The sequence below is a fragment of the Brachypodium distachyon genome, chromosome 2 (genome assembly GCF_000005505.3).
Source record: "Brachypodium distachyon strain Bd21 chromosome 2, Brachypodium_distachyon_v3.0, whole genome shotgun sequence".
Taxonomy (NCBI): Eukaryota; Viridiplantae; Streptophyta; class Magnoliopsida; order Poales; family Poaceae; genus Brachypodium; species Brachypodium distachyon.
The window spans coordinates 9,403,377-9,518,329 of NC_016132.3; the positions used below are offsets into that span (position 1 = coordinate 9,403,377).

At 45.3% G+C, this 114,953-nt stretch overlaps 9 protein-coding genes and 3 long non-coding RNA genes across 21 annotated transcripts; 6 read left to right on the forward strand and 6 right to left on the reverse strand.

The window, feature by feature from the left end:
• Positions 1-8,535: 8,535 nt before the first annotated feature.
• Positions 8,536-13,675, forward strand: LOC100846801 (probable WRKY transcription factor 47). The gene is made up of 6 exons (XM_010234765.3): positions 8,536-8,836; positions 8,940-9,050; positions 9,185-9,382; positions 10,424-10,723; positions 10,825-10,938; positions 12,723-13,675. The coding sequence occupies exons 1-6, from the start codon at positions 8,585-8,587 to the stop codon at positions 13,464-13,466; spliced, it is 1,719 nt and encodes a 572-aa protein (XP_010233067.1). The 5' UTR covers positions 8,536-8,584; the 3' UTR covers positions 13,467-13,675.
• A 6,667-nt stretch (positions 13,676-20,342) lies between these two features.
• Positions 20,343-24,198, reverse strand: LOC100842338 (aspartic proteinase). 3 transcript variants are annotated; one of them, XM_003567490.4, is made up of 12 exons: positions 24,046-24,198; positions 23,176-23,543; positions 23,006-23,066; positions 22,801-22,895; positions 22,611-22,723; positions 22,250-22,523; positions 21,935-22,048; positions 21,753-21,817; positions 21,528-21,669; positions 21,316-21,435; positions 20,874-20,962; positions 20,343-20,797 (listed from the first exon to the last, which is right to left on the reverse strand). In XM_003567490.4, exons 2-12 carry the CDS (start codon positions 23,527-23,529, stop codon positions 20,713-20,715), a joined length of 1,512 nt encoding a protein of 503 aa, XP_003567538.1. In that variant the 5' UTR covers positions 23,530-23,543; positions 24,046-24,198; the 3' UTR covers positions 20,343-20,712. The 3 variants fall into 3 exon arrangements, with proteins under 3 accessions (XP_003567538.1, XP_010230799.1, XP_024315162.1); XM_010232497.3 differs by having other exon boundaries at positions 23,176-23,539; positions 24,046-24,173; XM_024459394.1 differs by lacking the exon at positions 24,046-24,198 and adding an exon at positions 23,621-24,020.
• Positions 24,199-26,366: 2,168 nt separating this feature from the next.
• LOC112270879 lies at positions 26,367-30,727 on the forward strand. Its single transcript, XR_002963447.1, has 2 exons — positions 26,367-29,368; positions 29,882-30,727. It is a non-coding gene; the product is annotated as an uncharacterized LOC112270879 (long non-coding RNA).
• A 960-nt stretch (positions 30,728-31,687) lies between these two features.
• Positions 31,688-35,607, reverse strand: LOC100844459 (putative L-cysteine desulfhydrase 1). The gene is made up of 2 exons (XM_003567497.4): positions 34,100-35,607; positions 31,688-32,098 (listed from the first exon to the last, which is right to left on the reverse strand). Exons 1-2 carry the CDS (start codon positions 35,486-35,488, stop codon positions 32,081-32,083), a joined length of 1,407 nt encoding a protein of 468 aa, XP_003567545.1. The 5' UTR covers positions 35,489-35,607; the 3' UTR covers positions 31,688-32,080.
• A 1,561-nt stretch (positions 35,608-37,168) lies between these two features.
• Positions 37,169-52,900, forward strand: LOC112270785. Its single transcript, XR_002963137.1, has 2 exons — positions 37,169-37,449; positions 52,451-52,900. It is a non-coding gene; the product is annotated as an uncharacterized LOC112270785 (long non-coding RNA).
• On the reverse strand, positions 37,780-44,670 carry LOC100846911 (ABC transporter B family member 21). Of its 2 annotated transcripts, none has more exons than XM_003567504.4 (12): positions 44,442-44,670; positions 43,597-44,160; positions 43,284-43,459; positions 42,954-43,175; positions 42,621-42,859; positions 41,007-41,532; positions 40,635-40,908; positions 39,703-40,541; positions 39,352-39,618; positions 38,883-39,146; positions 38,498-38,791; positions 37,780-38,385 (listed from the first exon to the last, which is right to left on the reverse strand). In XM_003567504.4, exons 2-12 carry the CDS (start codon positions 43,961-43,963, stop codon positions 38,032-38,034), a joined length of 3,822 nt encoding a protein of 1,273 aa, XP_003567552.1. In that variant the 5' UTR covers positions 43,964-44,160; positions 44,442-44,670; the 3' UTR covers positions 37,780-38,031. The 2 variants fall into 2 exon arrangements, with proteins under 2 accessions (XP_003567552.1, XP_010230800.1); XM_010232498.3 differs by lacking the exon at positions 44,442-44,670 and adding an exon at positions 44,244-44,400.
• Positions 52,901-64,305: 11,405 nt separating the features above from the next.
• LOC112270609 lies at positions 64,306-65,778 on the forward strand. The gene is made up of 2 exons (XR_002962894.1): positions 64,306-64,532; positions 65,375-65,778. It is a non-coding gene; the product is annotated as an uncharacterized LOC112270609 (long non-coding RNA).
• Positions 65,779-77,581: 11,803 nt separating this feature from the next.
• LOC100823874 (CBL-interacting protein kinase 1) lies at positions 77,582-82,249 on the forward strand. Of its 2 annotated transcripts, none has more exons than XM_003567514.4 (13): positions 77,582-78,121; positions 78,250-78,312; positions 79,784-79,855; positions 79,948-80,055; positions 80,220-80,300; positions 80,394-80,447; positions 80,532-80,657; positions 80,759-80,965; positions 81,055-81,156; positions 81,429-81,545; positions 81,641-81,712; positions 81,801-81,875; positions 81,959-82,249. In XM_003567514.4, exons 1-13 carry the CDS (start codon positions 77,939-77,941, stop codon positions 82,076-82,078), a joined length of 1,380 nt encoding a protein of 459 aa, XP_003567562.1. In that variant the 5' UTR covers positions 77,582-77,938; the 3' UTR covers positions 82,079-82,249. The 2 variants fall into 2 exon arrangements, with proteins under 2 accessions (XP_003567562.1, XP_010230801.1); XM_010232499.3 differs by having other exon boundaries at positions 77,584-78,121; positions 79,784-79,835.
• Positions 82,250-83,181: 932 nt separating this feature from the next.
• LOC112270695 (flocculation protein FLO11-like) lies at positions 83,182-85,614 on the reverse strand. Its single transcript, XM_024458726.1, has one exon. The coding sequence runs from the start codon at positions 85,474-85,476 to the stop codon at positions 83,182-83,184; it is 2,295 nt and encodes a 764-aa protein (XP_024314494.1). The 5' UTR covers positions 85,477-85,614.
• A 2,004-nt stretch (positions 85,615-87,618) lies between these two features.
• Positions 87,619-92,692, reverse strand: LOC100824185 (pto-interacting protein 1). Of its 5 annotated transcripts, XR_002962895.1 has the most exons (8): positions 92,447-92,692; positions 90,071-90,173; positions 89,583-89,957; positions 89,183-89,456; positions 88,974-89,106; positions 88,308-88,467; positions 88,133-88,219; positions 87,960-87,974 (listed from the first exon to the last, which is right to left on the reverse strand). XR_002962895.1 is itself a non-coding variant. In XM_003567515.4 (7 exons), exons 2-7 carry the CDS (start codon positions 90,153-90,155, stop codon positions 87,846-87,848), a joined length of 1,083 nt encoding a protein of 360 aa, XP_003567563.1. In that variant the 5' UTR covers positions 90,156-90,173; positions 92,447-92,688; the 3' UTR covers positions 87,619-87,845. The 5 variants fall into 5 exon arrangements, 4 of the variants coding, with proteins under 4 accessions (XP_003567563.1, XP_010230802.1, XP_024314188.1 ...); XM_003567515.4 differs by lacking the exon at positions 88,308-88,467 and having other exon boundaries at positions 87,619-87,974; positions 92,447-92,688; XM_010232500.3 differs by lacking the exons at positions 88,308-88,467; positions 92,447-92,692 and adding an exon at positions 90,538-90,676 and having other exon boundaries at positions 87,619-87,974.
• A 2,638-nt stretch (positions 92,693-95,330) lies between these two features.
• On the forward strand, positions 95,331-100,936 carry LOC100824494 (squamosa promoter-binding-like protein 1). 2 transcript variants are annotated; one of them, XM_003567516.4, is made up of 12 exons: positions 95,331-95,574; positions 95,677-96,378; positions 97,329-97,510; positions 97,640-97,852; positions 97,959-98,023; positions 98,119-98,193; positions 98,279-98,386; positions 98,555-98,672; positions 98,779-98,920; positions 98,993-99,134; positions 99,213-99,827; positions 100,130-100,936. In XM_003567516.4, exons 2-12 carry the CDS (start codon positions 95,846-95,848, stop codon positions 100,598-100,600), a joined length of 2,664 nt encoding a protein of 887 aa, XP_003567564.1. In that variant the 5' UTR covers positions 95,331-95,574; positions 95,677-95,845; the 3' UTR covers positions 100,601-100,936. The 2 variants fall into 2 exon arrangements, with proteins under 2 accessions (XP_003567564.1, XP_010230803.1); XM_010232501.3 differs by having other exon boundaries at positions 97,968-98,023.
• A 483-nt stretch (positions 100,937-101,419) lies between these two features.
• LOC100824801 (S-adenosylmethionine synthase 4) lies at positions 101,420-104,171 on the reverse strand. Its single transcript, XM_003567519.4, has 2 exons — positions 104,013-104,171; positions 101,420-102,890 (listed from the first exon to the last, which is right to left on the reverse strand). The coding sequence occupies exon 2, from the start codon at positions 102,878-102,880 to the stop codon at positions 101,690-101,692; it is 1,191 nt and encodes a 396-aa protein (XP_003567567.1). The 5' UTR covers positions 102,881-102,890; positions 104,013-104,171; the 3' UTR covers positions 101,420-101,689.
• Positions 104,172-114,953: the final 10,782 nt, after the last annotated feature.

Consider the following 114,953-nt stretch of genomic DNA (forward strand, 5'->3'; position numbering starts at 1 on the left):
ATGCGTGGTGCGACTCGGCCGGGACGTCGACGCGGGCGACCTTCCTTCTTCCGGCTCCGGCCCTGCGAGTCGCGGGGGCGGGCCCCGGCGGTGTTACGTACGCTGTCGCTACTGTTGTATCTATTGTGCATGCCCCGCCGTGCCCGTGCCGTAGCTAGCAAGGTAGGTCCGAGGAGGTCGTCGTTGATCGATCGCTCGTCAGGTTCGCCATCTAGCACGTCGTGTTCTTAATTGGGAGGCTTTTTGGGCCAGAAGAATGGACGGAAGAAGCTGCGCTGCTGGTACTGCCATACTTGGACGGAGACCGGACTTCAATTCCGGGCCGGGGGACGGGGGGACCCAAACGCCGCGTGAGTGTGAGTCGCCACTGCTTCCAACACTTGTTTTTTCAGAAAAGGATCGAGGGAACTAATTTCAGACACCCGTAGAAGAAAAATGCACGGGCGAGCTAGCTACGATGGCGAGCTTCTGGTTATTAGTTGTTCTGTCCCTGGCAAGCTTCCTTCAGGCGGGCGCTCCAATATGCATGGCATGGCACTACGAAGGAGCTCCAACGTAACGTTCGTGTACCTAGCTACATACCTATCGCCATATCGTTGCATATCGCGTCAGGCTCTCTTACGAGCACATTAATATGAGGGTGTCACTGTATCCAAATCGTCTCATTCTAAAGCAAAAGGTTTAAATCTCAGTTGACGCATCAAATTAAAGCCGTTGAATTAATATATATCTGTGTACCATCTTCATATTCTCTTCTCTCACTTGTTGTTGGATTAAGATCTGATGGCCCAGCACGTCTACTGATCTGTAACTGAAAATCAGACAACTTCCCAATAACAAAACCATAATAATAATTAATTGCACGTGTTAATTAATACATGATCTGATCCTTCTTATTTGACCATTATTTTGCGTGTGATCTCGATCCTATCAGTATTTTGAGATGGGCCGAAGCCATGCATGACTTGGGAGTCTGGGGTTTATATAAGACAAGCAACCCTACGCAGTCCTCCTTGGACTAGTAAGGCACAGAAGCAGCTTGGTCTTGGAGCGATCAAGTCCACAAACCTTTTTTTCTCCCCGCAGCTATCCTGTACCTAATCATGTTAGACCATATCGATCCTGTGCACTTTGTCCAGCTAGACGAGAAATATATGGAGAGCCCTTCACTAACCTTCTTCAGATCGAGAGCTAGCGAGATCAAGCACAATAGGTGAGCACACTGGAATGTAGTAAAACTTTAATGCATAATATGCTTGATCGACATGAAAGACCGACTTGTAATACTAGTCGCGCCTAGTATGTCTTGACTTTCCCACAAAAAAAAAGCATGTCTTGACTAATAATTTGAATATTATATGCATTATTATTAATTGAATCAGATAGAGATCTCAATCAGATATATTTAGATCCACTTCTAATCGATCATTGCATCACCAGATAGAGAATTAAAGAGTGATTCTACTCTATATGTATGCAACAAAGTAAGGGAGGAAAGGTCGTACAACATGACCTATATCAATATGCCTTGACAAATCTGTAACACTTGGAAAAAGAACGCCATAAGGAAACATCAACGAGGACGAAAGTTGAGGAAAGAAACGATGTAAAATAGTCAAATTCTTCTTCTTTGTAGCTAGCTAGATAACAAGTTGTGTTTTTGTTGTCGTTCACACATGAAAATCACGATGTCTTCTTTGTTCTAAGCAGAAGCAAAGCTACACGTGGTCTATGTGCAAAATGACATATTTTTTTCAAACCGGGGAAGCCCCCTTTTCATTACTAGCAATGGTCTATGCGTGTGTATACTGAAGTCTGATACAAGAGATCACTAGCTAAAATGGGGTTCATTAGCCCTTGATTTTTTTTTGTTTGCAAATTGTTCATGTCTCGATAAGATGTTGACTGCTCTCTCTCTCTATATATATAGTCTCTCCACCCTGGCCTGATTTTCCTCGGCTTTCCACGCCGTCTCGCGGCAGGATAATCTAGACTAGGCGACACGTGCGGCAGATGATTGTAGAGGCTTGTTTCATATACTCCTACGTACGCTACATGCGGCACATGAAGTCCTTCCCATGTTTGTCGTACTTTGCGACGTGCGCCGTCGGGTGTTGGGAAACGTCAAACTGCCTTGAATATGTTAAGTTGTCAGGACTGTCGCTGAACCTGAACGGCTGCTTGCGCTAGCTGCTGTGATATGTGCGCCTTAGATTTCGGCACGACCGATCATATTTACCACAACTCGAAAGAAAAAAAAAAGATCATATTTACCAATATGTTTCACCTAATTTAGCACAATCTTGGTGTGCTCTGTCCAAACCTAACTACATCTTCTAAATGTGTAGCTTGAATAGTAAGGTCTCCACGTGAGATCGATGTCTCCATACTCGATATAATATGACACAAGCATGCATGCACGCTCATTGCTAATACTCTGTAAAGTACTCCCAATCTGTTGGTGAAGACTAAACTTGCATGCTGTCCGGAAGAAACTATCGAGCCATATATTCAACACATCGAGAAAGGATTGGAGAGAGAGAGAGAGCGCAACAAGAACCTTGTGGGCCATCTTAAGTGAATGTTGCATTGGTGTTGAATAATGGTCGAAGAATCATTTGAACGTCCTTGTGCCGTGTGTGAATTGCGCGAGAAAAACGTACGATCCATAACAACACATTGGCGTACGTGTTACACTCCTTGTAGTATTTGGGTGATTTGACAGTATGATCAAAGCTGTGGAATAGCAGCTGCATGCTCGGGAAGGGTATGACATGGATTTTCATCTTTGAGTCTTTTAAGGCAACTTTAATTATTATTATTATTATTAAGTAAATTTCACAAAACCACGCTTCTTGCGGCTAGAGTTTCACAAAACCACGATTGTTGCTAATAGTCTCAAGGAACCACAACTATTCGGGTAATCTTTCTCACAAAACCCAAATTGGAGGATTAAGACGTTTGATGGTATTTTGACACTTGGCTTACCTGACTCATTTTCATCGCCACGTCACCTTCCAACCCGACCCATTAAGGGTTAGCTTAGCCTCGATTCGCCTCTCCCCCCAAATCCCAACCTGACACAGCCTACCTGGCATATGATAGGCGGGTCCAATCTGTGAAAAATACATAAACGTCTTAATCCCTGAGATTTGGGTTTTGTGAGAAAAACTACCCCAATAGTTCTGGTTCCTTCAGACTATTAACAACAACCTTAGTTTTGTGAAACTCTAGCCACAAGAAGTGTGATTTTCTGAAATTTACTTTTTCTTTGTGCCACAACTTTTGTTAATTTGTCCGCAAAACCACTCGTTCTATGCCTAATTGTCTCACGTAGCCCAAAATAACGGTTGAGTGATTTTGACAGTTTTTCTTACAATTATGTCCCGCCTGTCAGTCGACACGTCAGCGCAGACCCGACCTCTTACCTCGTTAGGCCAACTGCTTATTCCCCCCCCCCCCCCCACCCCCACCAACCCCAAAACAAAAGTTGTGGCATGCGGCAGGGATGGTGTCCACACGGGTGTCATAGTCCGGCTTCCCCAGCAGCATCTTCGACGTCAGCATACGGCTTCGGCTCAGTCTTCAAGGACATGGCCAGCCCGAGGTCGCAGATCTTGGCGACCTTGTTGTCTTCCCTGAGGAGGACGTTCTCCGGCTTGGAACTTGACGACAATGGACTGGAAGCCAGTTTCTGGCCGGGTTGGAAGCTGAATCTTTGCTTCCCCGCCGTCAAGTTTCCCGCCGGCTTGCCATGCCCTGACCGCCGCCCCGCAGCCCCGCTCACTGCCGCCGCTCGCCTGCACCGCCCGCACGCTGCCGCCGCCGCGTGCCGCACAGGAGGGAGGAGGGGAAGGGAGATTCCGTCGCCGCGTGCCGCTTCCGCTTCTACTGCTCGCGTCTCGGCCATCGCTGCCGTGAGAGAGAAGAGAGGGGGTCACCGCTGCTGCTCGCTTCCCACCACACCGCCGCAGCTGTTGCTCGGAGGGAGAAGGGAGAGAGAAAAGGATACCGGAGTAGAGAGAGGAGACAGAGGTGGAGGCGCGCGGGGGGAGGAGGAGGCCTGCACGGAGGCCGGCATAGGAAGAGGAGAGAGAGAGTGTGAGAGAGAGAGAGAGAGAGAGAGAGAAGGAGAGGGAGCGTTATCGGGTTGGGTGGGTTAAGTCTGACGTGCCCTCAGAAATGGGGTCGACATGTAAGAAAAACAGTAAAAATAGCATAAGCCGTCATTTGGGTGATGTGAGACAATTAGATTCAGAACATGTGGTTTTGCGGATAAATTAGCAAAAGTTGTGGCTCGATGAGAAGAAAGCCTCGATAACTGAGTTATGTGAAATTTACTCTTATTTTCTGAAGTCTAAGCCGTGTATTTCAGTAACAATTTTGCTAACACTTATACATGCATGAATGAAATAATAATGATATTTATGAAATAGCAATGATATTAGAGTATCAGTGATATACGACCGAAATACTTAATACTCGTACAAAAGTTTCATTGATATCTCAATGAAATACTACCTACATCCAGCATTATGCAATTATTCTTTGAAGAATGCAAGTAATAAAATCATCTATTTTCGAAGATCCGACCCATATTACTTGTATCAAATATGCCCAAATATGTATGTATCTATGTTTAAAAAACGTCCAGATACATTTAATATTTCGACAAGTAATATGGGTCAGAGGGAGTACTACAAATAGTAGGTCGGAACATCTAGGCATGAAGACGACAAATATAAGAAAGCTTTTACCCAGATAGCATATTTTTCTAGGTAAATGATTACCTGTTATAGCACACATTTTCATCGCCAAGCTAGTCCAACGGATCAAACTGAATGATCCTAACATGAGCAAGTATGATTGGTTTAAATTTGTACGATATATTGATACTTATGGTGGTATTTTAAGTTTACAAAGTACCTTTGGGTGAGTACCTCCTAAAATTTCAGGAGATCTGATAATTTTGCGTCAAATTTCCTTAACACTGAACATGATAAGTATACAAGGATCCTATAGAAGAGAGGTTTGCATGTTAAATCTGTATAATCAGGTTTGGTAACCCAGTAATTAAACAATGTTTCCTTTTTAAAGACTTTAAGACACTGATATTACCTCTCAAAACTAAAGTGTTTTTGTCGTCGGTGGTCAAAAATAGCATTGTGACAAAGGATGATTTGCTTCAGATAGAGGATGGAAATGTCATATATGTGTGTTTTGTGGTTTAGATGAATCTGTTGATCATTTGTTTCATGCATTATATTGCTCCTAAGTTTCTATGGAGAGTGGTGGGTTGTGCTTTTAACCTCACCAATGTCCCTTCATGTATGCAACAGAAGTGTGACTACGTGACTGGATATTAGTTTTTTGTATAGTGATAGAAACTTAATTTATGTGGGGATTGCAGTTTTGTTTTGGATAATACAGAACACGAGAAATATTGCTTCTTTTCCCTGTAAATACTCTAATGATCCATATAATTTGGTTTTTCCTATGTGCTACTGGGTGGATTTCTTATCAACAAAAGGTTAAAGTGAAATTCATCATATGCTTCAGTTGAGAGTGGCAAATGGAAGTGGGTGGTTATGTCACAGCATTTGGTCTCACTCACCGAAGCATTTTGGTTTATGGCAAATGTGAAGAGATGATGCCATATATGATCAAGTGAATCCTCATTCCAAATATCTTTCGAGAAAAATGAGGTGGTACCATCATGGACGATGCATCTAGCAATCGTCTTGAATGTGTAAAGGAGTTCAAGAGAGTCTCTACACCAAAATGAGCTTGTCACAGTGGTACCAGATGGAATGCTTCATTTTTTGACCCTCATTTTTTGGTCTGCACACTACCTCCCAAGCGGTAAGTGGTGGCCGGGTTTTCTTTGTAAGATCATGCCCTCTCAAAAGGCAATGTGTTCTATATTTATAAATTATTACAATATCCCCAGCAGGTAACACAAATGTGCTCATATATAGAATGTGGGAAGTGCGGATATGAGTGAATTTACCATTTGTAATCTGCCACCATATGATTACATGGAAGAGAAACAATTCAATCTTTGGATTAGAGGCATGAATTCCTCTATTTTAGGTTTACTTGTACTAAGTAATAGGCCTAAATAGTTGAATGCAGCCAAGAATAACATCTAACTGTTGAGCTTTATCAGACAGAACATTAATAGTAATGAGGTTTGACTTGTGGAAATTAACTTTTAGGCCACTAGAGATACTGAACTAGTGAAGAATACCCTGGATATTATGTAATTGAGCCTCACCACTTTCCATGATAATAAGTGTTATATCATCTGCATACTGGACAATGGGATATTCTGGGCAAGCAACAGATTGAATCGGCCTGATAAGCTGACTATGATGCATGGCCTAATTAAGAGTGGTCTAGAAGATCAGCCTCAATGAAAAATAGAATGAGAGATAGTGGATCACCTTGTCTAACTCCCCTTTTCCCAATGAATCTCTTTGTCCGGCACACCATTGAGGAGAACTTGTGATGTGGCTAAATGGAGGATGGAATTGATCCAATTACACCATTTTCCCTCAAATCCCATAGCATTGAGCATACTAGAATCTTCAACTTTATCAAATGTCTTTTCAAAATCTAATTTCAGTAGGACCACCTTATTTTTAGATTTATGACATGCATGAATATACTTAAATGCCCAACCTAAACAATCGTGAATAGTTATGCTTTTGATGAACCCATATTGATGGTGCTGTATTAAATGCATAATGACAGCTTGGAGCCTATTGGTAAGGATCTTAGTGAGCAGCTTCATAGTACAATTCAGTAGAGAGTAGGCCTGAAGTCATTAACCCCATCCGCAATATTGTCAGTCTTAGGAATAAGAGTGATAAAGCATGAGTTGATACCGGCAATAGATAGTTCTCATCTATGGAATTTGTTGCAAAGCTCATAGAATTCGTGCTTAATGATCTGCCAGCATTTCTTAATGAAATCAGTATTAAATCCATCTTGTCCAAGAGATTTGTTGCATGGGATATGCTTAACAACTTCATAAATTTCATGAATTGTGAAGGAAGCTTTGAATCCAGATAGGTCAATGGAATGATGAAAAAGATCAGATAGGAGAAATACCATCTCTTGCCCGTCATATTTACCCAGTCTATCTCTAAATGCATTCCAGAACATAGTTGCTTATCATCATGCTCAAATTCTAATTAGCCATCCTCTCATTTCAGACATGTGCTTTTCTGTTGGTAGAAGGTAGGGAGTGATTTTAATTTTTTTGAATTCTCATAACCAAGTTGCACCCATTTGATCTTACCCCTCTGCTTCCAATAGGTTTTCTGGGTGTTAAGGGCTGAAGGTGATCCTACATTTCTTCCTGAGGTCAAATTTCTTGGCAGTGAGCATTTTGTTATCCTCAGCATGATCCATGAGAAGATGGAATTAAGGTCCTTAGTGAAGGATGCAAGGTTAGACTTCAATTTGACCCATTTCTTCATCATAGTCCTAAGCTCCGTAAGCTTGGATGCGACTCTTTTTGTAGCATCCTGAATGTTAATCAACTTCTTCTCGGAACAGGCGTTGTTACTAGAATTCTAGATTTCCCAACAAATGGCAGCCACACTGGAAATCTCGACAATCGTAGCCATCCAATGATGATTTTCTTATCTATCGGACCTACATTAATTTTACAGGGATCTCAATGATTGAATCAAAATTTTGTTATCATCGACCGAGAAATAGGTATTTCTCAGTCGCCTAAGAAATAGCAAAACCGTATGTTAATTTTGCTCATAGGCTGTAAGGTGGTTTTGTTCATGTTAGCCTGGCATTGTTTTTTCTGCATTCCTTCGTAATTTCTTCTTGCATTCAGACTTCTAAAAGATTCTTGCCTCATGGATCACTGATTTCATTGATGAAATCAGGAGTTGACATCGGGAGTTGCTCCTTCCAAACAGAAAATTATATTCTCTCCGTCTCATATTAAGTGCCGAAATATTACATGTATCTAGACGTATCTAGTACGTAGATACGTTCACTTTTAGACAAATTTGAGTCTCTTAATATGTGACAGAGGAAGTATTATTTATGTGAGTAAAAAAAAGGAACTATGTAGCTGGACTCTTTCTAATGGCATAACGGCATATCTTGGTTTCAGACTGCATAGCCGTGGCTGTGAGTTAGATTTCTGACCGGTTGTAAAAGACGCCAAAATCACCGGCGCGGCTGAGCTATTAGTCATTGCCGTGTCGTCCTCCGACCCCTCTCTTGATCCCAACCAAAATTGACTTCCTTGACCTAATGGCCCATTCTTCCACGTACGTGCACATGCCCAATTACCGTTGTACCCTCCCCCACACGTCATGCAACTGCTGCACGCAAATCACACGCCCGAACAGGATCCATCTCACGCTGACGGAGCGCCTTCTCCTGGCCCACCGCGTCCGTCCCGCCCTCCCATTGGTCCAGAGCAGCCCAAAGTCCAAGTCCTCGCCTTGGCTGCTTAGCTTTTCCCAACCTTGACCCCTAGATTGATTGATAAAAGCCCCATCCTAGCAAGCTCAGCTTTGCTTTTGGAGCGGTGCAACTTTTTTACATGGAGCTGAGGCCTAAGCAGCAGGAGCACCGTCGTCGCCACGAGGAAGATGAGGAGGACGCCGACATGGAGCGCAGCCATCTTTCGCTGCGCACCGGCGGGCGGCGGCACGATGAAGAGTTGGGCTGGCGCCGCCGTGGTGAGATCAAGGAGGTGGACTTCTTCTTGGCCAGCGGCCATGCCGATGCTGCCCGATCGCGGAAGGACGGCGCGGGCCACGGGGCTTTGCATAGCGGCCGCGATGACGTCCATGTAAGTACGGCGCCGTCGGCACACATAGCAGGATCTGTGCTTGATTTGCTTGTTTGGTGTCCAAATTAATTGAGGCGTGGTGCTTCTTGTGTGTGCTGCGCAGACCGGGCTGGACTTGCTGACCTCCACAACAGGTGCCGCGGCTGGTGCGGCAACGGCTGCTGGCGGCGAGGATCCGTCGGCTCTTGTGGCCAGGACGGCGAAGAATCATGAAGTTTGTTGATTTTTCCTCTTGTAGTACATGTTTCTTCATTCTTAGCTTAGACCTTAAAAGCAAGATAATTAAGTAGATATGCAGATGTGATTGTGCTCTTTTGGCTGACACGTACATGTTTATGCGGTGCACAGATGGAGGCGGCGGCGACGGTGCAAGCGGAGCTCCGGCGGGTGGTGGAGGAGAACCTGCGGCTGCGAGGCATGCTGGAGGAGCTCACCCGGAGCTACGGCGCGCTGTACCACCAGCTGCTCCAGGTCACTCAGCAGCAGCAGCACCCTCATCGCCATACTGATCTGGCCATGATCAACGACCGATCGCCACTAACTCAAGTGAGCACTCGATCGCATAAACATATATCTAGGCATATGCATCTTTCCTTGATTTTGTCTCGTTCTTTAATTTGCTGAAACAATTAAATTTCTCATTCAGTTTTTAGCAGGCTAGCTCGATCTCTCGGCTTCTGCTTCCATTTTTCTCTTATTGATGCTCTTATTTGGTTTTTCCGGAATCTCCCCTACTGCAAATTTTCCAATTTGGTTATTTTACCCCTTATATGTATGCTCAAGAATTAGTATATTGCCAATCTGCGCTTAGCTTACCACCTACTGGGGGACGATACATACTGCACGATCAAGATCGGTGCAATATTGTACGGGTCATTGGCAAACGTGCATGCACGCGCATTCATGTAAGATCCAGCAGATCGACAAGTCTTTCCGCACCTGACCATGTCAATGCCTCGGTCTTGTCACGGATCAATTCGATTGATTAAGCTCTTAAAATATGTGGATAACATAATCAAACTGAAGTAAGGCTAGTAGCATGGGAGCATGGGTAGGGAGGATGGCTTAACTCATTACTAATTTTCTCGGATACCTTCTTTTCCGAGGAACCTCTCGATCGAGAGGGGTAGGGCTTACCGCAATGCTACTAACAAAATACAATGGTACTGAGTAATCAGAAAAAACCGGACAAAAACAAAGACAACAAAATCTCTTCGTCCCTATGCATGATTAGTGAGATGGCTGCCGGGCATTGAAAATGTACACACCCCTCCATCTCAATGAAATTTCTTCTCTATCACTTGATTTCTGTTGTACTGTATTTCGCTTATCATTGTGAGGTGTCTCAATCCAAGTTAGATATTTTTCAGCTTTACATTGCAGCTGGGTGTAGCTAGCTAGGTGCATGCATATATGTAGCATGACATTGCTGTAGGGGTAAACAGTACTAGTACTAGCAGTAGTTAGGATGTTCTAATCCCATGCACGCAGTTTTAATTGCTTGCTCGCTTTCCTCTTTGACTAACTAAACACCGCGTCTCGTGCTTCTTCTTCTCGGTCGCACCAAACCTGGATCGATGTATGCAGACGCACCTAACCGCACCCAACACGTCGGCGACGCAGCAGTTCCTGGAGCCACGCCCGCGCGCGCCTATTTCAACGGCCATGGGCACGGCACAGCAGGACGACGCCGCCGTGGAGTACGACAGCGGCACCGCCTCCTCCCCATCCCTGAGCGGCGCGCCGGGAACCGGCGGCAATAGGAGGACGGTTCAAGATGACGCGGCGCCGCCGGGAGCGAGGGAAAGCAGCGAGCAGGCGTCGTCGGAGCAGCCGCCGTGCCGGAAACCGAGGGTGTCCGTGCGCGCGCGATCAGAAGCACCAATGGTGCGTGCACTCCTTTTTCTTTAAGGGAAAAATTCGAGGTTACAAATTGTAACCGTGATGTTTTGATACTGGATATCTTTGACATTGCTGATGAAATCCAGATTAGCGATGGATGCCAATGGAGGAAGTATGGGCAGAAGATGGCAAAGGGCAACCCATGCCCGAGAGCTTACTACCGCTGCACAATGGCTACTGGATGCCCTGTGAGGAAGCAGGTACACCTACATAACTCATAAGTCGTACGTACTTTTTTTTTTCTTTTTTTGGAGAACTAGCGTGTACGTACTCTAGAAACCAATAAAGGGACTGTTGACCTCGTGTGGGTTGGGAGGAGATAATCTTTTAAAGCCTTTTAGCCAACCCAATCATGAGCAAGAGCTTACTATCCATTAGAATTATGACTTAAGTGCATTTTAGACTTTGAACATGAGTGAATGGGATGCTTTACTGCGAAAGTCATTTTGTACAGCTTCGTGATCTATCGGTGGCCTGCAGCCAGCCATGTACTGCCACGTACGTGGCGCCCATCTGGGCACAAAACTAGGGTTGTTCACACCTAGTTTAGACAGATTAACCAAACTAGTAGAACAAAATTCTAGTAATATCTAGGCTCTCATTGATCAAGTACTATTGTGCTCTCAACCACGAGAGGTGGTTTGAAAAGGGTCAAAGACACAATGAGTACTACACCCTGAAGTAAAGCACGTGCACATGAGCTATATACGAAGTTGGATGCATGTCAGCATAGCTCCACACCATTTTCTTAAAAGTTTGCATCTTCCCTGTGAAAACAGAAAACTCACTATTCCTCTCCTTCAGCATGAATTAGGTGGCCACAATGCTGTCCTAGGCCGTCATGAGTATTCGGTTTGTCGCTACAAATTTCATGTTCTCCCAATTCGCCTGAATTAGCTAGTCAGCATATTGTTTCCATTGGCTCAAGAATCTCAGGCCTATAAGGCTCAGTTTGGGGTTGGTGAATTGTATGCTAAACTTATTTTGCAATGTACTGAGAATTAAACACAAAAGAAGACAAAGAAAAGTTACTTAGCCACACAAAAAAAAGGGCAAAAGCTGGTTGAAAAAACTGGATTATCATAATCCATTTCAATGTCGAACTCATCCTAAGTTCTATAGAGTAGTTAGCAAGCTAACTATACATGAGCGTCGCACATTCAAACGGTGAAGAAAAATTTAGGATGCTCATTGAATAGGCAAGTTAAACTTGACTCGTTCATTGGTTGACTGTGAACATTATATATCTCTCATTTTTATAATATAAGGTGTATACTAACTCTGCTGCTAAATATATATATAATGTTCTATTACAACCATTATCTTTTGTAACCATAGTTACCAATGAAGGAACGTAGAGAAATTTTGGCTCCATTAAAACAAAAGTTTAACCAAGAATTACTCTATAATATGGCTTATATGATACAAAGTCGCAGTTTGAACCATAATATTAAAAAAATCAATTGGTTTGAAGCCTACTACGAAGTCTGCTGTTCTGCAGAAAACGCATGCAAATAAAAAGTACTAGCTTGTGCATAAAAGACCGAGTAATTAAAGGAAAAGGAAAACTCGATCCGTTGGTTACCACGGAAGAGAAAAACACAGACCGGCCATAACTAAAGGAAAATCTATTCCATGTTCCCGTGATTCCTTTTTTTTTTCCGTCCAAGCGCTGGCACAGAAAGCACACGCGTGTTGCTAGATTAGTCATGGCTTCGGATATATTCAAGTTCCCCATGCAAAGGATCATAGATTGATGGAGTAGTAGTACATGAAATGCACTAATGTGGACTGTTGCGCACCCGGCCGGTTGATACGCTGCAACTCCAAGCATTCCACGTGTGTAGGCAAGAGCAACACGTAGTATACGAATTTCTTTTTTTTGCTCTATTAGTTTTTTTTTGTAGACACTACGAGTGCGTGCTGCGGCGTCGGTCTATATACTGTGTGTCTGACATGACTGTACATATGTGTGTCCGTGCAGGTGCAGCGGTGCGCCGAGGACAAGACGGTCCTGATCACCACCTACGAGGGCAGCCACAACCACCAGCTGCCGCCCGCGGCGTTCACCATGGCCAACACCACGTCCGCCGCGGCAGCCATGCTCCTGTCCGGCCCGGCCACCAGCCGCGACGGGCCCATCCCGCTCCTGGGCCAGCCCACGGCTTCCTTCTTCCACCCCCACCACCAACACTACTCCTTCCCCTACGCCTCCAGCATGGCCACGCTCTCCGCCTCCGCGCCCTTCCCCACAATCACCCTCGACCTCACGCAGCCGCCCGCAGGCCGCCCACTGCCGCCTGCGGCATCCCCGGCCCCGGCGGCCATGATGCCATTGCCGCCGCAGCTCGCGATGTACCTCCAGCAGCAAAGGGCGTCGTCCACGACGATGCTCCCGCCGGCCGGGCTGACGGTGCAGGGCGCGCGGCAGACGCAGTCCGTCATGGACACGGTGACCGCGGCGATCGCGGCCGACCCCAACTTCAGCACGGCGTTGGCGGCCGCCATCTCGTCCGTCATGGCAAGAGACGAAGCACCTCATCAGGATCACCCTAGTGCTGCTACTACTGCTACTCCCCGTGGCGGTGTCTCTGCCGCGGGAGACGGCGGCACCGGTGACGCCGCATCGACACCGGCGCCGGATGGAGCACGTGCGGCGGCGTCCTCCGGCGGCGGCGGCGGCTCGCCTCGGCTTGCGACGCGATCTTGCACCACGTCTACTACTTGAGGTAGGTAAGACGCACGCGCCGCTAGCTTTGCATCTTGTAAAGCACAGCATTATGAGTGATTGAGTGTATATTTATATATGCGCCCGCACATATGATACGTCCACATTTTGCATTATGTACAGTTAAACGGACAGTAGATCGATGACCTTTGTACGTACATACGGGGTTGTTCCCTTGAGATATAGTGGAATCATCGCTGTTACAGGAAGGCTTATCAGTAACGGTCGAAAAACAACATCAGTAACGGTCGGGGCCGCCGTTACTAACTTCGTGTTACTGATGATGGGTATCATCAGCAACGGTCACTTCAACCATTACTGATGTATCATCATCAGTGGCGGGCGGCCCGACCCGACCGTTACTGATGAATACCATCATCAGTGACGGTCACGTTTCCGCGCCCATCACTGATGATATGTACATCAGTAACGGTCGCTTTGCCACATCAGTGTCGGGCGAGTGACCGACACTGATACATTTTCGGTAATTAAAATAATAATTAAAATCACAGAAAATACACAGAAAAATATATGCGGCACAGCACACCACAGCACAGAAAAATACACATCCACATCATTTAAAGCTTACAAATGTATATAAAGCCGCATCATTTAAAACATATAAAGATTACAAATGTATCTCACTTCACGACATTGATTACAAAGTGTCAAAATTTCATATAAGCATATAAAGAATACAAATGTATCTCATTTCAAGTTTGAAGCTATTGTTGTGGGTGAACCCCTAGTCACCACTTGTTCCACGCGTTCATAGAAGTCCCCACTAGGCTTGATGACCTCATTGTTGATGAGATGGGCGAACTCCCTTTGAATGTTATACACAACCCATTTAGGTCGGTGTGCCATTGTCATTCGGGGCCGCCGGTACTCTTCCACAGCCGCGACTGACCCCTTCCACTCAGGTTTGAACATGCTGGCATTCTCCATAAGGATGTGACAGCAGTACTAGCCACAGTAAACACTGCCAGCCAGCTGTTGCTGGCAAGGGAACCTGTGGTTGTGATGAGGCTCGTTTTTATAACCTTTACCAACTAGTTTTCCCTTGGTCGTCACTTTTCAGGCAGTGTTAATGAGTGATTTGATGGGTTTCCAGTACCGACCTCGAACACCCTTTTTCGGAAGTAGTGAATCGAAGTAGTACACCACAGACCAAGGCAAACAAATGAGTAGTGTCACCCGATGGTCTCTGTTTTCAAAAGAAACAAACTTTAATTAGTATCTAAGGGTGTATAAGAAAGACTGTATTAGAAAAAACAAACGGTTCCATATATAAAATTCAACTTACTCCAAATTAAGGAAGAAGAGGATAAAGTCGTGGTCCGCGTATTTTTTCAGACATGCCACCAAGTATTTAGATACCAGAGTTCTTGAGTGATCCTTTTCTGACTCAAGACCCATGTCACCGTAGTTGAACACCGCGGGGTCTAGAATGGCTACTTTTTTTTACCTCCATTCGCCGCATTTTCCTTATTTGGTAGGCAAACCACAGCCTTAAGAGGTTGATATCAAGCTTTTGGCGGTTGAAGAGGTGGAACAGTTTGTTCAACTCCACACCAAAGGTGATAGGACGTTTCTGAATGTTCCCAGTTTCTTGCTCAAAGAAGCCATAGTCTCGTGGGATTTGAATATTGATTTGTTGACATGCTGTTGAGAACCACCTGATACTTGCATGTAGAACTGATGAAGCTCTTGCATCTCTCTGGACACGGCACAAGCAGGGAATCTTCGGTGACCATCGGTCTTCCAGGATAGTAAATAAGCACTCAGTCAAACTCCCTAGCCACGAAATAGGATCCGTCTTCAAATCTCTGGCCTTGACGGGTTCTCCATGAGAATGCCAGGCCTATTGTCTTCACAGACTCCACTTACGTCAGGCACATAGTGCATCTCATCTTGATTGACATTGGAGGACTCCTTGATGGTCTTGCCGCCGCGCCCCCTCTTTTTATGCCTCCTCTTATTGTCCCATGCATTTTGCTCATCTGCCTTGTACTTGTCATCGATCTTGCGGCCACCCATGGACTCAGCGGCACCCAAGACAGAGAAGGTAGGAGGGACGTTTCCAGCCTGTGCCGACCCTTTGGTCTGGCTATCTTTGAGCTGTGGAGGCATCGACATTACCCGCTCTTAATCTCCGCCGGCATCGACAGGAGGAAGTATCTGAAGGGAAAGGCCGAGCGGCGATTGAGAAGTACCTTTGTGGGCGGACGGAGATGGAGTCATAAAGGGCCGGCGCTGGTTGTAGAGAGATACCAAGCTCCTAGGCCACATAATGCGGTAGTTTGGACAACCGCGTAGGATATCCACGCCTCTCGATGGTCGTCGACGACGGAGTCCACCATCACACTCGTGTGTCGTTCATAAGAATGCCGTGCACCGGTGGCGATGATTGTCTGGGCATCAGGCGGCCAATGGCGCCTACAGGCTTCCCAGGCTTGTCTACGTGGATACGACACTTCACCGGTGCCTGCGCGTAACAAGAAGAAGGCATATGTGTGTAAGATCTTTATTCATGAAGGTAAGGATTGAAAAAAGAGTTTGAAAAGTATGCTTACAAGGATGTTGTCGCTCGGACCCGTATCGTTATCCCGGATGCCCTCGCTTGGGTCCGGTTGGCTAGCGGGGGGGGGGGGGGGGGGGGAGGTTGTCCATGCTAGGAGCCGGGCTGTAACTTGGGTGTAGGTGTCTTCATCGTCCATACGTGTGTCAGAGGCGGCGCTGCTCTTCAGCGGGGTGCTCTTTCGTGGGGGAAGAGGAGGAAGGAGGTTCCTCAAACCTTCCACTCCTTCCCCGAGTATGGCGTCAAGTGCGGGGTGATCTTTGGCCAATGTCGACACCAAATGATGGACAGCTTGCGCTGCATATTCTCTTGACACCTTTTGACACACCATAGATGCCTGCTCTCGTGCCTCTGCCTTAGCTTGTTCTATTATTTCAGCAGAAGCGGGGAGCTTTTTTTGGACCTTGCTTTGCTTCGGAGCAGGCAAGAAATAATCATCCCAGCAGGCCCCTCCGCCTTCCCCCAACACGACCCGTGTGCTCCGCCTTTTGCAAGCCGGCGGTCACAGCCGACTCCCACCTCTTGCTCTGCACGAAGTTGTCAGATGTTTCTGACCTCTTGCTCTCCTCCCATTTGTGGGCATTTTCCTCTTATCATATAAGATAGGACGTGAGTCTATATGGATCATGAGTGTCATAATTAATGCCGAAAACAAATTAATGCACGTGAACCCTTACCGTAAAAATTTTAACAGGCGGCTGCATTGGTTCATCAAAAGTCCTTTTCGTTCTAAATCACCTTTCGCGACTCCAAAAAAAAACGTCCATTCGGTTATCCATCGAGCATTGATTCTTTCCTTGGCGTACATCCAAGAACGGTCCTTCGAGATACAACACAATACACAAGAAAACACAAAGCCAAATAGTTAGCCGGCCTAATCATTAACAAGGGGATTAAGGTGTTAATTAACCGGGGCTAACTAAAAATTTGAAATTAGAGACATTCGGAGAGAAATTGGAGGCTGGCGAGAAAGATCGGGAGGGAGAGGGAAGCTCCGGGCGATGACGAAGAGGCCGCATTTTGGCCGGCGACCGGAGCTCAAAAATTTAAAATTGGTGAACTTTGGAGAGAAATTGGAGGCCGGCGAGACAGATCGGGAGGGAGAGAGAGCTCGCAAGGGAGAGGGAAGCTTCGGGCTCGAAGATCGGAGCTCGCCGGCCATGGGGATGAGGGCCTGCCGTCGACGCGTGCGGGGGGGAGAGGAGGAAGGGAGAGGGAGGAGGGGTACCTGCAGGGCTCGCTGCCGGGCGAAATCCGCATGGCTTTGTCGTCGCTGGGGAAGATGGGCCACAGCTGGTCCGTTATGACGCGCAGTGCGACCAGCTGCGGCTATGCCCAGCGTATTTAAACCGCGACAATCATCAGTGACGGTCAGGACACGGGCGACCGTTACTGATAATAGGGGATACATCAGTAACGGTCGCTTTAACACGGCCCGTTACTGATGCACCACCATCAGTAATGGTTAACACGGCCCGTTATCAGTAACGGTCGCATCAATAATGGGCCGTGTTAACCGTTACTGATGGGTGGTGCATCAGTAACGGGCCATGTTAAAGCGACCGCCACTGATGTCTCTCGCGAGGTATGATGGTTCATCAGTGGCGGTCGACTCGCGCGACCGCCGCTAATGTATGGCTGGGCGGGGACGGGCAGACCTCGCTCTGTTCATCAGTAATGGTCGCGCCGGACCCGTTACTGATGTGCCGTTACATATAGACCGTTTTGTAGTAGTGCATTTAGCTGAGCATGAGAGCATCTGCTTGTCTTGTCTGATCGAGGTTAATTTTGTTGGCAAATTTCGCTGCAATTTGATGTTTATTAATGAACTGCTGAACAGCTGAAGTGGTGATTAGCTCGCTAGTGAGGGTGCAGATGGATTGGGCCGTCTCGACCCAACTAGCCCGCGTTTTCGCCCATGAAGAACGATGACAACTGTAGGCCTTACACGGGCCGAGTCAACTTTCTCTTCTTCTAGAATACAACTAGATAGGTGTATCATATATTGAAGAAGAATAGTACCGCGATGCGGTTTACAAGCCTGTAGGCCAAGTTTATAGCGACTACTCGCTTACAATCCAGGGTGAGCCCCACGATCCAAAGCTACTAAACAATATCCCCTTGAGTAAATCTGTTCTACTCCAAATTCTACCTTAATTCCCCCTCGATGAATGGAGAATGGTGCCGACGCTAGGAGTAGCACCATCAAAAACCACGGAGTTGCGATGCCGCCAAATAGACCAACAAATAAGAGTGACTGCAGTGTTCAGATCGTGCCGGTCCTTCTTGCTTGGAGCCTCCAACCTCGGCCACCAGTCCACAATCTCCTCCTGCGGTGCCGGTGCCCACTCCAGTCGCTGCCAAGCTCACAGGACACCATCCCAAACTTGCCTTGAGACAACACAACCAAGAAGCAGGTGAGAGATGCTCTCCTGATCTTGATCACACAACGGGCAATGTGGGGGATGCGGCAAACCACGCCTACTCAGCCGGTTCGCGGTCCAACAGCGATTCCTCGTCGCCAACCACATGAAGAATTGATACTTGCTCGGAGCCCGCGAATCCCAAATCTCAGTCGCCCCTGCCATCAACTCCCACATCATCAAGTACTCCAATGCACGCTAGCTTTTTTTTGTAAGCACAATGCCAGCCAGCCGGGATAGAGCATTGATGTAGTAGAACGGTAGAAGATGGCATCCGCCGTGCAAATACCACCATGCGAGTTTGGCAACGACCTGAAGGTATGCAGCTAGTGACGATGGTGGAACGTCTTCTCCGCCGGTAGCAGCCAGCGGGTAATATTGACGTCGACGCCCGACGACTGGATGGTCTTCTTGACTAGCTTTGGAAGAACGGTTCACTTTTGGCAAGATCAATGGCAAGATGACAAACCATATAACACATGGCCCCAACTTCATTCATATGACATTGACCAGAATGTCTCAGTTTGGTATATGAAGAATTGCATTGAGATCACAAACAACTTTCACATTCCTCTCTCTGCAGATGCATACATGCAGCTTCAGGATCTTACACAGCTGATCAATGGCGTGCCACAAACTGAGCAGAATGATATGTGGACTTACCCATGGAAGACTCCTGGTTACTCCACAGCCAACACATACAAGCTCCTCATCACTCGTATTGACATTCATCAGATCTTCAAATGGATCTGGGCCTCTTGCAATCAGCTTAAGCATAAAGTTTTCATGTGGCCTCTGATGGTGGACAGATTAAATACCCGTGCTATGCTGCTAAAGAAGAATTTCTACATTCAATCACACAATTGTGTCCTCTGTAACCATCAGACAATGGAGACCAGGGTGATCCTCTTCTTTAACTGCCAATTTGCTACTGCATGCTGGAGATACATCTACCCTAGGTATTCCCCAGGTGACAACATCTTCATCACCATCGAAACAATTAAGCAAGAACTTCATGTGCCTTTCTACATGGAGCATCTGGAAGACGAGAAATGACTGCATCTTCAATGGGATCACTCCATCACTGTACCGTTGTAGAAGAACTTTCAAGGACGAACTCAATCTTGTTTTTCATAGAGCTTGAAGAAAGACATATAACGGCCTAAAGGCCTGGATAGACAACTTCATGTAATTCCTATGTAAATATTCTTTTTGATAATATATGCAATAGGCCTTATGGCCTAAAGCTTTCCGTCAAAAAAAAACTAGCTCTGGAGACAACGAGTCTGCAGTCCGCACTATGGCGGCGCACAATGACAACTGTGCGGACTAGCGACTCTTGCTATCGTATTGTACTTTTTTATGCCGACGATCCTTTTTACCTCCAGAATCCTTATTTGAGAACTTTGTTACCAAAAACCACAATTTTTTTAAAAAGAAGAAGGGCATGTCCCTGGTCTCAGCATCGATCTGTTTTATTTTAGCATGACTCTGGTTATTGCATCGAAAGAGGATATGAGGATTCTGTTTTACTCCATCCGTCCTGAAATAAGTGACGTGGATTTATATATAATGCACACCACCTGTTTTACAAATCCATGTCAGTTAATTCGGTACGGTTAATTCGGGACGGAAGGAGGATATTGATTTGGATAAGCATGCTATGTAACATCCGATTGGCATGTCCGCATGTACCTGTCTTCTGGCTTTTGGTGGATCGATCACTGTGCGAGGAAAAATAGCTCGTTTTACCATAAAAAGTTCGTCAGACCGTCACGAGTGAACTTGCCAAAAAACAAAAGAGGGGACACTCCGTAAGAGGCAAGACTATCGGGCAAAGGCGCACAATGTAGAGTGGACGACATCTTTACAAATTTTCAGAACGAATATGCAAAAAAATACTACAGTAACTGAGTAGTGAACAAATATTCAAGGCTCCAGGAAGCTAAACCATATAGTACTCCATTATTTGTGATGAGATGAGATAAAAAAGCCCTAACTCTCATCATGCTCCCTTGCTCGTTATATCAACCTCGTACAGTTTACTTACTGTCTACAGATCCATTTCTGTCCATACATAGCAGATATCCACACAATTACTGTACATTCGTTTATTCCTTTCTACTAGGTTCCTAAACGCGCATGCTTGACATTGCAATTTATAAGTGCTTGCAATATGTACAATACCAGACCTGATACACTAGAGCTGATGTGATCATGAAGACCAAAGCAAAGCTGCTCCTCATGCGGATTTGGCAAAACCAATCTTGCTGTCGCCAAAGTCAAAAACCGTGTGATACGCGCCCATGAAGACATCTCCAAGTATCCTGCGATTTTATTAAGTGTAATCAGACAGATTACCAGGAGAAAACAAGCAAAGGAAGAAGCAATTTGGAGGCATACCAGAGTGGACCACGAGGGGGTGGAATGTCGAACGCCATGAACCCACTAATGCAAATGGTCTGGCCTGATTGCTCCAGCTTTACAATGTACTGCAGCAAAGGAAACTCGATTAGATTGCGTTTCTTTGGAATTAGGTATACGAAAATGAGCCAAGGAAACAGCTGATTTGAAGTCAACATCATTCAGGTTGGCTATTGACCATCTTAACTGGAGGTATGTGTATCAAACTTACAAATTATGAGAAACAATAAATAGTAAGAACGAGTAGTCAATTGATACATTACCCCCAGAAAACCTAAATACAGCTTAAAAATGGATTGCGTTTTCAAGAGCAATAACTGAAGAAAACCAAAATTTACAGCCTAAGGAAATTGATTGCTATTCAGAACAATAACTGCAGCGTAAGTTTAAAGAATGGGCCAAGGATAACTAGGGGGGGCACCTGCTCTGGTGTCAAGGTGAAAGTCTTGTTTGCTATGGTGAACGCAAGATTAGGCATCTTTGAGATCTGATGGCAGTCGACGGTTGATTCGCCATTGGGGCTCGGGAGACGCTCGCAGAGCTGCGACGCACATCGGAATCAAACATCACTGTTCACCACCCAACAATCAGAAAATACCAGTGTAATTACATACCATAGCCAGTGGTACTAACCTGATTAGCATACTGCAAGATGAGCTCTTTTGTTTGGTTTTGTCGGAGTTGATTCTGTATCCAGACAACAGCCATCTCACAAGCAGTGCAGAGAAGATCAGAACCCCGGTTTTCTTTCTCAACAACAGATTCAATTTGGTTACTGTTTGTGGAAAAAAAACTGTCATGGGAAAAAAACATCGCTAGAAGATGGTAACTACAACTTCATGGGTGTATTGAACGAACCTGACAGACTTAGTACCATCAAATACACAGAGACCGATCTGACTGCATACTTTCTGTGGCCTTGTCTGCTCAGTCCATGTTCTTTAGGTTAGAGAATTCAATACCAATGTAAAATATATATGGACCACAAAAACATTCCTCGCATTATGAGAATAACAAGGGGAAAGCCGCAAGCGACAAACCTGTGCTACCAGCAACTCAAGGATCATCTCTCCATATTCTCTCACCACTTCCTTGCACTCCATACTGATGATGCCCTCGGCCCCAATTGCATGATTGACTTGAGCCACTATGGTCTGGAAGTAATATAAATTGCAAATACTTCAGCTATATACCGTAATTTGAAAACATGTCAACATACCACTTAGGCCCTGTTTGGATTCAAGGTGTTTATTGTGGGAGCTTCAGTATTTAGTTCGAATTTGAACTAAACACCGAAACATTGCTATGAAGTACCCCTCTTCCAAACAGGGCCTTGGGGATCCAAGAGAATATACTGTTGGGCCGGCGAGCAGTGAAGTCCCTGAGTCAACAATTGCTGCACAACCACCAGCGCAGAAGCCAGTTGACTGGCCACCAATAAGAAGATCACCCATGTCAAATTGCCAGTAGCCTTTGCGAGTAACAGGAACATATGTATGTTTCCCCTTGTAGTGCTTTTGGTCTACACCACCAAACACGAGCTCGCCACCCGTGGGGGCATCAGGATCACGGTTAAGCCAAAATGAGAAGATGTCCTTGGCAATCAGTTTCTGCTCTTGCATGCTCTGCCTGTTCGTTCATGCAGTATGCAAGCAAGTTGGCAAACAAAGATCAAAGATGGAATCAAAAGAGTGAAGAAAATTCTTGAATATGTACCAAACTGGAGGTGCGCTCCCCACGGATATTTCAGGAAATCCAAGGCCAAGTATACCATCAAACTTTCCGATGATAAAACTAGGACTTGCTTCACGGGTTGTCTCAATGAACTTCTGAAAGAACAATAGAACTACAACGTTGGTAGTCATTCGTATAGATGTCTTACTGAGCTACTTGTTCAATAATTCACCTGATTTTTTACAACAAGGTCGCCGACTAACACACTGTCCTCACTGAAGAAGCCAGCAATTGATCCAGAGCCATACGAGATTGTGCAAGTTTCTCCTGAAGAATTTGAGTGGCCATAAGTATTGAATCTTTAAGAGACGCCTTGCTGACTTGAAAAGACAAGGACCAAATTTGAACAGAAGAAAAGTATTGCGTATCAGTCATACCGTTCTTTTTGTAAGTGCTCGATTTGGTTGACTTATATTTATGGTGTAAGTAGCATGCTATCTGGAAAACATAGACACCAAAACAACGGATTTATGCATCTTCCATAACTCAAAAGATGCACCGTAGTGTCAGATGCTTGTTAGTGTCAGGCAATAAGCTTGCGGCATACCGAAAAATAGCACTTTGACGACGGAACCCACAGGTTGGAGCTCCCAGTGTCAAATATCACCGTGAAGTTTTGTGGTGGCGTACCAACGCCGATCTCTCCATAGTACTGGGTGTCCAGGTAGTTGTCCAAAGGAACTATGTCATCATCTGAAACACCCAGATAACGGTAAGAACCGTCCCCTGACCTCAGCACGTTCCTCTGCTGTCTTGCCAATTTTGCAGCCGTCAGAGCTTCCTTGTCCAGCCTCTTCTTGCTCAGGTTGATTCTCAGCACTCCATCAGAGGAAGCGCCAAGCAGCAAGGCACATGAGAGGGTCCACAAGCAAGTGACCCACAAGAGATGCCTCGGCCCCATGGCCCCAGAACTACCTGAGGAAAATAATCCCCAATTACGAATCCGATGGCATAGCTAACTCGACGAATCTCACAAAAATAAGAAAAGTTACCTCGATGAAAGATTCACGAAATCTTAGAACAAGAAACGTGCAGCGGTATCTCATGACAAGAAATCGCACACGTTAACACAGAATTCGATCGAAATCGGGTAAAACCCTAACTATATGGTTCGGATGTATTCTAATTCTCCTATCCACCTATGTGGTAACAGCGGAGTCCCAAAATCAAACAGCTAGAGTATAGTATATCAAAGGAAAACACACGGGAGATATAGAATCATGAACTACTAGCACGGTATGGTTGCTGTGAGCGCTGCAGCGCCAGAAAAAGAGGAACACCCCCGTCCCCAAATCAAAAACGAAAAGAAAAGGAAGAACTCTAAAATAGATAACTAATAGCTCAAGCATCTGAGCTCTTGAGTAGCGGCAAGCGATTAAGCTGCTACCTAGGCTCATGGACTAGTCAACAGCCATACCTTCCTTGCGAGGAGAGCGAGCTTTCCCAGAGAGAAGTGGAGAAGAAACTCGAGGGGAAAGAGTGATGATAAACAGGACACACCAGTCAGATGAAGGTGTTGGTCCCAGGAAGAAAAAAAAAAGCGGTTACTTGGCACACAGCTAGGTAGTCTACCTTAAGGTTTGCTCACTGCTGTTCCACTGACAATCTGACATGTGTGCTCAAATGAACCCTGGCCCAGATGTCAATGGCAGAATAGCTCGGTGCAAAACTGCAAAGCAGACGTAGGGTGAAAAGATAGAAGCAATAACAATTTAAGACTTGTTTTTGCAGAGTAGGGAAAGGATGGGAGAGGGAGGAACGGCGTTATTAAGAAAATCAAAGGAGAAAGTAGGAAGGTTGGTAATTTAATGCAGAGATATTCTATGGAGCTGCCTCAGTTGGTGAAAAAATAAATGGATATAACCGGCCATATGATACCAGTGGTTCTGCTGTGTCATTGAAACCTTTCTTTTTCTTTGATGTTCAGATTAAGAGCTTTCTTGCTGCTCTTAGTTTGATCCGGAGGAATTTGATAGAAATTTAGAGAATTCTATTCTTAAGGAAATTTTCCTTTATAACTCATTTGATTTGCAGGATTTGAACTATAGGAATATTTCCTATGGCCAATTTGTATGCAATTCTAAAGAAAAAAATTCATGTGATCCAACCTCATGGAATTAGAAGGAAATAAATCTCAAGTGCATGGGACATTTGTAATTTTCACGGCCAGCAACAGGAGGCAATTCATTTCCAAATCATGGAACTATGCAAGACAGTTCTTCTTTGATTTTCATCCATTATCTTACCAGTTTAAGATTGCAGTTCATGGTCATCAATTCACCTCCTATGTGAGTCTCCTCAGTAGTACCAAATGACAATATGGGGCCATATACTGTAGAGAAAGCCATCTCGTATATCTTTCTCATTCCTCCTGTCGTTGTCAAAATTGATCAAATTGTAGTTTTGGCAGTAATTTTCAATGAAGTTCTTCACGGGGATTAATGCAATGATTCCTTTCCAAATCTCAAGCTAAACTCACAGAGAAATAGGTTTGTGCTGAAAAGTAACAAACAACTATTAGGTCTACTGTTTTGGGGATTTTTAGTTGACCGTAGCAAATCTGGCAACAGAATTCTGAAATAACTGAAAGAAACAGACACTAAACTGAAGAACTGAACTTCTGAAATTCAAACACTAAACAGAGTAGATCTAGCAGTGATTGAGATAGGGATTAGACAAGTAAGGGATTTTGGAAAAGAAGAATGAATAGGAGAAGATTTAGAGAAGATTAACAGCAAGATTTGAGACTAGGATAGAGTTTCAGAGCATGCCACCACAGGATCAACACAACAACAACTAAACGAAGAAATTAGAACACAAATTTACTAACAGAACTTCCTGCCATGAACAGACAGAACAAAATCAACAAGTATTCTTACGAACTAACACAAGCAACAAAGTTACTTCATACGACAGAGACAAGGTTTAGCATACAAATTCGACAGCAGCTTACAGCAAGATTAGCAAGAACAACTAGAACAAGAGTGGACTAAAGAAAGAGAAGAGTAATGACAGAGTTTACAGAATTTCTTGCATCAAAAGGGATTATGAGACAAGGAAGGAGATGATCTAACTTAGTAACTCTAAGATTACGGTGTAGATGCATCCAAATCAACTAAGAACAGCTCCAGATCTCGCCAACCTCGTCCCTTCTTTTCCTTTCTTTCCCATGTTCCGGATCTCAACCACTCCCTTCTCTCCCACCGTCTCTCTCCTGAAGGAAATGAGGTGCACCCCCTTTTATACTTTTCTCCTTGCTCTCTCTCAGAGACTGTCACCATCATCTTTTGAATTATGTACCTAGCCCCTCACTTTAGCTAGCTTGACACCGAAAAAGGTCCCTGCTTATGCCTCCTTTTTGCTTGATCACTCCTCCTCCTTTTCCATTTCTTTGCCTTTTGCTTTTCTTATCCCTGCTTCTTTGCACCTTTTGCTTCATGATGTAGGAAGTAGATTTTGGTGTCTTTTCGCACCCTTTTCTGCAAAAAGACATGTAGTGCTGTAAAAAGACAAATTTGGTCTTTTTTGGCGGAATTCATTCAAATTTGAATTCAAATAATTCAAATTCAAGCATGATCAGCACTAAATATGTTTGAAATTCATTTGAAAATATGTACTGATCAAGCATCCTCCCCAATCAACCTCCTCCGCCTCCGCATCCTCCCCAATCAACCCTGTGCATATAATCCCTGCGACTGACATCGACTCGCACCGTCTGCCCTCCCGGCCTCCCAGCCGACTATGCGCGTCCGTTACCACTTACCAGCACGTTGCCCGTGCCTTGCCCCCCCTCCCAAGCGAGCGACTGCGGGCAGTCCTGACTTCTCCTTCCAATGCCCTTCTGGAAACCGCCGACCTTTCCCTTCCTCTTCCTCTTCCCAGCTTCCCGCTCCTCCTTTTGCTCTCTCACCTTCCCTGCGATCCCATCTCTCTCTCATTTTGCTCTCCATCTAGGATTGGCCGCATGGGCGCATGGCCACGACAGGGAATCTCCGAGCTCAGACTGCCGGCCGGTCACCGCCCTCCCGTCACACTAGCTTCTCCTCTTGCGTCTGCCGCAGCCTCCGCCGGTGAGCACGGTCCGTCCACCCCTCCGTCATCCTTGGTGGCGAGAACTCTCTGTTGCTGTTCCTATATATGTGTGCTTCAACTTTATCTCCATCCCCTCACCATCTACTGTATTTCTTTCCTTTTTTGTTTAGTGTTCTGATTTTTGAGAAGCTCATTGGGTATATTTACTTGTGACTTGTGTAAGGGGAAAGGCAACACTGACTGTAGCATAAAAATTCAATATCTTTTTCTATACCGCAAGTAGCATAAAAACGCAACATCTGTTAAGCTTCCGAGCAGCTCATTGAGTATTTATTTGTGACTTGTGTAAGGGGAAATACAATACTGACTGTAGTATAAAAATTCAGTATCTTTTTTTATACCGCAAGTAGCATAAAAAACTCAACATCTGTTCAGACGGATTTCTGTTTTTATAATGCAAGTAGCATAAAAATTCTAATACATGTTTTTTTAACACAGCTCACAATAATCCCTATGCACATGTGCATGTTAATTCCTCTCTTAAGATTTCAGTTCACAGTACTGTTTCATCCCTTTGATGCATTACTCATCTTGGTACTTGGTGTTTTAGTAGCTTTTGTCAAAGCCGTGGTGGTGCGCCAATGTTTTTTCTTTTCCAGTAGGAAACATATTGTCTTCCTCCTTCCATCCATTACAAACCAGGTATCCCTATCCAGTTCTGAGATTATCCGTAGCTTAATGTTTGTGATCTCAGGGGTTTTCCTAGCTGTATTTCGAATCATTTTTCTTGATCTGATTCTTAATCATGCAATCAGCATAGCCTCTACAGCTCTACATGATCAAATGATTAAGTTGTCTTAAATACAAATTCAGGGTTTTTTTAGCTGTAGTTAAATGATGATTTGGGTTATCTTGTTTTAGCTGTAGGTAACAAACACAGAACTAAACGCTAACCAAAATGTGTATCTTCAGTTTTTGTATATCCACAACCAGGTTTTTATTTTACCACATCCACAGCCAGGTTTGCATAACTATCTTTTTCTCCTTTGTTGTCTGGCTGCATTTCTGATACTCGATGTTGACACAGCTTTGATAGTTTTAGTAAATCATTATTGTACATTCATTTCCCACAGTATGCTCTTTAGCTTATTATTGTTTGAAGGAGAGCAACAAAATGCAGAAGACAAAGATGGATCTGGGTAAAGCATTCTGAATCACTTCTCCTCTGTCTGGCTGGCATCGCCAATTTCTCTGCTAACCCCGTTAGTTTGCACCTCCTGCCCCTCCTCACACTGCTCTCTCCGCTCTTCTTTTATTTCTTCCACTTTCTGTGATCTGCTATACTGCTAAAATCCTAAAACTTAATAGTTCCATTGCTTGCTTCAATTTGGCGTCTGACACTTAGGAACTGATTAGCTGAGGTCAATAGGTGCACAACTCTGAAGTTATCCATTACTATTGCAGGGTCTTCCGTTATGGTAAATTGAAATTTTGTTTCATTTTTTTTAATCACCACTGTCTTGCTCATATCTCTAAATTGTAAACCTGGTTGCATAGGACAAGCACACCTTTATCAGTAATTTATACAAACGAAATGGATGCTCTGTGCTAGACTCGGTTTTCATCTTTCTTAGAGTGGTCCAATCCTATAGACATGTCACCGAGCTGAAATTACATCTTCGCTTCATTGATATTGTTGGTGATTTTGCCACTGATATTGCATGGCTTTAGTTTCCTGTACGGACTGCTGAGAACTGGGAAGCCATACTTGACAGCACTATGGCAACAAAGGCCAGTTTCACATTCTTTAGGTGATCGATTGTTTAGTTACATATGTAGTTTACTTTCTTATTAATGGTCAAACCTGGATAACCATGTTATTATATTTCTATAGTGCAGCAAGGGTACTCCTATCAGTTTTCCAGTGATGTGTAGTTCATGCTTGGTTTTGAAGCAATAAAAGTGAGTGGTCATCTGACAATTGGTTTTTGCTTCAAAGTTGAAAAAAATAGTTAGGTAGTTAATGGCTTAATGCACCAGAATTTCTGGTTTGTTTTTGTTTTTATGGTAAGTTAATGTCCATAGAATTTGATATTCTTAATGAGTGAATATTGCTTTCAAGAATGTACTAAAAGTAGGAAACTTGCAATGAAGTATATATTAACATCTGAAATTTAATTATGTAACAATTTGTCTGCCCCTTTCTAAATTTTACTAGAGAATTTGGATTGCAAATTTCAGTGTAGCTACATGGATTCCACTAGGGACAGGAGATGCGTTATTATTTTACTTGCCATATCAGTCATATGCATTTTACGGAAATGTTGGTGCTTCATGTAAAAAATAAGATGCCAATGACCCGGCGGGCGGTAAGCTCCAAGTTTGTGTCACTTATGTTCCATTAGTCTTAAAGAAGTACTATTCGTATCTTCATAGTCTGAGCCATTAGTCTTAAGGCAGTACTATTCATACGTTGATTGCAGGAGATTATAAGTCTCTTGTTCGTTAGGAGATTACTCTGAAGCCATGCATAATTGTTTTAACTACTATTTTCTCGGTCCCAAAATAAGTGGAGCTCTTTTACAGTACCCTTATATTAATATGGACCATCCATTCCATTCCATCCAAGGGCTGCAAATTACTTGTACTCCAAGGCAACAACTAGGGAGTGCCACCGATAAATTTCAGGGAGTGCCAAATCTCAAAGGGTAAAACTGTAATTGTTTATATTAGCGGCATAACCGGAATGACGTTTGCCGTTTCACCTAGATTCTTTTTGTTTTCAATTGCGGCTTCCCTCAAAAAACAGATTCAATTGCGGCTCTTCCTCCTATGCATCTGCTCTGTTTGTTTATATGGAACGATGATCCATCTGCCTCTCGCCCTCTCTTGATCTTTTATTTGTTTCGACTTGTTCTTCCTCTTCTGAAATTCTTCTTTCCGTTAATGGATGAGTATTGGACTTTCTTGAAATCTACGATACATGCATCTCAATCTACATACTCCATCCGTTTCATAATTCTTGTCTCAAATTTGTCTAAAAATGGATGTATCTATTATTAAAAAGTGTCTAAAAAAATGTAATATTTTGATAAGAATTATGCAACGGGAAGAGTACAGAGAAACCAAAAGAGATCACAAGATGATATTTTGTTTCTTGTGTTAAGATTAAGAAGAGATCGTATGAATCAATCAACAAACTGGTAGCGTTCTTGCTGCAGATCTTGAGTAACACTACTGCAGCGCGCAAGGGACGATTGCCGGTGGAAGATGAGCGAGCACCTGGGATCGAGAGTATCATTGGTATTCTCGAGATAATCGCAGTTGATAAGATAGTCCGGTTGGCTGACGTTCAGGGAGGAGCTGCTCCTCGGCGGGGCGATCAAATTGATTAGGGATTGAAAGTCAGTTAGGAATCTACAGATTCTGTAGCGGTGAGAAAATGTCTAATTTGCCCCTAATAATGAAGGGTCAAATTTAATTGGTACTCCCAGTTAGATAATTGGAGTACCAAGGTACCGTAAAAAATCTCAATAACTGACATGTATTTGTATAAGTATACAAATCCACGTCACGTGGGATAGAGGGAATATTACTTTGGGTCAACTATTTGGCCTACTTTGTTATCCATAATTAATTGGTTTGGTTATTTACTTTGTTATCCATAATTAATTGTTTTAACTACTCTTAATTTGGGTCACCTATTTGGCCGTTATGTTGATAACATGAAAATAAAACGGGAAGGATGTGCTCATCCATGCGAGTCGAACCATATAAAAAATCCTTCTTTTCAAGTCTGCGGGGACATATCTTGTTATGGCTTCTTAACATATTTTCTTCTATGTTTTCTATTTACCAACGCATGCAGCACGGAAGGAAGGAGATGGGATGCCAATCAACATAAGGGGAGAAAGGAAGAGAAATAGAAGGATTGCATTGCTATTGTGAACCAAACCGTATTTAGTCTTCCAGAAAGATTGTACTGTTTTATTTATTGTTTGATGAATGGAATGGATGCCATCTTCACCGCATAAATGAAAAGATATATGGATAAATATTTTCCTGCAGTGTAACCAGAGGTATAGTTTTCTAGGATTTCTGTAATGACTTCTTTTGATTCGTCTTCTGTGGTCCTATTGAATTTTAAGAGTTACTGCATATAAAACCAATTTGTACTATCTGAAGATAAACATGATTCTTCATATTTAGTCGATTCTTTCATTTTCAAGCCAATTATAATTTGCACCTGATCATTTACTTGCTTTTCAGAAACTGTTATATTTCCGTATAGTTGAAGATTGCTGATGAATTGTTGAAAGGCAATCACATTTGGGATAAATGTTGCCATTGTTACATGTCTTCACTCTATAACTTTGATTTGCCGTCATCCATCACCAGCACGTAGTTAAAACAAAGTGGGCACCTTGCCTTAGAACTCGAGAAAAGGGGGAGGTATGTTTGTCTTCTAATGTCCCATAGCAACCCATGGGCTCCTAAGTCCTAACTAGTCAATTTGTAATATGCAGGAAGGGTAAAACACAAAACAAGAATTGTTCCATGATCCAGAAATGACTTGACTCCTTTTGCTTCATATATATACCCTCCGTCCTGAAATAAGTGACGTGGGATTTGTATAAAAATCTATACAAATTCACGTCACTTATTTCGAAACTGAGGGAGTATGTGTTACTCCCAGCCGTATTAGAAAAATGGCGTTCTTTATATTTACATGTCTCTAAAACATAACCTTGATCGATAATTTTTACTACAATATAATTTTAAAACCTAATAAACTCATAAAAGTGTTTCATTAAGAAGGCATTTTTTCAGACAAGTCTATTCATATGGTTTTCACACAATATTGGCAATGTTTTAAAAACATTCATCAAAACTGTTGAAAACATCATTTTCTTGTTGACCAGAGGGAGTACTAAACTTTGGATGAGAATGTGTTAATTGTGAAAGCACAGGCCCACTGCACAAGTTCCACACGGAGAACATATTTTATCTAATGAACAAACACGTTGTAACTTCATGACTAAACATGTTTTATCCATTCTCCTGGGCGATGACAATACAAATGGCTAGGTAAACAGACTACCACAGCAATCCACTGCCACTAGATACTATCAGTCTGTAACCAGCAATCAATCTACAACAGCTACAAGTCTCCTTGTATTCAGATTATTCTTACATTACAGCTCGAAAATGCAGGGGTACAGACAATACATGCCAGTGCACGTTATTGCGAGTGCAAATACAAAACTTGTCAGTTTGTGAAAGTACACTACATCAACTGGCGATGCCATGGAGCTATGGAAGAACTAGACCACAGTGCAGCACTGGCTGTGGCACAGATCCACACCTAAGTAGTCGGCCACAGCATCTTAGGATGGAGTGCTGTCTGGGATGTAATGTCATCACGCCAGAGTCTCTTGCTGTAAAAATAATCATAAAAAAAAAGGAACATCAGATCGATTAGTAATCATAAGTATACTTTAACTATTAGCACACGTCAAAAGCATCTAGCAAAAATTCAGTTGTCAGCATAATCATTATAATAATGAAAAAGACAGTCAGAACTGCATCGAACACTAGCTATATGGAACTTGGGCCATCCATCGACAATGAATGTCGACTATGGAATGCACAACTAGGAACTTTGTCTAGATACACATGTATCTACATATTAAAACGCGTCTAGATACATGCATATCTAGACTTAGTTGCGACACTTAATACCGGACGGAGAGAGTATATGATATTTTTTCCTGAAAATAAGTAGAGTCAATGGTATAATAATACTACTCAAGTAATCATTTCTTAAATGGACGGTGAGTTCAATAAACTTAAGAAGTGCATGAGACGAATATTGGGTGCAATCTACTCAGCGCTCTGATTTCCCTACCAATTTTTTTGGAATTTAATAGAGTAAAGCAGGAACAAAGGAAAGAGTATATCCTCATAAGACTATTCCAAAAGGGAAATTCTGACTTTAGACCTTTGTTGCCAGAAAAAAAATCCAATATCATACTAGAAAAACAAACAATAAAGGGCAAGTCTTCTTCCAAGGCACTCTTGACTTCGTGTGCGTTCTAGCAAAGTTGCACAGTAATTACATCAACTGATTCCATAGTCCTAGATCATATGAATTCAAAATCAGTGAAAGAGAAACCTTGACAGCTTAGCAGATACAACAAGCTAAAGACTGCAGGCATTAATTTGCAAAAGTACAAATTGTAGAGCTAAAGCACAGTACAACTTTTTACTATTTCCCTGGAACAAATCATCAACAGTACTGTTATCCAGCATCACATAAATTTCCATTCATCACCCAACTCCAACAATATTCAACAAAAATTTAGCAATATAATAAACAAATTCTTATAAGTACATGAATGCTCCTGAAGTACAAATTTGTATGAACAACAGATGTACCCAGTGAGGCACAAACCACACGTCATTGAGGTAATATGGATAACATTATGCACTCTTGCAAAAAGCAAGACTTAAGTGTTAACAATCATAAATAGCAGTTTTCAAACAAAAAATTAAACACCCAACCTCAGTAGTGAGACAAAAATTCTGATTTCACCTGTGACTTACATTTTAAAAAATAATTCCTATTTCTTAGAAGCGATCTAAGCCACTCGTAAACTCGTAATTACATGTTATGACTGTTATAAGCAATGCCATCTTTAAGGCTTTCTGCACACACGAGCTCGTGGATAACATGTACTACAGAAATTAGCTATGTGTTCATCAGATTATGGGAAAACTAACAGATGTTGTTAATCTCGGGATAAGAAAATCATTAGAGAAAGGCAATCATAGTATCTGACACTTTGGGTTGCTATAGCAGTATAGCATATCTTCGACATTTTTACTCCTCCGTTGTAAAATGCAGGACATAATTTGATTTGTCTTGACAAGCTTTGGCCAACTGTTCTTTTAGTATGACACTTATGCAACACGATTCATATTCAGAATTACTTATAATTGTGATTTTATCACATAATAACGGAGTAACTGCTGGTCAAAGCCTTGCCTTAACCAATCAAAATACACAATACGTTTTGCAACGGGTAATAACGGAGTAACCGCTGACAGACATTTTCATGTTCTATTGGTACAGAAGTACAGTAAAACTTCAAATTGCAGTAGTTCAGACAGATAAATGCGACACTGAAGAATGTCACATACACACGCAAGAAAGATGACTAGTCAGGTGTAAAGAGTTGCATAATCTGGAAAGAGGAATATGTAGAAGCACATCCTTGTAGAAGCATGCGTTATAACTAGTTTACGGGAATATTTAAGGTGTTGTCTGCATATTATATCTTCTAAATTGTAAAATATTATGTTGACCAGCGGATCAGTCCATGAAATCATAGTCGAACTCAAAAAATTAAAACAAAGTCAACTTCAACAAGAGTTACCTTCTCAGATGGCCGCAATTTGCTGCTGGTGAATCTCTCGGCAACAAGCTTATTGACAGCATCTCTCAGTCTCTCGTACTCCTCCTTCACATTGTAAACCTGGTGTGAGATCCTTACGTACCCTGTCACTGGATCACCATTCTTATCCCTCGCCATCTCTTGCGCTTCGACCCTTCTGGTATTATAGTATATTGGCACCTCCACTTTGAAATCATTCCTCAACATGGTCCGAACTCTCAGTGCATCATCATCACTCTCAATGCCAAGACAACTAGGCATCCCTACCATAACCATGCTTCCGCACAACTCTGGTGGCGATCCAAGAAACGTACCCCATGCATCAGCAAGCATCTTACCCATCTCGATCACCTTCTCATGGTTCCGGGTGCGTATCCCCTCAATCCCACCCTCAAACCAGTTCACGAAGGTGATAGCCTCGGGCACAACAATCTGGGCACTATAATCTCTTGTTCCAATCCATCCACTCTCCATAGGCAACCCATTGCCATATTCGTGCGACACAACAGGGTGGTGGAGCTGAGAGGCCATTGGAACATCTTTGCGGGTGTGCAAGAACGCCACGGCCGGGGGGCAAAAGAACCACTTATGGAGGTTGCTGGTGTAAAAGTCAGCCCCGATATCACGCACATCCACAGGGACTTGGCCAATGGAGTGTGCGGCATCAACAAACACCTTGTCAACGCCCTCTTGCCGGCAGATGGCGACAAGCTCCTTGACTGGAATGATAACACTGGGCATGGAGGTGATGTGGTCAATAACCGCGAGCCGGACCCTGCGACCACCGGCCTTTGCAAGGGCGAGGGCGCCATGGAACTCGGAAATGATAGCATCGGGTGAGGCCACGGGGAACGGGAGGGGTACCTCGACGACGGTGGCCCCCGCGCGGGCAACATAGGCGTGTATTGACTTCTTGACAGCTCCGTAGGCGTAGTGAAGCATGAGCACTGCGTCGCCCCGGGCGAAGTGACCCTCGGCAAAGCTCCAGGCGGCGTGCTGCAGCACGATGGCGGCAGCTGTGGTGGCGTTGTCGACGAGGGAGATCTCGGAGACGTCCCCGGCGTTGACGAGGGCCGCGACGGCGGCGCGGGAGCGGGCGAGCCCCGGCTGCAGGCTATCGAAGTAGAAGGCATCGGGCTGGGCGAGGAAGAGGCGCTGCAAGCGCGCCTGCGCGTCGAGCACGGTGGCCGGGCAGGAGCCGAAGCTGCCGTTGTTGACGCGGGCGACGGCGGCGTCGTGGTGCGCGAACTCGGTGCGGATCTCGGCGGCGGAGATCAGCGCCGCGCGGGGGCGCTTTGCGGCGGGCGGGGAAGGGCCGTTGCCGTTGCGATGGCCGTTCTCGGGCGCGTCGTCGGGCGGGATCGACGCCATCGGGGCCGCTGGCGCTGCCGGCTAGGGTTGGGATAGAGAAAGGAGAAAGAGGATGAGAGTGATAGGGAAGAGGCTTGGGAGGGAGATTGGGGCGAGTGCCACCACGGCACCACTGCTCGGGGTGGGGAATGGTTGATTGGATTCCGGACCCACGAGTATAGCTTCTTTTTCTTTGTTTTCAGAGGAGACCCACGAGCGGCCCGTCCGTCTCAGGCTCCGCGCGACCCGCGATCCGGCTTGGGCTGTATTTTTCTGTGGTTTTCTATTTGTGTTTTTTGCTCAACAACTAGGCATGTCTTCCGCCACAGCGAGTTGGAGCGGCATGGCCCGTTTATATGCGAGCCTGCGGGGTTTCAGGCTGGGATAAGCCCCGTTAGCAATGGAGCGGGCCGTGTCGGGCCCGCTGGCCCGTTGGCCAGCTATACCCTGGGTCAAGTGTAAGTCGAGTGGCGACGTGCCGAGCGTTCGGCACCTCCTCCACTTGTTTTGGTGTTTGGAAAAGATAGGATTTTCCGGCACCTCCTTCACTTCTTTGGTGTTTGGAAAAGATAGGATTTTTCGTGAGAGCTGCTATGCGTACGACAGGTTTGCGTGACGTTTCATATCAATCATCGATCGTTTTATCACGTGGGCCCATAATGCAACAGATGGGAGCGTTTCACCGTCGTACGCAAATCGGATGGAAATCTATCGTACGTGAGTCAATTCCGTTTTTCCGCTTTCCTTCTACAGCCAGGAAAGAAAGGTCTGTTTGACCCATGGATTCATCATGATCCACATTATAAAGTCCTTAAAGGATTTAGAAAAATGTAGGATAAGGAGAGAATATAGGAATAAAAAATCACATGATTGTACTGTCATGCCAATTTGAATCCCACGGGATTATAATTCGACCAATTTTTTTTGACTGAACATAGAAATAAAACAAAAAAATATTTAAAAGATGTCGGAGTAGATGAAAATTTCCTATTTCTCCGTCCAACAAAAGATCTCTCAAGTTTATCAAAATTTGGATGTATCTAGACATGACTTAATGTATAGGTGCATTCAAATTTGGTCAAAATTGAGACATCGTTTGTTGGACGGAGGGAGTATTAAAGTACAACGGAATTCTTAGAAAAAAGATTCCATGGATTTCAATCCTACAAATCAAACAATTCATATAGACTAAAGATTCCGATCCTCCAAAATTCCTTTGAAAATCATTTAAATCAAAGAAGGCCCCAAAATTTTGATTTTGTTCAAAATAGGGAAACAACTCTTATTGCACTCCTATTCTCTCAAGAATCTGCTGTCATCCTCGCCCAAGCAAGCGCGTTTCTATACATCCTACTTTCGAGGTTGTCCTCACTAAATGGCCTCTCTCTCTCTCTCTCCCGCCGAGCTTCTCCTCCATCCTTCATCTTAGATGTTGGCCGCCGATCTTGTCCATGAAAGTTCTTCTTCCTCCTTCTCCTCTTCCATGGGGTTATTTTGTACGCGTGGCTTAAGCATCTGTACGGATTACTCTCTCCGTTTCATATTAATTGGCACGTATTTAGTACAAGTTGTATAAATCCGCACCAATTAGGGCTAGCAAAAAAATTGCATCTCGGATGCTACGGACCTGCAGGCCAGAAAACGAGACACACCCGTAGTACCATGGGGTCCCAAGCCCAGCCCATCGAATCCTTCCACGGCAAGTCAAAAACTAAGCTTCTCCATCAACTTGACACCAAATGTCAACGCTTCTTGGCATGATACGCAGTTTCGACGGGAGACAGACAACATACTACTAGAGGGGAAGGGAGAGAGGGGGTTCGCCTCCTCCGCTGCGTCAAACTCAGCTAGCGCGACGATTGTTCGATCGGCACGAAGGCGTACTCGGCGGCGCCACCTCCGCCTCCGCCGATGCGAGGCCCCAGTTCTGTCTTGGCTAGTCTTCAGCGCGCTCTAGGATGGGGCGGACGCGTCCATCGCCGGTGAGATCTTCCTATTTTCTCATTCCCTAGATTCATCTGATACCTTTATACTATCCCCTAGAACGGAAGGTTTCTGTTAAATCTCACCCCCAAAAAGTATGCGCTCTTCTGAACGATCAGGGTACTAGGGTAGGCATACATGTACAATTTGATCATCGCGCACCGGCTCCTGTCTTCGGGAATCCAATTCGTATTGTTTGCCCCAGCAATTTTATTACTCCTATTTCTTATCTTATTATTGAAGTAAAGGGATTTTATTAGGTCGCAGGCCAGAAGTTAGTTGTGTCAACCCAGCAGCATGAAACAACATGACAGTGAGAAAAGACGACCAGGTTTAACATAATCAACTATATTAGTTTCTATGTTCCATGACACATATATATTATACGTGAATTAAACATTTATGTTAAGGACCAACTTGTTGCATTTACATCTGGTCCTTACTATTTGTTTAATCCTTCCCGCTTAGGTACAAGCAGTTATACATATGTTGTTATCAAAAGAGAAACAAACGCTAGGAACAGGCCGCTGAACATGCCATTTTTGGACATATAAGTTCAGCGTAGGTTTTCAGTAAACCCACTACGAAGAAGCTGCTGAATGAAGGGCGACGAGTGACGCGTATGCGCCGTCCTTGATGTTGATCAAGGTATCGTGCTTTCCCTTCTCAATGATCACCCCGTTCTTCACAACGGCGATCAAGTCTGCATTCTTTATCGTAGATAAACGGTGCGCCACGATCACCGTTGTCCGGTTAACCATCACCCTGTCCAGTGCATCCTGCACCACCCGTTCGGATTCAGCATCCAGCGCGCTGGTTGCTTCATCCAGAAGAAGGATTCTGGGGTTCTTCAAGATAGCACGGGCGATGGCAACTCGCTGCTTTTGCCCTCCAGATAACTGAGCTCCACGCTCTCCGACCATTGTGTCATACCCCTACAATTGTTCAGGTAAACACAAAATTCTTTCAGCAACAGTTTTTCGGACATAATTGTATATAGCTAAGCCACTTCCAATCTTGCTTTAAGTGAAGGGGGGGAAGTCTAACCTGGAGCAGAGAACTAATAAACCTGTGAGCATTCGCCAATTCTGCAGCAGCTGTGATCTCAGATTCTGTTGCTTGCCCTTCCTTCCCGTAGGCAATGTTTGCTCGTATTGTTTCGTTGAACAGAGCTGGTTCTTGACTCACCAGGCCCATTTGTTGCCTAAGCCACCTTAGCTGGAATTTCTGTATGTCCACACCATCTAGGAGTATATGGCCTACATCAGGATCATAAAACCTCTGAAGCAATGCAATGGCTGTTGATTTGCCACTGCCACTCTCTCCAACGAGCGCAACAGTCTGGTAGACAAATAATTCAGATTGTTGGCTTTGAAAACCATAAACACCATAAACTTAAAATAGGATCTTATATGTTTGGAAGATCATGTACCTTTCCAGAATGGATTGTCAAGCACAGGTCCCGGAAAATCTCAACATCCGGCCTGGTAGGATATCTGAAGCTAACATGCTGGAACTCAATATTGCCACGTAGTGTGTCAACAGTCACCCCTGCATCGTCACTTGCATCTATCCTAGACTTCCGGTCTATGATCGCAAATATAGAAGATGCAGCTGATTTTGCTTTGGAGGAGTCTGATGTAAGGGTACTCGATTGCGACACCCCGATTGCAGCCATAGCAAGAGCAAGGAAAACCTGCATCGAAGATCGACCAATTATTAGAGCTCATCCATTGTGAGAACTGCATGTTATTCAATTCAAATCCTATCTCTTAGACTGCATTTTACAAACAGATATTCCTTCAATTCAAATCCTATTTCTTAGACTGCAATTCCATACCAAAAATAATTATTCCTGCATGTGTAAGCTAGCTAACATTCAGTATTGCCAAAATACTTACCCTGAAAACTTTAGGAAAAGTTGTTTTCCCTTCCTCAACCATCCGAGCACCAGCATAAAAGCTAGCTGCATATACACCAAATAGCAAGAAAAAGGAAACACCAAAACCAATTCCACTTATAATCCCTGTTCTGATTCCTGTTCTTAGGGGGGCTTCACATTTCCTTTTGTACAATTCCATCACCTTTTCTTCAGCGGAGAATGAGGCTACTGTTCTTATACTGCTCACTGCATCATTTGCAACTTGGCTCGCCTCTTCATACATCATCTGCATATACAAGTAACTAGTTGAAAATTTGTACGTGTAATAACTACTCAAAAGATCGGGATACTTAAGGGGAAGAGGACAAACCTTTGCATCTGCACTGAAACCCTGAATGAACTTCATCTGGATCCATCCATTTAGCCCAATCAGTGGGATTAAAGCTAAGATGATTAGCGATAACTCCCAGTTTGATACAAAGGCAATTACTAAACCAGCAACTAAGGTTGCGGAGTTTTGTACAACCAACTGAAGTGCGTCACCGACAAGCCCCCTGACCTTTGCTGCATCAGCTGATAGCCGTGCACCAATTGCTCCACTTGAATTCTCTGTGTGATCAAACCATTCGATCTCCATATTGACTAACTTTTCAAATGTCATCAGTCTGATCCTTCTGATCAACCTGCACCCAGCTATAGAGAAAAGGTACGAACTGACAGGAAGTGACAAGAAGTACACTGCACCAAACACCAAGAACATGGATGACCAGAATTGAGAATCTTTTCTTAGCAGATGAGGGGGCTCATAGAATGCTTTGATCACATTTGACAGGAGTATCGCAAAGATTGGGAAGATTACTCCACTAATCACTGAGGCAATGGAACCTAGAATGAGCACCGGGATCTCTGGCTTGTTCAGAGACGCGAGGCGACTGAGAGGTACTTCTTGTGGCATTTCATCACATAGTTTCTTGGATGAACCATCCTGGATGTCAATCGCAAGAGCCATACCAAATGGTACTGAGAACGAATGATGGCTGCTGTTGTCATGAGATGACCTCCGGCTAGCTGATTGGTTTGACACTTGTTTGCCTGAACGAGCCCCAGAATCTCCCTTTCGATCTGTCTTATCCTGCCGGTTTGCTTCCTGCAGCCGTATCAGCTGGCTGTAAGCTCCCTCTGGGTCCTTTAGAAGCTCATGGTGTGTACCTGGTCAAAACGTCAAATATTTAAGCAAAGATGCAACGATCAACTAAAGACAAACAGATGACATTTTTTCTCAGTAATATTTGTGAAACGTACCCTTTTCAACAAGCGATCCTTGATGAATGACAGCGATAGTATCAGCATTTCTAACAGTACTCAGACGGTGCGCAACTATGACTGTTGTCCTGTTTGTCATTATCCGATCAAGTGCTTCCTGCACAATCCTTTCAGATTCTGTGTCCAGAGCGCTTGTAGCTTCGTCTAATAGTAGGATTCTTGGATCTTTCAGAATTGCTCTTGCAATGGCAATTCTTTGTTTCTGCCCACCAGAAAGCTGTGTCCCATGTTCACCAACCGAAGTGTCCAAACCCTGTGAATTATCACAAAAAAGAAGATACCTAAATATTCAATGTCCAATAATAGGAACTACTGAAACGTGCAAATTTTATTATATAGCATCTATCTTACCTGAGGCATTTTATCTATGAATTTGGAGGCATTAGCAAGCTCAGCTGCAGCTCTAATTTCTTGATCAGTAGCATTGTCTTTGCCATAAGCTATGTTTTCCTTTATGCTAGCAGCAAACAGAACTGGTTCTTGGCTGACAAGGCCGATTTTACTTCTGATCCATCTTAGCTGGAACTCTTTGAGATTCACACCATCTATTAGAACATCGCCAAGCTCAGGGTCATAAAACCGTTCAATTAGGCTGATAACCGTCGATTTACCACTCCCGCTCTGACCAACCAAAGCAACTGTTGTGCCGCTAGGTATGGTGAGGGAGAAACCTCTGAATATTTTCTCATCTGGCCTTGTGGGATATGAGAAATAAACATCCCTAAACTCAACGTCCCCACGAATGTCATCCAGCTTCCTTCCTGAGGTGCTATACGCATCGATCTCTGGGGTCCTGCTGATTGTCTCAAACATCTTGTATGCAGCCGCTTGTCCACCTGCAAATGCTTTCATGCTGGGTGACGCCTGACCTAGAGCTCTGGTAAACATGATAATGAAATATGAGATTCTCGAATAATCATGCTTTGCTTTCTTAATTTATTTAAGAATAACATCTAGACTGGTAAAAAAAAGTAGGGAAAGAACCGCAAATGATTACTGACTTAACAAATTTATCAATTTTCTAGCACCCATGACTTTGTGAACTGTCGGCACATTGTATGAAGTTCTGTTACCAGTTGAGAAAGTGTTGAAAGTTGTATGAACAAAACCTACGCTTCTTGAACATAATAAATGCATTTTGGCATCTGCTGAACTTGCTGTTGGGAGTTAGGTACCAGCCAGTGTACTACGAAACTTGGAACCGAAGGGACAGAATCATAAGTCCACCAAGTAGGAATAATAGCAATCACTTGCTAATGAACGAGTCACACGTCTAAATTCCGTTAAGCAATTTGCCCACTGTACACTGTCATTGTCAGAAAAGAACGCATGCAACTTATCTTCTTTATGTGACCTAATACGTCCAAATCAACATAAAAACGCAACTTTTTTTTTGACAGCAACACGGAACTTTATCTGTTACAACCTCCGTTGGCTATGTCCCCACTAGGAATTTGGAAGTGCAGTTCAGATGAATGGGGTTAACATTCTTCATCGTCAGCACCGTTTTTCTCCCACTACCAACTTGTGGTAGTTTAGGAAGGAAGAAAAAGACTTGACCAAACGGCATATCAATAGCATGCTTGGAAAGTATGAAACCTCAACTCGGAAATGAGGAAAAGAATTGAAAATGCGGAAAAATAGTCAAAAGAGGGTGATTAGATACTGCAGAAAATGCAGGAAATTGGAAGATTGGATTTAAAAAGAGATTGGATGAAAACTTGAGATTCGAGCTAATATTTGGAATGTTTGAAAGCCACTCCTACGTTCCAGAGTGAGCCTTCACAGGAAAAATTCTCTTTAAGAGATCCAATGTTCCAAGCAAGCACTAAACTGGGAAATTGGCAACTCTTGTTCGTATTTCAGAACAGAGCTATTGCTCTTGAAGTAATGGGTTAAATTTATCAGAGTATAACATAATGAGTACTGAAACATATGCAACTAGAAATAGAGAGAAAAACTTACAGAGAGCCGGTTAGGACTGCAAAGATCACATTCATGACCTTCGCCCCCGTATAGCCCTTCTCCAGGATCAGCTTGGCTCCATACCATATTCCCAAAGAGTATCCGCAGAACAGGAGCACCATGACCGTGCCCATTCCGAGCCCTGCGGCGAGGCCCTCCCGGACACCTGATTTGTAGGCACTTTTCAGTGACTTGTTGTACCTCTCCACTGCCCGCTTCTCCCCAGTGAAAGATGCAACCTGAAGTGCCAAACACACATCCATGTTGTTGTCTTAGTGGGGAATTCAACTTTGTGATGGAAATTAGTGTGTGTTCTCTTGCTTGTGTGCTTACTGTTCTGATGGACCCGATAGTCTGCTCCACCACCACCGACGATTCGGCGTAAGCCGCCTGCCCAAGGGACGCCATCTTGGCCACGACGTTGGACATGACCGCCCCGGCGATGACGAGCGGTGGGATGGTTGCCATCATGACCAGGGTCAGCAGCCAGCCTTGCGCAAAGGCGACGATGAAGCCTCCGAAGAATGTCACCACCAGCTGAATGAACTTTCCAACCTGCAGCGCAAAAGCCACATGACAGGAAAGCGTTTACAGACCCGACAGATGATTGATTCACTTGCAGTGCCAGTGCCTCGTGGTGGTTCTGGTGAGCTGTGTGCAGACCTTTTCGCCCATGGCGTCTTGGATCAGCACGGTGTCGCCGGACATCCTCCCTACGACCTCGCCGGTGTTGGTGTACTGGTCGAAGAAGGCGATCTCCTGCCTCAGGATGGTCTTCAGGTACAGGTTCCGTATCCGCGCCGCCTGCCGCTCTCCGGTGATCATCCAGCACGTCACCTCTGGTGGTCAGACAACAACAACACCGTTAAATTCGCAATCGGCCAACACCATTGGTGAGAGCTGATCTCGAGACGTGGCTTTGCTCAGGTCCGCTGCCTCCTGGTCTCTTGGAGACAACACCGCAGGTAGTACTTACGGACGAAGGAGGCGAGGGCGGAGGCGAAGGCGAGGTAGATGAAGTCGAGCGAGACCATGGAGACCCGGTTGACGACCTGGTGGATGCTGAGCGCACCCCCGAAGGCGTCGATGAGGTTGCCGAAGAGCACGGTCATGAAGGGCATGGCCGCGCCGTTGGCCACGGCGCCGAGCGCCCCCAGCAGCATCAGCGCCACGTCCGTCCTGTCCGCGAACGCGAACAGCCTGTGGAACGGCACCCGGGAGGACATGGCTCCGGGCGGCCTGTTCTTCTTCTTCTTTCCGTTGCCCGGTCCCGGGCCCGACGACGCGCCGGCGGGGGCCGACGAGGAGGCATTCTCGTCGGCAGCTTTCCAGGACTCCGGCATGGCCTTCAACCCGCAAGATCCGCAGCTCCACAAGAAGCTCTGTTTTCGGATGTACTGTCACCTAAGTGTCCTCCTTCTCCTCAACTGAAGTAGATTGGGCGCTACTGGACACAAGAACCGTGGTGGTGTCCTCGTGCTCTCCTTGTACGATTGGTTAATCCTGCCTAGCTCCTGCATACCATGCCCAGCACTTTCACCTGCCACGAACCAATAATTGCACATTAATCAGATTCACGACAGAGCCCCGGAGCTTGAAAAGGGATCAAGAACGAAAGCATACATATACAGGCAGCAAGAACAAAAGAACAAGGTAGCAAATCTGAATCTAGCGAGTGATCGGAGCGGAGCACCCCCCCGAGCTACAAATCAAGAAACGACACTGCCCCCGCCGCCCCCAGGGAGCCAGTGGGATTTATAAGAGGGGAGAAGATAAGAAGAGCAGGGAGCCGAGCTAGTCGGAGAAGGAACAACAACACACCGAGCGTAAAGTTGGCAGCTTTCGCATTGGCCGCCGCGCGCACCGAGACGCAGACGCAGCACTCGCGCCAGCCACTACAGGCAAGGCAAAGCTGAGCTGAGGGGAAAGAAAGAAAAGAAAGCTTTGGAGAGAGGGACGAGGAGGAAGGAAGGAGCTGGGCAACTACTCTCTCACTCACTCCGTTGGCTACTAACTTGGGTAGGAGTACCAGTGTACCACAAGGGACGGACAGTAGCGCCGTGGTGGTATCCATTATACGCATATAAAAAATGCATGTCGAGGCTCGCTGCGCGCACCATTTGGAGCGATGGCATCGGCGTCACGGGAATGGAATGGGCATCCGTCCGTCCCGTAGTGCTCTCCAGCCGGTGCTTATGATTATGCTGTGCTTTGCTTTGCCTCTGGGTATTATAGATGTGGGGCTCTTTATTTTGTTTCTCGTTCAGAATTGAGATCCGGATCATAGTGTCAAAGGAGGAGAGTGTCCTCTAAAGAAAAATTAGCCAGTACCACATTAGGACCTCCAAATCAAACGGTGATAAAGTACGACGCTAATACTCCACAGAACTATTTTCGCTGTCTTGAAAAGGACGTGTCTACGTGATATACTAGTTGGTTGTAGTTAAAAGTGCGACGAGTACATGAGCAACGGAGGGGACAGTTCTATTTAAATAGGCGAACGCAAGATTGAGAGGAGTAAAATATGCGTGCTGGTAACTGCAGGCTGTACATGGGGCAATCTGAGAATGGCTGTCCATGCATGGGGGATGTCATGTCATGTTAACTCACGTGCCGGGGCAGCATCTTCCACGGGGAATTAAAAGCAAGCAAAGCCGCTGGAGTACTGGTAGCAGTACTGGAGTAGTAATAACTCGCTCGCGGCTCCGGATCTTGCTCGTTATACGTGCCTCTCGCTTCGGCACGAATACGTGAGCCCTGCCCACCAAAGTAACGAACCATTTTGAAGGCGCCTCCGATGCATTTTCAATACGTGGAAAGACGAATGGCATCAAAATATGGGTAACGATAAGTTAAAATGAATTAGTCAGCAAATTCCATGTATTAATCGTTATGTCAGCAATCTCGTTCTTCCAAACGGTGTTTTATTCCCTGAAAGCCGGGATCAGACAGGATTAATAAGAAAATAGTGCTGATTTCAGAAAGTCGGGTTTATTTTGGACTTGGTCTACTAGGTCATGGTTTAAATGAACTTGATCTTAAAAAAAATGTAGCCATGTGTCGCCAATAAGACTGACTGCCGTGCCCTGTACGTGGCCCGTAATGGATGAAGAAAACAAATTTTCCTTAGATCCTCTCCCGAAGGCGTGGCCAACCAATATCAACCGCTATGTTTTTCCAAAGGAGTTGTATCTCGTCGATTCTCCGGTCCAGCCGTGCCAGCGGTAGAATCCATCTCGATCGGATTACATAAAATAGGAATACCGGCTCCGGGTCGGCAACGGATCGCTGCAGCGGCGGAAGGCCCGATGAAGCCGGTCGGCCGGAACGGGCACGGGCACATGGAGCAGCGACGCGGGGAGAACCTTTTCTTCTCTTTCCGCTTTGGAGTCTCGCTTCGAGGTCACGCACCCGTGGACCCTGACCCCTGTCCCTCTCCTCGACGTCACGTTTCCACGCGGGGTCAAAGCCAGGATGCTAAACAACTACGGTGGATGATGCGTGCTGCCTTCAAACTAAACAAGACCGGGCCAATGCGTGCTCAGCGAGAACTCTGGTCTGGATTGCAACGCCCGGTGCTTGGTACGACGCGCGTGCAGGTGCTGTTGCCTTGCCTGCGGTTACACTTGCAGACTTGCAGAGGCGGGCGGCGGGCAGAATTGAATGGAGAAGGAATAGCCGCTGGCTAACTGGGCCTGGACATCGAAATGCCGGTGCACTGCGCGCCACGACGTCTTCTTTGGCAAAAGCGGCTGGCCTCCTTTAGGTCGCGGTTCCCCCGGAGGCAGGGGACGTGTCTCGCCGTTTTTGCCTGCTCCTACGGCAAACCCGTGATCTGCCCCTGTTTGAAACGAAGAAGAATGCTTTTCTCCAAACAAAAGGAAACAAATTGACTCGTGTGGACTTTCTGGGAAAAAAAATTCTCTCTCTCTCTCTAAAACTCTTGGGTTCAGACATGTTATTGTTACCCACCTTTCTCAACAGGTTAGGTTCTACCGCAACAAGCTGTCGATCACCATTTCTCCACGTCTAAAGTCAAAACCGAAAAATCTTCACCATACGCACCACAGTTACCGATGCCTCGGTGTCGCATGAAGCTACATCTCCAACAGGGGAATTCGCCCAACATCAGGAAAGCGCCATGGAGATCGAGACGCCAACTACTCAGCAAAGTCACCAACTTTGTTCCCCATCCTCCTCTCTTCTCTTTCCAAATGCGCAAAAGCTTTGACCCACCGCTAGTACGGAGTACCAAGCTCTTTCAGGTACAAAACGGGTTCTAGTCACTGTACCTGCAGTGCTAATGTACTAATGATTCCTTGCTTGCTTCCACATCGTCTGCCTTTCATGTTTTGTTGGCCTCAAACCCACAGGCTCCAAAGGACAAATTAACACTTATGGCTGCTCCATGAGAGTGGGTGATCAGCAAATGAATAAAAATAACAAAGTAGTACATCAAAGATTAGAGGAAAATAAAAGGGCCAAAATCTGATCTGATCATAGCGTAATGAGTATCAAGGCGGTTTGTTTACTAAACCCTTCATTAGTTGGCGTGCTAGCTCCAGCTTTCATCAGTTTTTTTTATAAATAATTTTAGTGTTTTTGCGGGGGATTTTTTTGGTTTGTTTAAGTTTCTTTGTTTACTCGCTCTATGATGAACACAGAAAAGTTAGCTCAGAATGAATAGTTAGCTAGCAAGTGGTTTGTTAGGCGATCCTCTGTCTCGCAATTATTCTGCAACAGCACAAAATCGGAGGGCTCCTTTTTCTTTTCCTCCTCTCCATCTTTGTCCCTGGAGAATTGGGTTCGAGCCTTCCTTAACTTCCTCTAGCTTTTGTGATCAAACTGAAAGCCACTGGTTAACGCTTTGTGTGATGGATTAGCTAGCCAGCCCAATGATCATGTTTAACGTCGTTTGCGTGCGAGAAAAGTCCATGGATACAAACACATCACTGTTCAATGATAACTGACCAAAACAAAACAGAATACTCGTGCCTTTGAAATGGACCGCAATTATTTCCCCAAAATCATTTAGTTCTTATTTTTTAGCGGCCTCAAGTTGCTGGAATATCCAATTGAGTTTGACGGCAAATACTTCCGCTGACCACCTTATCCACGTCCATGTCACCACCGTTTGGATCGCTTGCGGCGATGTCAGGAATAGGGCGATGCGATTTCAATCCGGATTGAAATCGATCAACCACTTCTCTTGCTCAGGTCAAACAATATAGACATCAAGCATTAATACATTTTTTCAGAAAAGATAAAGGTTGGCTTCTGCTTAGGATGCAGATTTATGCAAGGAATATAATTTTTCCTGCAAAATCCGTTTTCAGAAGGAAAAAAAAATGTTCCTTTTTTCAGCTACAGCCTACAGGGGATGGACATATACTTGCTTTCCCGATATCGATGGTGGCTGCACGTAGGTTCTGCTAGTCGACGAAGGTGTCAGCAACTAGCGTGGACGATGTTGTTCATACATGATCGACCGCCCAATCTTATCTCCGTGCGGTGCTTTCCTGATGAAAGATCGCGTAGGAATGGATATATGTCCGGAAAATGAATGGAGAATATAAGTATCATCCATGCCGACTTGAGAGTGGAGCTGTACCGGAAATGGTCCTTCGTCCACATCTAACCTCAGGGCTCAGACAGCTGATGCACTTTCCCATTGCTCCATGCCAACATCGAGCGTTGTGTTTGTGCCCTTTACTTCCATGTGTCCATGACAGCGAGCCCGGCGACACGGGACCCACATGTCATGGAGCGTAGCATCAAGATCACGTGAGTGGTGTGCCTTTACCTTTTCCTTAGAAAAGGGACGCAGAAAAGGCAGTAAAGAATAAACAAGTGTGCATGTGAGAAGCCACTTGCGAGGCAGCAGCGGCACATGGTCATGGGACGCGTCGCGTCAAGCAGGTGCATCCTGCCCTTGCCTGAAAACGTGGTGTTTCGCCGTATTCATGTCGCAAACAAAAAAGGCTGTGAAAACGGAAGGTGTCCGCCCGTCGCCAGATGCGGCGGCTGACGGGCCTGAAAATGATCGGGTGAATGAATGCCACCCCCACCCAACCATAATAAACCTGCTCCTCCCACTAGACGGAGATAGTGGCAGCAAGATATTTTTTGTTATGCCGTTCGTGTGCCCACCCCCTGCGTTAAGAACTTGCGCAACTTTATGGTTCCGCGTAGATTTTGCAGTGGCTGCATCCATGTCCCTGCAATCTGCAGGCTCTACACGTTCCTTGACCACTCACCGTTGATTAGTTTTAAAAATCTGGATTTCATCCCGAACGGCGGCTAGATAGAAAAGATAAGTGGCTGTCAATTCTGATCCTGTCCAGAAATGCACGTACATACTAGTAGCATGTCTGCCCTCTGACTGCTTTACCAGGTTTTTGTTAACGAATGGTGCACCAACTAAATCAAACTCTAGACATAAGTGTTCAAACTTGTAACCTTAAACTTGACTGCATACCTAATCGTTTTGACTTGTTTCACAGCCGGTCCTCGTCGACATCACATAGTAGACGCTATCCTAAACAGAGTCCAAACATGATGGTTTCGCGTGCAAGTGAGTAGTGACATTGCGTCATATAAGGGGGTCATTTTCTTGGTGTGTCATTTCATCATTTAATTCGTACAGTAGTTTATAGTTAGCCGGAACTATTTTTCTTTTCTTTTTGGGATGTATCCCCAATGCTTCCGGTTCCAAATCGACGTGGGTGTTAGGTGGGGAGGAAAAAGGACGGGGCTACAGAAGCTGCTCCAACACCCGTGAGTCAAAGCAGCTTTCCATACATCTGGTCTACTGTACCGTATTATCGCTTGGCTGGCTGGCTGGCTGAAAAAGAGTCGGCAGATTATCAGGGCAAATCTGCCATTGGAATGTGTAGACGGCGCCACGGTGGTGATCAGTTTATCTCCTAATCAAGCAAAAATCTGTTAAGCTTGTCTAGTACTGCAGTGTCTTAGTCGCGCGTGTGTATGTGTTTACTCTTTACTGGAGCTAGCGAGACATGCTTTTGAGTTTTCGGCTACCGAAAAGGAGAAGAGAGAGATGGTAAGAGCGGTTTTTTCCTCGTTAAGCTAGCTTTATTTGGAACGATAGCGATAGTCTTCTGTGCTATTCTATATACATGGTTGGCGCCCGCGCGGAGATGGCTACTCTCCACTTTGGTTGATTGTAGGTATTTTGGTTTTTTATCTCCTTGAGAAGACGACATCTCCTGCTCCATGCGCAACACGAATCGGGCATTCAGAAATTGCAGACTTGGTGTACTTGCAGAATCAAGTGTGCGTATGTAGTTTTTTGTCTTGTGGTTGATATTCACTTAGATCATGATTCATGCGTTAATACATTTCTTTATATTCCCATCCAACCCACTGAACCTCGAGAATAGAGGTACACGATAATATAGCAGCGTGGCCTATGCGTGTTTTTGTGGGTTGCGCATAATACTCATGGTACTCCAATGATCAATTAATGCCGGTTAAACAAATAATTGAATGATCCAAATAGCCAGGAAATGGTACTCCAATGATCAAGATTAAACTCCTTGCCTTAGTTGCCTAGCTAAACAACTACTCAAAAAGAAGGCTTAAGTGTAATTCTAGGTTTTGTTTTAAGTCAAACTTTTTTAGATTTGACATTTGTTGAAAAGAGTAGCAGTATGAATTCAAATCATTATATTGTGAAACTACATTTCAAAACGGATCCAATGATATTAATTTGATGTCAAAAATATTGCTACGTTTTTAAATAAAGTAGGTCAAACTTTGATATTTTTATTTATGACAAACCTATGAGTACACTTATTCGTGGATAGATAAATAGGTTATGGAAATGGAAGGGAAACGACGGAGATCAAGCTACATGTTAGAATCAATTGGCTTTTGGCTACTGAAAAGGAGAAGGGGTGATTTGGTAAATTAGAGTATTGGAGTAGTACAAATAATTATGCCACGCCTAATGATTCCTGGAGGGGCCGTCGTCGATCGAGATAGCTACTCGATCTCCACTTAATTTGGTTTTAGCATCTTTTTCGTCTTACTTCGTCGAAGAGGCAGGCACATATATATCCTCCTTATGGGTGGAACCAGGCTTTAACTACAATATATAGGAGACCAGGAGACATACAAAAAGCATTTGGGAACAGAACAGGGCAAAGTAGGCAGCTAAGAAAAATGCCCCTGTAGTCCTGTACTTGGAGTACGTACTCTGTCGTCAACCTTAGCCGTCCGTAATTACAGTACAAGCTAAAACACGTACACCAGTGATGCACGCGCATTATTTTCACGAACTTTACACACTGGTTCTTTGTGTTACGCATTTGGGGATACGCATGCATCGACCATGCAGAACTCAGATGATCTGAGCTTGCTACAGCCTTAAAAAAGAGTGGCTGTCCCATTTACAGGGAACCCTGCGATACAGTCAGCTGATCAGAGACGACAAGATTAGTAGCTCCATGCACAGCAAGGTCTTTTTCTTTTTTTCCGCAAAATGCACAGCAAGGTTACACGTACGTGTACACGCTTGTTGACACATAGACTGTAGTTCGAACCGAAGGAACAAAGCAAAATTCACTTGTGCTTCACTGCTCCTCAATCTTTTCTGTACCTGTTTATCAGTTTTCTGCATGCACGTTGTCAGCGCTAGCTGACGCTAATACACACACACACACCATGCCGTATGTGCGTGCCGGTGCCAGTGCACCCAGCTGTGTCTGACGCACGCATAAACTCGGCTCTGTTACGAATGAGACTGTTCCAACAACCACGTACGATCTACTGCCGCCTTTTTGTGCTCCATGTTTGACCTCTCTGTAGTCTGTACTCTGTACGCGCAGCTATCTCGGACGAGCGCACGTCCTAGCTAGTAATAAGGCCGTAAGTCTGGTGTCACGCATACATGCATAAGTTCATATGCCAAGAACATTTTTTTTTAGGAAACACGTAGACGTTCACAAGTAAACTTTGTAGGCACGCACGCACACGCAGGCACACCCTTCGTATGGTAAGAACTTTGGCCACACAGAACTATGTGATGGGAGACGAGGCTCGAGCATTTTCTCTTGTTTTTTCTTTACTTGAACGATCCCCCTACGACGATTCAGTCAAACCATGAACTACCACACATAATGTCCTGATATATATAATCTCAGGTCGCTCCAAAACCTGAGACTACCTAGTGGCATCGACCCAACAACCCCGCGGTACAATACTATCACTTATCCACATGGTCACGGTTTCCACGGTCCGACCGTACCAAAATGGTTGCTCCTCCCCATCCCCAGTACGTAGTAGTAGATAGCAAACGAGACGTCCAAACTTTTGCAGGACACCAGTGATGATGCATGCATATATGGTTACCAACTTCTCAAAGCTAGTCGGCGCGCGCCTTTTGAATGATCTGCTGAGTCCAAACGGGGTCCAACCATCCAATCCAACATGTCACCTCCACGCCTCTCGATCATTTGGTTGCTTTCGGGTCGCAGGACAAAACGGTCACTGGCTCATCACTGCTCGTCATTGACTTGGTATTCGATGGAGCTGCTCGTCAATCCCAACACCAAACGCTGGCTCCGCACGCCATGACGGCGACTCGACTCACAGAGTCACAAAGTTTGTTTCTATACGTATACACCGGTTAACTGGTCCAGGGCGAGAATTTTCTGCATGCATCACAAAGCATGGTTACCAACCCAGTCTGGTTGACGACGACATGCGTGCTGCATCGGTTCCTGCCTTTAATTTCTGGCACTTTCAGCTTCTGTTACACTTTGGGTTCGGAACCGCATACAAATCTGATGCATCCATGCATGCAGGGTAGCACGGTGGTTGCGCTACTGGTGCTATAGTGTGGACCAGCCAACACATGCAATGCATGCACGCATGCGAAGAAGCGAAGGATTAAGTGATCGATGGAGACACGGAGTGATCGTAATCCGGCTGTCCGGCAACTAGTTAGTTGTTGATCGATCTCTCAGGGGAAACGATGCAGTTGTTGTCGTTGCTTCTGAGCAAATCAAGCGCGGCCGGCCGGTGTGGTGATCGTGCATTCAGTCCCTCAACCGTCAGTACTGCGACGGTTCTTCAAAGGAAAACGAGAATCAATACTGCAACGACTAAAATGAATGTTGCACTTGTACGCGCGTACTCGATTTGTCTGTATGCTTGCTACCTCCGTCCAAGGGCGTATTAGCTTTCCTTTGATCAATGTTTTGACCACAAATTACTCTATTAATATATAATTATATAACATAGATTCATATTCATTATATTTCCACTCAAAGATATTTGCTTATGGTTATGATTTTGATCACATTAGTCACATATTTATGAATTAATTTGTGGTCAAAAGTTTGGTCAACTGAACCCTAATATGCTCCTTATTATTGGACGGAGGGAGTAACTTCTTTTCTTTTTGAAAACTGCCGACGCGATGAACTAAACTTGAATGATTTTATTTTGTGTGCGAAAATAAACTTGAATGTTAAGAGATGGTATTTTAATTCTTGGAGAAATTGTGGGCTATATTATATTCGGTTTGCACCAGTAGTCAGGGGCAGAAAGGATTTTTGACCCATGAAATCCCCGAGATGATCCTTCTCTTTTGGGCTACAACTCTTGCCAGCGGCACCAAAGCCCACAAAGTATCAGGTTGTGCTGTCTAGGGAGTGCGTGCGCGTCGGCGTCGGCGTGCCCACAAAGATTCTTGTTACGCTTTGGGCTATTTGGTGGGCGCGTCGGCGTGCGATCCATGACAATGAATTCCAGAGTCCCTTGTCCATGTTTGGTTTTATCCAACGCTTCCTGGAAGATCTTCAAATTCCTATGTCCAAGACTCAAGCTCCAGTACAGCAGGTTCCTCGACATGCCTCAGTCCCGCGATGGTTTCCTCCGTCCCTTGGTTACATGAAGATCAATGTCGATGCAAGCCTTTCTCGCTCTGGATGCTCGGGCGTGGTGGCAGTTGTGTGTAGGGATGACTAGGGTGTATACCTAGGTGCATCTTCTGTCACTTATGAAGGACTCAATTCTCCAGAAGTTCTCGAAGCTCTTGCCTGCTGTGAGGCTCTGGCATTGGCTGCCGACTTGAATATTTCCCATGTTCAGGTTGCGTTAGACTGCCTTGGAGTTGTGAATAATTTCAAGGAGGGTACGTTGTGTTCCTATAGTGCCATCGGTAGAGAGTTCCAGGCAAGGCGGATTTTGTTCCTTGGAGTCGTTCTTGCTCATGAGAAGAGGGCTGCTAACGTAGATGCTTATAACTTATCCAAGGCTGCGTCTACTCTCTCTATGGGGCGCCGGTTGTGGCTTCTTAGCACCCCCGACATATCTTGTATTCCAACTAATATATTGAGTTAATAAAGTGGGTACGTCGCTAAAAAAAAAGGGAGTGCGTGCGCTTCGAAAAAGGATATTGATGTACTCCCTCCGTCTCATAATATGAGGCACGCATGCATCCCTAAATTCTCAATTTAATTAATTAAATATGTATTTTTTTTAACAAAAATTATATCATTAGATTCCTTATCGAAAGACTCTTTCTAATGAGATAATTTTTTAATTATTTAGTTTCAATTTAGTTAGTTAAATTAATGAGCCTCATGTCATGGGACGGATGGAGCAGTAGCAGTCAGCCGGGTTCCTCTCAAAAAAAAAAAGGAAAATTTCAGGCAGCCGGGACGCGGTTGGTAAAAAATAGTAAGCCCAGCGGTAGTTACAGACAACAGTCCGTAAGCCCAGGTCATTAACGCAGCGTTCCACCTCGCTCTAGCGAGAGAGGCACGAGACAAATAGACAAGAGGACCCATGGCCCATGGGTCAACGGAGACCAGTTTCTCAAATCACTCCTGGAACGCCTTCATCTCCTCCTCGAAGGCCGGCATGTGCTCCTGCTCAACGCACTGCGTCATGATCCTGGCTCCGGCCTTGGCCACCGGCGTTGCGCGCCAATGATGGCGACGGCGATGAACGGGAAGTAGGCCGTTGCCGCGCATGAGCAGGTGGCGCGTGTTGGCGAAGAAGCAGAGGTTCCTGCAGACCTGCACGCGGGCAGACGGGTCGGCGAGTCGCAGGGACCGGGCCAACGGCCACGTCGAACATGGAGCACGCCCGGCGCATGGTGAGCGGGATGTCGAACGGTTGCACGCCCGGCGCGGCGTCCGGGAGCAAGTCGTCCTCGGAGATGACGAGCGGGTGTTGGTTGGTCCAGGCACCCGACGTCGTCAAGGGTGCACTTGGCCACGGCCTCCACGAACCACGCGCCCTCGCCGGTGCAATACATCCACGCGCGCGCTCGCCCTCCGTCCACGAACCGACGGGCGAACGGATAGTAGTCCACCAGCGCCTTCCCCAGAGCATGGCGCACCGTGCGCGCGGGGAATGCAATATGCCATTGCCGCCTCGCCGCCGCGGGGGGCGAACACACGCACACCAGGTGGCGCAGACCAGTCACGCAGTCGACGGCGGACAGCTGTAGCGCGCCCGAAGGCGTCGCCGCGCTTGGCCGCACGTACGACCGGCTCGTCCTACGAACCGCGAACCCCATGTGTATTTCCTCGACGTCGCCGCCTCGTCGGGCGCTTGAATGGTAGGGAAATCGTGTGCGGGGTGTGGGCAGGCATACATAGATACAATGCAGAGATCGAGCTAGGTGCGGGGTGTCGCTGTTAACGCCCGCGGGCCGTCAACTACTTTTCTTTGCCGGACGCCTGCATTTAGGCCTCCAGCAAAGCCTTTGCTGTCGGCCCGTGATAAGGCCTCCGGCAAAGAGATCTTTATTGGTTGGGCTTCGTGCGGCCTTTGCCGTCGGCCCCGAGGGAAAGCCTCCGGCAAAGATATTTGCGGCCCTGGTACTCCGGCAAAGCGAGATTCTCCAGTAGTGCTGGAAGTGCGTATCTATCGAGGCGGTACTTACTACTCAGTACCAAGATGCTTGGTGATATGTGTGTGACTTGGCCAAGAGAGTCTGTGTGTGGCTACTCGATGACAGAGTAGGCCGGCATTGCTCGGAGTTGGAGTAGTAGGCATGTCACTCGTCGCCTTCGAGCAGTGAGGGTTTGTTTTGGAGGTAAGTACGCAGTAGGTGACGGGGCTACTATGCCTACATATCATCGAGCATTCGAGCTGAAGGATATGCTCTTCCTTCAGTTATTGTATGATCGTGTGAAGCTGCAAGCACGCACTGTTTTAATCCAAGTGTTCTTCGGGGCACATCAAGATTTGGTCATACAATGTAGGTATTTGTTTCACAGAATTACAGTAACTGAAAAACTGGCTGGAAACATGTAGCTGTTCCAGTGTTTCTTAAATGGAAGTGAGCGGAAAAGAAAGTTTCGTTAATTGGGATTCCTTGTTCTTGAAAATGGAAGTGATTCCTAGTTCTTGTATGTTAGAGGCCATCATGCACAACTAGATATGAATGGAGGTGTGTTAATCACAGCAAGTTCTTCTGGCCTGTTACAGTGATGAAATTAGTATCATCCGCTTTAAACATTGCAAACTCTTTTTTTTCTCACAGAATAACAAATAAGAACTATGCAACTCCTACGTTTCAACAGAAATAACTGAAAAAAAAAAGAGTTTGCTGGGGCTCGGCTAGTTCCAGGTTGCCTCCCACCTCAACACTGCTGTGCTGCCCGATCACCGTCGTGACGTGCCGGCGGCGCTGGTGAAGCGAGCGGCAACGAGCCGGATGGCGGGGGGCAGGGGCGTCTGCCTTGCGAATGCAATTGTGCAATTGTGCGGGCCTAGCATGCAAGCCATCAGGTATGTGTCCGTCGAGCCCATATGTCCCATGCAGGCTGTCTTTTTGTGTGGTACTTATTGGGCTCTCACGCCCACTCGCCCACCGCCTCACACACGTGGGCCAGCCCAATACTGCCTCCCAGCAAGATCATGCAGTGGACATAATAGTAAACTAGGGATTCTTAAAAAAAAAACAGTACTCCTTCTGACATTAAGTGCCGAAATATTACATGTATCTAACCGTATTTTACTATATAGATATGTTCATTTTTAAACAAAGTTGAGTCACTTAATATGAGACGGAGGGAGTATATAGTTCGTTGCTAACACTTGGATTCCTACAACACCATGGTTGTTGCAGCCTTGTAGTCGACAAGTTCGTTTTTCTGTTTCATGTGCAGCTTCGTTCTTTCCTTCATTTTTCTAAACCTGAATGATTTTAACTTTTGTGTGAAAATAAACTTGAATGTTATGAGATGGTATTTTTCATCTTCAAGAAATGGTGGGCTGCATCATATGGTTTGCACTTGGCAGTAGACAGACGGGCAGAAAGGATTTTTGACCCATGAAACCCCCGCGATGATCCTTCTATTTTGGGCTAAAACTCTTGCCATCGGCACCAGAGCCCACAAAGTATTGGGTTATGATATAGTAGCAGGCAGCTAGGACGCGGTTGGTAAAAGACAAGCCCAGCAGTAGTTACAGCCCATAGGCCCAGGCCATTAACGTAGCATTCCACCTCATCGGAGATCGGTTTCTCAATGCACATTTTTTTTAACCTAAATGCTTAAAAGCGCCTATGCACTTTCTGCCGTCGTCGGGCGCACATGCTTCACGTGCGTCCGATGCGTCTCAGGTGAAGCAGACTGTGCGATGGAATCTTGGCCGCACCGCCGCTTTTCGGACAGTACTGGACGCACATTTGGTTGGGCCCATCCGTCATCGCCCCTTATTTTTTGCCTAGCGTTAGTGTGAAATCATAGGTGATGTAACATTGGCAAGTGTTTTAGATGAAACATTGATGGGGATACTTTGGATAATATGGATATTTATGTGATGACATGTATCTTGTTTGGACTTAGTGCTTTGCTAGTGGTGTGTTGATCCATTAGTTTTTTTATGTGAAAACATGGCGTGAGTTGTGTGAAACTTATCCTGAGTCAAGTCGTGGACTTGTGCTCGTACTGGTTATTTGTGTGTTCGCTTTCAGGTGTTGCCGGAGCTAGAGAAACGTGGTCGATGACGGGATCGAGGGACGAAGCTTGGAAGAAGCTGAGGTCGAGGATCAAGGTCATGCGGGACGTTCGTGCGAAAGAACAATGAAATTGAAGGCTACGATGATCCGGGAGGACACCGGTTTGTCGTAGCGTTGTTTATACCGGATATATACGATATTGGAGATATTCGATACGTGATGGTCGAGTTTTGAAGACATCACAAGAAGAGTTGATGGCATGGAGTACCATCGACGTGAAGATATGTAGGTCCAGCTGTGGCTGGATGTGAGCTGTTTAAAGATTAAACAGATCAAGATGGCGTCGGATGGAAAAGTGGTCCACATGAAAATTGTGCGTGTCGTCGAGACGAACAACTTTGCTTTTGGAGTCGTCTCAATCCGAGGTCGTCTGTGGGCCTCACGAGCAGAATAACGACTGGGACAGAAGAGTTCGTGTTGGATTCGGACTCGGTTTAGCATCGCGAATTTTCCCTTATAAATAGAGGGCGTCCTAGCTAGGGTTTTAATAAGGACGTGAGGGAACTCAGAGCTTTGGATCTAGATCAATTCTTGGAGAGTTCTTGGATGCATGGTTACATCTTTTGTAATCGATCGACATCGTTGCAATAAAGAGATTCGTTGACGGTGTCATCTCTGTTCTTCTCGGATCTTCGTGAAATCTTCGTGCTAGATCTTTCTAACACTTTGGTGCAGGTTCATCACAAGTTCATAATACTTTGCTGCAGATTTATCACGAGATCAAGAGAAAATTGCGATTAATTCATCTTTCTTGTTATTTCTCGAAATTGGTTTTAGATTAATCCTCGTAACTTTCTGTCCGCTGTTACTATTTTGATCATGTCTTTTGATTGGTACGTCCGATTGAGCTGATTCTTGTTGCGTTAGTTATATAATTTCAATACCTTTCTTTTGCATACTCATATGTATTTTTTGGTTCATCCAATCAAAAGTTACGGCTGTTTTACTATCATGGATAGAAAGGTGATTTAGGGTTTGAACTTTCGGGAAAAGTTTTAATTTGCTTCCGCGCAATCATTCACCCCCCTCTGATTGCCTATCTCGATCTCACAGTTAGATGCGCTGTTCATCTCCTACAGTCCTGCTTCCTCTTCCGTTTTCCCCACCTCTATCCCCCTTCTTCATTATCCTCCTCCTCCGTGTAGGCGATTTCGATGGCGATTTCTAGATCGACGGCGAGGGGGACGCTGCTGCGGAGACAGTGGTGCTGTACTTGAGAGGCCCGTGCCACGGGGTACCACGAGCTTTCGTCGTGATCGGCGTCGTTTTCTGCGCGTCGACGAGGGGAGCTACTCCGGTGAGTTCGTGGGGCGGGGGGCTCTGCATGTTTAAGGGGAGGTCGAGGGGCGTGTCGGGTGTGTTTTTTAGAAGATATATGGGAGTTTGAGTGCCGTATTGAGCTTGACGGGGGCGGATCAAAGCAGCCTGCAGCGAAGTTGAGCATGTTTTATCTAGCAATTTTTAGGTCGTTTTATGTCGCTTTCGTGCGAATCCTGCCGTGTTCGTGCCGTCGTTTATATATCTGGAGGTTGGATCTAGGCGAGCAATTTTTGCTTTCGATCTCTCGCAGTAGTTGATTTTTGTTGCGGGAAGGGCTGCAGATTAGGCTGTTTGATTCCGATCTCTCTCAGTAATTGCTTTTCTGCCGTTTTGGGGCCCAATTTTTGGGGCTAATAGTGCACCCATTTCAGTGCTTGGAGACATAGTTGGTTGCTCCAGTAATCCCCCTCCCTGACGGACATGCAAGGTTTTGTTGTTGTTCTTAAACCATGTGGCAATCCAGTGTTTTAATGTGATTTTTAAAGGTACTTTCTAACCATTGTTCCGATATATGGCTGTGCCCCTTCCTAAGAGCTATATGCAGACGAGTTTAAGTTTTGAAAGTACCCCAGGCCTCCTCCATTTTTGTCTAAATTTAGGCTGCAATTCATCTGTTCATGAGGGAAATTCACTTCGCTGTTCATGTGGAACTCTTGATTTTGGGAGTCGTTTTTAGTACTAGAATCACCGCAACATTTTTTGCCTTTTTGCTGACCATCTATTTTATCAGAAGTCGCTTCACTAGCCAGCTTTTACAGTAGTGTATTTCCTTATTTTCTTTTGTATAAAACTTGATTATTCAGTTGCTAGCAATTTTAGTACTGTGCTAAAACTTGATTGTAGTTGATTATTTCCTTTTTGCCTAAGACAAGGAGTGAAGGACAAAACAACACCTCATGTGCTTGTAGCATGTATGTTTCTGTAACAAAGAAGTCTATGGAATTTTTTCAGCAACTTCTGCATGAAGTAGTGTTTTTGTTTTGTAGTTGACATTTTAGAGTTGCTTTTGGTTTGCTTACAGCTGTCAGTTCAGATTACCCCAATATGCATGTTCTTTTCCCCATCAAATGTGTAACACCTAAATGAGCTTTCTTGAAATATAGTACTCCCTCCGATCCATATTAATTGTCGAAATATTACATGTATCTAGACGCATTTTAGACACAGATACATTCATATTTCGGCAAATTTGAGACAATTAATATGGATCAGAGGGAGTATATGCCTATTGGAAGCATGCCAAGTTTTTTTTCCCTAACCCATATTTCAACCCTCATGATTTCTGTGTGCACACAAGTAAATCTAAATTTAAAGCCTTTCCAGAGTCGTCTTTTTTATTAAGCTTCAGATAGTTAAATATGTCAGATGCGTTTGTTCTCTATCTTATGAACATACAAGTCCATTTCGTGATAAAGTGTGTACACTAGCTGCAAAGATGCATAAGTTGGCTTTTGAGATCCATATTACCCTGGTCTCTTCTTGGGAATATATAATTAACTTCTTCCCTTTTTTGTTTGCTTCAGTATTGAGATGGATTCAAGCAATACGCAGCCTGAAGGTTCACACCCATCTATTCCCGAAAACCTGGCTATGTTGCCGTGCAGGAAGAAGAAAATCAATAATGCTACCTTCCTCGAACATGTCAAACACCACATTGACAAGTTCATCAATGCCTCCAGGTGAGCACAACACCCTCTTCAAGAAGACCATTCAGAAGGTAGCTGCGCTGACATCTGAAACTAGCATCATTTATCATTTTGTTTTTATATGTCCATGGTCAAACCTTTTGCGTTGTGTTGCTCAGATGTTTGGGATGTCGAAGATTATTGCTGAGCGGACTACATGACCGACTAAGCAATTTATCAACTAGGAGTTGCCTTACTGTCAACATTTCTGGATTATATACTCGCAAAAAAAGACTATTAATTAGGACTCGCCTTAACTAATCAACCTTGCTGAACTAGAAGTTGCTCAAGGATTTTGTTAATTGCATTTCGATACACCAAATGATTGATTGATCGATTGGAAACCTACTTATAGTCCGGCAACTAAAACAAGGCTAATGATGTGTTGAATTAGAAGTTGCTAAACTAACCAGGCAACCAACACTTTTTTCATTTACTAAGTTGCTTTCTGATTAGTCAACTTTTGACTATAAATTGTATTCACAAACCAAACCTTTTTGAGCAGTACTCGCATGACTAATCAGCTTTTTACTTTTTCAACCTTCTCAAGTAAACAATTATGTTAAACTACTATAGCAATTGCATTCAAGCAACTTTTGCTCTTTCATTTCTCTGTGAATGCAAGTTGCATGACCAATTGACCCTGTTTAACTAGGAGTCGCCCGGGCCAATCAATCTTGTTGAACTAGAAATTGCTCAGGTTTTTTGTTTATTGCTTTTCGATCATCAAAATAATTTACTAAATAGTTGATTGACCAAAAGCAAATTATAGTCCGGTAACTAAAACAAGGCTGATGCTTTGTTGAATTAGAAGTTGCTAGACTAAGTAGCACTCATTTCACTTAATAAGTTGCTTACTGATAAGTCAAGGTTTTGCTAGAAATTGTATTCACAAGCCAACCTTTTTGAGAAGTAGCTGCATGACTATTAGCTTTTTCGCCCGCTTCAACCTTTGTTTAATTAGACCAAAAGCAACTTATAATCGTGTACAAGTTGCTTTACGACTAGTCATTTATACACATAGGTTGCTTTTCAAGTAATCAATCCCATCAAATTAGATAGTCATCACAATGACCGGCCATCTTTTTTGCAGCACGGGTATCATGGATTCACTTGAGGAAGAAGAAGCAGCAGGAGTTCATATGTCTGTTTTTATTTGCACAACAAGTTGTGTGCTCTCCAGCAACTTCTATAGATGCAACTATACTAGAACAATACAAGAATCTGGGGCAATGGACTTTGTAAAGGGGAGGGGTTGATATGGGCTTTCCCAGAACTGTTTTTGATTTTTTGTTTAGTCAACAGCTTAGAGCACCATCATATGCTTTTTATTTTTCAGATAATTTGCCTTTCCTATTCTTTGCTGAGATATTTTTTATGAGCTAGTACAACTACTGGAAGTATGTCTTGCCTGACCTGACTTCAATTCTGGGTATAGGTGTATGCAACGTCAAATCAATCACCAAGCAACATTCAATAGTTTATGGTGAACAATTTGTTTTTTTGAAAGTTATTAATGAATAATTTGGAGGTGGGAATGGTGGAAGAAGTGCTTCAAGGAGCGTTGTACAACCTGGCAACCCAATCCCCACTGGGGAGAGGATAGGGGTGATGGGAAGAGTCGGTTTGCTATTTTTGCCTTGTTTTTTGCACTTTTTAGCCTATAGGAAGCAACTTCTTAGTTTGAGTTCTTACCCTGACGCGGCAGCTGGGACGTATGAAATTGCAGTTTCAATCCTTACACGGCAAAAAGTGTGGACCAAGGAATGATGGGTAGACGCGCGGGGAACCAAAGGGTTTCATTTTTAAGAAACGGTGGTTATACTTACCGTATTTGGGTGCGTTGTAACGTCTTGTCACTCCCCGGGAACCTAGGCCGGCAATCATGTTCACTCTAGATAGCTGGTACTTGCTTCCTCGGTGTAGCATAATTGACCTCGTTAAATACCACCTGGCCTGTATATGTGCAGTTCTGCGGCTTGTACGTGCAGTTGTGTAAGGTGATCAAACGTGGAAAGAAAGCGACGGCTCGGATCCGCGCTGGTACACGCTTGCGCGCGCATCACCACCAGCTTCGCGTTGCATGTCTCACGTGGGCGCGACCACATGAACTCCATCGATCGTGGTCCTAGTCCGTTTCCTATCCACCAATTGATTTGCTTGCTTGCTGATCCAGCAGTCCTGGCAGGTGGACCCGATCTTAGGATCGAAGCCTCTTTCTTGTTGCATCGGGCCCCTTGATACAGACGGGGTTAATCACTTCCGGCCGTCCCGGAAAACACAGATCGATCTACATCTTTCTCTAATTATTATGTGGATGCGTACATTATTGGATTTAATGTGACAACTCTTTTTTTCTTGGGCAATAATTCTGTCAACTTGGGAAGCTTTTGTTTCACATCAAAGTATCATGTGCACCAACAGGGCACCTCTATCACGAATCACGGACCAAATGTGACCCATGCTAGGAATCTAGCTAGCTATCACATTTATTTCCTTCGGCAGTATTATCTGTAATTATACTGGAGCCAGAAATGGTGCAACGTGTCTCCGGTTTGCATGGCACGTCTGACGAAATATCTATGTATGCTCATGCGGGTGTTTTAAAGGAGAAATGAGGATGCGGTCAGTTTTCGTACAAACTTTAACGCTAAGTTTTGATTCCACAAAAGTGGAGTCTACACGTGATGTCGGCTAGCACACTTGTCTTGCTGCTCCTCGTATCGTACTCGCAGTTGCTGCACGTAGCACGTAAGATTAGCAAGTAATGCGTACAAGCAAGCTCTAGATGTCATGCACGGGCAATGTTATCTCGGATGGCTTTCATTTATCCGTAATTTGTTGCATGCATGTTCCAATATAATATGCAGAGAGATCGATTTCGTTCCCGGATCCTGGTACTGACTTCCAATGCATAATGTCAAGTACAGATTCATTTACAACGTCAGCTATCATGTCATAGTTGGCCGGGCCAGTCAACTTACGGAGTACTCTTGTAACGGTTCTGCCATTCCGGTGGCGATCTTCTCCACGACAGCGTGTAACGATTCTGACGATCTTTTGCGCCAGTTAGAAAATATGTATGGACATGTGGATATTGGCCTCGCGATGTGCGGTACTATTTCAGATAACACTCTTTTTTTTTTCCAATTTCCTGCTCATGATGGTGCCATCATTTTTGCGACACCAATTACAATTATATGCAGGTTCAGATGGTGCGTGAATTCGAGCACAACGACACCCCACTTTAAGATTTCCATAATCACCAACCAGGCAACCAGGAACTAATGCGAGTGCAACTAGACTATAAGATCACCACGAATTAAAATATAACCTGAGGATATATTCGACAGCATGAGAGGAGGATGCGGGTGAAAAGGAATGAAGCATTATTAGGTACAATAGGTAGCCCATGGCCACCTGTGCGGATGAACTACCACGTTCAGTCGCGCTCCTGATTATATATGGCTTCGATTAGGAGAAGGACGTCCTTTCCTTCTAGATCCCGACAGGTAATACATCAGACATACACTGGTAAAAAGTTAAATGACAATGATGGAGATAGCTGACCAGGCTTTGCATCTGCAAGCGGACATGCCAGTGAATTCGTGATTCGTCTTTGCTTTGTTTGACGTGTCGCATGACACGTCTATGAAATACTAGTAGCTGGGATATCTATAGCTAACTACTCCTGAGTCGAGGAACAAGACCCCAACCGTTTTTTGCTGGCCTCCTGCTATTAAGGCGATCTAACGCCAACGCCAGCACAGTGTTCCCCTGCCCTTCGTTGGTCGCTACGGCGGCCAGCGGCTGGAGGGTGGGGGAACCTCAGACCTGATGACCAGTCCTTTTTTCGTCTCCGTTGTCAGGGCATCGACGGCGATAGAAATAAAGGTACTACAATCTGCCTCAGATCGGTGCTCTTCATCGCATGAACGTCGTCGGGCTGAAGTTTGGAATCAATCGTTGAGCATTAGGCCTGATGTGGAGTTGTGTTTCCGGCGAATCCTTTGGGATCCGCCGTCTTTTGAGGTTTCCGACGAATCCCTTGGGTTTCGGTCGGCTTTCATGTTTGTTCATATGGTTTCACGTCTGGCTCTTCCGATCTACGATTCTCATATTTAGCGATGGTTGCGGCTCTGGTGTGTTGATCCTTTGGGGTCTTAGCACGACTACTACCACACCGTCCACTACCACAAGCAATCATTTGGCAAGATCTGCCCGGCTCCGGTGATGGAGAGGCAAGAACGAGGGCCTACCTTCGGCTCGTTCTGGTGCGTTTTGCTATCGCTAGGTGGTCCAAGGACCTACTTGTAATTCTTATTACTTTAGAACTCTTTGTACTGCTGTTGATTATTATTAATAGATCTCTGATCCTTTTCGCAGAAAAATAAAAAATATAATAAATATGGCTAACTACTCCTCTTTCGCCCCAAAGGCTTCCACCCGATAGAAAAAAAATAGGCTCATGCCCTAGCCGCAAACCAGCGCATCCTCCGGATCCCTACTTCTTTTACGTTTGGTGATATAGTAGGTCTTCAAACATTAGGTTTGGTTAACCGACAGCGGCGCCATGCATGGTGGTGATGGCGGCACCATGCGGGTCAAGAATATGGTTTTTTTGACTCCTTGTCCACCTCGTCGACGATGATCCTGCAGGTGGCGTTGAGGAGTGCGAGACGGTTGGTTGCTATTCTTCTAGAGTGATGGATCTATTTTGTGTTTGTGCTTTGCAGGTCATCCACGCGTATCGGTTTATTGGTTCCTTTTCCGATCGATGAGACTCCGCCAGTTTCGACCTCATCATGGAATTAATGCGGCCAGGTCTTCCAGCCCTCTTCATCGTTTTCTTCTCTGGGACGATGGTCTGTTTCTCGGATCACTGTCGCCAACTTCTTCTGGTTCTGACCGGCGACTTCCCGACTGCCACGCCGACAACAATTTCCTGGCTTTGACATGGTTCGAAAGTCCAAAGGCAGCATTGAACTTCGCTCAAGGCGCGCTACCGGCGAGTACGTGCAGAGGAAGACAACGACGTTTACGTACAAGAACTTGCGTGAAATTTTTTTTTACTTTAAAAATTGTTCTGTAAGGATTGGTTGATTTTAATATATGACCTTGGCCTTCTCGCAAAAAAAAACTACTCCTGTTTTCAAATTTAATATAAATGTTCTTATTTTATATGATGTCAAAATTTTCAAACTCTGATCAAATTGATGGAAAAACTACACACATCTACACCTCGAAATTAGTTTCATTAAATCCGTGATATATATCTTCATACTATGTTTATTTATATTATAAATATTGGTATTTTTATAATATTGGTCAAACCTTTAAAAGTTTAACTAAAGAGAAAAAAAAAGAAAAGGAGAAGCTGCAACATTAATTAATCGGTTTCGCGGCATCTTATTCTAAGATACCTTTGCACTGAAGCCACTCATTGTAGAAAGGAACCGAGGAGTTTTTATGGACCTTGGTCTAGCTATTGTAAATTGGATCATATTTACAGTTAGGGATGTAAGCGGTTATGTCTCACTTCTAGTTCATAAAGAATTTGTTAGTTCAGAATTTTGGCTCAAAATTTGAGCTAAACTTTTAGAATTGGCTTAGAAGTGGGATATTGGTCGATCCCGCTTGACGCCCTGGCTACAGTTTTTGTGATCTGACCTGAAGTAGGCACTACCTAGGGTAATTTGTCCTAATAAAATACAAGTCCTAATAGACCTAAGTGGGAATAAGAAAATATAGACCACATGGTACATTGTTTATCACTAGTAACACGTCGACCGACTGACCGAGACTGATTGACAAGCTGATAATGCATGGGTATATGTATATTCTTGATTAAGTAACTGTAGTGTTTCATTTGCGGATTTTCCTCACACAAAAAAGAAGAAGAGAACTGGGGTTTTTTCGGGTGTGTTTGGTTTTGTACCGAAGCTAGTCATGTCAAAATATTGTCAGCTCACGATAATTTGGTATTGGTTTGTTTTGTTGTCAAAATTTTGGTTGCTAATGAATATCTCCATTTCGCATTTTCGGTCACAGATGTTTGCCAAATCTTTGTTCCCGTATGGCCTCAAGAATTGTTACCAAAAAATCGCCCAGATTTGATAGGACTAGATTAGCCATTAACCAAACAACCCCTTCCTCAGTGCGGACGACGGGAAAATTAAGCGCCTATCTACGTGGCATGCAACATTTTCTAGCATGCATGTCATCGGAGCTGCTTGATTAGCCTTTTTTTGTCGCAACGTGTGGCTCACCACCAACATCATTTTTTACATGATTTCTTATAGCAAAGCGAAAATATGGCCTTCCAGAATTACGAACAATGTCAAAATAAACTTGTACGTCAGGAATCAGGAACTTGGACTTATGGGGATGGAGATAAACATAAAACATGTTGACACTGCGGCACGTTTAACTCAATGCACGCGACATCTAAACGCGGATCGATGGCACATCATTGGGTTGATCCGTCCATGTAAGAGCACCGCCCAAGGCCCACCTAGCATGCCTCCGGGAGTCCGAGCGCTGCTAGTACTATTCCCCCGTTACACAAAAACAACTCATAATTTTCATTTGCTCCACGTCTCATTTCTGTCTTGGCTCCTACACCCAACCAATAACTACTCACGTCTCATACTTTTAATCCAATAAGAATGACCAGGCACAAGAACCAGAGCTAACTTCTTTGGTCAAAATGCATAAATCTATACAAACTGTTTTGTGGAACGGAGGAAATACCTTTCCAGGATGGCAAACAAGAGACGTGCAATTTGAGAGTACTACTTCCTCCATGCGTGTTTATAGAGCTCTTTTACGGTATCCCGGAATAAATAGGGACCGTCTATCCATCTCAATCTAATGGTCAGTTTTATCCGGTACTCCAACACAAGTCTTATGGAGTACAAGCTCTAAAATCTAAGGAGTGCCTTGATATCAGGGGCAAAAACGTAATCAACAAACCGATTAAATTTTCTGCTTCTACGTGTAGCTCACTTAGGAAATAATCTGGTGCGTGCTTAACAATCAAAATCAAACTATAATGCCCCTCGATGTCAAACAAATAAATAAAGGCAATAAATTATGTCGTCCCTTCACGATCCATTCTTTGAAGAACCCTAGATTAATCCTAATCAACACGTATGTTCTTCTCGGGATGGCAGCTCCGGCGCTGGAGCTGCACATGGCAGTGCATTCACGCAGGTCATCCGTTGGCATGGCTGGCACTAGTCGGCCGTCGATCGGCTTCTTGTCAGGCCTGAGCTTCTTGCATCGACCATGACTATTTATCTAAATTTTGTGTTGCACTGTCGATCATCAATAGTACGTCTTGCATCTATATGTTCCATTATCGATCAAAATTTCTTGACTACTCAGAGTTATCCCTTCAATTAGGTGTACATCTCCGTTGGATGGATTGATCTGCACGCATTTGATCTGATCGATAGTTGCGTGAGTTCTTTCCATGCTGGGCGGAGAAAAAGATGTGTGGATTGAATTGGCTAGGTAGTTTATGCAATTGAATATGATTGATCTTTTCCTCGTTCGATTCATTGGTGCTGGGAGAACCAAAATTTATGGAAACATTCTTCAGGAACTTTTCATCGACTGCGATGAGGCCTGATTGATAATCCATCACATAGTTGCTCGTGGCGGCGGCTGTTTTCAGAAACTAGGCTGGCTTTTAGGTTAAGCAAAACAGATAAAATAAACTATAAAAAGTCCATAATACCCTTGGATATCAAGGGCTGGTTTTAGATGGTACTCCACACCACCCTAGGGGAGTGCCAAGGTACCGTAAATTTTCTCTGTTTATAAAGCATGCACTTCCGAGTTTAGTACCCCCTCCGTCCCAAAATAAGCACTTACACTTATTTTTGGGATGGAGGGAGTACAATAGTTAAATTAGATGTTAGTTCTACCATTGAAATGTGGGTATTGGACATTGAAAACATTTTTGGGAAAATAATCCTAATTCTTATGACAAATAATTCACAAAAATTATTTGCATGATAGTTAAAGTGAAATTTTAAAATAAGTAGGCGTCTTGAAACTCAGTAGGAGTGGTATTGGCATAATGAAGATAGATATCGCTGACTTCAGTCCGCTCGTTGGCCATGTTGGGGTGCGAAGCAATGCTTTATTCGGCTACTAAGAATGCAATTCATTTGAATATTTGCGCCATATAACTGCTAAAAAGTTACGGATAAAAAACCATCAGAATCACCTAAAAGGAACCATTGAAATGAGCCTGGAAATTCTTAGGGGAGGAAAGCATGACTGGGAATGGAATGCCCCAAGAGTAAGTGCTTCATTTTCAGAAATTTGCCTCCTTTCCGTTAATCAAGCATGAGATTTCAATGTAATACGAACACAGCTTATGAACTTAAGCCTGCGACCCACGTTGCGTCATCCCTTTTGATTGTAACGATGATGATAAGCTGCATGGCAGAGATGTTGCGAAAGAACCATGGTTTCCTTTCAAATGACACATTCAATGACTGATTGTGACCCATGGGCCATGGCCATCAAAATCTGGACCATATGGGATGGGATAGAACTATAGAAGGATAGATATTCCTTTTCATAAAGATTGTGTAACTCCCATGCATGGTTCAGATTTTGATGGCCTCGAACCAACAAGCGTTCCTTCCTTCCCAAAAAAAAAAAACCAACAAGCCTTGAGCCCTTGACTAACACAAGCCCTCCCCACGTAAGTTTGTTTGAACATTTTGTTTCAGAATCGTAAAGACCAGAACTTATCCATGTGTTTCTAAAAAAAAGAACTTAAAATGGCCCACCGATCGGGGAAGACGATGACCCTGGCTGGTACTGACTGCCGCACTGATGGGAGGATCAGTAAAATCGTACGTTTTGGCCAGCAAGTCATATGCACTCTCGGTAGGTCTAAGCATATATCCACGCGGATATTGCGTGTGATTGAGCTAGCTGGATCATACCCGTGCACCAATTAGTTGTCTTTAGTTTCGTCCAGTGCTTACACAGTAACAAAAGAAGGTGAAGCTCACATGCATGTATGTGATCTGTCCTGAATTTGTAGCTTGGAAGGATTCACGTGGACAGAATGCCATGTCCCACATGTCTCCAGTTTCCACACGTTTCACGAAATATCAATGCATATATAGAAAAGAACATTAATTAGTTACTTTCTCCAATACATAAAAAAGTATCGTACATTTTATACTATGTTAAGATAAATTTTATACTAAGTGGACGACATTTTCTATGTATCGGAGGGAGTACTTATCCGTTGATAGGAAGCGGGTCAGTATATATAGTGTCCGTTCGATATCAAAAGTATCTTAGGAGTACCAATCCATTTGGCATTATACGCTCCTGAAATTACATGCGTGCCACTTTCACGCCCGGGAGTACGTGAGTTTGACAATATATAACTTATTTTTCGGTCGAAGGGAGTAACACCATGTATACCATGCACAATGCACATGGATCATACAATGCATTATCTGATGATGATTTGTCCGGCCGTTTGTTGCAGACATGTTCTGGCTAGTACTACTACTCCCTAAAAAGCAGAGTAATATGGCTGTCAACAAAAAGAAACAGAGGAGGGTAGAGCAGGATGTTCTTATCTAGTGTTTTTTCTTGATATCGATGTGTGCGTCCCCGGGCTCATACTTTTTTTTCTTTTAACTTACCGAGCTCCTAGGATAATCACTTGATCAGCTGCTCAGCGTGCATTGCGCGATGTGCTGTCCTCGCATGTTTGGCACGAAGATTTAGGGCCCAACATATCATATCTGGGTTATATTATAAAGGAAAATCGCCCGCAAAAAAATATTATAAAGGAAAACGATTTCGTTAAATCCTTTTTTACTCTCTTGTACGTCGTGCAAGGTGCAACCTTTGCCACACATGGTTCTGCAGAATGTTTTTTGAGATCCAGGACCAGAGCGGCACCTTTGCCACATGAATTACTCGGTTCAGAATTTTTGCGAATTCCAAGACCACAGAGCCGACACCGCAAGATCTACAAAATCAGAACGCATGCCACACGTGCGTACAATGTGACAAGAAAGGCACATGCAATGCAGGTTTGAGAGGTGCATAGCCAAAGGTGAAAACAAAAACGATGGTTAGGTAGTTTAGCTCGGCCACCTGTTATGATAGACTACCTAAATAACTCCAGTCCGTAGCAAAAAAATAACCTCACCACGTTCGGTTGTTCTCCTGATTGGCTGATTAGCTTTATAATTAGCCCGTCGCTCCTTCTAGATCGACAGCTAGCGCATGCGACATTGGTAAAAGGCTATCGATGATGGGAGTTTTAGCCGAAAATATAGACTGGACTACTGGAGCAGGAGTACTTACTTCGCAGCAGCTCAGGCTAAGATGGACCTGAGCGTGGCAAGTGGCAGCCATGTGGATCGTGAATTCGGGTTACACATGCTACCGACACTGCGGACTATAACATCTAACTTATCATGACTTCTCTTTCCCGTCTCCTCCTTTTTTGTAAGGACTTGTTGTTTTCATTAAGCAATAATGGAAAAGGGGTGTATCCCGGTTTAAAAATATAATTAACTTATCACGCTGCTATCCCCCACCGGCCAGTCGATTGAAGTTATACTGGAAGTTTATCCGAAAAAAAAAAGTTATACTGGAAGTTATTGATCAGTTCTTGGACGGTTATGATAGCTTGCTGTCAGACTATTAATTGACTTTTCAGCTAATCGAAAGTCGCCCAGCTGTATATCTCTTATCCTGCCACATCCTGGTTATCTAATTAAGTTGAATATAAACAGTGGATGCATCACACATGTAAACGTGCTGGACCAAGCATATATATTAGTGAGAAGCCCCGAACTATCTTTGCTTTGTTTAGTTGAAACTTTGTCTAGGACTCTGCTCTTGAAATATTCCTTTTTCCAGGTTCAACACGCGCAATGCAAAATCGGAATGGACAATGTCGCACCAACTGAATATGCACAGAAGTTTTTTAACAGCAAACTGAAATGTTCAATAATTTGACCAAAAGGAAAGGTTTCTCTCTCTTGCGCGCACGGTATATGTGTACCAGTGTACGTAATCGCATACTTAGACGGTTGGCATTTGACCAATCTATTTAATTTAAGAGTAAAATATACTCCACTTTCTCTGTATGGATGCAGATACGGCACACGCATGTACTACCTCCGTTCCTAAATACTTGTTGTTGTTTTAGTGCAACTTGCACTAAAACAGCGACTGCACTAAAACATTGACAAATATTTAGAAACGGAAGGGTAAGATAATTCCGCAAGTTAACAAGTTGGGCTGCTCTGCTATATATTGGTTGATAAGTTATGCACATGTATGATGTACATACGCGAAGCACGTCCGTACGCAAGTCTTTTAATTAGTCTAAGATAGTCTGTATCCTACGTGTCATGATCGATACATGTCGAATTCATTAGTGTGGGAAGTAACGGGCCGGGGAATTGAAGACCAGAATTTTTTTCTCATCAGGAATCAGTCGACGGGCCGACCTTGCCACGGATTAATTTTAATGATTATGATTCTTCTTGCTTAAGTAAATAAATCACGCACTATATGGTTCCAGTACGGCTCATGTAACGTACTACTTCCCATCGTACTTCCATGGACCATGGTGATGACTGACGAGGCATGCACGCAAGTGGAATGCGACACATTCGATGCCACGTAAATTTTATATAGTTCATGTATATCATCAGGTCGATTAGTCTTTTCCCTCGCACACATAAATTAATAGTGGATTTATTAACAGATCGGCAAGCGGTCCTCCGGTTATCTCTGATTTCTCGACCCATTGCCGCGAAGATCGAGCTCCGGCCGGCCGGATGACAAGCAAGGTGCAAACGGAAGTCCCGCTTATATTTCAATTTTCATATCTTCTATTCAAATTCTGAATAAAATTTTGAATAATTTTTTTGAAAAATGAACTAGAAGCGAGACTTTCACGGGATCCCGTTTGCATTTAACAAGTGAGTCCACAGAAAACATGCATGGCGCACGAGCAAGAGCAAAGACACGGCGACAATCGGTCCATTCGTCGTTCTCTGTGTCCCGTGTTGATTCTTCCTCCGGAACCTTCTTCTTCTCTGCGCGCGTCTGCGCCTGATAAGCCTGGCAGATATACAGGATGAGGACGCTGTTTTTCATGTGCTGGAAACACTCTAAATTTTTCTTGTCTGGGCCAGGCAAGTGTCTGGCCAAAAAGCTTCCGATCAATTCAGCGGCCAGCAGCGCACGTCCGGTCGAATATTATCTTTTTCACATCTTCGCCCCTGGGAAGAAGACTTTCGTTTGGGCGGCGCCAAGACACGGACCCGCGGGCGCGGCGTCCCTGCGCAGGAGGCTGTGCAGTGTGCAGCACGAGAAATTCACGGAGGCGAGCACGCAATCACGCAAAGGCAGCGACCGGCTTGCACGTGGGGCCGGCGTCAGGATCGGCGCTGGGTCCCACAGCCTTAACCCAGTTCTTCCGGGTGGTCCCCGTCTCCCTTGTAAACCTTGTGGCCAGCAAAATCTCCCGGTATTAATCTACTCGTATAGAGATTAGACGTTTAATGAGGAGACGGCGAGAGATGAGATATTGCGCTCGCGCGGGGAGCGAGACTGTGAGGTGAGAGACAGGTCAGCGTCGCCGAGCTGGCGCCTTCCGAGTGGGCCGTCTCCCCGTATGCATGATTGGGAGGGGGTCCATCATTCAGCTGAGCTGGGAGGAGGTGGTTTCCGGGGCCGGTTCCGCCCGGGGGAGGGAGGGAGGCCGAATCGCCGGGCTACGTGGTTTTTATACCTTGTCCTGCCCGGCGGCCGGTCATCACCCGGCAATCAGCCACGGCGGATCGTTTTGTCCGTTATTGCCGTTGCGGAAACCATTCCCCGTTTCGTCCATCAAGGTTGCCCATGCCGGGAGACCATGTTAGGTCGCTGCGTCCCAGCTTGTGCTTGTTTTCTTCCCATCCCACACGCGCGGTGAATGAATGTACGAGAGTGAGTGTAATTAGATCCGGCAAATTTGGTGGCTGACGACCCATCTGTCCCCACTGTGAAAGTGTGGGGAGGCAATTAGTAACCGGCCACCAGTTGGAGAGATTAATCCGTGACTGCAAAGTCCGAACCATCCACACGACTATTCCTACCAAGAAAAAGTTCTACACAAGCAGGAAGGAAAAGCAACCAGAAATTCTCGGATCCAGTCATCCAGAGGGCCGTGGTGGGGGCAGGCAACGACAATGCCGCTCCGTGTCCGTTTCTCTACGGCTTTTGCGGTGCCCGGAAGCGAACTGATCGCGCCACCGCGTGCGCGGCCGATCGGGGGAGCGGCGGGTCCCGGTGGCAAAGCATCGAGCAAACACAAGGCGAAGCCGGGCCACATGCGCGTCCGAATAATTGAGCCAGTGGATAGGGCCCCGGGATCCGCCGCCCTCGACTGCTACAGCCTACGTACGGGGCACGTGCGCGGTTACCTGCACCAAGTCACCGACCGCGGTAATTTTTCTGCATGCGTTTCATCTTTCACTCATGTCAAAATGCATATGCTAGTCGTTAACACCGGCTTTACTGTCTGGATCAATGCATACGGAGTGCATCCGTAGGGACATAATCTGGTGGGGAAAGTGGCACCGAGCCCTGTTCTATTGTGGACAGAAAGATGAGTGCTGGTTCATACCGTTTCAAAACTTCCGTTAATCCGGCGCTTTAATCACGACCGCAATCTTGGAATCGTTTCTCAGAATATAAATTTGTTGCACGTGCAAGCGTGCGACACGGCGTGGCCGGTTAATTAGCTTTCTTTTGGCGAGCAAATGTTTGACGTGAATGGCTCTAAACAAACAAGGACGACGCCGACGCGCGGACGTACGTGAACATGCAGCCCTCGATATGGCACGAGCAAAAAAATAATCAACGCGGGGCCTGATAATCATGAAAGTATTAATTATTCAAACGGGAAAAAAAAATACGAATCTCCTTCAACGTCTATGATCCTCCTTTTCTGTTGCTATAAACGTGATGCGAGGTCCCAAGTGCATCATAACGCAGAATATAATATACTAACACGAATTCCTCCGATTGTTTGATCCGATCACGCTTCTGTGTTGTTGTTAGCCGGTCCGACGTGGCCACACGGACCCACACACTTCTCCGTACCTTGCTTGCCAGAATAGAAAAACCGAGTATCAGACCGCAACGACTAGACAATTAGATACTCCACTGACCATGTGAAGTGATCGCTCTTGCGTATCGATGCCTACTCTTAGGATAAGCACTGTTAAGCAGAAGTAGTTGCGGACTTGAGGTTCCCCTCGGAGCTGGAGATCCTTTTAAGATCCCAATCCTCTCTCCGGAAGCCATGGGCATCCCACCCCAATGATCAAAACAAAACACATATCCAACGACAATAAAAAAAGGTCGATGTGCGAGTAAAACAAATCGGCAACCACGTACAACCCAGCAAGTGGCAGCACTTGCACCGTAATGTGCACGTCGTACAATCCAAAGCCCGGACTTTTTTACGCCGTTTTGGTCTTATCCGGTAAACCTTTTCCTCTGGCGCGCGGTAATCCGTAGCTACGTCATCTGCCGTCGAGGCCCGTATCTACCTATATTCCCCAGACGGTAATTAAATGGTTGTGCACTTATCGGAATCAGTATGGGCGTGGGAAATTTTCGTGAACCGACCGGCGATGTCAAGAGTGGTTCCTTAGGGCCACTCGAGAAAAAAAGAAAAAGTGGTTCCTTAGGGCATGTACAAATGTACAGACACACATCAATCTATACTCTCTCCGTCTCATATTAAGTGACTCAAATTTTTCCGAATATGAATGTATCTATGCTTAAAATCCGTCTAGATACATGTAAAAGAAAAGTCACTTAATATTGGATGGAGGGAGTACTATTTTGCATGTGATTTACACACAACATAAAAGATAGTATGTACAATTGTCTGTCTGTAAGTTGTTCAATGAAATCTCTAGTACAAAATATAGACGACATGCATACAATGGGAAATAGTCTGTCTATAAGCTGCCTATAAGATTGTCTGTTAAACTACGGACATCATCCTCTCTCCCTTAGAGCACCTCCAATAGGTTACAAATCACTCACCCACAAAAGAAAATGAGATACGAATCATCTATTACTTGATGCGGTTTTCTCTTTCCTCAAGTGTCATTCGCTGTTAACTATCTGGTTGTGAACTTTTGGAAAAGATACATGGATGCGATGAACCATGAGGCGTCTGTGGCTGAGGTGGTGACCACCATGCTCCCGAATATTGCCTTCAGGAGGAATATAATTAGGGGCAAAAGTAATTGTCTGGGAGGAGTTGTGTGCCAAACTTGCTTCGGTTCAACTTCTAGACCAACTAGATTCGTTTTTCTGGGTGTTGTCTTCTTCGGGGTCGTACTCTGTGAAATTATTTTATCATTTTTTATTAATATTGATTGTCAGCTCCATCATAAGATTATAGGAAGTTTAAATCTTCTGATTGGCTTCTTTGTTGCGAACTCACGGGGTTATGTTGACTCAGGATAATTTAGTGAAAAAATAGGTAGGGTTGCAAAAATATTGTATTTTGTGATCAAAATGAAAATATTCATCACTTATTTCTTGAGTGTCGTACTTTGACTCACTTAGTGCGGAGAGTTATCCTTTTTACTTTTAGTCTCTCGCCTCCCACTTGCGTTACGAATTTGTTTGGTCATTGGCTTGGTGGGATGGAGAAGTCTCTCAAATCGCTCATTCTTGTTAGGTCTTGTGTGATTTGTTGGTCCATCGGAATTGTCAGAATGATTTAGTTTTTAACAAAAAGGAAACATTCCAATTTTTTGCAGGTGGTCTGTTGGGCGACCTACTGGCTCCGTTTTTTGTTCCCCACTGCTTCCGATGGTGGCTAAGGAATTTATGAAATCTGGGTGCAGCCATATGGAAACGGTAGCACAGATGTTCTACAACCAGTTTGAGCGGCGCGTAGATCGCAGGTTGGATATTGGATGGATTTTTTTTAGCCTTTTTGTGTTATATTTTGAGCTATTTGAGATGTAATTGAGAAAGATGATACGGATATTATGGATATGTGCATCGATAGTTCAGAGGCCGGGGGTATTCCCTCCTTAAAAAAAATGTTAGGCGAACGATTGAAAGTAGAAAGAAGAAAAGTGACCGGTTTCATCTAAAAGAAACGGTTATAAAAAAAGTTAGAGATGTAGAGGAGTATGGAAAGTGGATGCTGAGAATTTTTTTTTGCTTTTAAGAAGTTTTTAATTCTAAAAAGAAATAATAGGTAGAGAAGACATGGAAGCAAAAATAACGACTATATAAACTGCTTGCAAGATTGCTCTCCATTTTCGGAAGGACTCGCACATATATGACTACACTCTTCACTTACAACGTGTTGGATAGAAAAAAAAGGAAACATGAGTTTCCAAGAAAAATCAGAAAAAAGAAATCTCTGATATAGTATCGAGGACATATCTCTACTCGGTGATATTCTTTTTCGGAAAGTAGATTTCCAGCCTCTACTTGGTGAATGTTTAATTAAAAATTCGTGGAATCCATGCGCTCTAAAAGGAAAGGAGTTACCACTCACCTTAAGAATATCTCCATATCTAAGCAAGAGTTGCATCTCCTAATCTTATATGTTTGTCTCTTGTTAACTTCCAAATCTTCTATTCGTGTGACTGGTCGTGTCTTGTATGGCAACAACTCAAATAACATTGCCAATTCAAAGCAGGACACCCACAGAGGAGAATAGGAAACAAGTATAAGTAAAGGAAACAAGTCTAATTCCATTCGCTGGAGGCACAAAAAAGGGGTGGGCATAGCGTTTAGGCCTTTAGGGGTTCGGACCTCCCCTGTCGAATTTTCCTATTCTTTATAGTCCTTCACGAGTTCTTTGCGTGTGCGTTTACTCGTTTCGTTGCCCGCTTGGTTACATCTCACGGGAGACGGAACCGCGCGAGCACAAGAGAAACAGAGAGGAAGGCAGAGCAACGCAACAGAGGAGGGCGGGGAGCAGGACAGGAGAGGGGGCGAGCTATAAGTAGAACACAACCACCTCTTCTCTCCGCCTACCCGCCTCATCCATTCTGATCCAAATCCCGACCCCAACGCCTTCGGCAGAAAGGGAGCAGTCAAATCCCAAACCCAATTCCAACGCCTTCGGCAGAAAAGGCAGCAGCAGCAGTAGTAGTCGTCGTCTTGCGGATACGGTAGTGCGGGTCGCGGCGCGATTAAAGCCGGCTCCGTTCGGCTTCGATTCGGCGGGGAGGCGTTTGTGAATGGTGAACGGCGAAGAGGAGTGCACGCGGGCGTCGCTGCTGGGGAGGTATGAGATCGGGCGGACCCTCGGGGAGGGCAACTTCGGCAAGGTCAAGTACGCGCGCCACCTCGCCACCGGCGCCCACTTCGCTGTCAAGATCCTCGACCGCAACAAGATCCTCTCCCTCCGCTTCGACGACCAGGTACTGCTAATCCCACCGCCTGGCCTGCTCGCCAATCGGGAGCCTTCCCTGCTCCGTTTCCACCGATTTCGCCTTTCAGTTGCCGTTTGCTGACCAGTTTGCGTGTGTGCCGATGCTTTGGTCGCCAGATAAGGAGGGAGATTGGGACATTGAAGCTGCTCAAGCACCCCAACGTCGTCCGCTTACATGAGGTGCGTGCTTTCTTCCCGCTGCTCAGCCGAATCTACGTTTGCTGCCTTTTTCCTTCCTGATTTTGCTTCTTCTCTTGTCGCGAAATTCAGTGGGGGGGGGGGGGGGGCTTCCGTGGTCTGGAAGGAAAGGGGCATTTTGGCTTGCACTCAGCACTAGGATTTAAGGTTGGTGTTTACGAGAGGCGTTGTGATGTGAGGGGATTAGCCGATTGGGGAGTAGTTTTAACCGCAAAGCTTGGCTGCCTTTCGAGCTCCTGTGCACGCGACGCAAAGGATCAGAACCACCGCGCACGGGAACGGCACCTCGCCGGCGTTCCTTATTCGCTAGCTCTACTATAGACGCGGTCTATACACCTATGCCAAGATTCGTGCCGTCCATACCCGGCCTGTTTGGGAAACTAATAAATGTTTACAGACATGCTGTACAAATAAATGGTGTAGTTTGTCAAAATTAGAAACTTATCTGGAATTGTAAAAAAATCGATTTTCCAAATACAAAAGACGAAACAAATCCTCATATTCCGGAAATAGTAGCACGAGAATATAAATGACCCGAAACGTCCACGTCACCGGATGCCGCGAGCCGACGGCCTGGATGGAAGGAAGCATGGAGAGCTGGGCCCTTCTACAGAAGCATGAAGAAGCCGGCCCATCCCTGGCCCAAGGCCTCGTGAAGGCGTGAAGCAGGACGAATGGTTTGCCTATCGAGGCATGTGGTTGGTTCCCCCAAGTGGTCCCGTGCGCCTGACTGCTCGCCGGTGCTGGACCCAGACAAGACCACCGCGTCGGTCTCACCACGTCGCCCTCCGGGTAATCTCTACGGAGACGGAGATGTGATGTCCCGTGCGCCGGGTGCACCAAGTCACCCGCCGACCGCCGTGTCCCGTCCCGTGTGAGCACGGTAAACCGGGAGAAGGCCTAATCATGTGTGCCCTTGCAATTTGGGCCCCACACACGTGTTCTGGAGGGAGACCCGCGGTACGATCCCTGGGCGCTCCAACTCTGCGTGTCACCCTGTGGCCTTGAAACTTTGCTCTCCCTCCTTCTCTCTCTCACTCTGCCGAGATGAGATGATGGCGAGCTGAATAGCATGGTGATCGAGCTGAAGCATCATCACCTTCGAACCTAACGATGCCTTTTTGGTTCCTCTCACACAATTGTGTGTCCGAAATCATGAGGCTCGCAACGCTCGTGCACATAAACGTAGTGTACTGCTCATGTTCACTTCTCAAAAATCAAAATCAGTTTTTTCTTTGACAAACCAAGGAATCATTACTTATTTGGCAGATACGAAATTACGTAGACGTTGCCTTTGTCCGATTCAGAATGTATTTACGGGCAACTATTTCTTTCAAAATCATAATTATGGGAAAGTGTGTTAATTCTCAAAAGTTTTCTTAGGACAATATCTTTTGTTATCTATGTGCAATTGAAAAGAAAGACAGGTGATATTGGAATCTATCTCATTCAGGTTGCCGCTAGCAAAACGAAGATTTACATGGTGCTTGAATATGTCAATGGGGGTGAGCTATTCGACAAGATCGTAAGCCTTGAAAATCTTATCCGAGATGTTCTTCTGAGATTGGTGCCCGATCTGGTTAATTCTGATTTTCATTTCATTTGCAACTATGAAAGGCCATAAAAGGAAAACTCTCGGAACATGAAGGAAGGAGGCTATTTCAACAGCTAATTGATGGTGTGGCTTATTGCCATGATAAAGGTGTCTATCACAGAGATCTAAAGGTACTTGCAATGATTTACATAACTATCTACTTTACCTTACAGAGATCAGAATAACATGAATTCATTTATACAATGGTTCTCCTTTTATTTTCAAATTGGCAATAAACTCAAAAGTATGGTTTGATTCTTCTGTGACAGAATTTTTCTTTATTCTGCTGTTACAGCCAGAAAATGTTCTTGTTGATCGCAAAGGCAACATCAAGATCTCCGACTTTGGTCTTAGTGCTTTACCTCAACATCTTGGGGTATGCTGATCGGTACATTTGGTTGACTATTATGCTACGCAAAATCAATCCCATGATGCACGGTGTACTAATGATGTGCAGTATAACTTTCAGAATGACGGATTACTGCATACAACATGTGGCAGTCCCAATTACATTGCTCCAGAGGTAAAAAGTTAAAAAAAGTAATCTCAAATCAGTAGCTTATTCGTTTGTGTGGAAGGTGCTAATTTGGTACCAAATCTTCTCCAGGTTTTGCAGAACAGAGGTTATGATGGCTCCTTGTCAGATATCTGGTCTTGTGGAGTAGTTCTCTATGTAATGCTCGTTGGATACCTTCCTTTTGATGACCGGAATCTTGTTGTCCTTTATCAGAAGGTTGGTCTCCAGACATACAGTTCAATACTTTGCACTATAGCTTATTACAAATCAAAACTTCCAAGTTATCCTAATGGTGCTTAACTGTTTTGTTGGTCTAGATTTTCAAGGGAGATACCCAAATCCCAAAGTGGCTTTCACCTGCTGCACAGGATCTTCTTCGTAAAATTCTTGAACCAAATCCAATGAAGAGGATGAACATAAAGGAAATCAAAGAGCACGAGTGGTTTCAGAAGGACTACATTCCTGTTGTTCCTTACGATGATGATGAAGATGTAAATCCTGATTCAGTTCTCCCAATGAAAGAGGTATAGAAGTTTTGTAAGGACTGTGGGATATGTAAAAGTACTTGCCAGTAGTATTTGTTAAGCTGACTGGTGATTTCTTTTTCCTGAAGCAAATTGATGAAGCAGGACAGGAAAAGCCTACTCATATCAATGCTTTTCAGCTGATAGGGATGGCATCTTCCCTTGATTTATCAGGTTTCTTTGAGGAAGAGGTTCGTGCCGTCCCTTTTCTATGCAGTTGTTTCTTTTGTGCAGTCTTATTAGCACCATAAGACATTCTAGTTATCATCACCTGACCTTCCAATATTTATTTCAGCACTCTGTTAATCCCGAATATTTTTTATTTATAACTTCTTGTAAATTTAGTTTGAATATGCCCACTCAACATTGTCCCCTTGAGCCTACCATAAGCGCTCCACATTGAATATTGGCAGCACCTATCAAATTAGCAATCTCACTTTTCTGGTGGCTGGATCCATTGCAGGATGTGTCACAAAGAAAGATAAGGTTCACATCAACACATTCACCCAAGGATTTGTTTGAAAAAATTGAGAATGCCGTGACAGTGATGGGATTCCAAGCTCAGAGGGGACATAGTAAGGTTGGCACGTCATCTTTTCACACAGCATCGTAATATTTGACACAAGTGATTGAGAGCTCCCATAAACCAAAGTTGATAAATGTGTTATTTTGCAGCTCAAAGTCATGAAGAAGTGCAAAAATTCAAAGAACCCCCAAAATCCATCACCATTCTTGGCCTGTGCTGAGGTAAATTGTTGGAGGATGGGCTTCACATTTATACAATGCAGGACGCTTATCACATCAGCTGTACTCACAGTATCAATTCTGATCTCAGGTGTTTGAGCTTGGGCCTTCTCTGTACGTAGTTGAACTGAAGAAATCCCATGGAGAACCTCTACTGTATAGACAGGTAACAATGAACACCTTAACAACAATGTGACTTGACATAAAACCGGAAGGACACTTGCATGATACAGTGAAAATGTATTGCAGCTGTGCGAGAAACTGTCGGATGAGCTGGGTGTGTGCAAGACGGAGCAGATTCCAAGGACAGAGTCACTGGACTCTGATCTAGCGAGTTTCGATGACGGATCGCCTCTCTCGGGTTTCTGAGAAATGCTGCGTTGGGTTGTTTTTAGGAAAAGGAATGAGGAACATGCTTGGTTCTCGAAATTCCTGATTTCTGATACAGCTGTAGCTTAGGTTCATGCATATAGTGTACAAAGCGAGTGGCGCAAATTAGCCACCGAGTTGAAATATAAGGAAATGATTCAATTATTGTCACTCTTTTGGCCCAATTCCCTTCGATGACACAAAATAGAAATGATCAGCAATAGATGATTCAGAAAACTAATCCATCCCAAGTTACATGCAAGGATCATGTTCAGTTAAATGCAATGAATCTCACTAGGACTAATTAAGTACTGATCAACTTATCGATGTCGAGGCATGAAGGACCAGTCTCACATCAGAGAACAGGGGTGGCTCATGGTTGAATAGGCGATGTTTGGAGCTCCATATCTCCTGCCTGATCACCTCTGGTTACACCAAGCAGCACGGGAAAGGGATAAATCGCTGCTCCTACTCATCGCTTGGGAGGTCTGGCTCGAGAGAAACAGACGGGTTTGTAAAGAACAGCACCTTTCTGTTAGGATGATCATCACATGAATAACCGATGAAATAAAGAACTTTGGGATGATCATTCTTTTTTGGGAGCCTCCTTGAGTTTTCTTCTGTTTGGCTTCTGGCCTTTTTCCTCATCTTGTCCGACTTTGTTTTCTCCATTTTCCTTAGCCATATGACCTGTGCATTGTTACTCCCTGCTTAATACTACACGAAAGCCAGCATTTACTGGATCCGTCGAGAGAGCAGAGACTAAGAACTAGGAACAGTGAACAGGAACATATCAGCCAACGGACTGGATTTCAGACTGACAAAACTCATCACTCCAGTTGGAATTTACACAGAGAACTGTATGAAAGTTGAGAAAGTTAACAAGTCGCAGCATAAGCCGGCTGCGTCAGATACATTGTTTTAAGAACCAGATACATAACTGCTGAAATGGTAACACGAGACGGATACGATGTAACAAGTCATACAACAATTTGCGATCTCACGGATCATACATTGCATTGTAGCAGTCGACTCAAATCTTTGACCAAAATAAGCAAAGGAAATATGATCAAGCATCCTTACATTACTCCTCATCCTCCTTCCTAGAGCAGCTGCAGCGTCCGCTTCTGCTTTGGAGATTTCTTGCGGACGCCCGCCGTGCGGCCAAGCGTAAGATTGAGCATGGAAGGCGACGGAGGCTCGGGGTTGGCCATTGGCACGCCTATAGTTGTGCGGCCAGGCATAAGTATGGTGCGGCCAGGCCTAAGCGTGGCCAGGGAAGACGACGGGCCCTCGCGGGAGGCCATTGGCGAGTCCCTGCAGACGCCGGCCGTGCGGCCAAGCGTAAGCGTCTGCGTGGCCATGGAAGGCGACGGGGCCTCACGCCAGGAGGTCATTGGCGAGTCCCTGCAGACGCCTGCCGTGCGGCCAAGCGTAAACGTCTGCGTGGCCATGGAAGGCGACGGGACCTCGCGCCGGGAGGCCATTGGCGATTCCATGCGGCCAAGCGTAAGCGTGGACATGGAAGGCGCCGTGGCCTCGCGCCGGGAGGTCATTGGCAATTCCATGCAAACGCCCTCTGTGCGGCCTGTAAGCGCGGACATGGAAGGCGTCAGGGCCTCGCGCCGGGAGGCCATTGGCAATTCCATGCGGGCGCCCTCCGTGCGCCTTGTAAGCGTGACCATAGAAGGCTCGGGAGTGGCCGCTGGCAGTTCCATGCGGACGCCTGGTGAGCGGCCATTATGCCCGCGCCTGGCCATGGAAGAAGACTCGGCCACGGGGGAGACCATTGGCAATTCCATGCAGACGCCTGCTGAGCTGCCATTCTGCCTGCTCCTGGCCATGGAAGAAGACTCGGCCACGGGGGAGACCATTGGCAATTCCCTGCGGACGCCCTGCATACCAGCCGCAAACGAGGCCGTAGAAGGCGACGGGGGCACGGGGGAGGCCATTGGAAATTCCCTGCGGAGGCCCTGCATAGCAGCCGCAAACGAGGCCATGTAAGGCGAAGGGGGCACTACACCCTGCATACCAGTCGCAAGCGAGGCCACCGAAGACGACTGGGCCACGGGGGAATTCATTGGCAATCCCCTGCGGATGCTCTGTATAGCAGCCTCAAGGGAGGCCATGGAAGACGACTGGGCCACGGGGGACGCTCTTGGGAATTCCCTGAGGATTTCCTGCATACCAGCCGCAAACGAGGCCATGGGAGATGACTGAGCCACAGGGGAGTCCATTGGAAATTCCCTGCGGACGCCCTGCCTAGCAGCCGCAAGCGAGGCCATCGAAGACGACTGGGCCTCGGGGGAGGCCATTGGCAATCCCCTGCGGCCGCCCTGCATACCAGCCGCAAGCGAGGCCATTGAAGACGACTGGGCCACAGGGGAGGCCATTGGAAATTCCCTGCGGACTCCCTGCATACCAGCCGCAAGCGAGGGCATCGAAGATGGCTGTGCCACGGGGCAGTCCACTGGAAATCCCCTGCGGACGCCCTGCATACTTGCCGCAAGCAATGCCATCGAAGACGACTGGGCCACGGCGGAGGCCATTGGCAATTCCCTGCGGATGCCCCGCATACCAGTCCCAGGCGAGGCCATCGAAGACGACGGGGCATCAGGGTAGGCCATGACGAAGTCCCTGCAGACGCCCTCCCTGCCAACCGGAAGCGTGGGCACGGAAGGCGGCGGGTGCTGGACTGGCCATTCCCTGCAGACGCCCTCCATGCCAATCGGAGCCGTGGCCGGCGAAGGCGGCCGGGCTGGCTCGTTGAGGTCCAGCGCCATGTTCATGTTGGGCGCATTATTTCCTTGGGGTGGCGCCGGCAGCTGGAGCAGGTTCTCCCGCGGCGGCATGTCTATGCCGTGGGCGTTGCCCATCAGGCGGTATGTTTCCTTGATCGCGTTCACGAGCTCCGCGGCTGGCTCCTGCCCCGCCGCACGCACCTGGGCGTCCTCCTTGTGAAGCAATGCCAGCGCGATCCGCGAGGAAAGGAGCAGGACCCGCCTGCAGAGCTCGTCGAGCGGCACGCCGCAGGAGAAGGGCTGTCCCTCCGTGGGCGTGGAGCTGCAGGCTGGGCACACGAAGAAAGCGCTGTAGGAGTTGTCGCCGCGGGCTTTGTTGATGCAGGCGGCGTGGACGACGGCTTCTTGACATTCCATGCAGATCAAAATCGGCGCGTTCCGGGCGATGAGAGTGTCGTCGGCGTCGTGGTCGGCCGGCGATTCAGCACCGGGCATGAGGAAGCAGTAGCGACAGTAGAGGGAGGGGTAGGGGAGGAGGAGGCAGGTGGGGCACAGGCGGCAGAGCACGCCCCTGTAGTGGGTGTGGAAGAGAGGCCAGGCGTGGACGCCGGAAGTGCAACCGTCGCCGGCGCAGCCCAGGATCACGGGGTTATTCATCGGTCCCAACCTGCATCATAGAACATGGAACGGCCGGCATCAGTAGGGTATCAGGGTTCCATGGGGGCGGGTTGCCCTTGTCCCTCAACGGTAGATAGATTGTCAAAAATCTCTGTTATGTGTTTTTTTCCTCTTCCTACCGGATTTGGGCCGAAAAAAGGGACCTTGATGGATGGTTCTGGACAAATCTGGATCTGGCCACCGCGCAGATCAAGATCTGACTGTGGCGGCGGCGGCGGCGGCGGCGGCGGCGAGGGAGAATATATAGCGGGGCAGCAAACTTTTAGGGTTTATGACTACCTACCTATCTGCCTCCGAAGTCCGGTCAACATTGGTGGGGCGACGAGGCGTGGAGGCAGTCAATGGCGGGACGATGAGCCGGCATAGGTATTGGCACCGTCGAAGAAGGGGATGGACATTTGGTGGCTAGGGTTACAAAATAAGAAGGATGATGATGGCACCGATGACGACAATTTTATAGGGGTGTTAGGTGTGGTTTGGAAGCGGTGGTAGAAGAATCGAGACGGTTGCCGCGGCACGAGGACAGGGAGGGGATGGGAGGGGGGAGAGCTGGGGGCAGGGCTGCGGCAGGGGGAGGACGGATGACCGTGATTTATAGCCACACTAAAAGAGAAGATAATCGATACATTCCAAATACTTAATCATATAATTGCGATATATCATGCTAAAAGCGGCAAAATGAGTTGTATCTAATCTATCATGTGTGGACAAGATGCAAGATGCCATAACAAAAGAGGAGAGGCCATGACACCCGTGGCGGCCTCATATAGTTATGATGCGTCACTACTACGGAATTTGTCACCCCTTCGATTCACTTCTGACACAAGAACAAAGCGTCATACGAGATAGCCACCGCTGACACTCCATACAGAGGAGAGTCTGAGCTCACATCCGGGAGGTCGTGATTGAAATCTTCTTTGACGCATTAGCGCACGTCGTGTCAGAGAATGGTAACACTTCTGAGTTCTGACCATAAGGACCTCCGGCGCTTTCTTACGTAAAATATGTTAGAAGTTTGTAGCACACCGCTCAAGCTTATTCCTTATCATGCGTCAATGATGCTGACAATGTTATCTCTAACACTCATCCAGTAGGAAACGTCAGAGTTGTGTTGATCCTTCTCTGACAGTCGTCTTGAAGCGTCAGAGTTGGTTAACCTACGTGCATCGTAACCATCTGACAATGTCCTCCAGTGACATAGCCTTGTTTAAAAAGCGTCACAAGCATAAGAGATCTATATATGTATATGTGATCGATCAAACACTACACATAATATTTACAAAAAGTGACAAAATATATCTCATAGTATTTACAAAAAATAATTGACACGAAAGAGCTTGCAATATAAATATAAATTATATAGATCTTATGTTTACACATAATGTACGATACGTAACATGTATTAAGGAAATATATGATTAAAAACTATCTGGACCTAGAAAATGATCCTTAATATTCTTATTTCGATGAAGACTTTGAAGATTCTTTGAGCTCTCCTCAATATTCATCCGGTATTTCCTGACTTCAACGACCAAGTGTTGGAAAATTTTCATCACTTCAGGTGGTAGAGCCAAAGTCGTGGCAGCCGGTAGATCAAATGAATCATCATTGGGCGCCTATGGAGTTGTCGCACGAAGCGGTGTAGCCGGTGGAGTCTCGATTGGATGAGTGTTGACGACGGTGACGAAGTCATGGGACTCGAATATGCCTACAAGGGCCTAACCCGGTCCATCGAGCATGGGGTGGTCCAAGACTTTGCAAGGTATCTGACGGACCAGGCCAAGGGGTTCATGCACCGACGGAGGCAAGAGTAGCATGTGACACGATATGATGCAATATATGCAAGAAGATTTTTCAAGTGCGGAGAAGAAAGAAAACAAAACACAAAAAGAATAAAAAGAAAAAAAAGCCACTTCGACCGGAGATAAAATTGACAAAAGATGATTGTGCACCAACCGATGCAAAAGCTAGAGATCTGCCGATTTTTGAAGAAACCTCATGGCAAACATGATGATCGTAATCCAACCAAACCCAGCCTAAGACTAACGGAACAAACATCTAGAAATTGAGAAATCATTCTTTTGAAAAAATCACCACCTGATCAATATTTGAGGTCATCAGTATCAAGTCAAACACCATGCGTTTTTTCCTTATTACTCATCTCATCCCTACATAATTGTTAGATATTCGCATCAGGCACAAACAAGAACAGTCATCATGCATCACATCAAAAGAATCACCAATGCCAGGAGATAGATTACAACTAGGGTTGAATAGACACAGATCTACATACAGCCAGCAAGCCTCTCAGACACCACTCGACAAAGCAACTTCGCAGGGTGAAAGATTTAAGATCTATGTTCGCCAGGGTTGGATGATCGTGCATTCAGCAGGGGTTGGAGTGCCTTCACGACTATGCTCATATTCGGTCTAAAATCTGCTTCATATTGCACGCACAATGCAGCAACAGCCGCAAACTGTTCAAATAATAAGAACAGGAAGAAGGATGAATAAAGTCAGCAGTTAAAAGTAAGAGCACACAACAATTTGTGCATGGAATGAACCGAAATTTCACCAATTGTAGGTTACATCAAGTACTCGTGCATTCTAGAGAGAGACCAGAATAATCTCATACCTTTGCAACGGCTTTAGGAGGATATTCACTTCCAAGTCTTGAATCAACACACTGCCTAACCTTGTCTTCACTAAGTCGGGGAGTGGCCTGCAAGCATAGAAACAACCAGTACGTTGATCAGTGAAACAAACAAGAGGGTCAACCATTATTAGAAAACAGTGGCACATGAATCTACCGAGGGCAAGCAATCACAGCAAGATACCAAACCGAGATTTGTTAACGAGGTTCGGTGAACTCGCCTACATCCCAGAGGCATGTCTACAGGCACTCCACCCATCAATACTCCAACACCGAGGTCTGGGCGCTGGCACATGCCGCTGGCTCCCCCTGCGTGCCTGAAGCTGTCTTGTTGTCATCCGGGTTACAATGTGTGGTGCCCCGTAGGAGGAACAAGATACAAAGTGTCCGGCTCCAACACTACCCGTGCCTTATCCACACCAATTACTACTCAAAATGCAAATGTAAACAAACACTTCATAAACTCAAGATAACTTAACGCAGATATCATGTGTAAGCTAAAAATTTCAGAGTAAACTCATGTGGACTTTGTGTGGCAGCTACACCAGATATTGGTGAATGTAGGAGGGGACTGGTGCGACATCATTGTACACAAATTTAATGATCAACCAAATCGTGTTTGGGAAAGAAGAAAAGACAACTGTAGTTTTAAGAGTGATTACTGTTCGATACTCATTCGTTTGATTTGCTTTCCTTTCTTGTTATCTCCAAAACGCAATTGGAGTTTGATCATGAGATTTAGCAGGCCATAGAAAGTTCACTCCAGGTAGTTGTAGAGAATACGATTTAATATTAATTATTAATATGCAATATAGATGTTTACCCATGTCACAAGGCTCTGCTGTCCTCTTGGTAATGTATGATCCACAGGCTTTCTTCCAGTCAGGAGCTCTAGAAGAACAACTCCAAAACTGTACACATCGCTCTTAGTGCTAAGTTGTCCAGTCATCGCATACCTGTCACAAAAATTTAGAACAATCAAGATAAATTGGTTGCCACAGTTCATAATACTGAAAAGAGAACTGCACGTACTCAGGTGCATGATATCCAAATGTTCCAAGAACCCTAGTTGAGTGAAGCCGAGCGGCCATATCTGGAGCTTGGTTTGACAAATCAAAATCAGCTATTTTAGCTACATCATCATCAAATAGAAGAACATTGCTGGACTTGATATCCCTGTGTATGATATGAGGCTGAGCTTTCTCATGAAGATACTCTAGGCCTTTGGCTGCTCCAACAGCAATCTTTACTCTTTGTGTCCATGACAAGACCGGACCAGGCTGAGCTCCCTTCACACCTTTCCGTCCTGTAGAGTTAACCATACATATTAAGCAGACGAGAAACAGAAATGCACAAGCATATCATGTCGCCATACAGTTTACATAAAAAATGAGAACACTTGATACAATTCTGCAAGCATACGAAGTCATACCATGAAGCATATCATGAAGGGAGCCCATCGTAGCAAACTCATAAACAAGGATACGGGTGTTTCCATCAACACAATAACCAAGCAACTCCACAACATTTTCATGCTTAAGTCTTGACACCATGGAGACCTGTGCCAAAAACTCTTGGTCTGGTTGCTTGCTTGAATCTAACTTTTTTACTGCTGCACTTCTACCATTTTTTAGGGCACCAAAGTACACTCTACCAAAAGAACCCTCACCAATCAAAGTTTCATCACCAAAATCCTTAGTTGCCTCCCTAATTTCTTCTACAGAAATTGTGGGGACTGCAATTGGTTGAACTTTCACAGGTTGAGCACCTTTGGGAGTTGGATCAGCAGTACGATAAGCATCATTCCCTGCAGATCAATGAAAGTTCAGGGAGATTTGACTTTGAAGTACTAAAGGTAGTTTCTGGAATAACCAGAAATGGGGCTACATATACAGCTGTGGGTATTCATTGTAGCATTACTTGCTGGGTAGCCACTAGCGTATGATCCTCTGTTATCAGGTGCCCCTTGCGTGTCATCACCACCACAGCATGCAAAGCACGACATGTTCAATTTATACAAGTCCTGTGAGATGAAACATTTTATTAAAAACAGTAAATTGAAAAAATAGGCTGAAAGTGATGTACCAAAATAAATACAAAGAAATCATGTGGCAAAGCATTGGCATAACGACAATTGGAGGCTATGTAATCGGTGATTCAAAATCAGTAATTCAGATATAAAAGGCTGTTCAGATCTAGTGAAGTTTAGGTCGTCTGGTTGACATGATTAGCAAATAAGATTAAGAAAAATAGGACCTAGCCTGTTTCTAGTTGGGGGCGAGCATACGGCAAATCAGCAACAAACTCCTGTAACTAATACCTGTTTTTTTCATAACAGCACAACTCTACATTCTAACATAATATTCTAATCAGCACTTTCAAGTTACCGTTAACTTCCTCTGTCGTCGGCAGTGACAAGGTCCTTGTCGTCAGGCTGTCACGACACCTCCAGTCAGGCCATGGCTCTTGTGGGAGGTCTCCACACCGCCATCCCAGTCACTTCCATTGTCACTGAGCACAAGCCCCTCTCCCCGCCTCCTCTCGAACCGAGGCGAGTCCACCGAGCCCCCAACCACCCTAGTCTCCGCCGCATAGGTGGCGGTCCACCAGCCATACAGGCTAATCTCTTGCTTCCCGAATTCGTTCTATGATCTTAGATCTGGGACCTGTGGATCTGTCTCTGGAAAATGACCACCCCTTAACCTGCTCCCTCACCAGATTCCAGCAAGCTCCCTCATAGTATCATTCAAATAGTGATCTAGGTGACATGGTGACCCAAGAGTTCCAAACGATGTTTCAAGGATCGATCAAAGGCGCCCAAAGACATGGCAGAACTGCTCTTTTACAGGCACCTCCGCCCCAACAGGCACTTCTGGACACGGGCACACAGAGCATGTGGCCAAAAAACGCCAACCACACTTCCCTTGTCTCTCGCTCTACTGAACCGCCGTCCGGTTGGATCACCCACGCATGGGGGCGCTAACACAACAGACGCCTCAAGACATGGCAGTGGATGTCAACAGGCCTGAAATCCAGGGATGCAGTGACTAGATGGCCTTGCATAGCGTTCCAGTGGGCAACAACCCAGATAACCGTGGTGCCGTCCGAGTATTCATGTCAACATTTGCAGGTAGAGAAATAATAAGCGAAGGGGATATGATAGCTACATGTCTAAAGTAATTACCTGGTTACTGAAATGGGCCAAAAAAGGATCCGACGTTCTACCTTTCAGAATTGTTAACTTCCCAGGGCTGGAGGAGCACTGGATGTAACCTTATTTTTAAGTTTCTATTTAGACATAGAATTCCAACAAGGATGCCGGTGCCTCCCTCCCTCCCATGTTTGTCCCCCAAGCGATTGTGTATATGACCTCATGTCACTTACGCATATACACTAACTAGTAATATTAATACAATAATAATATTGTTAAATTTCGGCCACAATGGTCTTATTTAGAATAAATAATCTTTTGACCCTGGAGACATGCTCCTTCTGCATTGTCGTTTTCCTGGGATTTGGGTTGCGTTTCACCTATTGCTGAACAACAAAGAAACACTGCTAGATGTGTCCTCTATACTTTCAACCCCATATTGCTCACTTATGATAACCATGCATTCCATAAAAGCTATAAAAATTTCAGTCATTCTGCACATGGTGGTTTTCTTGGCAATGGCACCGACGCATGTGCACTGCAACTCAAATTGCTTCCCTTTGTTGCAGGCATTGTCATACCAATTAATTGTGCAGGCAAATATTACAACTAATCACTTGAGGACGCGCACTGGGCTAAAACAGGTACTCCCAAAATGGTAACCGCATCCCCACGTCTGGCCTACTCTACAATTTCTAACACTTCCAATTTTGTTACTCCAGAATAAGTAAAGATTTTCCAAAGCTTACCACCTAAAATTCGAGGGAAAGTTAACATGGGCATGAGGGTTTAGCTGAACACCGAAATTTGGGGGATACGGTAAATTAACTGCTACCAGTAGTACTACAGTTTAATTAGGCCTTTAGGGTAAAAAGACAGATACCCTAACTCAACGTGTGGCTGAACATGGGGGGATGCATCTTTGCGTTCATGGATCTTGAGCTCGCTCGCTGCACAAGAAGAAGAACCGAATCCACCCACCACGCAGCAAACAATCCACAACTAACTGGAAGGACGGAAAGACAGGGCTACGAATTCGGGTGGCTCGCAGTCGCAGCAAAGGAATTAAATTAAAAGGATCTCGCAGAACCGGGTCGCGCTATTACAAGGAAACAATCAGAGCAAGCTAGGGCTTCCGTACGTACCGAAGCAGGGCGGAATCAGGACGGATCCCCCCGCTGCGCGCGCACCAAGCCCCGTGGAGGGGAAGCAAGAGCTAGGGGAGGAGACTTGCTTTGCTTCGAGGTGACAGCAACCGTGGAAGGAACGGATGGAGACGGTGGAAGGAAGGCGCTGCGGGAGTGCGGGTGAGACGGGGTTGGTGTGTGTGTGACTTGAGCGGACTCCTCTGGACGGGAGCGGGTGCAGGGCCCTCGCCCGACTGTTGCCTGGTTGAGCTGAGCGAGACCATGTCGCCAGTCATCTAAAGAAGAAAAAAAAGACCATGTCGCCGGCACTATGAAAATGGCTTATCAACCTCCTTTTCGATGAGGAAAAACGAAAAAATAATAATCGTGTTTTGGCTTGCGGGAGCCTGATATTTTGAAAAAAAAGGGAAAACCATTATTTTAGAGTTTCCAAAAATCTGGGGAAAAAAGTCCAGTGTAATTATAGATCTATATTACGTACCTGTAAATTTGTCCAAAAAAAACGTCGATTTATGATCTGTGCAAAGATTCACAAATATGTGGATAACAGTAAAATGTAGATATATTCGAAATATATGTATTTGTGTTTTAGCTCGGATCAATAATATTTTGTAATGAAAATTTACATACATCATATACGCATGTATATTTTTCACAACTTTCAGAAACTCTAAAGTATGACATATATTTTCGGGTGCGGCTATTTCTCGGTTGCCTCATTTGTAAGAAAAAGTCTTAGATTTCAGTTGACAAATTAAATTCGTTGGATTAAAATCTGAGGGTCGTCTCTGCTCTCTCATCTCCCACATGACAGCGTTGGATTAAGATTCGACGGTCGAGCACGCCAACTGTTATCTAACTAAAAATCAGTCAATTTCTCAATAGCAAAGCCGTTTTTTAAATATGCAACTAGCTTTGATTGCATAACTTGGAACGATTAAAACAGAAATCTTAGTCGCCTAGAAATAGTCACTCACGTATTTCCTCATCATCGCAATGTTCGATGCACAAAGAACTATATTTGAAAACTTCTTGAGGCCTCTTTGATTCGTAGGATTTTCAAAACATGGGAATAGAAAATTATAGACCAATCCATCTTAAATTCTACAATCCTCTTTGGATTGAATGAATTCAAAGGAATTTCTACATGGTTCTAACCAGTAGGAATTTTTCCTATAGAGGCCATTTGGTTTCAAGGAATAGGCCCTTCAAATTTTCTGTGGATTGCTCTCATAGGCCCAATTCCATGGACGAGGTTAGACTTGTTGAAGATTGTCCTTTATGTCTATGACAACTATGGCGAGAATGTTTATGTAAAGTTTTTTTTTTCCATATGATGCAACCACACACTTCTACTGTTTGATTCATGTGTTTTCAATCATTGTAGTATTTTTGGTATGTCATGTGATTTTACTCCTACGTTTTTTCTATTCCTGTGATCCAAAGAGGACCTAGTGCCTTAAATTCTGAAGTCGTTTTTTTCGCATGCATGTTTGGCAAAATTGTTGGAGGGGCTCAATCGCTCAATGTCTGGAGGACGTGCTAAGGGTGTGTTTGGTTGGGAACCAACACTAGCCATGCCAAATAATTGGCAGCCAATGATGTTTTGGCTCTTGTTTGGTTTGTTGCCAAAAATTTGGTTGCCAATATGAAGTACTACTTCTCACTCACATATTCTTGCCAAATAGTTGACAAAGTGAGGGTTGGCAAATTGTTAGCCAAAAAATTAGCAAACCAATTCTTGCCCACATTTGGTAGGGCTAGATTTGGCACAAACCAAACACACCCTAAATACCACATAGCATCTAGCCTCTCCCCAAATACATCATCTGATGAAACTTTAATTTGAATTTCAGTTTAGTTCTTTTTTGTCAAACTTAAGAGTAAATTTCACAAACCACACTTCTTGTGGCTAGGGTTTCAACGGGTCACAGTTATAACTAATAGTCTCACAAAACCACATTTTTTTGGGCAGATCTTCTCACAGAACCCAAATCAAGTAATTAAGATCATTTGATGGTGTTTCTGACAAGTGGGGCCCACAATCGAATGCTTGGTCGGACGGGTCGTCCACGTCAGCTTTTTGCCCAACACCCCGTTAAGCTCCTCTGTCTACCCGGGAAATCCTGATTCGATCCTGGCATCCGACATGTGGGTCCCACTTGTCAGAAACACCATCAAACGCTCTTAATTACCTGATTTGGGTTCTGTGAGAAGATCTGTCCGAAAAAGTGTGGTTTTGTGAGACTATTAGTCATAATTGTGACCCGTTAAAACCCTAACCCCAAGAAGTGTGGTTTTGTGAAATTTACTCCAAACTTAATTACCCAGTTAGTACTATTCTGGAGTGAATCATGTACTACTGGATTTTGATACTATCTGTGAACTGAATCTCAGTCTTCTAGAACTTTAGTAAACTGTAGTCGTTCTGAATGCCATCTGTAGCAACTAGTTTGCAGAGTATTCTACTCTGATTATAGTCATGCAAGTTGAAGTATTTGGTATAGCGATGCTGAAATGGTTCGGACAGTAGGTTCATGGGAGATATCAGCAAATGGATTACCCATTTGTACCTATATATATGACATTTTGGATCGCTACGAGTGCTGAGTGCTGAACCTAATACTCCTTGAAACATGAACTCGAGAATGAGATAGAAATTCTACTGAGTTTTCTTTAGAGAGACAGGGAAGCTCTACGGGAGATGCTCTCCCGCGTCCGGCTCGCCGCAGCTATGCGCACACGTGAGAACCAACAGGAGAGCGCACATACCAAAAGACAAAGAAGTGTCCTGATCTTCCAAGGTCCAATAGCCGTGCCGTCACTGTCTGAGGCGAAGCTGCCAAACGCCAGATAAATGGAGAAGAAAAAGAGGCTCTCATCTCACGATGTGAAAGTACATAGCCGGCTAGCGGCACGGCGAGGTCTTGCCTAGTAGTTGCCTTGCCTTCCTTTCCCCCTCCCCTGGATACTTCGCCCCGGGTTGCCCCAGCCCTCACTCTCCACCTCCTCTGTTCCAACTAACTCCCACTCCGCCGCCCCCCGTGTCTATGATCGAGGCACGGGAGATGGTGAGACGGCTCCCTTACCCTGCTCAACTGTTGACTCGACTTACTCTCTCTTCCGTGAGTACTTTCTCCTTCTCCTCTGTCCCCAATTCTTTTCTAACACATCTCTCCTTTAGCGCGCTGTCGTGTTGATTCATGTACTATTTTCTTTTTCTTCAGTTCAAGATTGGTTCCAAGCTAGAAAAGGGGGCTCGGTCCGTGTGTTGATCTGTGTGCGTTTGATCCTGCTGGGATGATGCATTTGTACTCGAGGATGTAGTTGAACTGCGCGGGCTTTAGATGTTTGTTGCAACAGTAGGATCAAGAACGGCTGAAAGGGAGGGGTTAAATGGAAGCCGGTTTCCGGCGAGAAGGCGGCCAAACTGGTTTGGCTAATACAATGTCTAGTGAGCTCAGCAAGAACAAGAAGAAGAAGGGCCTCGAGTGGGATTTGAACGACTGGAGATGGGATGGCAACCTGTTCCTGGCCACACCGTCGTCGAATGCCGTCGCGGCGCCATCGGGTTGTGGCAGCAGGGAGCTGGGCCGATCTGAGGATGGGATAGATTTGAGTGTTGCTGACAAGAGGAGGAGAGTTTCACCAGTGGATAACCATGGGGAGTGCAGCAATGCTGCGATTGCAAATGGAGATCATGACAGGGTTGTTGGTCGGAGAGGGCAGAGCAGCAGAGAAGGGAGACATGCAAATGCAACAGGTGCATATTCCACTTCTGCTCCATATTGCCAAGTTGACGGCTGCCACGCGGATCTCCGTGACAGCAGGGACTACCATAAGAGGCACAAGGTGTGCGAAGTACATACCAAGTCCACTGTGGTTCGTATAAAAAGCATAGAGCATCGGTTTTGTCAGCAGTGCAGCAGGTTAGTCAGCAATTTCTTTGCGTCAAGTTAACATTGCTATCATTGTTACTTGTGCCTTAAAAATTGCTTAATTTTGTACTTTTGTACTTGTCACATACTCATATGTTATCCTATTCAAAATGTCTTCATCCAGAGCTGTTCTTTGGCCACAGTTTCATTCTGTGTTTTTCTGATTATGTTACTCTCTCGTGAGCTACATCCTGGAATGCACCCTTTTGCTGTGGGAGCAAAAAAAAGGGAAGCTATTGTTCTGAAATAAATTATGACCAACTGGATGTGGATATACCTCGTGTTACTCCCTCCAGCGGCTCCACATAAACAAAAGGTGTTCTCTGTAAATTTGCACAGTCAACCAATTTTAACTTCTGTAGCATACATATCTGCTATATGGAGATGGTATGAATAGATTTTTCTCCTGATTACTATTTTATAAAATTTACCAATATGTTACAGTAAAAATTGGTGGCTGACATTGTGGTTCTTGACACCAAGTCGATCCCTAAGCCTTAACTTCTTTGTGATTGAAGTAGTAATAATTACAGCTCACAGGATAAAGAATAAAACAATAAGGTAGTTGCTTAAATGGTGGTTAAACTGATGGTTTCAATTATTAATTGAAATTTGTGGAGGGTCAGCCATGATCAATACTCTATCTAATTGACAATAAAGGCTCACCTGATCATGATGCATCACAGATTATCAGAAATAAGAACATTTCTATATTTCTATAGATAGGTAAATGATATGGCCTTGGGGGCAACATTGGAAAACATAATACAGCTTGTTCATGTCTTGATTTTTTGTGGTTTAATGATCGATAGATCAGGCAAGAATTTTGGTGTAAGCACCAAACTGAACATATATGTGAAAAAAGGAATCATGAATATAACTGGAATTCAGATTTTTCACATGCTCAAAATAGTTTTTAATTTTTTGGCATATGTTGGCAGGTTTCATCTTCTTCCAGAATTTGATGAAGGGAAGAAGAGCTGTCGCTCACGTCTAGCAAAACATAATGGTAGGAGGAGGAAAGCCCCAGCCCAGGCTGGTGCGGCTGGGAATACCTCAAGTGAAAATCAGTCTTTAACCAACACCTTACTCCTCTTGTTGAAACAACTTTCAGGGCAAGATCGTAAGTTTTTAGAATTCTTTCTTTCTCTGATTTTTTTTCTACAATTCTAAATACTGTGGTTTTATGAATCCATACGCAAACAAGCCATAGTCACGAACTCATGATACCTACATTATTTTGTTGTGGCAGCTGGAAGCTCATCTGAGCAAAGCAATGGTCCCAACTTTTTGGTTAATCTTTTGAAGAACCTTGCTGCCATTGCTGGCACACAGGCGTATCAAGATATGCTTAAGAATGCAAATTCTGCTTCAATATCATCAAATGATGCTAACTACGTTGTAAATGGCTTCACAAACGAGCCAACCAGATCACCAATTCCTGTAGGAACTGAATCCTCAGCAGGTAAAGCTCTTGATTACCTGTTGCTGTTGCTCAAGGCAAGTAAAAGTAAGTAGACTCCTTTTAAAAAAAATTGATGTGTACATGGTTTGGTATGTCTTGCCTGAAGAGCATACAGTGAAACAGCATGTGCAGAATTTTGATCTGAATGATGCTTACGTTGAAGAAGATGAGGTATATTATTTAGGTTGATTCTTTTAGATTTCATGCTGATGTTAATTCTCTTTTAGCTACATTTTCCATGATGCTGACGCCCATAGCATTTGCAGAGCCGAACAGATAAAATTGTCTTCAAGCTCTTTGGGAAAGAACCAAAGGATTTTCCTGTTGATCTACGTGCTCAGGTCATTCGCCATATGCAAACTGGAATTTTGTTTCTCTTAGAAACTTTATCTCCTTAAGTGTTTTTGATCAAATATTTTTTTACAGATGCTAAACTGGTTGTCACATTACCCAAGTGATATGGAAAGCCATATTAGGCCTGGTTGTGTCATTCTAACTATTTACCTTCGTCTTCCTAATTGGATGTGGGATAAGGTAGTCTTCATTATGTGCTCTGGTTTTTAGATGTATATCTCTTATCTATGGTTTTTAGTGAATAAACAGGATATTAATGCAAACATAAAAATTCTAATTTATTAATCTTGGATGAAGAAACACACTGTTTGCTGACTGCTATTTTTCTTTGTCTGAATCTGCCTAAAGCTTAAAGTCAATCCAGCTCCTTGGATAGAAAACCTTATTAGCATATCCACTGATGGCTTCTGGGAAACAGGATGGTTGTATACTAGGTTACAGGACCGCCTGGCATTGAGTTGCAATGGTTTGTTCACCTTATTTTCTTTTGTACATCCATGTTCCTTACGTATTTTATTTTCATATACCCAACAACCATATCTGATCTTTTGCGGCCTCCATTATTTTGGCAGGTAGGCTTATGTTAGTGTCTCCCTGGCAACCCTTAATAGGTGACAAGCATCAGATATTATGTGTAACTCCGATTGCAACTGCTTGTTCTTCAACAGCAAACTTCTCAGTGAAAGGTTTCAACATAGTTCAACCAACCACAAAGTAGGTATCATGTAAAATTCTGCACTGACACGGATTTTGTTTATCTGACAATAATATTGGTATTGATTTCAGATTACTTTGTATATTCGGTGGGGAATATTTAATCCAAGAAGCGACACAAATGCTACATGAGGATACTATGATGCAGCAAGGCCCTCAATGTCTGACCTTCTCTTGCTCCTTTCCTAGTATGAGTGGAAGGGGGTTCATAGAGGTGCATCCTTTGAGTTGTTTCTTCGTGTTTGTTTTCATTTCCCTTTTGACATTACTTATTTCTGGATTCCTTTTCCAGGTTGAAGATTATGACCAAAGCAGCCTTTCCTTTCCCATTGTTGTCGCTGAAGAATCTTTATGTTCTGAGATTCGTATGTTGGAGGATAAATTGAATTTAATTGCATTTGGTGATATTTTGGAAGGAAGAGAGGATCTGATGGCTTCTCGTGACCAAGCCTTAAACTTTTTACAAGAAATAGGCTGGTTTCTTCAGAGGAGCCACAAACGAGCTACAACTGATGCTCCACAATACTGTACTGAGAGTTTTCCTGTTGCAAGATTTAGATGGCTGCTATCTTTTGCGATTGATCAGGAATGGTGTTCTGTTGTGAAGAAGCTTCTGGATACATTGTTCCAGGGTAATATTGATGTAGATGTCCGCTCACCATTTGAATTTGTCCTAGGAGAAGGTTTAGTATTCACCGCGGTCAACAAGCGGGCGAAGCGTTTGGTTGAGTTCCTATTACGATACACAACAAATTCTGCACTTGTGGCCCGTGGAGCCGTGTCACCAGTTCGGTTCTTGTTCACACCTGATATAACTGGTTCATCAAATATTACACCTCTTCATATTGCAGCCAGTATGAGTGATGGTGCTGGTGTTTTAGATGCTTTAACTGATGATCCTCAACAGGTACTTTGTCTTGCCTCCCTTCTTCTAGTATCAAAATTACATCGAAAGCAGCTTGAATGTTTTTAAACCCTAGTGGGCTAACATTGGTGCCAGAACCTTTTTTTTAATCTGAAATCATGACCATAGGAATTCATTTTGTAAATCTGGATAAAAAACCAGTAGGAGTTTTGTCAGAAAATAGTATGTGTGTTAGTCAAAACCAAAATGTTAGGTACTCAAAACTATGGTTACTGTGTGGCTTCTGCCTGCAATTTTTCTGCCATATTTTCTTTTCCTTAACGAACTCTGCCAAAATGTCACAGCTTGGAATCAAAGCATGGAAGCATGCTCGTGACACTACTGGGTACACTCCAGAGGATTATGCTCAGAAGAGAGGTCACATATCCTACATCCAGATGGTCGAGAACAAAATCAACAGCAGGTTGCCTAAAGCTCATGTGTCTGTTTCCATGACTATTAGTCCATCCACCACAGATATCTCTGAAAAGCACGCAGGTCGATCAAAGTCTACGAATCAAACCACATTGGATATTGAGAAAAGCCAAAGGAGCGACAAGAGACCACCAAGCTGCAGACAGTGCGTCCAGCTCCAGCACATTGCTTACCATCCCCGTCCGAACAGGTTTCTGTCGAACAGGCCTGCGGTGCTCTCCTTGGTCGCCATTGGTGCAGTCTGTGTCTGCGTAGGATTGATCATGCAGAGCCCGCCGACTGTCGGCGTTGGCATGACGGGTCCTTTCCTCTGGAGTTCCCTGAATTACGGTCCCATCTGATAAAAGATTGCCAGGCGCCGATCAATTATGCATGTCCATATGCTGAAGATGCTTGTGCTGGCATTGATCTGCATATTCTTACAAGCTGCAGACCTGTTAAAATGAAGTGCAATTTCTGTATATATTATATATACGGGCAGTTGAATGCGAACGGCCTGGCTAGAAATTTCAATTGTATATGCTAACTTTTATTTGCGGGTTGTGGCCCTTGTCTATCGTAGGCCTTTCTGTGATCGAGAGAAACAAGGTGACATACGTATTCTCATAGCTTGATGATCCCGCAGGAGTGGCCTGCAGGCAACAGCTCCCAAATACTATCTGCTGCAAACACTATCACAGAGTAGGGTACATGCTGAAGTTCTATAACATTCTCAAAACAATATTGCGTGTAGATGTGGCAATGCTCTAAATGCAGTTCGGAAAAAGAAAACAAGTTTAGAACGTCACATTTCATTCCTACATCTCCCAGATGTGATTGAGTTTGTTATTCAAAATTTGCATGTTTACAAAAAACCAACTCTTCAATATGTTGTTCTTGTCTAGATTTTATTTTTTTTGGAAACTTGTAACCGTCATTTGAACACACAGTTTAAAACTGTATGTTCTTTTAGTGCACAACAAAATTGGCAAGATCTAGGTGGAGTAGCATGGTGGGCAACCAGATTCTAACTTCTCATGTCAAAGGTTTCTGAGGTGACAAACAATGACTACAAACGAAACTAACCAATCTCACTCAAAGTCTCTTACCAGCAACTACCTATCGGCGGAAGGGAAAACAGTTGCAATCATGATGTACAGATTTGTTCCAACACAAGATGATAACCAAAAAGTAGAAAGTTTCATTTCATTGATGATTTCTATCTTTTCTTCACCATTACATGAGCAGAAAAGAACACAAGCAGCACACCCACGATAGTCTCATATTTAACACATAGACACTAGGAATAAAAGCTTAAGACACACTTGCAGCTACTAGAACAGTGAACAGAGAGATTACTTGCTGCGATGTGCAGATTAAACGATTTTCAGAGACATTGTCACAGAGTGACAAGTAAAAGTTCCAAAATGAATCTGTCCGCGACTCTTTGCTCAGGCAGAAGGCTTCTTCCACTCGAGGGGCTTCACAACCTCCCAGGTGAAGTCCGGGCCATCCCTGCCAAAGTGACCGTATGCCGCCGTCTTGAGGTAGCGGTCATTCCCACCCCTCTTCAGGTCAAGGTTGATGATGATCATGCCTGGCCTGAAGTCGAAGTTCTCCTTGACGATCTTGAGGATCTCCTTGTCGGGGATCTTGCCTGTGCCGTACGTGTCAACAAACACCGAGAGTGGGTCAGGTACACCGATGGCATAAGACACTTGGACGATGCAGCGGCGGGCAAGGCCACTAGCAACAATGCTCTTGGCTGCTTGCCTGGCAACATATGCTCCACTGCGATCCACCTTGGTTGGGTCCTTGCCAGAGAAAGCGCCTCCACCATGGGCTCCCCAGCCACCATAAGTATCAATGATGATCTTCCTACCAGTGAGACCAGCATCGCCATGAGGTCCACCAATGACAAAGCGACCAGATGGGTTGAGATGGAAAATGGTCTTCTCATCAAGATACTGCTCCGGGATGACAGGCTTAATCACATGCTCCTTCAGATCAGCAGCAATCTCATCATTGGTCACAGTCTCATCATGCTGGGTAGAGATGAGCACAGTGTGGACACGTATAGGGACCATCGCACCATTGTCATTGTGATACTCTACAGTCACCTGGGTCTTCCCATCAGGCCTCAGCCATGGGCAGGTCCCATTCTTGCGGACCTCAGTGAGACGAGCACCAAGCTTGGTAGCAAGAACATGGCTGAGAGGCATCAACTCAGGAGTCTCATCAGTTGCATATCCAAACATATGACCCTGGTCACCCGCGCCAATCTCCTCAGGGCGCTTGGTGAAGTTACCGTGGACACCCTGCGCTATGTCAGGGGACTGCTGCTCAATATTGACAAGTACCTTGCAGTGGTCAGCATCAAGCCCTACATCATTGGACACAAAACCAATACCACGGCAAGTATCCCTGACAATCTTCTCATAGTCAACATTGGCCTTGGTAGTGATCTCACCAAAGACCATGACCATGTTGGTCTTGGTGCATGTCTCACAAGCAACCTTGCTGTCAGGGTCTTCAGCCAAGCATGCATCTAACACCGCATCAGATATCTGGTCACAGAGCTTGTCAGGATGTCCCTCATTGACAGACTCAGATGTGAAGAGGAAGGTGTCAATTTCAGCCATCTTCTTTTACCTACATAAAACGATGACGCCTGTCTCAGATTCTCATAGGTAAAATACACTAGGGGCTAGAAAGATTGCTATGAATGAACAGATTTGATAACTGACATAAATGCAAATTAGTCTTCTAAGTCAATTCATGCACAAGTATTTGGTCTTCACCAAAAACATGACAAACAAAACGGTAGTAGCCCATTTTGCACGTGACAGCACGGCAAAAGAATGTGAAGTACACTCAGGAAATCACACTAGTTCCTTGAATAGACATTAGTTATTTTGTTCTTTTTCTTAAGTCAAATTTAAGCAGATGGATTGTGTAAAGATGCTTATATAGTGGGCCAAATGGACACTGTAGTTAGCACATATAAAAAAATGCTCCAGATAACTGGTTTATCCAATTAACTTTATAGTAAACAATAGTCCAAAACAAAAGGAATGATAGTGAACAAGCAGAAGAAATCTCTGTTTAGCTCATGTAATATGTAAATATGCTAGTTTCTTCATATGGCACAACCTCCTAATGTTGGGGTTTCTTTTTCATGACAGTGACTAAAATTTCTCGTGTAGTATGGCACAACTACCACATATGCCAGTTAATATGTAAATATGTTCCTAATTTCTCCATATGGCACAAGCTCATAATCATAATGTTGGGAATATTTTGTCATGAAACTAAGTGGATGTTGTTAAAATCATTCCAAATGGGGTTAATTCTCTCAGTATCATGAATTGTGCACAAATATCAGCAGATGTAAGAATGTGCACAAGCCTCCTGGATTGTAACAAGTTTGCAGTATGAATATAAAATATACAGCAGATCCTATTCGAGGAGGCCTAAAAAGCATCAAGCCGTACACAAGATTCTACAAATAAAACAATCACCAATTGCACTCAGACTCCCTATGTTTGCAATTTGCGAATCAGCATTCAGTATCATAGAAGCATCGGGTCACGGGCGGAGGACCCAGTAGGTCAAGGCAGGGCGGCCGCCCTGCCTTGATTTTTGCCTCAGTTACGAATCGGGGAAGATTAAGGAGATGAAACGGGGAGCTAAAGGGCGGAATCCGTTCGTGGGGCGATGGGAAGAGATGGGAGGAGAAACGTTCGGGAGGGAGAGAATCGAGGGGAGATCAACCTGCTGTGGAGGCGCTCGTGCGAGGAGGAAGACGACCTTGGGGGCTGGGGCGCTCGGCAGCGGGATGGGGAGCGAGGGGTGGCGGCGCTCGCGCGCTAGGAGGAAGACGAGCAACGGAGTTAGGGGGGAGAAAATCCTAGTGACACCTGGTTTGCTCTAAAGACCCTCTTTAGTTCTTAACATGCTGAGAGCATCTCCACTAATCCCCACATAAATCGCAATCAATTCGTTTAGGATGAATCCGGCATCCAGCAGCACCCCCAAACTTGTTTTGTCTCACCGACAGTGGTGGCCCGCGCTGCTTTTCAGCTTCAGCCGGCACCCCCGCTAACACCCCTGTGAGTAGGGAGCGGCCTGAGGACGCCGACTAAATTCTTGGGCCACGCCGGCTACTTTTTGGATATGGGAAAGTGGACTGGGTGAGTTTTTCAGCGCCGACACCCCCATTTGACGTTTGGGGGCCTTTACGGAGACGGCTGGAGATGCTCTGACAGTACTTACTTAATTTTAAAGTATCGGTCCACTGGCAACGTAATACGTACTCCCAAGTGACTTAAATTTGTTTAAATATGTACGTATCTACATATTATAATTTAGATACACGTAATAGTTCGGCCGTTAATATGGGACAGATGAAGTATAATTAATACGCAATTACTTATTTTCGTATTCTATCATCGTATGAAGGACATGGATCTTTACTATGGACATATCGCATTAATCGACCAGTTTTTTCCTCCGTTGTAATAGACGAGAATTTTCACTTTAAAATAAAATTCGATTGATTACATGATGAAACATTTAAGGACAAATGCTTCTTTGAATCGCTTCATCTTGAAACAAACACCACGTTTGCCATTGAGACGCTAGCTATTTGTTGCTTCCATGATCCAGGCTACAGACGAGGCGCTCATAAGAAAATTTACGTAATTGGAAAACAATTAACTGTATATCTACTCTTATAAAGATTTGAGTTATTGCTCGATCACACCATCTAGAAACTGCGTGCAAATCATAGTGATTACTATATATTCTATGTGATAGAAATATTTATATCACGATTTGGATCATAGCTGATTTTATGCATATTTTGTGATAATTGATATTTGATACAAAGTTGAGATATAAGAGACACAAACAGTTAAACAACTCATGTAATACATAAACACGAAAACAACTTGTGAAGTATATAATTTAAAATTGTAGTAACACACGACAATTAAGATAGTAGACAATATATCATAAGATGTACTAGATAAAAATGCATTGCAACAAAAAAAATTATTAAAATATATTTTTGCAAACATAGAAAAAATATTCAATGTGAACATGTGATGTGTTCACTTAAGCAGCAGAATAGGACTTTGCCCTACGTAAGAACAATTGTCTTCCTTCAATGCATCGGGTTATTCTTTAGAGGAGAACCACGGAAGAACAACAGAATCCTCTATTATTGGCATAAGCTATTATCCATCAATTGCGCTATCACCAAACCATTCCTCCCAATCCATTGTTCAACACTAAATCCCAGAAAAATGGATTGGGCATAATAAATCTCCTAATAACAAATAATCACATACGTATCGCAGCGCTCAATGAAACGCTAATCGCAGAAAACCGAAGGTTGCAGTACATTTAATCTGCACGGACAAAAAGCTCCCGAATCCAAATTTACAAATCATCAGTTCTAATACCGCGACGGAGATTCCACTAAAGTTTCTCCCCGGAATACCGACGTGAATCAATAAGCGAACGTCGAGAAGGAGAGGATCGGCAGAAGCGGGGGCTCACCTTCGCTTGAGATGGCGGTGGCGGGAGGCGAGGGGATAACGGCAACACTAGAGCGTAGGATGGAGCAAGAGATCCGACCTGCTTCCCCGATGCGTAAGAGTCGTGGGATGGTGATCTTGGTCCTTGGGGTCTTATATAGGATCCTGCACGAGTTATAAGGTAAATAATTAATTCTGACCAAAATAATTACTAGAATTAATTATTGGGGTCTTTTAGAAAAAGGCTTGATTCTTAATAAGGTAAATGATTAATTTGGTAATTAAAAATGATTAACTTTGGTAATTATTTTGGTAAGAATAATTATCAGAATTAATCATTTACCTTATTAAGAACCATGCCTTTTTCTAGAAGATATCTTCTTTATATATTTCCTAATTTACTACCTATGTAGTAACTGACTATATATATACTAATTGATTACCTATTAACTCTCATGAGTTAAGTGAGTTAAGGTAAGTCTTAACCTTAGGATCATCCTAAGGGATGGTTCACGTTAATTTAGGAGCGCCTTGAAAAACATTTTGTCGAGATAGCTTGTGCTACTAGTTCTAGATACACATGTACCTATGCACTGAAACGTGTCTAGATGCATCCGTATCTAGACAAAGATGCGACGACAATTGATTTGGATCGGAGGGCTAATATTACAACCTGAGTGACATAGGAGATTAATTAGCACTGCCCTCTAGGAGCAGCAAAATTGTATCCCTAATTAAGTTAACATCGCGATATTCATTATCATCAACTAGAGAATTTTCTTCGATACAGAAAAAGTTATGTCTTATGAAAAATGTTTCCATCAACTTGAAATTTTGCTTCCAATGTAAACTTTTTTTTTGTTTAGGTCTATATGCACGAAAAAAATTTCTTTCATATGAAAGAATTTGTTTTTTAGGCGAATTACGACGGACAGAAGACAACCTACACTATTATTAAATAAAAGAATCAGGATATGACGAGTACAATGACATCATTCGCCAAAAGAAACGCGACAAAGAAAAAACTAGGCTACCAACACATTGCCAACGACGATATGAATAGATGAAACCATCAATTCGGTCAGAACCGTAGAGGAAACTCATTGACCATACGTCAGTTTTTCCAGGAGCGTGTTCACCGTGTAGAGGGTCATCACAATAGTGATGCCTATGACAATATGATCTTGAAGTTGTGGGATTATTTTGTTAAAATTCCTTGGAGCCATACTTTTCGTACATCATCCTTTGAAGGGGTATTTATACTTTTTATTAAAATCTTGGCATTCGGGCCTCACACAATGCCAATGTCTAATTTCAAGCCGTAATGTCTACATCCAAACAAGGTGTATATGAATTGAAGTGATGTCACAACGAGGATAGTGAGTTGTTGATCCACTCACACAAAAATGTAACTGAAATTGAAAATATTCTCATTAACTTAGGCTCTGTTTGGTTGGGCTTAAAACTGTTTTTTGACTTTTGGCTTATAAGCCATAAAAGCACCTAAATAGTTGCTTTTGATTTTGGCTTTTGCTTATACCATCATCTAACAATATCAAGTCAAATGTCAAAAGCCAAAGCCGAAAACACCTAATTTGGTGCTTTTGTGGCTTATAAATCAAAAGTCAGAAAACAGTTTTAACCCCAAACAAACAGGGCCTTAGAACTATATATTTTTTTGCTTGCTTTAGATTGACGTATAAATTTGCTTACCAACATTTTGGTGGTCCGTGGTAGTTTGTCTCTCTTGGTATTTGGTTGCATGTGACAATTTTCCCACACTTATCATATTCCATACACCATTAATTCTTGGAAAAATGTGGCCAACAAAATATGAAGAAGACCCTTGCCAATTCTTGGCCAGCAAATGGGCTGGAAACAAAAAAATCATAGACACTGCTAAAGCATCAACCAAATACTTCCGTAGTCGGATAGAGGGACACCAGATGAGCCATATAGGACGTGGAGACCCCTATACCGAAGATACTTGCGTTATGTAACACGGTGGGGATTATTTAGCTACTATGTTTTATATGACATTAGGAGAATTAGAAGGGAGATAGGAGAGATGGTAGAAGGGGATAGTTAAGGCGATATAGGATAGTTATTTAGACAAGTGACCTTGAAATTCCTTCAAGGATAAAAGGACAGATATACAACATAGCAAAAAACAATAAATAAAACGAGATTCGCCCACATTTAATCAATTTTGCTATTGAGAAGTCTCTTGTTTTTTTAGTTAGAGATCAGTTGACGTGCTTAGCCGTTTGATCTTAATCCAACAGTATCATGCGGAAGAGGGGAGAGATGACCCTCAAATCTTAATCCAATGGCACGCCAACCGAGATTTAAAACCTTTTGCTTAAACATCAGATGACTTAAGCACACTCATATTTAATTAAGTTGTTCCAAAATGCAAAAGTCGGTTCTCACCGGACAAAGCCATCCGAGACTGAATGGCCAGCTTAATCTAGCTCCTGTACAGTGCACATTTAGTAAACACATGCATCCTAGATTAATATAGAATTAACTAGCAGAATGTGGGGCTATATTACCGTCACTGAATGTTTGAATCTGAGTAAAATCACTGTATCAGACACCTTCCAACGATCCTATCGGAGCCTGAACCTCTCTTTGTGTCTACTGTCTCCACGACCCACAGATCAATCGTAAAGATCAACGGTAAATCCTTCGTCGGCAATGTTTTTAGCAGGTGGAAGACCTCACCGCCGGAGAAGGAGGGGGGCTCGGTGGCGGTGCGTGGCCGCCGGGTCATCCAGGGCTACGCCTGGGACCAGGGCGACCTCGATTCCGGCCTCACGGACAATGGACGCCGTCCCCCGCCACCACCTACCAGGAACTGCAGGGACGGGACCAAGACCACTAGGAGCGACGACCGCGACGACGACAGGGACGACCGCCGCGACCGCGCTGGGCGCCGGGACGGGCGCAAGGACTTGGCGGCTACCTACCGCCGGGACCGCCCTGCCCCTACCCGCAACGGCGGATGGTCATCGACGACAACTACTCCCGCAATGATGGACGCCGCCACGCCTCGTCTGTGGGCCCTCATCGCTCAAGGGGCAGGTGCGCCATGACGGCGCGCGCCCCCGCTCGCCGCGCGGCGTCCGCGGCCCCTGCCTTGTGCTGCAGGCCTCTGTCGGCACGTCGCAGCCCCTCCCCGCCGCCATCGACTTCGCCGACGGCGCCTGCCTCCCCCGTCTCCGTCCCGGTTGCTGACGCGGAGGCCTCCTCTCCGGTTTTCTCTGTGCAGGTGATGCCACCTGCGTCGGCCAATGCCAGGGCTCCCCGGTCGCCGGACCCGCTTCTGCCCTTCACCGACCTGTCCTCTGCGTCACGCCGATCCCGTCGTCAGAGCACCCGCCAGCCATCGACCCCTTCATCGACTCCATCTGCTCTGACCTGCCCCAGGCCGTCCTCCCTCTGCCTCAGCACCAGGCGATCACCGAGGAGGACCAGGACCTCGCCACGCCGGCCACTGGGCCTCGTCGCAGTGCTCGGCTTGCGGGCCGCCCAGGTGGGCTCACCTCCGAGCTTGCAGCCCAGGCCATCCTGGCGCGCCGACTGGCTCGCTGCCTCTGGCAGCCCCTTTCGACGACCAGGCCAGGGCGGCCTACCTGGCCTTGTTCGCCGACCCCCTCACTGACCAGGCGGTGACGGCTATCGACGGGCTCGTGAATGAAGTGAGGAAGACCAAGAAGCCTCCGGTGGTGCTCGGCGTAGGACGTGGCCTGGGACGCGGCGCCAGGCACAGGGCCGGACGCGGCCGTGGCATCCCCGTCATCTAAATGCCGCCCACCCCGCTCCAAGAAAGCTTTGCGCGATGTGAAAGGGCATTTTGATCTCTAATGAGTTTTGTTGTTAATGACAACATAACTTGTGGACTAATCGTGCGCTAAGTGTTTTCAGATCTCATAACTAGTGTTGTAACACGATTCATCGTTCTTAAAAAGGAAAGAAGCGTACAAGAATTTACGCTTTTTAATTTTATTGAGTCGTAGGAAAATCCATACTATAAAGAGGGAGTTCATTTGGGAAAGTTTTGAGTGAATCAACTTCACGAACACAAACTTAGTAGTTTGCACCCACATAAAGCCTAGACCCAATTACTTGTGTTGAGAGCTGCAGTTTCCTGCTTTGCTTGTCAGATTTTTCAGTGATAGCCGATACTACCTCCTGTTAGCCGGAGGTTCCGGCGGGCGGAAGTTCCGCCCTGGTACCGGTCTGATACTGAAATGCTACTGGAATCCTACCGTGCAAAGCGGTAGGAGGCCGGTAGCAGGGCGGAAATTCTACCCCCTAGAACTTCCGGTCCCCTACCGGCCTGGTACCGGGGTTACTGAAAATTGTCTAACGGCAGGATTTCGAAAGGGTATAAAAGGGGCTTCGTCCCCAACGGGTTTCTTGGCCCAAGCTGACCCTGTTCGTCCCCTTTCTCTCAATCAAGAACACCAAGTGCTTCAAATATCGAGATCTCTCTCCCTAGTGCATCCCCCAAGCAAATACTTTGAGGAAAGGTTGAGAAGAGCTCGATCTAGGGTTTCACCAAATCAAAAGTTGATTCCCCTCGTTTTCCTTGGTGGATTTTGTTACTCTTGAGATTTTGGGATCCCTAGCCGAAAGGTGTCCCCTCAAGCACTCCAATCTTGTGAGGAGGTGTTTGAAGATTTGGGAAGGAGCCTTCAATTGAGTTGTGGATTCGTGCCCTTCTCCTTGTTTGTAAAGGTTTAACATTCGCCTTCAAAGAAGCCATTAGTGGAACTCACTTCGCCTTTGTGGTGTTGTGAGAGCTCATCCTACTTTTGTGATGTGGTGAGTTGGAGAATAGAGTGAGCCTTCATGGCATCTCTCCCTTTGTGGAAAAGCACTCCTCCAAACGGAGACGTATACCGATCCCAATAGGTGAACTCCGGTGAAATCTTCGTCTTCCCGTGTGGTATCATACTTGCGCTCTTTACTTACTTGCTTTACTTCATTGTCAATACTTTGCTTTGGCTAGTGCTTCGGCTATTGCACGCCATACTAGGGTCGCATTCACTTTAGAGAATTTAGAAAGCCCCAGGATTAAATGTTTGTATCTATCAAGAAAAGGAAAAGTTAAAAATTTGTTAGTCTCCTATTCACCCCCCCCCCCCCCCGCTCTAGTCGACCATACCGATCTTTCACTATGTCGCATCGTCTGTCACTGCTGTCCTCCGCTTTCGTCTGTGTTAGTCGTAGTCCTAGGAGCAACTGCCTGCCCCATGGGGGGTCTACCTTGTGTGTCTCGTCGTCGTTAAACTGCATTTGTGTTTGTCTGTGGCTGTCCCCTCCTCCACGATGACGACGCCTCTTCTCCTTCCCCCTGCTACGTGCGATGCAACAAGATTGCTGTGCTGGAATGTCCATGGCTTGAATAACCCGGCCCGTTGCGACGCAGTTAGGGCCCTGGTGCAAGACTCCCGCGCCTCCATTGTTTGCTTGCAGGAAACGAAGCTCCATGCTGTCTCCAGCGCCGACATTGGGCGCATCCTCGGCCGAGAATTTGTCCCCGACTTTGGTTGTCTGCCGACCAACGGCACCCGCGGCGGCATAATCCTGGCGGCTTCTAGCAACCTCTTCTCTCTGTCCAACTTCTCTTGCACCGCGAACACGATCTCCGCCACGATTTCTTGGCGGGCCGATGGCTCCTGCTGGCGAGTCACTGGCGTGTACGGCCTCCAAGGTGACTCACAGAAGCTGGCTTTCATCCAGGAACTCCGCATGCTGGCTTCCTCCCAGGGGCCCAATTGGTTGATTTTTGGGGACTTCAACTTGATCTACAAAGCCTCGGATAAAAACAACCATAATCTCAACAGGTGCCTAATGGGAAATTTCAAGAGAGCCTTGGACGTCCTTTCCCTCCGGGAGCTTCGCCTCATCGGTTGCCGTTACACGTGGTCCAACGAGCAGGAGAACCCAACCCTTTCAAAGATCGACCACTTCTTCTGCACCGGCAGTTGGGATCTCCTATTCCCCTCGGCGTCTCTGCACTCCCTTCCGGCCGTTGTCTCCGACCACGCCCCTCTCCTCCTGATCGCCGCCACTTCTTTCCCTCGGGCTAAGAATTTCGGCTTCGAGGCTTTCTGGCCTCACATGGAGGGTTTCTATGAAATTGTCCAATCGGCCTAGGCCGAGCCGGCGATCTCCCACGACAAGGCCCGATGCTTTCACATCAAACTGGCCCGCACTGCCACGGCCTTGAAGTCCTGGCACCGCAAGCACTTCGGCAAGATCAACCTCCAGATGGCGATCGCCACAGAGATTGTGGGCAGACTCGACTCTGCCCAGGAGACACGCGCCCTGACCCTGGCTGAGCGGGCCCTCCATGCCTCCATGAAACGTAGATTTTCTGGCCTGGCGGTCATCTCCAAGATCAGAATCCGGCAAAGGGCCCGGACCAACAACATCAGGTTGGGCGACACCAACTCCAGATTTTTCCACATCCGGGCGAATGGCAGATGGCGCAAGAACTTCATTCAATCCTTATCCACCGCCTCCGGTGTTGCCGTCACCCATGAGGAGAAAGAGAAAGAGATACTCGACCGTTTCTCCACCTTCCTTGGGACGGCGGCTCCTAGGGCCGTGGGGCTCAATTGGGATGCACTTGGCTATTCCCCGCACGACCTACTTGCCCTCGACGCCCCTTTCTCCATTGAGGAAATCAAAGCTGCCATTTTTGACTTGCCGGCCGAGAAGGCACCGGGGCCGGATGGGTTCATCGGTCGCTTCTACTCCGTCTGTTGGGAGATGATCAAAGATGGCCTCAAGCTCGCCATTGATGCCATGGCCAACTCTGGCAGCCACATTTCACGGCTGATCAACTCGGCGGATGTGATCCTCCTGCCTAAGAAGGGTGACGCTTCCTCCATCCGCGACTACCGGCCGATTAGTCTCATCCATAGCCTCGCCAAAATCTTCTCCAAACTTATGTCCCTACGCCTTGCTCCTCGTCTCCCTAAGATTGTGTCCGTTAACCAGTCGACTTTCATCAAGAAACGTTGCATCCACGACCACTTCGTCCTCGTTCAGGGCATTGTCAGAGACATGCATGGCAGGCGGGAGGCGGGTTGCTTCCTCAAACTCGACATCTCAAAGGCTTTTAACATGGTTTCTTGGCCTTTTTTGTTGGAGACGCTCACATGTCTGGGTTTCGGCCCTCGTTGGCGCCAATGGGTCTCCATGCTCTTCTCTTCGTCCTCCTCCAAGATTCTGCTCAATGGCGTCCCAGGCCCCCGCATCCCCCACGCCCGTGGCCTCCGGCAGGGTGACCCTCTCTCCCCGATGCTCTTCATCATCGCAATCGACCCCCTGCACCACATTTTGCGGAGGGCCGCGGAGAGTGGGACACTGCGACCTTTCAGGAGCGCCCAGGTGAAGGTGCGACTCTCCCTCTATGCCGACGACGCAGGGATTTTCACCGGTCCGGACCCTCAGGACTTGACGGCGATCAATAGGCTTCTCCAGTTTTTCGGGGACGCCTCCGGCCTCCGCACCAATCTCAACAAATCGGAGCTCTTCCCAATCTGCTGCAGCGAAGAGCAAGCGACGACGGCCTTGGGGGCTTTCCCGGTCCGGCGTGGTTGTTTCCCTTGCACTTATCTTGGGCTGCCGCTCAGCCCTACCCGTCTCAAGGCGGCAGCTTTTCAGCCACTCATCGACAAGATCGGCTCCCGGCTCGCGGGATGGAAGGGAAGGCTTTTCACGCGTGCTGGTCGTGTGGTTCTGGCTAGATCGGTCCTCGCCGCCATGTCGACATGCCACCTCACCGCCTTCTCTATCCCCTGCAACATCCTCAAGCAGATGAACAATCTCATTCGGCTCTTCATCTGGCAGCGCTCTGGCCCCCAAGGGCAGGCACGGTCTCTCTCCCTCGTCAACTGGAGCACAGTGTGTCGCCCCAAGCACTTGGGCGGGCTTGGCATCCCGGATCTTGAGCGCTTCGGGAGGCGCTGCGACAGCGGTGGCTCTGGTTCACTTGGACCGAGCCAACCAGACCTTGGATTGGGCTTGCCTCCCCTTGCTGCGGGGCCGACGTGGATCTCTTCCGGGCCTCCACCACGATCCGCCTCGGTGATGGCACGAAAACCCTCTTCTGGCATGACGCGTGGCTACCGGACGGGTCCATCGCCAAACAACGATGGCCCTCCCTCTTCGACATCGCCACGAGGAAGAACCGCACGGTCCAGAAAAAGATCTTCTCGCAGAATTGGATTCGCTCCCTCCTGTGCATCTCCACGCCACAGAAGCTCTCCGCCTTCGTGGAGTGCTGGGAATGCATCCGGGGTGTCACCCTTAATGATGAGCCGGACGCCATCACCTGGAGGTGGTCCTCTTCCGGGGAGTACTCCGCGGCCTCTGCCTATGAGGCGCAGTTCTTGGGATCTTTCCCCCCTTTTTCCCCCGTCAAGGTTTGGCGCGCCCATGCGGAACCTAAGGTTAAGATCTTTGCTTGGACTCTGCTCCATGGCAAGATCCTGACGGCGGACAACCTTGCCATCCGAGGATGGCCTCACAACCCCATCTGCCAGCTCTGCCACCTTCGCCCGGAGTCCATCGTCCACTTATGCCAGCACTGTCCTTACACAAAGGAGGCCTGGAACCTCATCCAGGATTGGAGCAATACTACCTCGCTTACCTCCACCATAGCCTCATCCGCCGACGTCTACTGGGAGGAACATATCCGGGGCCACTCCAAACCCGACAAGCGGGCCATTAGTGGCAGAATCATCTACACTTGGTGGGGTGTGTGGAAGGAGCGCAATAGGCGTGTCTTTAAGGGGTTGGAATGCCTGCCCCCGCGCTTGCTTTCCTCATCTGGGAGGATATCCGTTCTCGCATTCGAGCATGCTCTAGCGACCCGGGAGATTAGTCCCCTCTTGGCTTTTTTTCTTTTTTTTTCTTTTTCCTTTTGCCCCTCCCGGGATCAAACCTTGGATCTCTTTGTACAGTTCTATTCTTCCTAATCGAATGACGGGGATGGACCGTCTTTTTCTAAAAAAAGTGTTTACCAGAAGCAATGTTAAAATGGTATGGTACATTGTAATATGAGGCACGGAGATGGCATGCAAGCTACACGTACAGCAACGATTGCACCGACCAAAACCAAGTCAAAAGAACTTTTTGCAGGCTG

Excerpts from the sequence above, each read along its gene's own strand:
- LOC100846801 (XM_010234765.3), top strand. The coding sequence starts at position 8,585 with ATGGAGCTGAGGCCTAAGCAGCAGGAGCACCGTCGTCGCCACGAGGAA. Across the intron at positions 9,051-9,184 it reads GGACGGCGAAGAATCATGAA|ATGGAGGCGGCGGCGACGGT; the intron begins GTTTGTTGATTT and ends TGCGGTGCACAG. Across the intron at positions 10,939-12,722 it reads GATGCCCTGTGAGGAAGCAG|GTGCAGCGGTGCGCCGAGGA; the intron begins GTACACCTACAT and ends GTGTCCGTGCAG.
- LOC100842338 (XM_003567490.4), bottom strand. The coding sequence starts at position 23,529 with ATGGGGCCGAGGCATCTCTTGTGGGTCACTTGCTTGTGGACCCTCTCA. Across the intron at positions 21,818-21,934 it reads TTGAGTTGCTGGTAGCACAG|ACAAGGCCACAGAAAGTATG; the intron begins GTTTGTCGCTTG and ends TGGACTGAGCAG. Across the intron at positions 20,798-20,873 it reads CCCCCTCGTGGTCCACTCTG|GATACTTGGAGATGTCTTCA; the intron begins GTATGCCTCCAA and ends ATAAAATCGCAG.
- LOC100844459 (XM_003567497.4), bottom strand. The coding sequence starts at position 35,488 with ATGGCGTCGATCCCGCCCGACGACGCGCCCGAGAACGGCCATCGCAAC.
- LOC100846911 (XM_003567504.4), bottom strand. The coding sequence starts at position 43,963 with ATGCCGGAGTCCTGGAAAGCTGCCGACGAGAATGCCTCCTCGTCGGCC. Across the intron at positions 40,542-40,634 it reads AGGATCGCTTGTTGAAAAGG|GTACACACCATGAGCTTCTA; the intron begins GTACGTTTCACA and ends CGTTTTGACCAG. Across the intron at positions 39,619-39,702 it reads GTTTCAGTGCAGATGCAAAG|ATGATGTATGAAGAGGCGAG; the intron begins GTTTGTCCTCTT and ends TTGTATATGCAG.
- LOC100823874 (XM_003567514.4), top strand. The coding sequence starts at position 77,939 with ATGGTGAACGGCGAAGAGGAGTGCACGCGGGCGTCGCTGCTGGGGAGG. Across the intron at positions 80,301-80,393 it reads CTTTACCTCAACATCTTGGG|AATGACGGATTACTGCATAC; the intron begins GTATGCTGATCG and ends TATAACTTTCAG. Across the intron at positions 80,966-81,054 it reads CAGTTCTCCCAATGAAAGAG|CAAATTGATGAAGCAGGACA; the intron begins GTATAGAAGTTT and ends TTTTTCCTGAAG.
- LOC112270695 (XM_024458726.1), bottom strand. The coding sequence starts at position 85,476 with ATGAATAACCCCGTGATCCTGGGCTGCGCCGGCGACGGTTGCACTTCC.
- LOC100824185 (XM_003567515.4), bottom strand. The coding sequence starts at position 90,155 with ATGTCGTGCTTTGCATGCTGTGGTGGTGATGACACGCAAGGGGCACCT. Across the intron at positions 89,107-89,182 it reads TTTGGATATCATGCACCTGA|GTATGCGATGACTGGACAAC; the intron begins GTACGTGCAGTT and ends TTTTTGTGACAG. Across the intron at positions 88,220-88,973 it reads AGCAGAGCCTTGTGACATGG|GCCACTCCCCGACTTAGTGA; the intron begins GTAAACATCTAT and ends CTATGCTTGCAG.
- LOC100824494 (XM_003567516.4), top strand. The coding sequence starts at position 95,846 with ATGGAAGCCGGTTTCCGGCGAGAAGGCGGCCAAACTGGTTTGGCTAAT. Across the intron at positions 98,024-98,118 it reads CTTACGTTGAAGAAGATGAG|AGCCGAACAGATAAAATTGT; the intron begins GTATATTATTTA and ends TAGCATTTGCAG. Across the intron at positions 98,921-98,992 it reads ATAGTTCAACCAACCACAAA|ATTACTTTGTATATTCGGTG; the intron begins GTAGGTATCATG and ends TATTGATTTCAG.
- LOC100824801 (XM_003567519.4), bottom strand. The coding sequence starts at position 102,880 with ATGGCTGAAATTGACACCTTCCTCTTCACATCTGAGTCTGTCAATGAG.